Source organism: Odontesthes bonariensis, chromosome 21 (genome assembly GCF_027942865.1).
Source record: "Odontesthes bonariensis isolate fOdoBon6 chromosome 21, fOdoBon6.hap1, whole genome shotgun sequence".
Lineage (NCBI taxonomy): Eukaryota > Metazoa > Chordata > Actinopteri > Atheriniformes > Atherinopsidae > Odontesthes > Odontesthes bonariensis.
The window spans coordinates 20,310,384-20,432,279 of record NC_134526.1 but is presented as its reverse complement, the minus strand read 5'-3'; the positions used below and the strand labels follow the sequence as shown (position 1 = coordinate 20,432,279).

Here is a 121,896-nt window from a genome sequence, read left to right as displayed (position 1 = left end):
CAGTCCAAAATCTCACCTCAATGTCACAGTATGATACAGCACACTATTGTAGCATGACAAACAAAATACAATTGTAATGTAAATTAGACAAAATACATGTGTTGCAGTTTACAGTAGTGCAATATTGCAGTACATTTGTAAGTAGCCTACAAAAGCTATAGAATGATAGCAGAATGAAGCAGTACGCAATACAGCCATTACAGTGATTGACAATATGTAACAAAGACACAAGACAAACACTACAAATAGTCATATTGTCTTTGTCTATGTGCAGGATTGGGCGATAGCGTCATGTAGGTGGGAGAAGAAGACTGCTCACCGATCGCCAAGAAGCAGAGATCTGCAACATGGTCATTGCAAATAATGCAATAACACTGACACAGATCCGTGACACAATCCTCCAAAACATCAACTCCATCAGCATTTCCACAATAGACCGTGTACTGAAGAAAAACCTCATGACCATGAAGCAGATCTACAGAGTACCATTCGATTGAAACACAGACAGAGTGAAAGAGCTGTGGTACCAGTATGTGCAGGTAAGCCAATTATTCATGGTCTATCAGTTTGTATAGCCTACACTATGCAGACGTTCCAATTTCTGAGGGTTACCAGTATCCTCCTTACCTTTGGAATCCAGCTTTACAATGCAGTATCCAACCACAGTATTTTGGCAAAGAACTGTAACAGAACACTCATCATTATGTCTCCCTTCTATTTGTGTGGAAAAAACTACCTGCAGAACCTCTGCACATGCCTGCAGGGCATTACCATGTGTGCAGCCATTTCTGAAAATGGTGTGGCCACACACATGGCAAGCTTGGGCCCATACAATACTGAGAAGCTCCTCCGTTTCCTTGACCGTTTATATTTAGATTTAGTTCCAGAGAACGAGAGGGGTCTCGAAGGGCTCTACCTACCCCAGTTTGTTGTTAACCCTATTGAGGAATTTTTCTCTGCTTGGAGATGGAGAGTGTATGAGCATCATGCTCAGAACCAGAGGTCCCTCCTCAATGCGATGGATGCTGCCTGTGAGGATATCACAGGCGATCAGTGTAGAGGATGACTAAGGCATTCAAGGCACTTCTTCCCACGGTGCATTGCTAGAGAAGACATCAGATGCGATGTTGATGAGAATTTATGGCCAAACAGACTGCAGCGGATGGATGGCCCGGAAGATGAGGAGGGTCACCAGGAGCAAGAGGGAAGTGACACAGTAGTCAGAATATTACTGTATTTCATTTGTGATGCTTGACTTTTTTTTTTTTTTTTTACTGTAACATAGGCTACTGTAATGTATTTTGTTTCTGGTTCTTGCAGGTTTTTGTATTTTGTATACATAGGCCTATATTGTATACCTTTTCCTTTGCAGTTTTTTTTCTTTCCTACCTACAGTAATGTGTAAAAATGTACTTGTGAATAAAAATAGTTACAATTTCCTCAGCAGAATGAATGCAGTGTGTGTGGTGTGAAAATTGTATTCCTTTAGCTAGACCTTTTCCATAAAGACAAAATATCTAATCATTTTGACTTGCAGTGCTTACACAATGCCAAAGGGACAATGCATTTTGGAAGCACTGATTTGTGTGAGAAAGGAATTTAGTTTTGACACATGGGTAAACTATTTTTGGAGCGATATGAGCATGTGATGAGGATCCATGTAGTTGTGCTGCACCGTCCAGTTTATTTTGACAGGAGGACAAAATGAATGAAAATGTGCCAAAGCAATTGAGAAGGATCTATGCCATTTTTTTGGTACTGACTATTTATATGGGACAGGGACTTCATTTTGACGCAAGAATGAATGTTTTGGGAGACATGACATTTTGCTGGTTATCTCAAGTGTTGCGAAGAACTGCAAGTCTGTTTGGCCAAGTGACCCTATAGTTATAGGAATGTCTTCTCAGTTTCAAGAAATGAGCCAAACCAATCGAGAAAAACTGTAAGCTCAGCTTGCTGTATTATGTATTTTGTCCACTGGGTGTCGCTGTTGAGCTGCATTTAGTCTGCATCCCGGAGCTGTCCGCTGTGCTGAAATTGTTCCAAACGCCTAAAAAGTAAAACATTCTGTAGTGTTGAGTTTTCATACCTCTTATACCTTCAGAGTCCCTCCGTCAGCCGAGAACAAATGCTGAAGCACTCTGCATGTCATCTTTTCTAGCATATGGAGTACTTTTCCGGATGGTATAACATTTACTTCCACTGAAAGGGCGCTCATGGGCCTCTACGCAGATGGTTAAATTTGAGGAACTCTGTGGGGTACTAAATCACCCATAACTATGGCAGTAACAGAGCTTTGGTATGATTCTGTCAAATGTGCGGGCACCTCTGAAGCCATCTTATCATGGTTACATCACCGTGGGGGAAGTCAATACTACATTGCATGTTAGCCCTCACTATTATTCTAATGAATTATTATTCTAATCAATTGAAATGAAATAATAAAAGTTATGGGTTGGGATTGGGAGGCTTTTTATGTTTTAATCACTGCATTGGTCCTTCATCCATCTGAGTCGAGGTAAAAGTGAAGGAACCAACTTTGGCACACCTAAATTAATCATTAGATGGCGCCATCAGTAAACGAGCCACAGCTCAGAGCTACTCTTATAATGAGAGCAGAGAGTCTGAGCTCCATCCACTCTGAGGATTCAATGAACTCAGCAGTCCTGGGTTATTGCTCCCTGCGCCGCTTTATTTCCAGGACATTTAACACCGTTAGAGGTTCAGCCATAACTCATTCAAGGACAATCACCGAATATTTCCCCTTTTCAGCATTCAGGGGACATCTATCTGCTGTCTGCGGGATGCACCGGCAGGATTCCCGCTGAAGTTTCGCCCAGCAAGCCGCGGCCAGCAGGGAAGTTGCGTGTCTGAACGCACTCTCCATCGAGCCTCGGGACCCCGGTTGAAACTTAAACCTTTTTATTTTGGTCGCCAGTTGACATGCAGATTAGCGCGATGTTAATCGGACCCGGTGCTCCCTTAACGTGTGGAAAATGATTGCGACCAACAGCGAGTTTTCCATGATGGTGAGGAGATGCCCTGTCACTTTCAAACCATTCAGGTAAGCACGCTTTCTCGTACCCCTTTGAAATGTTCTACACGGTCACGGTGCAACATCACCACGTTGATTTTTCACGTTTTCATTAATGTGCAATCAAAGAAAGAACTATCTTTCAGACCCATGTGCTTGCTTAGCCTCCTTGAAAGCAGAAAACCACAGTGTTGTTATAAGGATAACTGGTCGTCAGATGCACATATTTGGATGATTTACATGACTGTACAAATAAAACTGAAACCTAAATAGGTTGACTCCATGTTGTTTAATCAATCAAATAACTTTCCTTGTGATTTATTTCGTAAGATAGGCAAATACCATGTGTCATCGTTAATTTGAATGATGCATTTGGACTGAACTGAACAAAAACTGCGAGCTACCATCGACATATCTATCTGGAGCAGATCTTGAAAGTGCAGACCGCTGGAAATAATTGGGAGGACATGGTGCGGGCTATTCCACAATTAAAGTTTGCTTACTCAGCGACAGCAGCTGTGGAAACACACACAGACACATCATTAAAATCCAAGAGCAGTACCCAAACTTAGAGACTTGCAGCTTTGCATAATTGGTAATCACCAGTCCAGTAATGGAGCCCGGGAGGTTTAAAGTTTTCTGTGGCTTTACAGCTTTTTGCGCTGTAATGTGATTCTGAAATGCATGCTGAGCCTGATTTATCTTTAAACCAGTGAGAAACTCCACTCGCTCATGTTGTAGAGTTCAGTGAAAGCTGCAGAAAGACGTCTCTCTTTATAATCGTAGCTGTGTTTTCGCACACACGAAACTGCCAGTCTTTCACCATTACCTCCTATTCTGGAAATGACACTATCACATTTGCAGGCTCTAGCTGAGTGGCTGCAGCTTCGCTGCTGTTGGCAATCAGCCTCATAAAATTGATAGAAGAGTCAGGTCTGTAACTTAGGTGTGACAATCTGTCCTGCAGTTTCCAAGCGTTTTCTCAGCATGACTGCCCGAGCGTTAAGATGAGACAGATTTAAGTAAATCTCTCTGAAGAATTTAAGAACTCGGCTCATATTTGCCATGTGTTGCCTGCTTTTATTTTTGGGGGTTTGCCCAGTGAGCACAGTGAGAAGAAAATCCAATCCAATGAAATGAAATAGTCAAGCATGTACACAATGCTTCTCTGACTCTGTGTCCTGATTGTTACAATATCAACTTAGAGAAATTTGCTCACTACCATTGCATCCTCAAACTCATCTTACAGAAACGACTTCGAGCCTGACCTGCAGCGAGCTCGGTTGAGCTTCTCCGGCTGTGAAATTACAGCACCTGCTGTGATTTATCACTTTCTTCTCCTACTCTGTTTGTCCTCTTTACGAGCCCTGACCTCGTAATTTCCTCTTTTGTAACCTAATATCCCCTTTGTCTCTTTCCTGCAGGATCTTTGTTGTGGGTGTCGGCTTCTTCAGTCTGTGCTTTCTAATGACCTCTCTCGGGGGCCAGTTCTCAGCAAAGCGACCCGGAGACTCCCCCTTCACCATGCGAGCTGAAGGTAAGCCTGCTGTCACACATCGGTGCTGCTTGGCAGCCTGTGACTCCAGCGGCTGTGTCCTGCACTGGTAATGAACAGGCAGGAAACACGCTGAGGGCTCTGTGGGGCTGTCTTGATTGCTGCCAGCGGACTGACAGACCTGTTCACTTTTCTCATCAGGAGTGCGCTGGGATGGGGAGGTTGGGGGGGGAGGGGCACCCTCAGATGCGAGGCTCTTTTCTTTTTTCATCTACAACACCGTCTTTTTATCGCTTTCATGTCATGATCGTGGGCTGGCCTACATGGGCTCGTTTTAGCTGCGGCATCGCTAGCTGGAAATGGACTGACTGTCTTGTTAAGCCGCACACTTTTGTTTTGTTGGTCCTCTATTTAGGCAATATTGCAGGTACATTAAATGTGCTATGAGACATCCTTTAACCTAGATCAAGTATGGATGAATTGTCTCCAAAATGAGTCTGATAGTGAGGATTGTACGAGTATTGTATGAGTATTTACAATTACAATAGGAGATTTAAGAGTATTTTCTCCATTATTGCTGCATGTTTCAGGATTTCTGGAACAGCTATTGCCCTAATAACAATCAACGAATCAAAGCTACTCCAAAAAGAAATCACTGCTGACTGCTGACAACTACGGAGCCCGGTGGAGATCAAACAATATCTTTTTCAGGGGGTTTCAAGAAAGCGTTCTCTCACTTTTCAAAGTGTGCCCTCGCTTTATTAAATCGTGCGCTCGTCTAAATAAAGCGTGCGCGCGTATACATAAACCGTGCGCTCGTCTTACTAAAACCGTGCGCTCGCTGCCCATCAGTCGTGCCCACATTATATACCTTGTGAGCACAATAAACAAAAGTGTGCCCACGATCTGTAAGACGTGCCCACGACATTCTGTATGGCAACAATAAATCCAAATTGCTTGAAACGTTCGCACGTTGTATTAATTGTGGCCACGAAATCTGTTACCATTACAGTGTGAGCATCTCACCTTTTTAATCTATTTGGAAGTTGCTTGGAATGGAACAGTAAGTGCATTGTGCTATGGCGAATGTATGCCTAAGCAAGTATTATGGGACGAACAGTGTCCCTTAATGTAATGTATAATTCAAGTGCTTGGTCTGGACTGTTTGTCAACTGTAACCCTCGTTCTTGCATTATGCCTGTGCAAAAATCAAATACATCGATGTCGCATGGTATGGAGTCGAGGAAGGTGCATTTCCACTTGCAGACGGTCAGATTGGCTTCATCGAGAGGAAAGAGATGATCTTCAGCCCCCCACAGATGCGGAGCCAGGTGCATTATATCCGGTATTCCAGCCGGAACACCTGGGTTTCTGGACGGACGGATGCGATGTGCATTCCATGTGTCTTGGATGCTGTTCAATTCATCCTGGGAAAAAAATTAACGAATGCAAATAAATATTTTAGGATTTTCATTTGGCTACAGCCCTGACTTGGGCGCCTTACAAGGCAGCCTTGAGAACAGGTGAGGGTGTGTGAAGTACTTTGAGTCAACTAGAATCATGATGATGCCATGACTGGACGCCAAGGTTGAAAGAATATTCTTGTATTCCATACCTAGCCCATGGTAAACCCTGATTAAGTCCATTTCAAAATGGTGAAGAATCATATCCTGCTGGTAAATTTGGCTCATGATGTTATGAGAGTGTGGAATCGTGGCCACGCTTTGCTTACTTGTGCCAATTTTAATTAGGCTATACATTTCTTAAATAACGTTAACACGTTTTGTGAATCATGACCACGCTTTAGTAAATTGTGGTCACGAGGTATATAACTTTGTTACTACAACGAGAGCAAGAAACTACTAAATCGAGCGCACGATTTAGGTAAACGTGCGCACGTTGTATTTCAACGAGAGCACGTTTTGGTTAAATGAGCGCGCACTTTACAAAGTGAAGACACGTTTCAGTAAATTGTGCTCACGAGGGATATAACGTGAGTACGACTGTATTACAGCGAGTACACGACATTAGTAATTCGAGCGCACGATTTAGGTAAACGTGCGCTTGCTATATTTTAAGGAGAGCACGGTTTGGTTAAATGAGAGCGCGCTTTTTAAAACGGGTGCACGCTTTCTCGACACCCCAATATATTTCACCTTAAGACTCAAGGGGCTCCGTAGACAACCAACCCTGAGAGAAACTTTTATTTCTTTGCACGTTCTTTGTGTTTGCACTTTGCGCCTATAAACCACTACAGCACAAGCCATTTGGTGGAGTCTTTGTTAGCTTTTGGAACAATTGTATCCCACCTTTTTATCACCGCCTGGCACAATGTTGACTCTGCTGTCATTCTCTGTGACAGACACCAGCTGGCATGAGAGGAAGCAAAGCTTCCCTTCATCAAAACCCATCCAAGGAGAACAGTTGTTGGCAGCGTGTTGCACTGATGTCTGTATATTTCTGTTTGAACAAAACAACACAGGAATCATTTCATCCCCACTGATTGTTGCAGGGTCAATCAGTAAACAGCATGTTGCTGTGTGGCTGTTTGTTGTGAAAGATGTAAAGATAATGTTAGAATGGCTAACTTGGTTAATACAGATTCTGTCGCCTTCCAGGAAATCAGTGTAACTCCGAATAAGGGTTGTAGTGAGATGCCTTATAGGTGTTGTCATGGGAAACATTTTCAAGGATCTCACCCATCTATACACTGATCTGCCTCAGGGTGAGGGAGAGAAGGTGGGCTAAAGATGGGTGAGACAGGAGAGCTGTCTGATTAATTAACCACTCACAGCCTGCAGTCAAGGGAAGGTATCCGGCCTCGAGCTCATTAAATACCGCCGTGGTGCTAGCCAGAGAGGCGAGCAATGTAAATGCTTATTCTCTGTGCGTGCTTCTGTGCGAGTGAGAATAAGAGGCACTAAAGTTGGTGTAATGAATCCGAGCAACACCTCCATCGTGCTCACTTCCCACTGCAGAACAATCAGTACCCATGTTTCTTTTTCTTATTACACGTGAGAGAGTGAAACAACATATGTTCATGCTAAAAGTATCCAGGTGTCTTCAATTTAGAAGCATTTGATCATTTATATCTTCAGTATGAAATAGTAAAAAAAAAAAAAATAAGCCAGGCTTTGCTGTTATGATTCACTATTGTCAGTGCTGATTTCCCATCATCTGAATAGGGTGAATGCGTGTTCATGGCCACCCACTTAAGCCTCATCACTCCTCTGGCCACCTCCTCACACAGCAAGTCTTTCTCAGGGCTACTCATGTATTACTACAACTGCAGTTGTATCCAAAGAGTCCTGTTTTATTAGTCAGTCTCACTATATTTCTGTAGCACTTTTTATAGAAACTGAATGTAGCGCAGCTTTCTTTGCAGAATGTAAAAGCAAATAGAAAAATAGACCAATAAAAAACACTGGAATGAATAGAAAGAAGAAATAACCAACATTTACCACCCTATGCTGCCCATCCCGCTTTCAACCCACCTCACCTTAGTACAAGGGACTAAAGTAAGAAAACACTTTAAAAAAAAATTAAAATTAGGGTTAAAACTAATGAAAAATATGATTGTACATTCCATTTACCATAAAAACAAAACGTAAAGTAAAACAATTAGATAAAAAAAGTATAAACATACATATATATATATATATATATATATATATATATATATATATATATATATGTGTGTGTGTATATACACAATTTTTTCAACAGTTTGGGAGGCATCATCCCAAACTGCTCCAAATCTCATTTACATATGCAGGTATGAGTTCCACAAGGCAGTGATGGCACAATAAAAAAAAACAAAAAAACAAAAACCCCAACAAACCGATAATGAGACAGCAGTTTCAGCGCCACCCCAATTAGAGCGATGGTCTCAGCCTGGCCACCCTTCTATAAATTTTCTGGCTCCACTGCTGCTTCTCAGCAGTAGTAAGTGAAGTGCCTTATGAGCAGAAGATGTGAGGAGAAATGTACAACTGTATTGTTACCTTTTACTTTTGTTTGGCTCCAGTCCCTGTGGTGCCGCAGATTTCTACTGTATGCGCTACGTGTGAGTGATGCACACTGCAAGGTGCAAAGAGTTGCGTTTGGAAATGGAGCTGTACCCCAGATTTGGAATGCATGCACTCCCTTCATTACTTCCCTTTGAAGGTACAGGAAACTAATGATGTGGAAAAAGTAAGAGGAGGGGGTGTACTACTTCTACCGGAGTGGAAAGCATGAAAGGCAGAGGCGTTTGATCCTAGATATCTTAAAGGCTTCAGGGGTGCTCTGTGGCTTTCTAATAAGCTCTTTGAAGACCACCTTCATAGTGTCCTTTTGCCACAAAGGTCTCATTGCAGCTTAGCCATAAAGGGAGAAATCAGCCATGATCCTTTCAGGTTTTACCCTGGTCAATGCAAGCCTAAAAGGTATCAATGTATTCTCCATCCCTACCTGCAAGCTCCATTACCTGAGTTTCTTTTTTCAACTGCTATTACAAAGTGCGGGGGGAAAAAAATCATCACTCAGCAAAGACAGATATATCTTTTTAAATCCTTTACAGTTACTGTGATGAATGCATATTTTGGAAACGACGCCAGATTTGCCCATGAAAAAGCTAATCAAATGATATGCGATAAATGGCTTTTTACACTGTAGTGGTACAAAGACTGCTTCATCCTTCGCACTTAATAAATTGTAGCACAGCCCCAGGTGTGCGCGGAGCATCGCTCAGCATCCCGTTTACTGTGAGTCTGTTGGAGGCGACAGCTGAACTTTTGTATTTCATGGCTCAGCAATATTCACAAAATGACAGATGGGAATGAGTCGTTTTTTGACATCGCTCATAGCAAGGGTGTGTCGTCGCCGGGTCCTCTCAAAGCTGAGAATGTCAGGACTTTGTTTGAATGAAAAATTGGTTAAGTATAGCACGCATGAAGACTCCGGAGACTCCCGCCTTCCAAGTTCAGATGCAATGAATGAAATAAACCGACCTCTGCCTCTAATGGAACTTGAAGAATTGATGAAATGGAAGTGAATGCGCAGGTGGCTGCTTGGGTCTGTGCAGTTAGAGGAGGGCTGTGAATAAAAGATGCCTCCTCACGGTAGGCACTTTCCCAAGCTTCTCACGCCTCCTGGAAAGAGCAGAGATTTTTTTTTTTATTTTGAGCCAGATACAGGTAAAGTTCTTTTAGCTAAAATGGGCAGCAATATTTGTTTTCTGAATGATGACTTAAAGAATCATTCACTAAAGCTGACTTGGTACCTTTTCTCCTCATGTTGTTGTTTGGCATTACAAAAGACATATTTTAGACAGAGATTATTGTGTTGTTTTGGTTTTTGTCTGTAGCTATGAACAAAACTCTTATGTTAGTAATTTGTGAGCTGGACTGTTTAGTACTACTGAGTACTGGCTAGATTATTGTAGTAAATAAGAGGGATCGGTCAATCAGCCGATGTGTAGATGGGTGATGAAGAACTCTGCTGACACGGACTTAATCGAACGTAGAAACCTTTATTGCATTAATCAGGTCCGTCTCAAATTTACAGAAAAGATGCATCAAGTCTGGAGAGATGAGCCCAATTGTTCGAATGAAATCTCTGTCCTCCAGAGGGTGAAGATTCTTTTCATGGGTGTTAATTTATCCCTATATGGTGGAGATGCTCCAGGTCTCCTTTTCTCCAGGCATGTAGCCAGGAAACAATGCATATGGACTTCACGCCTTTGGAATGTATTTTCCTCCGAATCTCCTTATTTGACTATATGCTATCTCTGGTTGGGACACATGTACTCAGTGACCTTAGAGATGGTCCTTTTCAACTGTTCTCTTGAGTATCAGACACCTCATTATACATGTAGACGCCCTAGAGCTCATATATGCAAATTATAAAAAAGCAAAATGGCAACTAATAGAAAAAAGTGACAAGATTATGTGTTTGCTGATGCTGAATATGATACTGTAGGGTTTGTTGATGTCACAGTGTCTTGGAACATGTTTGTTTCTTAATCAGAAACTGCATCTGGGTCATTCTCACTTCTTCTTCTCTCTTTGTAAGGTTTTTTTTTTTTCCCGACACAGGAAACGTGCAGCAAAGAGGAGAATAAAACTTCATAATTCCTGTAATGGAAAATGACTCTGCATCTGCACATTTGATTTTTCCTGGATAAGTTCAATCCTGTTTTCTTTTCTTATTATTTTTAGAGCGATTTACCTGCTCGAAAATGCACTGAAACAGGTTTTCTTGCTTGTTTTGCTATTTAACACAGACGAGCCTCAACACTTTATTAAAAGTACTGAAAGAACCCTGTGTGAAATACAGTCCCTCACGTTCTGTCAAAACTGCAAAATGGTTTTTGGGGAGCTGTGTATTTATTTTATTCAGCAGTTCATGCAAAGAAAGAGCTCACAAGAGATCCCACAACGCGCAAGCATCAAGTCGGTCGCTTACTTTGAAGCACAGCCAGAAAATGATTCAGCCCAGTCTCTCTAGAAGTTGTGAAATAGGAATGCTTTTCCACACATTCAATAAGTAGTATTTTCACAATCTAGGCTCAAACAGCGTAAGATGACAATGTTTTGGTCGGCAGTTTTCTAATCAATTTCTAACCCCAACCACATTCTTCTGAGTACCCGAATCGAACCTTGTACATTTGAATCCTAACCCAAGCCATAAGGGGATTTGAGTGAAGTTGAAAAGTAGGTGAAAATGGGAGCACAGCCAAAGTAGAAGAATTTGTAAAAAAAAAAAACATCATGGCTTGTGTTCAGATAGCCAGCATAATAATGTACGGTATAAAAGTATCATTTTCTTGGACTTTCTTGCCGAAGCACAGAGCCCAAAGAACAAAAATGTATTATTTGGATGGGAAAATGAGCAACATTTGTGTATCACACATCAAACCGCAGTGCAGTTTACATTTGCAATGAATTAATAAAGGAGGGACTACAGCAGTGTCTCAGTGTGTGTGCACAGTAACACCAAACATTACAATGCTTCTGACTAAACACAGTAGTCAAGCCTGCATAGTGTGGGTTGGGATAGCACGTTAAGGCGAAAGGTGGCGAGAGCCATCTTTAAACAAAAAAAGTGCTGGTGGTTTCCCCTTTTCCAGGCTGTCAGGCATGATAAGAGGTCGAGGCTGCACAAAGGAAATGTGACAGGGGTTTTCTGCTCCAACAGCTCCTTTACAGGTGTAAAAAAAAAAAAAATTTGATCTCGATCAGCCTTCTTTGTAATGAGTATTTGAAACGGGAGGAAGGGGATTCATCAAGGATATCTGAGTTCTGAGCAAGAGAAAATGTTTTAGTTTTTTTTTTTTTCCCAATGACATGATGTGCAGAGGTTTGGCCCCCATGAAGCCGGCTATCCCGTAAGAGTGCGCATCAGAGAAGAGAAGATTCATTTATTTAGCTTTCGGTGGTGCTAATGAGAAGAAGGAGGGGTTTGCTGAATGCTAATCAGACATGAAGTGCTGCAGCAAAAGTTTTAGTGAAATGTAAATCATAAATGTTGGAACATTTTTCCTTTCATGAATAAAAAAAATGACATTAAGATGCAATATAGTCTTTTACTGGACCAGGTTGATTTTGACACTTTTTGTTGCTAAATTTTTTTATTCACTTTTACATACAGAAATACTCTAACTAGTTATCTTACATCACAGTAACATGCATATTAAGATTTTACATACATGAACTATCAGTAATACGCAGATGTGTTGGATTACATATCTATAATCATAACACAAAGTAGCTGATATTACTCGTCCATATTGGTGTCACCTAAACACCACCTAATAGTGATGGTGCAGTGCTATATTTATATACATTAGGTATAAATACTATATACCTATTGATTTTATCTGTAGGAAACGATAAGAAGCACATCAATACCCTGCAGACCCCAGCTTTCTTATTCTTTGGTCTCTTCTACAGTCTCTCTCTCTCTTCACACACACTTGTTGATCCTGCATCAAATTTTCGAAGTTGTACCAGTAAATTTCTGCTCATCTCTAAAGAAAGCCTCACTGCTTTTCCTTACCCGCAGTTTTCTTGATATGTCGCCCTGTCTGTCCAGTTGGTCTTTCTAGGTCTGGCTGTGCAGCTTCTCTTCTCGGTTGAACTTTTTGACAACATACTCCGCTGTGGACAATGGAAGATTGGGCTTTTTGACAGTCTGATGATACATTTTCTTCTTCCTCAATTTTTTTTTTGCCTTTTTTACGTCTTGCATTTCAAGATAATGTATAGAGGATGTGCAAAATAATGAACTTTTTCAGGTCACTCAAATCATCCCTAACAACCACAGATTTGATCATTTTAATGATAAACACGTTCCACAAAGTTTGACAATCTTTTACGTCACATTTAGAGAAGTTCATCCTTTCTCTTTTCATAATCTCATATATCAGTTTCAGCCGCAAAATGTGAGAAAACAACCACATCCTTCTTAAGGATATTTTAATTGTTCAAACAACATGTATGCATATGTGAATGGTTGAGAACCTGCCCGGCCAGAGGTGCCTCATTAAAAGTTATTTCTCTTCAGTTTTCATTTTTTTTATGCAGAGACTAAATAAAATATATAATATAATACATATATGATATATATAAATAAAATATTACAATTTTGTACAATGTTTGGAACACGGTGAAGAGCGTAATTCCAATAAATCTTCCCACAGATCTGCATGATTGAATGCAACAGGAACTGGATTTCATGCAGAGTGTGGATTGCATGTTACCATTAAAAGTCCTGCAACTCATCAATGACCACAAGGATAATTTTTAATTCAATTGTTCATCCGAATCGACAAATGCTCTACTGCTTAAAAGGGACTGCGTCAAGTTTCTTCACGATGGCAAAGACAAGCAGCGCTGCCGCTGTCTGAAAGCATCAGAGTTCCATTGAAAAGAAGTGAGAATGTAACAGCTCCAAAGGCCACAATTTATCAAATTGCAAAGAGGCTTCCAAGATGTGCTGCTCAGTGACAGTAAAAATTACTGTAAAAAGTCAGTCTGCAAAGGTCAGTGCTCATTTAAAAAAAAAGAAAAAAAGAAAGAAAGACCAGAGAAGACATCCATAAAACTTCAGCCATGTGTCTGGTATTGATTATCAACCCCTTTAAGAGTGAAATGTTACCTTTTTACTGCTTTTATACTATTCATAAATCTGTCTTTGCCAAAAGGATTCTTGCAAACTTAAAGAGCTTAAACTTATAGCAATGGAGGAGTAGCAGAAGTAGTAATTCCTGCTAAATATTAGTGAGCTGAGGGTTTGTCAAGGTATTTCTTCTTTGGTTTTTTAACCTTGGGCATTTTATCAAAATGTTCTCATTATAAAAGATTGGTTCATTTGGTTTGCATAATTGAATGCATTATGTACTTTAGATTCAGAGTTGGCAGTAATTTTGACCCAGGACTCCAGAGTGTGGCCTCCAAATGAAGCGCTTTCTTCTTCCAGCACTGTGTCGGGGTTGTAATGAAAACTCGAGCACTGCATCTTTAATGGCCAGGAGAGATGTTTAGTCTTTCATTTAATCTTTAACTGATCTGGAATTCAGAACTGAGAGACCATGCTTCAATGAATCACAGACAGATTTATCTGTAAAGGTTCTGGCATCTCCTTCTGTTTTGACCTTTTCTGACCTCACATACTCAAAACCTCGAATGTATCAGCTCTTTTTCGACTCAGCTGAAAGGCTTGTGGAAATGCATGAAGGACAAGCTTTACATGCCGACAGCCACTGCTTTAAGGTTTTAATATGGAAGGTGAAAAGCTTTAACATTCAAGGGCAGGTACATGCTTTATTTTGGGTTTTAGTGTGAAGGGGTGATAAAGCACACACTGAAAGTAAATGCAGAAGAGATAAAGAGAGATATTGACTGACAGCTGCTGAAATTTGTAGCTCAGACTTGTGTGTTTAAAAAAAATCTTTCTGAGCACACAAACCAGCTACAGTATGAATGATCGAAGTGGAATTAGTTTCTTAGTATTGATTATGCCGTGGCACTTTCCAAATGCAGTCATTAAAGGAAATTAGCTGCTGCTAGTTCAAGCTTTTATTAACCAGCTGATGAGGAATGACACAGAGGAGCCTTCGTTAAGACACGGATGCCCTCAACTCCTGCTACACCACCTAACGCTGAAAGAGTTTGTTTCCCTAGAGATGGCAGAGAGGAACAGTAAAAGGATGTCTGGCTGCTGATTGCAAACATATATAAGGTTCGGTGCTAAAACTGTACTTTGCGGGAAGAGTGTTCAGTCTCAGTAATGGTGATTTACCGCCATAATGTGTATAAGGTTCATTACTGTGAAGAACAGTGGGTCCTTCCCACTCAATAAAGCCCAGACACTTTGTTTACACTTTCTGCAGCGGGTAGACTGCAACTGACAGAGGACTCTTCTGAATTTCGCTAATCAAAGTGAAAAAATAGTTGTTGAGATTTTAAGATATATAGTTTAGAGACTGCCCTCTGCCTAGATTTGCCTGAGTTGTTTGTGCAGGACAAAATGGCCCACAATTACGTCTATGGAACATGCTACCTCTAGTGGTCATGAGAGCAACTGCACATGAATTGTATTTGTGCATCTTCAAGAGTGTATTTTAGTCCTAACTGTGTTTGTTTTCGAACCCTAACCAAGTAGTTTAGAATTTTCGTCCTAACCAACTAAAGTTACTGGCAGAACTCAACATGAAGTGGCAAAAGGTGTTGCATTATTGATTTATTACATTATTCTGAATTAGTGTCAGCATGACTGAACGTGCTGGACGTCCATCCCAGCACCCACTTCCTCATGAGGATTTTGAGGTTTCTTAGAGAAAACACTTGGGAGCAACACCCACCCTGACATGAGGGACACTCATGCTGTTATACTTTACAGTATGCCGTTATGGATCTTATTTGAAGCATCACTTAAAGCTGCAGTCTGCAACTCTTTTTCAAGCATAATGCCTGGAACTGTCCGGGGATTCTGAAAGTAGTACATTAAATACCCCAATACAAAAAAAAAAAGAGTTCTCTAGGTCCCCTATATGTCCCGCTAGGTCCCTCCAAAGCCAGCAGGTTTGTTTACAAAATTGCAGACCGGACCGGTAAAAGGTAACCAATCAGGTTACGAGCTGGGCTCTGCTGCCTGTCAATCACCGATTGTGCACGCGCGATACAAGGTAGGCTCGTCCCCACGCTTATTTATCTAGACTATTGAACTTCATTACGGGCTAGTCTACTTACTGTCTTCCATGATCGCAAATGACAGGTGAGTTGATGAATGAGGAGTCGTGTACGCGCATCTGGCGTGCACGTAGACGTGCACGAGTTCTCATGTGTTTTGATGGGGCGGGACAGGAAGTTGAATAACGTTTTATTTTTCGGTTAAAAAATAAGCATTTCTTGCATTTTGCGACTACGGAGGTCACCGTTTTCAACTTCAATCGTTCTGATAGATCATGTAAACTCTTAAAATGCCAAAAATTAGGACTTTACGTATGACAACAACAAATCCTGCAGACTGCAGCTTTAAGGATTTGACAATATTTTACTCTTTGGCTCTTTGTACGGTTGTGGGACGTGATGCCACTGTCCTAAAATAGATCCTCTGTCTGAACCCTGCAAATGCACAGTTATATGTGAATGTGTGGCAGTGATTTTGAGGCTGACAAAAAAAAAAAACCTCCAGAAGCCACCTAAGATGTCGTGCTCTCAAAAAGACAAAACAAAGAAACAAAAAAAGTGTTTTTTTCTGATTCAAATTTTTGAAGGATCTGAATGTGTGTGTGATCAATGAGTCTGCAATGTAATCCACATTGTATATATTACAGTGCTATGTTTTGCAAGATTGCAGAGAACAGTTTGAAAGGCTGCAAACAGCCAAGATTTTTGTATGAAATTTGCGAAAACTGACTGATTAGAAGAACTTATTTCCATGTTGGTCTGAAACAGAATTGAGGTGGCTAACTGAGATTTCTCCTGTGAGGCAGAGACGATTACAAAAAGGTTATAACTTGTGTTTCAATAATGTTTATTTCCCATTAGTCCTGTTACAACGCACTAAGGTAAATGTCTAGAGTATATAAACATATTTAATTAGTTATATTACATGAATTAACCGCAGCTTTGGTCTGCTCTGATCTACTGCCTACACAGAGCACAGCGAGGAATGATAATGGCTGGTTTTTTCATAGATTTAAACCTGCACATTGGCAACTTCATTGACAGAGACAAGCAAAGCAAGAGGAACCGGACAAGAGAGCTCATCAGTTATTATTTACTAATAGCTTCAATGAAGATAACTCACATCTGTCAGCCATCCGGTTCCCTCTCCGAGCTCTCTCCGACAGTGAAAATCCAATTCCAATATTCTTGTCCTGTGTCTTGCTTTTACACTTTATCTGTTCTTCCTCACTTCCTCCCATAGCGTTGTTTGAGTTTTTATCTTTTTTTACCTTTGCTTATAAGAGTGAAAGTCTGTGTCAGTCTAGTTTATTTTGCGTGAGTCTCCGGACACTCCAAGGCAGTTTCAGGCATAAGAGAGGTTGGTGTACTCCAGAACGAGTCAGAAGTACATAGTTTCAGAGTTAAAAGAAACTTCGCTGGTGTTGCTTTAAGGGTGTGAACCAACAACTGATATATCAATTGGTGGACATGTTGATAAATGGGTATCTTTTCTAGTTTATTTAGTGGGTTTTGGACTTTTGGATGTTACACTCCCTTCCACAGTTAAGCATTACCCTGCAACATTATTTCATTTAAACCTGTTGTTAAACTGCTTCTATAAAGCCTCGACTTCGAATGGGGATTTGTTTTGTCTATTTGGCCATGGAATGAGAATTTGTTGTATAACTACTGAATTATTTAAAGGCTGAGGTTTCCCAGAAACGACCGAGCAGAAGATTTCACGGGCAATAAAGGGACAAGCATTCAGGGAATATCTGTTTTTCCCTCATAGAACTTTTTACGCTGCTTGAGAAAATCATCTTAACATTTTTTATTATTGTTTCACGGTACTGAGCATCTCTCTTTCTGTGTCTTTCCTTTTATTCTCTTGAACAAACTTCACAAACAATGAGAGGAGTGGAAGTTTTTTTTTTCCCTCCTCATTTTATGTACTTGTGATTGAATACAGTTTTTCTGAGAAAGGTGACTTTTGCGTGGCCAGTGATAAATGAACTCTGACAAGGGAAGTGAGTCTGCACACACCGCAGTTTCTAAAGCCTAACACAATTGATGAGGGAGCACTCAGGGGTTAGGCTATATTTTTGCTCTTTCCAAAAACAATATGAGGCTTTTGTTGTTTCTTACCATTTTGTTTCTTGGAGAAGTCAATGCCACAAATTCACTCCGAAGCCCCGAGAGTGACATTCATCATCCTGATTCTTTGAATTTTCTTCATCAAAAACTACTTAAGACCCACTGATCGAGACAAAAAGGTAATTCTAGCAGCAAGTGTTAATGGTTCAGCTTGTTAACTGACCAGGTTTTCTCTAACAGTGTCATTGTGGTTTACACCTAGCATGATCTTTGATCATTAAAGCCAGGAAAGTAAATCCACTATTGTGAGGCTAATTTGCAGATTCCAGTGTTTTGTCGCAGAGCTGGCTTCCAGGGAGCTGCAGCTGGGTTTAGTAAATGGGGCCTCAAGTAAATGGAAAATGACTTGTCTGTGTGACCTTGGTGCATTTAAATTCTAGAAAAGTAAATCTTTTCTGACAAAAAAAAAATTTCAATTTTTATTTGGAAGATAAAGCAGGCTGTTATTGCTCAGGCCAGGTGATCTACATCAAATAAAGCCAAATGAGGTTAAATACTCTTTACCCTCACTTCATGCGCCTTTGTGGTTGTTCTCCTCTTTTTACCATCTTGTTGATTAGCATCAGTGTTTTGAGTTGTGTCCTACAACTGTGTTTGTGTCTGTTTCTTTCAGTGAGTGGCCAAGAGTCTCGTGGCGTGCTAAGAAAAATCAGTGACATGCTGGAGGTGATTATGAAGAGGATGGACGCCCTGTCTAAACTGAACAACACCACAGACACCCACAGGCTGGATGAGCTCAGCTTGGCCTTGGACAGGTACGGTGCAATGCTTGCTGACATGCTGATGTGTTAATAACAAGAGATTGTAAGCTGCACAGGGCAGCTTACAGGGAATATAAAAGATAAATATATATATGCCTAAAAATAGGTTTTTGTGATCAGACAAATCATGTCAAAACAATTCACACATTTGTAAAATTGCACTTTTCACATAATATGGTGATAAAATGAACCATTAAGAGGAATTAAAAGGGGGGGGGGGAATCAAATAAATCTGGTGAAAAAAGTGTCCACGAGCTGATATTTAGTTGAATTAACTTTTTGATTATAGCACACAGCATGCACACATTTTTTGATAGAGTTTTCCCCCTCTTTCTTGCAAAAAAAAGGAAGATCAACATAAGTGAAATTGCTATGGTATAATATACCTGTGCGCAGATCTGTGTGAAGAAAACTCCAAGGCCAAGTATGAGGCCTTGTTGCATCCCACCAGAGACGATCCGTGCTGTAAAAGCACTTTGCGCTGCTTTGGCCAGGGGCTGAAATAACTGAAAGAACCGCAGTCCTCTTCTCGGGCAGCTGGAGAAATGAAAGACACTGCCATTGAGAAAGAAAAAGAAAAAAAAGAAAAAAGTTGAAGCCGCCAGCTTGGAGTTGTGTGCTCTGTGGTTTCCTTGGCAACAGACCTTCTCTCATGCTCTCACCTGCTTTGGCTTTATGGAGAGTATGGCTCCCTTTGCTGTGAGATTCCCTCCTGGACAGCATGTCAGTCTACTTCACAGACAGGAAATGTCTCTTTAAAAAACATTTTTGAAAGCTTAACACGCAGTGACATGAAGATATCCTGACGCACAAAGAGATAATGGTATCAAAGTTATGGCTGCTCACCGCAAAATAACAAGAAATGACATCACCTCACCCGACCTAATGTTCTGCCTTTCAGAGGCCTGAGAGAAAAAACATTCATTGCGCACTGGTAATAAATCCACATATTAACATTTCTGTCCACAGCTTGATTATTACACCTACAATTTAATTTTCTCTGCAGAAGGGCCTGTAGATCTGACAATCATTTAATTGGCCTCTCAGGGATTAAACTGGAAATGTTACAGTGACAAAGGCCAAATAGTTTTACTTGGCAGAGAAAATATCTCACTCTGTGTGGCTCAGAGTGGCCAGATACTGGGCCAGGGTTGACCCATGAGATTAGACTAAGATCTCTGGGCAGGAACAATTTACCCACCTGGTATATTGTTTAAAAAGTAATTAAGTTCTCATCTTGCTCTGCAGCAGCTGATAGATTCCCCTCTCCCTGTAGGGCAGAATATGGGATGATTTTGTGTGAAAGCTTCCGTGTGTGGGTACTGTGCTATTTTGAAAATGACAATTAATTTGTGCTGTCCTGTTGCAATCTAAAGTCGAGGAAAAGACGCTGTGCTACCACTGCCCTCTTGGCCTCTGTATGAAAGGAAGTAGAATGAAATTAGGCTTTAGGATTATGTTAAGATATGCATATAAGCACGGTTAGATTGCTTTTCCCTGGCACACACACACACACACTCCCACATGCAATGATAAATGCTGCCTGAATGAAATCAGACTTTTACTGCTTGATCTGCATCCGGCTGTGAGCCACAGCTCCATTAGTTTTTTTGTGAATTTACTGGGTTTACATATTCAGCGATGGTTAATGAGCAATATAAATTCCAGAACGATACAAGAGTGCTCGTTAAAATAATTCATTTAAGTGTTTGTTTTCATGTAAAATGGCAATGAGACACTGCAGTACAGTTGTTCCATCACTGGATATTAGTTTATCATAACACAGGCAGCAGACATCATTAAAGGTATGTGCTGATGTGCAAAAGTTTAAGGCCAAAATTGACTTTACTTACTGTATGTCAAATGTTATGAAGTGTGCTTGAAAATAGGTTGAGCTAAAGAAACCCAGGATCCATCTGTGTGGATTGCCTTTCACCTGTTCCATGGGATTCAGCAGTGGCTGGAAAACAAGAAGTAACAAAACATGGAGAAGTTTTCCTGCATGTACTCCCTACAAAATGAAATTTAGTTACTGAAACAAGTACAAGTGAAAATACAAACATCAGGTAAAAGAGTTGATAGAGAAAAGGATTTAATTCTGTTAATTCCTCTGAGTTACTCTACAACGTTCTGCTGCTGAAACTATCACTCAATTAAATAAGAAGATTAACTATTTAAATCAATATGTAATGAGGGAAAAATGTAAAAAAAACAAAATTGATGGCTTGAGCTCTTGAAATGCAAAAATTGATTGATTTCTTTTTCTTACTGAATAGCTAATAGTTTTGTGTCGCTGGTCAGCCAATGCAGTTTGAACTGAATCATGTGAGGAAAGTCTCTAGGCAAAAATAACGGACAGATCAAAAGCAGCTGTTGTTGTGCCCAGAGCTGGACCAATTAATAAGTTAGTAACTGCTTGAATGAACAAAAATGAATTAATAGTTTCACAAAATGTTGCACAGCTTGACACATAGAGGGTGTATCTGTCTGAGACCTTTGCCTTTGCTTCAAACACTAATAGGAACTTTTTTTTTTTTTTTTAAAGCTGCTGCAAAGAAAGTTTTACTCGATAACTATATATAATTCATTGCATAAATCATTTAACAATTCATGCATGTAGCTCCAAAACATTCTTGTCACTTTGCAGAATAATTGGAAAAAAAAATTCTTTCTTTCATTTGAAGGTCTGCTGTTCCACAGAAGGATTAAATTTGCGAAGATGCTTTCCTCAAAGTGTGTTTGCACCTTGCAGAGCTTCCATTGTGCCATGACTTCATTTATGTTCCCGGTGATAACTGCACATACAAAAGCCTAACTGGAAATAAACATCATTTTCGTCACCTCTGAATTTTCCTCACATGATCTATTTATATAGATAAAAATAGCAAAAATGCTGCCTTTTTTTTTTTTTTTTTTTTACGAAAATCTCCAGTTATTGAAAACCAGCAACAAAATAGCGAAAAATACAAACACAAAACAGACTTTGGACATAATTATTTGTACCCTTCAAACATTTGGTTGCAGAAGCAGCAACAGAAGCCTTGAAATGTTTCCTGTAGCCATCTACAGTAGAAGCTTCTCGATGCTGTCTACTGAGGTTTCTTCATTGGTTTTCAAATCATTTTAGGTCAGGACTTGTTTCACCTAACATTTTTTCGCTAAAAACTCCAAGACCTTCAACTCAAATTTAGTTTCCCCAACACGTTTCACTTCAAAATGCCTTGGTAAACGTTCTGTTACCTAATTACATTCTGGTCCTGCATCACCAGAGGTAGCAAAGAAACCCCACAGCATGCTGGAATCACCAGCATATTTTATTGAAGGTTAAGTGTCCTCACTGGTTTCCTATCGTCACCAACAAACAAAGGGATGGGCTCCATTTCCAAAGATCTGTACCTCCTCTGTCCACAAAATACAGACAGACTGTAACTATTCTATGAAGTTTTTAAGAGGTTGGATTCAGTGATGCTGCATCTTGGTTCACATCGTGTTGTTGTTTGATACTTATACATATCTATTTACATGTATGAAAACATTTTTTGGTTGATGTTTAGTAACTTTTATTGGAATATTCTGATTTTACAGATTTGTAAAATTTCCATTTACCTTTTTAATGTAATTCAGTTCTAAATCATTCTAAATGATTATTAAATATGCTTCAAATTCAGGGATGTCAACAATTATCGCAATATATTTGGAACATTTTAGGCTCTGAGTAGGTCTCCAATCTGAACAAATGTTCAGATTAAATGCTCTCACATTGGATCTTATTGACATCTCACAGACTGTCAGAATAATTTGGAGGGATAAAATTTCAGAGCAATTTACATTTCGACTCCTGTTTTCTCTTTGTTCTCCTGTTTCATTCCCCACTTTTACATTTCCATTATAAATATTGGTTTATGGTTATTTTGTCAACAGCTTGTATGGCACAGAGCTCAAGTCCAATAAATTATATTTGTCAGAAACCTAATTGTCTTCTGTTAATATGTTCCCCAATGGACTAAATTAAATATGCTGATTCTTTTACTATCTGAAGAATTCACCAGTCAGCTCCAATGCTTAGTACTCAACTTGCGGGGGTGGGAAACCAGAAAAACTGCTGGAGGAATATTGCTTGCTTGACTGCAGTGATAAGAGTAGTTGAGTAATATTTACACGGCTGTGTGTTTTTCTGTGGGATGTGAATGATCAGGATTCAGCCTGTAGGACTAGTGGAGCGGATCCAGGCCATAGCCCAGAACATGTCCGACATGGCAGTGAGGGTGGAGCAGATCCTGCAGCGCAGCATGACCAGCAGTCGAGGTATGTTTTAAGACACACACACACAGCTGCTCATGGAAAACCTACCCACAGCCCTCTCACACACGTGGTGAATACCAAATGCAACTGTAACCTGTCTGACGAATCTTCCTCTTCATCCCCAACACATCCAATCTCTCTGCTCACGCACTGTAAGCCAGACTGTTCAACCTGAATGCTGTTGAACACTTGGATGCACAATCTACGTTAAATGTGCACTTGCTGATTGATCACATAGAACATGATAGACATTATTCGTTCAACATCACCTATTCAAGCAGTTATTTGTGTCGGGGTGGAGGAGCTCTGGTGCAACACATCACAGACCTCCCTGCTGTCGCCATATCACACAGTAAACACTCTACAGCAGGACTTTTAAATCACAATGATGAATTACTGCTTTGTTAATGGGATCTGGGTCCCGACAGCTTTCTCTAATAGCTTTCAGTCTCAGTTCCTTTTTTGGCCACAGAAAAAAATATGTGTGATTCAATTCACAATTAAATTCTCCCTCTCGATCTCCTGTATTCACTTGACTGAGCACAATTTAGCACACTGTCTCATTAGAATATGTCATATATATATGTATATATGTACATATATATCTACTTTTTTTGTTGTCATGATATCTGAAATCATTGAAACAAGGCAGATATGAAACTGACTGAGTTGTGACACTGACAGGCAGTAGAACTTCTCATGGGGAGAGGTCTGCCGTTATCATGCTGCTCAGGTGGATGGTTGGTAATTATTTGTGTGTGATTGTGCCCTTTGACGTCTGGCAGGATGCTGGTGGAGGAGCTGCAAATGCTCCTTTAATTAGGCATACTACTGCCGGGCTTCAAGAGGAAGAGAGGGAAAAGAAAGGAGGGGAGGAAGGAGGGAGTCAGTTGATTAACATAAAGAGACAGGAAAGATGGGAAGTCAAGGAAAGGGGAGGCGAGAGATAGGAGGAAGATTATTATTTTTATGATTCACACTAATGCAGACCTTGTATAGTAAATCCAGTGAGTGGGCAGGAACAGACTTGGTCATTCAGCAGGGGAGACCAAGCGTTTACACAACCTTGTTATCTGGCCTCATACCCCAAAGGCTGAAGATATGGATATACCGTAGGGATAAAGACAAAAGCCCAGCTTGAGGACCATACTATATTACTGTAAGGGCCATATGTCAGCGATGCCATTTATAACTGCAGCATATAAAGTTTTCCAGATCTTGTCTTTCAGATTTGTTCCTAAAGGGGATCCAAACATTCTTCTCCCCTCACCTTTAAAAACTCAATCCTTCAAAATGTTGATGCAATAACTGGCTTTTGGAGGGTTTTGTTAATTTGTTGAAAATTAAAGAAATTAAGTTTGAAATGGAAATTATTCAGACCCTTTGTCAAGATCAAAATGATTTACAAAACCCATTTAATAGAGTGCGAGTTGAACCAGAGTGCTGCACAGTACAATCTGAACAAACCAACAGCAAAATAACATTGAAAAAGAACATAGTAGAGTTTCAATTAAAACACCACAGAAAAAAACTTGTAGGTGTTAAGGTCTACTTAAATTGAATGCCAGTGGGTCTTTTATGGCATCTCAAAGGTTTCTAATGTCTGAACAGTTCAGTTAAGTTGAGTTGTTCCAATGATTAGGAGCAGCCACTACATAGGCTGATTTTATCTGATTTTATCTATTGTCTTATTTCTTTCTTTTTAGTTTAAAATTTAAATCATGCTTTTTATTTCTACTGTTTTAATGTATCTGTAAAGCACTTGGAATCGCCTTGTTGTTGAATTGTGATTTACAAATAAACTTGCCTTGCCTTGTATGGCTGTACATGTGCAGGGCTCACACAGAGTTGTTTTTTGTGACAGTCGTGTTATATCATACAACAGCAGGGGGAGCCAAGGTGCGGAAACATTGCCAAATTCTTAAGTGTTACTTTAAAGTCAATCCTGTAACATACAGGGAGCCAGTGGAAAGAGACTGACACTGATATATCATGATCACACGATTTTGTTCCTAATAAAAGACTATTGGCTGCATTTTGTTCCAGTTCCAGACCACAAAGATGTGATTGATATATATGCCATACAAGGTATTATAGTGCTTTAGCTGAGTTGGAATAATTGCAAGAGTAACCAGCCAGCCGGGACTGGAGCCCAGTAGATCATAATCTCTATCTGGACAGACCTGAAATGGCTGTGTCGTGACAATCCCTTTCCAGCCTGGTTGACCTTGAACAATTTCTGCTATCAGAAGAATAGGAGAAAGGTCCAAATGTCCAAAAAAAAAAAACTTTAGTATTCAGCATAAATTTAGTTTGATGTTTAACTAAATTAAATTCGGTATAAAAGATAGATTACAGAATTTGTTGATGACAATATGAAGATATTCTGTCTTACAAAACATCTGCTTCTTTTGCTGTACCAAAGATTTTGATATTTTGGACACGGCTCAGTGTCTTTATACAATGCTTTCAGTTGTTTGAATGTCTTTGGCTTTGTATCTCTGCATTTGACTTTGGTGTCCATGTACTCTGCGAAAAATGCCAACAATGCAGTTTTCATTCTCTATTGCTGATTCATGCGGGTGTCTGATGAGCGTAGTCCTTTGCAAGCTTCGATAAACATCCTATAATTAATCTTTTTTTTTCTTTCCAGTTAGGGATGGAGCCTTTGGGCAGTGTGAGATTCCCAAGGACCCGCGTTATCCAGACTGCAACAGCAAGATGGATGTAAGTTTTTATGTCTTACTTCTATGTAAACAGTTTTGCACAGATAGCAATCGTCCTCGAGCCCTCTCTTGGTGACTTACCATTGCACAACTGCAACATAAATTTCACAAGATAAGAGAACGTTTAAAGATTCTCCTTGGAAAACTGAAGTATCTGGAAAAAAATTGTAATGGATAGCAGCAAGGAAAAGCATTATATTGAGATGAAAGGGAGAAAACCGAACGCGCACTGTACAATTTGTTGTTTGGAATACAGCTTACAAAATCGCAGTATGTCCAAAGTATGCTCTCCATTAACACGTCTGGAAATAGTGGTGAATAAATCTGTATAAGGGGCTCTAACTTGCAGCTAAAAGGTGTTCAGTTACTATCACACATGTATACAGAAGCGGTGAGATGTGGAGAAAATGTTTGTTCTTGCTATCGTGTTTGTGGATAAAGTAGACTGCCATAACTGCATAACTTAGTCTCACACATACTATTGTAAGCTGGACACAGTTTTAGTTTATGCGGTTTGTACAGAGGTATGGGTCAAATTGTGTTACTCTGAAACTAAATCAGGATGCTTACATGTTCCTGTTTAGAGGGGAGGGATGGAAATGCTCAGTTAACATTGTTCATACCGCCAGTTCTTAGACGACTGATCCTTTATTATAGGAGACATTAAACCAATGAAAGTAATTGAGGTTGCATCAAATTGAGGATGAAGTGAGGCCCAGATGTTGTAGTTTGCTAATATTGTAATAATGCCCTCAGTATTCACATCTTTAAAACAACAGATTGGATCTTTGCTTTTTAGTGGATGCGTGCGCGTTGGACCTCGGACCCTTGCTACGCCTTTTATGGCGTTGACGGCTCTGATTGCTCCTTTCTCATCTACTTGAGTGAGGTTGAGTGGTTCTGCCCCCCTCTGGCCTGGAGGAACCAAACTGCTACACCCACCCTGAAGCCTCTCCCCAAGAAACAGGTAACACAACCCGATCACATCATTGGTTTTACTTTCTCAATGACACAGCTAGCTGGAGGGGAAAAATAGCAACAGAGTGCCGAGCCACAGTGTCATTTGGAATGCAGCCATTTGCCCACTAATGCAGAGACATTAGTTCAATCCATGGAAAGCACAAGCACTGAAAACACAGTTATACCCTCTGTACAAGAGATCACGCTGAGCTGCTGAACTAGAGGATATTAGCAGTTTTTAAAAATTTTTTTGCATGCACAATGGAGGAAAAGGTGGCACTCTATGTTAAAATATTTGTTGACAGGTGAAACAAACCATCAGATGTCTCTAATATGAGTACTTAAGAGTGGTTTACTCTATAGAATGTAAGGGAGACTATGGTATAAATGTGAAAAGGTTCATCACCTAAGTGGGGATTGAATTTTAAATAATAACATAAAATTAAAATAAATGTCATATTTATTATATATATAATAAATATGACATTTATTCTAATTTGTCATATGTCATATTTATTATATATATATATGACATTTATTTTAATATATAATATAGATATAATATTTATTATGATATTGGCCTGAAAATCAAGGGAACTGACCGTCTTTGTTGATAAGCTTCATCCAGAAACGTCTACCAGTGGTACATTTTCTCTCACCCAGAGTGTCCAACGCTGTTTGCTTTTCTGCCTCATTTGATTTTTTATTTTCAGCATCAACACATGATGCCCTCAACTTACAGTCACTCTGAAAGGTCTACTTCAACATTCGCCTCCGTCTCCTCTTCCCAGCTTCTCCCCAGAGTTATGTACAGCTGGCATGATGGGCCCTGACGTGAATTATCCCAGCAGCTCTGTTTTCTGCTCTAATTTCCAGCCTGTATTCACTGGGACTAATATCAATTCAATTCAATTCAGTTTTATTTGTATTGTGCCAAATCACAACAAATGTCATCTCAAGGCACTTCAATAATACAGTCCAATTCAATACAATTAGTGTCCAATTTATTGTAATCATAATCCAATCAAATCCAATTAATTAAATTCAAAATTAGTCCAATTCATACTGTACATACAGAGCCAATTCCAAAACAATTTCCAAACTAAGGAAACCAACAGATCGCACTGAAACTTCTCTTCGGTCCAATCTCTCGTCCTGAGCGTGCCTGAGGCGACTGTGGAGAGAAACAACTCCCTTTTCATAGGAAGAACCCTCTAGCAGAACCCGACTCAGGAAGGGTGGCCATCTGCCTCGACCAGCTGGGGTTTTTGGAAGACAGAAAAGAGGGGACAACAAACACTGTAACACCATTCAAAGGATACCTGTTGGGACAGGAAAACACAAGTTAATGACAACCATAATGCCAAATGTACAAAATATCTTGCGAGAAATTAAACGGTGGAAAAAAGAGAGCAAAGTGAGGAAAGGTGTGACATAAGAGGCCCCCCCAGCGGTCTAGGCCTATAGCAGCTTAACTTTCAGGGTCTTTCAGCCAGTTATTTCAGGGTCACCTGAGCCATCCCTCACTATAAGCTTTATCAAAAAGGAAAGTTTTAAACCTAATCTTAAAGTTAGAGAGGGCATCTGCTTCCCGGGCATATTCTGGCATCTGGTTCCACAACAGAGGGGCCTGATAACGGAAGGCTCTGCCTACTATTCTACTTTTACAAACTCTGTGAATCACAAGTAAACCTGCAATTTGAGAACGAAGTATCTGTTGGGAAAAACTTCTAACAATGAGATCTTTAAGATATGATATCAAGGCTTCCCTTGGGTACTCTGTATCTTGCAGTTGCGCACACCAGTTTCTCTTTGGAGCAATAATACATCTGCACTGCTGGAGTACAGCACAGCTACAGTATATATATGTTGATCTTGTCTGTTAGTATATATGACCTTGACAGATATGGACAGTTTTCATTATAAGATATAGGGTTTTCTCTGTGCAGTCTCCATCGGTTAATAGTCACACACAGATATTACGCTGATGCAGTGATTACACTTAGCAAGAGAAGAAAATGTGAACAGACAATTTATGAGATGAATCCAGGATTCCCCCAGGCAACCAGTCAGAGAGGCCCTGCCCTGAGGTACTAGCAGATAACTCCACCTGACAGGCTGCCTTTGCTTTATACTGTTTTAACCACATCCAATAAAAATAGTTCACTTGCAGAGAACACACTCATAATGTCTGTTTTCTTTGAGTCTTTTAGTATCCCTCTTCTTCTGCTTCGGGCAAAATGTTAAATCCACCATTTTTCCCCGAATAAAAGCTAAGGCATTTACTTCAACTGCTGAGTACCACAGGCCTCGATTAGGGACAGGCCGTTATCTCTAATTCCCACTGTTATTAGTCTGATTTGTCATATCTATTTCTATCATCCTTTATTCCGATGCCTCAAAAAGAAATCTGGAACTGCACAATAAACATTTTCACAAAGTTTCCACAAATGTGTGTTCACATGCAAGTCAATCCGCCGTCAGCTGTGCATTCATTCCTATGGAAAGCCCTGTAATCTCAGACAGATGTGTGAAAATCTTCCTCCTTTCTGTGAGAGACGGCATTATGCGGTACTGTGTTTAGAACACATTCAAGAGAAACCTACAGATGTATTTAACTCGATAGTTCATTTGTCTTTTTATAACATTGTTCACAAAATGGAGTTGTGAGCAGGCAGGACAACCTCCTAACCTTCTTCCTTTGCGTTATATGTCTTGTTCGTTGTAATACAATGAGCATACTACATAAAAACGAAATACTAACTAAACGAAATACTTAGTTCAAAATATACATGTGAAAATGAGTCGCTAGGCTTTCACTACACACTCAACTCTTCCTTCATTAAATTATTATCCCTACTGAGAATTTGATGTGATAGAAACCCTTTTGTAAGCAGGGCTTATATTGTGAAAGACGTGCGTGCATATTACATGGAACAACAGAACAGACTGATCAGTCGTGGTTCAGAATTATTGATGCTGCATTCCTTTTGACCCAGAAGTCAGAAATCAGAGCTGGGAATTATGTCACGTCTGAGTTTACCACATTTGAGTTTCAAGTTGGCTAGTGCATAGCTATGCACACTGGCCCGCTAATATATTATTAGCAGTATTAGTGGATAACATTATGTTGTAGTTTGCGCATAATGTAAATAACAACATAATGCGTAAGATGTAAAAAACAAATTTACAGAAGCGCAAATAAACTGTTCATCACTGCAGCTATCGCCATCTTTTTTTCCACTCGGCAACCATGTTGAATTTTGAGGACTGGTGAGGTTCCTCTGACTCTCAGAGTCTAAAATCCAACATCAGGGGGTGTTCCAGCTGATTTTCATGATAAATATCAACCTGTTTTTACATATATTCTCACGTACAATTTGTTTTTTTACACCAGGTGTCTCTTAAACTGAACTTAAATATCAGTCTTCTGATGTTACTGTGTGATTCCATCCAGCAATTGTATCTCTCCTGTCATCCAGGCTGTTTTCCAGTCAGAGATTGGAACTCTGTTGGAGCAGGTGGGCACCGGGAAGGAGTCTCTGAGCTTCATGAAGAGACGCATACGCAGGCTGGCAGCACAGTGGGCCTCTGCCGCTCGACGACTAGATGACAAGCTTCGCAGCCACTGGAGGGAGCAGAAAAGGGTGAATACGAATTTTCACAAGCAGATGTGTTTCTGCACTCACTTGGAGATGAAAGTGTAGTAAATCTGTGTTGTGGTTGTATCTTTGCAAAGTGTTGTGGTTGCAGCAGATGATGAGTCTCTGTAAAGTCTAAAAAGATTTTGGGTCCCATTTTTCCTGGAGGTCTTGTAATTTTATGTAAATTTGTCTGGTGGGTCATTAAAGGAAAAAAAAAATGTTTGGATCAAACACTCATGATAAAGCCAGACAGTTCTTTCATGCCTATAAGCTAGACTCTTCTAAGTTACCAGAACAGCTGTGACATTTTGTTGGACTAATATTTTCTTCTCTTATCTTTGGCCGCCTGGTGTGAATCACACTACGCTGAGTTAAAAGCATTAACCGATAATGACAGAAAAGAACCTCTCGCAGGCATTTATTGGCTTTAATGCACTTTCACCGCTGACATTTACCGGAACATTTCCGCCAAGTGTCAGAAAAGAGCTTTGCATGTCTGATGAAAAGGCTGTGACATTAGATCTTTCCTTGAGTATGTATTCAAACATTCACAAGAAGCTGTGACTTTTTTTATGTAATTAACCATGAAAAACCTTTCCTGAAGTTTTCTTTCCTTGTGCTGTGCACTTTGACAGCTAATATATGGAAGTGACACCAACAGTTTAAAATCGAATAAAAAGATTTATGTGAATCATGGTATGACATAATACTGTACTGTGCCCACCTACACGAGGAAGCCATATTTGAGGTACCAACTTTCCTCTGGATTGCCTACCAGGGCAGTTCTGTGGCCGTTTCATATGTTGATGAGGTATGTGAGCACCATAATTTGATCATATTGTCAAAACAAAGAAGATTTGAAGTTATTTTGCCCAAACCTCCTTTAATATCATACATGGTTTGCATACAAGTTATGTGTGAGGAGTTCAGTTCCTTAACAACTTGTTATTGCTACATAGAGAGCTCCATTGAAATCTCTGTATGGCTGAAAAGAGGTTTAATATGTAAGGAAGGGAAGAATTGAATTTGTTTTACTGTAAATGTGCTGAAAGTATCTCGCCTGTGTTTTTGTGTGCTTTCAGTTGAATAAATCTAAGTTTGTTCTGTTAATAGCATTTTCCCCAAATGCCAGCTCCTTCCCCACTGGGGGAGTCGGCTTTGTTTGCTGTAATGGTGTGTTTGACAGTAATGGTTACTGTCCATTAGTCCGACCCTGCAGGCTTTGCCTCCATCGCTCAAATGCCGAGTGCTGTTGAGGAAACACAAAGGCGGTGATTTGTGTGGAAGAGATAGGCTTTACAGAACATCTCTGCCCGGGCTGTTTCTGTTTATCTGCTTTCTTTAATGCTCGGCTGTTCTTGGTGTGCTATCAGCTTGCGGTGTTTCACTTCCTACGTCTGCACATTAACGTCACCGTTCAGTCATAAAACTCAAGAGCCCCAAACTCTGAACATGAAGTCACGTTAGCTTGAAAATTATTCCAATTTTACCTGATGCCTGCACATGTATTGTTTTGCCCGCAAGCTTGATGACAGAGCCACAAAACAAATGTTCAGTGAGGAAAAGCACATCTCTGCCATTGGTTAGCAGTCAGCTAATTAACCGGTCAGCTCCGGCACATTAAAAAACATGTAAACGTAGCTGTAAATGTCACTTCAGTTCATTTAGATGCTGCATGGTATGGTCTATATTGATCAGTTCCACTGCCAGTAGCATCTGTCTGTGACATGTGCAGCCGGGCAAGATTGTTTACTTCTTGCCTGTGTTGTGTCAAAGATTTTTTTACCTGAGAATATCCAATTTTTCCACAACCCTACCCCTAACAAGCCAACATCTTAGATGTTTACCCAAACCCAAAAATCCCCCTTAACCCAACCAGCTTTAATTCAAATATACATTTTTAACCTAGAATGAACCTTATCTACAGCCCCGTCCCCAGCGTGCCATCAACTGAAAGGAGCTGATGGCAAGGGTAGCGATCAGAAAGGCTTTCTGATATGTTATTTTAACCTGTCAGCCTGTGTGCAGGGTCACCACGTCTTGAAATATTGCTGTAGCAGTGAAGGACACGAGTGGCTTGTGTGTTGATAAAGGTCGCTGTGCTATATGTGTAGTGCTTTTTATTGCACAGGCAGTGGAGGGGATGGTAACACAATCAAAATTGGACATAGAAGATATAGCAAATTGTTCTTGAAAGGTTTTTTTTCCGAGACAAAAAGTAATGCAGGAGTTAAAAAAGGAAAACAACTGCCACCATCTGTTGAGAAATCTAATTTCATTAAATATTTAACAGCCTGGGAATTATATCCTTCCCCATCAGCAATTAAACTGCTCATGTATCGTTCTGCATATCAATTAGCACTCCACGGGTCAGGTTTTGTTTCAGCTTCATGCACAGTTGATTGTATTTTCTAGGAATCGTACTTGTATGAATATGCTGTCAGTCTGCTGTTTTTGCATTCATTAGATACTCCATTAAATTTAAAAAAATCTGACATTGCTGATCTGTGAAAAAAAAGATCCGAATTCATTCATACATAAATCCTTTAAAAGAGCCTGTGGAAATTGCCTCTTATAACATTTAGTCATTCACCAGGAAGAGCTGGAGAAAAGTGATGGAATAAAATGGCCTGACCTTCATATCTAGCAAAGCTCTGTACAATGCATTGACAAAACATTTAAAAGTGTTCTCACTTCTCTCGCCTTGACTTTTCTCTTTTTGCTTTCTACATTCAGATTCTAGTCCATGTTGGCTTTCTGACAGAGGAGTCCGGGGATGTTTTCAGTCCCAAGGTGCTGAAAGGGGGTCCTCTGGGTGAGATGGTGCAATGGGCTGACATTCTCACAACTCTCCATGTGCTCGGGCACAACGTCAAGATCTCGGTTTCTCTCAAAGAGCTGCACGGGTAAGCCGAGACTTGTATTATTCTCATTTTTATTTTTCTTTGAAAGGATATCTATTAACCATTCCCTTCTCAGCTTATTCACTGGCTGGAAATGCTTTGTTGCTCACCCTTGATGCTCTGTAAGTGATCAGCAGCCTAACTGGAGTGCTGCTGCCCACACACTGTTTTCTTTGGCCACACACACACACACACACACACACACACACACACACACACACACACACACACACACACACACACACACACACAAACTCTTCCACCACAGAAAGCTGTTAAAGCCTGAGGGCTGCTCTTCAGCTTCTGCACCTCCCTCCCGCTGCAGCTCACTGACCCCTGAGTGAAAACAGGCTTGTCACCCGTCATTACAAACACAAGTGCTAATGCCAGTGGACATGCATGCACATATACACAAAGGCTCCCAGTCAGACAAACAAGTTGCTTTTATAAAAAGGAAGACTCTATTGATTGTCACACAGTGAGAGGTGCAGTAAGAGGAGTTCAGAGCACAAACCGGTCCAGTCTTGCCTTGGACATCTTTCAGAGTTGTCCTGACTTCACACTGACTGGTCAGGAAAATTATCGTGTACATGACGGGGTTTGCTGTCAATTCTTTTTTTCCCCCTTCATTTACCAATGACGGTGGAGCAGACAGGCTGGTAATAATGCGCCCTGGTTATTGAGCACTTTATCTTGTGCTGTAAGGAAGAGGCCCGGGCATTGATGAGTTAGTGCTGCACTTTGATCTTAAATTTCAGGCTGTGAAGAAAAGCTGCTTTGATAAGACCAGCCTAGGGAGATCAGTGAGGTGGGGAAGCCGCAGTGGGACTGCCTCTGCCGTCCGTGCCATTATTTACCCCACTAATTGGTGTCATGGTGTATTGAACCACTGCAGCCTGCTGCCTCCGTTTGGAGCAGCATCAAAAATGGGAAGAAAATAGAAGTTTTGAAAGACTCCTCTAAAGCCAATTTGGCCAAGGTTTGGGCTAAATCTTTCAAACACCTGAATATGTCCAGTTTGTAATGTATCGCATTTGTTCATTTGCATGTTTTGTGCAGTAGGAGACCAACATATTTGGGATATTACTGCTGGGTATTTACAGTACATAGGTGCTGCAGCATTACATTAAGGCTGATTTAGGATTCCACTAGAGAGCAAATTAAATTTTCAGCCTCAGAGAAAATATAATGGACGGCTGAAACGGCAGCAAAACGATTCGTATCAGGCTCTGACCACATTCCATCTCCAAAATACAACCCAGTGTACATATCCCACTTCTTTTTATGGCCATCTTTAGCCTGTTAATGGCGGATGCTGTACATCCATAAATCCCTTTTTTCTGACTATTAATGAGCAGAAAGAGAGACCATTTCTCACCGTCCTTACTCTGACTCTCCCACACAGCATTAAATTGACAGATCGTTATGTGGGTTGTGCTCCCACAGATTCCCTCTGGCTCGTATCTATTTACATTTCCTACCCTTCACTTCTCCACCCAAGCTTTGGAAAGGAGCTTAATATCACTGGATGGCCTGTTGTAGTTCTTATGTAGACAGGATTGTTGATATGTTAAGCTTTCCCCCTCATAGAGAGATTAGCCACGCTGGGAATTTAGTTACAGTGGGAGTCAATCTGTTGCGTCACATCACATAATTGCCCCTGATTGGTAACATTCATTCTCTCAGGTGGCCTCTCTTAATCACTTTGGCTGGCCTGCTTGCCTGCTCAGACAAGTTAGTTATCCACACATGTAACATCTGCAGCCAAATTTCTCTCTCTGTGTAAAGATGCTTGTTTACTCTCCCTGCGGATCCTCCACTCAAATGTTTTTGTTTTTTTCTTTCCTACAGATTGTTCTTAAGAGGTTTGCTGATTACTCATTTTTAGTAGCAGTTATGGGCTTAATTAATAGTGTGATACAGCTTTTTTTGAATATCAATCCAGCCAATCCTGGCTGAAATTGAACTAACTTGAAAATACATGTGATATACTGTATTCATTTGAATAATTCTGAATGGCAGCACATGTACACATGTACTGAATGTAGATTTTATCAGGGCACTCACCTTTACAGACTTGATAAAGATCACCAGCATCTTGTATACACTGAAATTACTGAACTTCTTCAGATTCTGCCATTCAGTTGCCAGTGATTCCTGCAGGATAACTCTCCAAAGTTACCAGTTTCTTGTCCTCTGATTTCTGTGCATTTCTCATAGAGTCCACCAGATATCTTTAGTGCTAATTAGCGATGCTATAGCACAATACAACGGTGAAATAAGATGGTGAACAAGGTGAAGGTGTGAAACAAGCATTCTGACAAAAACAGCACCAGGAGAGCCTAGAACCTGGTACAGCCGGAAGCATAACTTAAGCTTGTTGTATTAGCTTTAGAATATATATTTTTTTAGATTAGTCTTTTTTTTTTTAAATAATGGTCTAGCTTTGGGGACCGAGAGATATAAAGCAGGCCAACTATTATCTTTACAGTTTTTGTCTCTCTTCCTACTGGAATTGATATAAAGTGAAGTGGCCTTGACATGATTTATGTCAGTATTGCCGCCACTTGTCACACACTCAGGGGTGGGGTAGAGAAGGGGAACTTACAGCAGTTTGCAGAAGGGCAAAGACAGCTGTCACTTCCGCTTGGGGATCTCCCCTTATCTTCTTCCAGAGTGACACGGGTAATTAGCCCGCAACAGAGTGTGGCATCACAAAACCTTAGGAGTGAGGAATCAGAGGAAGGAAAAGAAAAAGAGAGGGGAGACAGCTGCACGCTGTCGGGGGGATGAAACTTCGATGAGCCGAGTGGAGAAGTAATGTGAGCACACACTTCCAGGTAATAGTGTTGTCATCCAGAAATAATCTGGAGAGAAACAATATTTCTGTGCTTGTTCAAACAGACTCCACTCAGACTCTTTCTTTTTCTCTCTCTTGACTGAAATCGTCTTCGACATGCTGCTGTTCCTTCGCCTCTCGCACTTTTTCTACTGGCTGGTTTTGTCATGCAGAATGTGAGAGCGATTTGGACAGATTTTGTGCAGCAAACCATTCAATATCGTTTATGCCAAGTGAGGACCTTGACAGACCACTTTAACTCAACCGCGAGGTAATTTTACCCCATTCCTTACTGCAAACATTTAGCCGTGTCTGTGTTGTCTGATTACTAACCAGGAGAAGTTATTCTAAAAGAGGCAGATTGATGGTCAAAAGTGTCGTTATCCACCTACCCTGAACGCTGGAAGTGATGACAAGCGTGCGCAGGCCTTGTGTAAAACAAGAAACCTAAAATCCAAGCAAATTCTTATTTTCCCAAAGCTCCAACAAAGGGCCCTGTTCCTCTGCCAGTCTCAGGTTGTACCTACTGATAAGTGTTGATGCACTCATAGCCTGCAGCGTTCTGAGTGATGTTTCTGAAGATTGAGATGAAAAGCAAAACCGCAGCGTTGTTATAAATAGCCAGACAAAGGCCAGCTGAGAGATAAAATCATAAGGGTCTGTCTTCAGTGCAGTGTAGTTTATAGACTATAGTACGTGAAGGTAGAATTGTTGATGTGCTCCGTTTCAATATTATTATTTAGGAGCATTTAATTTCCTGAAATATTACAATTGACCGTGTTTATATACATATCTTTACAGAAATATACAGAATTTTAAAATACAGTTTCTGTGCAGATTTTCCATCCTTACACACCCAAACTTCTTATATTCTTTACAGAATAAGAACAGCGTTAATCACAAGCTCATCTTGTGACACTGACAGTTCAAAAAGAGCTTCAAGAATATAGTCTGAAGATGTGAATAGTGATAAAACTAATGAGCTGCCAATTTCATACAACACTGTGAGTACAAACATATGGTTTGAATTCTAAATTGTTCCTGGGTGTTTCTTTTAAAGCTGCGTACATTTACACAGCTGTTCAACACAATTAGAGCTTCCTAACATCGTATCAGGAGCCGCTTAGATATCAAATTCCAGTCAGACAGTGCGCATCAAATTGGCACAGCAGTGATCTCAACAGTAACAGCGTCAAAGTTTTTTTTTCTCCACCCGCAGTCTTCCTGCCTCAAGTAGTCCATTAGCATGCCAGACCCCACTCCCTCTGCAAGGAGGGTCCTCCTCGCGGCCCATGTCATTCCTCTCACGCCGTGAGTCTTCTCTCCAGCTGGCCCTGAAACCCTCCAATGTGCCTGCCAATTCTCTTCCCTGCTGGACATTTGTGCCCTTCCCGAAGAAGTGTTGCAGTGCCACGGTGTAATCTCTTTCCCTCTTGTTTCTGTGGCTCTCTTTCACAAAACCGTTGAGTTGCTCTGGTTTGAGTGGCCAGCTGTGAAACAGAGAAATTGTGCCCAGTGGTGGTTGTCAAGTAGAGTAAATTCATGCAAGTCTTGCACTGTTGTTCTTCTCTTTGCAGTCTTTCCTTCGAGTCGTCCTCTTTCACAAATAAATCTTTCCTCTCACGTGTCTGGGTAGGTTGGTAAAACTGGGATGCTGTTTTCTGAAGAGCTCTCTTTCACACCGTATTTTCTGTATATGACATATGCAAAAATTGCCTTTTTGTTGGATATTATCAATTTGATGTATGTTATTACACCAATTTAAAGCTGTTGCATCAAGGAAGCTTGAAAGAACCTCTGTTAATTCTAAGGTGTAACATTATTATACTGATATAATTGAAAACCAAAAAAGAATTGGCTCAAAATAACCTCAGATGACAACGACATGTGTCTTCTTACACTGTGTTATTATTCATGGAGCACAAACTAAGCTAAAATGCAGAAGCAGTGTGACATCTAAGTCACATCTAAGCTAAATATCAGCAATATGCAATATCATGGCTCGTTTAAATGCGTTCAGGAGTACAGTAGTAAGTTATCCATCTTAGTGCACATTAGCTCGACCAAACTGAGGCTGCACAGACACAGTACTGTGAGGGATAAATTCAGTGGTAGTTCCAGTCTTTTTACAGGATTAGTTGATGATGATGAAAAGATAAAACAAGGCCAGCCTTATCCCTTAATCTCATGCGTTTACCCGTGAATGTTTGGGCGAGATAAACAGAGTTGTGGTTGTGTATACATACTGTATGTGTGCATGAGTGCACTTATGTTTCCCCACTCCTGGCTCCTTAATTCACTTTAATCCCTTTACTCTTCTCTTAAAGTTTCTCTGGATTTGCATATATCCAATTAAACCTCAGAGCGGCAGCGGCTTCGGCGGATCTGTGAGGAGCAGGAGCACATTTTGCTCACGGTCACTGTGATACATCTACTCTTATATTAATGTACATCAGCATTAAACTATGAAAGCCCGCACAGGCCATAATTCAAATCTAAACTCCAACTCTGAAATGTTGCACATGAAAAATGCGCACAAAACCTCGGGAAATGAAACCACAGAGAAGCAATGCACACATAAATTTCAATGTATTACAAAATGCATCTGCACTACACGTGATTAGGTGTGACTCTTAAGAGTTATTATAACACAAGAATTAAAAGTCAGTATTTCTACATTTGCAAGCTGCAAACTCAGAAATTGAAATATCTCAACTATTAGATGGATTTCTGTTAAAACTGGTGATGAAGATTCGAATCAAGCTGCATCAGGTGCATAAAATTTCTCTGTCAAATGTCAGATTCCTAACAAATGGCTGCAAAACTAAGCTTCTATAGTGCTAATTATTAAATGTTGTATGGATGCACTAAACTAAGATATTGGACCTTAATGGAACATAATAGAACTGTCATCGGTTCTACCAACATCAGTAGATATCAGCCCAGCTTTACAGAGCTGCTAACATTTCTGTAGTCTTATTTGTACGCTTAATCATCTTACTATCTGAAACATTAAATTATTGATTTAGCTTGATAACACCATACATTTGTGATTTCCACAAAACAGTGTATTGATATTTGGTATGTTCATCCTCACCCTACATGTTTGTTTCCATTTGCATTTCTATAAATCATCCCATCTTAATTTAATCTTTTCTTTCTACCCTCTGTGAAGCATTTTGTAATCCTTTTAGCGAGGATAATGTTTACATTCTTTAAAACTTGCGGAGGTTAGGTTGCTGTCAGATGGACCCAGCATAGAGAACAAAAATGCAGCTCAACTAAAAAGCTCTGTTTGTGTAAGCACTGAATTTTTCCAGTTTGTGTCCTTTGACTGAAGCCACTGCCTGAAGCCCCGTTGGCTTACACTTTTGCTCATTATCCATTTTTGTTCCTTCTGCTCTAGGGAAACCGTCCGCCGCGCCACTTTCCAAAGGCTGTATTGCTGACTAGACGCATTCACTGTCCAAGCAAAGATCGATAGGCTCTTGTTTTGCAGGTATTTATGTGCATAGAAGTTTGGTTGTTTCTGAGCCAGGTAGCATGAGAAAGATTGTGGAAAGGCTATGGATCTGTGACTTCAACTGCGAAGGTGCTCACAAAGGGAGCACAACCTGGCAACACAGCAAGTTTCTCAACCCAGCCAATCAATCGTATCCTCAGGGCTTATACTTTCAATTCTTTCAGTATTTCTTTATGGTTGCTGTACTGTTTGGATAGTACTTGTCGTTTAGAGAGATGCTTTCATCGCTTCCTTCTTCTCTCCTGTGAGAGACCCTGGTTGTTCGTGTTAAAAACAACACTCAGGATCAGTGGCGTGCACAGACATTTTGGGGGGCAAGTGCTCAGGGGGGGAAAAAGGGCACCTTTTAGCGCACGTGGAACACTATATTATAAAACAAATTACACGCACATGTTGAATGAAATTAAAGTGTACTGCTCTAAAGCAGCATCCTCCTTGGGTGCCATGTCTTTAAAGATGTTGATGACCTCGCTGTGATTTATCGCAATGTCTTTTTCAATGGCAAGAGAAGGTCAGAGAGCCTTTCTTCACCACACAGACGTCTTAGTTTACTTTTGATGATTTTCAGCTTGGAAAATGATTTTTCAACTGAAGCAGTCGTCACTGGTAATGTTGCATATATTTGGATCATTTTGACAAAGGCAGGAAAGATCAGCTGGCCATTGTTTTCCCCCAGTATTGAAAGTATTTCTTGTAGGTTCTTTGAAGTAAAGCTGGAGTGAAGACCTTTAGTTCTGTCTCTAGCTGCTCCTCATCTTCTCCATAGAACTCACAGAGAACGTGCACAGCTTCCATGGCTTCTGTGCTTGGTGTGCTTACCCACTTAGCATGTACAGTTAAAGGGGAACTCCGGGGCATTTGAAGCGCGTTTCCATTGCTAGAGGTTGTCAAATACTGATAGTAGGACACAGAGAGGTGCAAATCTGCGCTCCCTGTGTGGAGATAGCGCTGTTCGCACACCCTGTCATGCGAGGCTAATACGTGGTGGCTAAGGGGCAAGAGCTAAACCTTCCACGTAAAACAACAACTTGCACACTGCAGAAACGTCACACCACTTTATAAACTTTGTGACTTTATTGTCGGATGGTTTATAAAGTGGTGTGACGTTTCTGCAGTGTGCAAGTTGTTGTTTTACGTGGAAGGTTTAGCTCTTGCCCCTTAGCCACCACGTAATAGCCTCGCATGACAGGGTGTGCGAACAGCGCGATCTCCACACAGGGAGCGCAGATTTGCACCTGTCTGTGTCCTACTATCAGTATTTGACAACCTCTAGCAATGGAAATGCGCTTCAAATGCCCCGGAGTTCCCCTTTAAGGGCTGGAATTTATAGGCTACTGACTGTTGTCATTACATGAAGGCAGATGGGCATTTTTTGATTTGGGCTAGAGCGTTAAACTAGTTTATCAGGTGACCAGTTGGCTAAAAATGCTTAGTTGTTTGGTGCTGTATGAGACATTTTACTGCACAACAAAATGATTACACGTTGGGCTTAGAGGGCAAACGGTACGATTTTACTTGATCTGTATGTTACCTGGCTGGTGGGGCACGGGAGAAGAAGCCTGCCTGCGACATGCCTCCTAAGCTGCTATGCTGCTGCTGCAGCGCATCTGGTGCGCTCTGTCGTCCTATCACTGATATTCAGTGAACATGAACATCAGCTATTTTCAGGGAGGCTTCTAGCTGCTTAGATGTTACCCTGGGTTTTTTTGAGAAATCATGGACTACTATCGTCTTCCTCTTTGAGTGATCTTTGTATGTCAATCACTCCATAGAAGGGTAAAAATGCTCCTGAACGTCTTCCATTTTTAGGAAACGTGTCTGATAGTGATTACGGATGCTTTTCTAACCTTTCCTAACCCGTTAGGCAAGTCAACAAGTCTTTTTCTTACTGTAGAAATCTCCTTTGTTCATGATGTGATTAATTTAAAAATGTGCTGTGCAGATCTAACTTTTCCCCTGCTTTTCGAAAATAATTATACCATATTATTTACAATAGCATAAGAGCCTCGTGCTATTAAAGATTAAGTGTAGTACTAGAGATTTTTTTTCTAGAAAAATAATTACATTTTTCTTTGTTAGTATAGCAGTGCATACCTTCATTTTCAAAGCTGTGGCAGTCGGTTTGGCCAAGGGTGCATGTTGGTGAACATTAGTCTCACATTAGTGCAGAGAAACATCCGCTGTGCATTGATGGGCTGTAAGCACGCTTCAGTGCACAGAGAATATTACATTTCTGCATATCCACTTGCACATTTTCCTGATGAGTTTTGATGAAGCAGTGCATTCTTTAGATTTGTTTTTGCCTGAATAATGATTCGGGGAGTCCAACAGTCCTTGCGTTATTTGATCGTCCTGCTCAGGGCCCTCAGGAGCAGTCATTACTCAGCTCTGATCACATGTGAAAGTAGGAGGATATGCAGTCAGTATCAGTAATTACGATTCTGAAGGAACCATCATGACCTTCGGTGTCCGTTAGGAATTACATTTTCAGCCCCTCCTTTTCAACCAGTTAAATCTTCCCTTTTTTGAAATCTCCAGGACCTTGTCTTTACGTACACTAGGATATTTTTTTTCATAGTGTAGCTTTTCATTAATTTTTTTCTTTTTTATCTTTGAAGTTTGACTATTGTAAAGCACCTCTTGCTAGGCTGCTTTATAGGAACGTAGGAAATCTCACCTCATTTAAAATGCAGTAAAAGTACAGACAAAAACAGGCACAGCAATTCTTAGTGGCTTCTGGATAAAACTATATAGAAACACATTAGAGGCCCTGCTTTTTGTCCACTGTATAACTGCAATCACACCTGCAGACCTGAATTGTTCTAGAGCAAATTCCAGAGCGGTGGCATGAGTGAACCAGTGGTCTACAACATTTGCATCCCGACTTTCCCACCCAGACCTCAAACAAAATTTCAGTGGGTGGGACAATGCACCAACATGTCAGCAAATATTCCAGAGCATTTGCTGCTACTGTCCTTTCTGCTGACTTGTATGCTGCTGTCCGCTCTCTCCATGCCAGTGTGGACACGTACAGATGTATGCAGTATCAACACAATACGGATCTACTATCCTCAATGTGTTGTAAAGAAAACACAACAATTTCCACACTGTGATTTCTGCATCACGTCCCGCCTGCTGGGCGCTCTAAAGACTCCTTTTCCTGCAACCCCTCTCTTGCATTTCCAGCCATTAGAGTGCAATTCCAGCTAAATTCCACCTGCTTTTTCTTTTTGAGTGCTTGTGTGAACTGCAACATCAGAAAGGAACCACACAGAGGTATCTGCATATTCTCCTGAACATCTCTGCTGTTCATGTGCCTTGGGTCTCTCAGTGGTTCGGGTCTATAATACATAAGATAATTGCTTTGTTGACTACACACCTGAAAGGTATCCCAGATGTGTAGGGCACTGGTCAACTAGATTGCTTAAGAGTCGTGGAGCCAAGAGTTCAAATGCGCTTTTAAACTTTATGCCATAGAATTTTCATTTCATGACTTTGACTTGCTTTCTTCTTATATACATATATATATGCATTCATATCTTTTGTTGGATAGTTTCTTGTCTTCTTTAAAGTTCTTTCCTTTTGTGAACATAAATTCAATGCACTGCATTGAAGAATGGATTTTTTATTTATCCTGTGTCATTTGATATCTTTCTACTGCTTTTCTCTCTCCAGCACTTTGAATTGCCTTTGGGCATGAAATGTATGATGGAAATAAACACGTATTTTTCTAGAAATGAAAACTGGCTGCATTTGATTGCATTTTCTCCGAGTGCTACCTTGATTTTATTGAAATCAGTGAGCTCACACTGTTCTCAAGAAACTTCCATTAGCTGACTGATGCATCTGGTAACTAAAGGCTCTTTTTTATGTCCGCTCTCCTGTGGTCTCATCTATGTTGGATTTATTCATTTGCTACATTTATTCCCAGACAGGAGAAAATTATTGATATTGAAGTAATACAAAACAGGCACAGAGTGTGATAAGCGATGCAATGCAGCACAGAAAAGTAAATATACACTGTGTTCACAAATTAAGAGACATCATTGCTCATCATTGTAAGAGACCCTTTAATGTAGAATAGATCAGCACAAAGAACAAAGTGCTGTTTTGGCACACATGAAGCCAGCATTACAGTCTCTGTGTGTGCTGGCATCAATCCAACATCAGATTCTGCACACACAGTGCTTGGAAACAACAGTCTCTCTGTGTCTCACCAACTCGTTACAAAAAATATGTGGTTAAAGGAACGTGCTGTGTGGCTCATATGTGTTTTTGAGCGCGAGTCCAAACAAGTTGGGTAGACAAATTGGGTGACTCCCCATTGTGAGACAGTGCTCTCCGGTAGCGCTGAATTCTGTGTTGTGCGGTTGAATGGCGCTGCCGTCTCGCTGAAAGCACTGACACGCTTCACGATGTGTTTTTCATTCTTCCTGTATTTTCCCTCCATCTCCCTCCCAACCATACTGGATGTCCATGCACGTCTCATTCGTGCAAAAAAAACAACAAACTTATTCACGTTCACTTTCTACGGCAAACGCTCACAATGTTTTGTGAAACATTTTGTTTCATGTTGATCAGGCAGATGAGATCCAGCATAAATTACCACAAATGATTTCCATATAATGGTCAAAGAAAATAGACAAAAACAAATTCAAATGAGACAACAGCACTACTGTAACTAAATGCTGTGACCAGCGTTTAGTCCTGTAAAAATTCTTCCTGCTGTCGTGACGGCTTTGATTTCCATTGTACATTCTCACAGCATGTCTGACCTTGTGTGCAGGTTTTTGGGTGTCCCTCCAGGAAGAGGAAGCTGCCCCCTGACAGGACCTCTGCCCTTTGACCTCATCTACACCGACTACCACGGCTTACAGCAAATGAAACAGCACATGGGTCTGTCACTGAGGAAGCACAAGTTAGTCTGCTTTTCTCTCCGTCTTTGTCTGTGTCTTGACAAAAACTGTGACCTCTGTTTCATCCATCAAGCGTCAAATGCAGTGTTTCGTTTGATGTGTCCCTCTTGGTAAACAGTAATTACTTTTCGGTACTGACCCATTCACTGATCAGCAGAATTCTCCCTTTCCAATTTGGCCTCTTTAAGGACTGATCAATGGCCCCAAACAATCGCTTCCGGATTGATGTCACTACATTTTTTGCTGAGTCACAAACTCTTTTAACGCATAAGTTCATAGATTATACGCGTCCAAGTGCAAGCTTGCGTGTGCCATTTGAAAAGAAAAACAGATTTTCGTCTGTGAATGCTCAAACAAACCAACATGTTTCACCACTACAAGTAGCTGCAGAGTCTGTTCACTGACACTAACTGCAGCTGATGAAGTTTGTGTCCTTCTGTTCCAGCTGGGCAGAGCAGGAGAAACAAATCCTCTGTTTTTAATCTAGAGAAAATGAAATTGCAGTTTGCAACTCTAGGCAGTAAATGTCTTTATATAAAAAGAGGGAAGAGCATGAAAAACATTCAAGGTTTAGCATCATGGAAAAAATTGATCATCAGGGGCTGTAATATAGTGGTTAGATTATATATACAAGGTTGCCTTTTTGCTGCTCGTTTTCATCCCACATTTTACTCTGAATGCATAAAAGGAAGACGGTGCTTCTTTTATTAAATAACTGAGAAGCAAGAAGGCGAATTTAGTAATAACAATTTGTCTTATACTGGTCTGAATACTGTAAAACATGTTTGCAGCAAAATCCTCCGCTGATTCCTCTCAGCAGCAGTGTAAGGTCAGCTGATTGACCAACACTCGCTGGCAGCGAGGATCAGACCAATACTTTCCTCTACAGCCCTGACACTGATTACACATGCAGGGGCTTTTGATAAATACTCTCATATTGGATAACATCAATTGATTTTTGACCTCTCGGTATGAATATTCATAACTGATTAAGTGCTGACGAGGCTTCCCTCGAGAAGCTCATTGATTGCTCAATGTTCCTTCCCAGTTTTTCTCCTCAACTTTGATCTGGGAGAAAAGTAAACAAATTGTAATATACTTTTTACATCGTTGATGTAGTAAAAGAAGTGTTATTTATTCTCCGTAGAAGTGTCGCCTTGTTTTTTTCAGTCCACTCAGGAAAACTCACGGATGGATATTTTCAGAATGCATTTCTGATAACACTTTTGTGTTCGACTCCAATTCAGTTTCGGCCCGTCCAGGTTTTTTTTTTTTACAATATGTTGCAGTAGAGGTCCGTGCGGTGGCTGTCTCACACATTTAAGGGATTAAGCTGAAATAATTTATTTGTCTTCTAATTCAAATCAGACCTGGCAGGCCCAAACGTATTGTGAGGGTCTGCTGGGAACGGCTGGCGGAATCCCCTGTAAGGAGGAGTTTCAACTCCCACCTCCGGCAGAGCTTCAACCATCTCCCGGGGGAGGTGGGGGACATTGTGCCAGAATGGGCCATGTTCCGTGCCTCCATTGTTGAGGTGGCCGACCGGAGCTGTGGCCGTAAGGTGGTCGGTGCCTGTCGTGGCGGCAACCCCCGAACCCGCTGATGGACCCCAGTGGTGAGGGAAGCCGTCAAGCTGAAGGAGTCCTATCGGGCCTTTTTGGCCAGTGGGACTCTGGAAGCAGCTGATGGGTACCGACAGGCCAAGCGGAACGCAGCCTCGGCGGTTGCAGAGGCAAAAACTCGGGCTTGGGAGGAGTTCGGGGAGGCCTTGGAGAACGATTTCCGGACGGCCTCGAGGAGATTCTGGTCCACCATCCGGCGGCTCAGGGGGGGGAAGCGGTGCACCGTCAACACTGTGTATGGTGAGGGCGGGGCTCTGCTGACTTCAACTAGGGACGTCGTGAGTCGGTGGGGGGAATACTTCGAGGGCCTCCTCAATCCTACCGACACGCCTTCCGATGAGGAAGCAGAGTTGGGGAGCTCGGACGTGGGACCTCCCATTTCTGGGGCTGAGGTTGCCGAGGTGGTCAAAAAACTCCTCGGTGGCAAGGCCCCGGGGGTGGATGAGGTCCGTCCTGAGTTCCTCAAGGCTCTGGATGTTGTGGGGCTGTCTTGGTTGACACGCCTCTGCAGCATCGCGTGGATATCGGGGGCAGTGCCTCTGGACTGGCAGATCGGGGTGGTGGTCCCCCTCTTTAAAAAGGGGGACCGGAGGGTGTGTTCCAACTATAGGGGGATCACACTCTTCAGCCTCCCTGGTAAGGTCTTTTCGGGGGTACTGGAGAGGAGGATCCGCCGGATAGTCGAATCTCGGATTCAGGAGGTGCAGTGTGGTTTTCGTCCTGGCCGTGGAACAGTGGACCAGCTCTATACCCTCCGCAGGATCCTGGAGGGAGCATGGGAGTTCGCCCAACCGGTCTACATGTGTTTTGTGGACTTGGAGAAGGCGTTCGACCGTGTCCCTCGGGGACTCTTGTGGGGGGTGCTCCGGGAGTATGGAGTGCCGGACTCCTTGATATGGGCTGTTCGGTCCCTGTATGACCGGTGTCAGAGTTTGGTCCGCATTGCCGGCAGTAAGTCGGACATGTTTCCTGTGAGGGTTGGACTCCGTCAGGGCTGCCCTTTGTCACCGATTCTGTTCATAATTTTTATGGACAGAATTTCTAGGCGCAGCCAGGGCGTTGAGGCGGTCCGGTTTGGCGACCTCAGAATCGGGTCTCTGCTTTTTGCGGACGATTTGGTTCTGTTGGCGTCATCAGGCCGTCACCTTCAGCTCTCACTGGAGCGGTTCGCAGCCGAGTGTGAAGCGGCTGGGATGACCATCAGCACCTCCAAATCTGAGACCATGGTCTTCGGCCGGAAAAGGGTGGAATGCTCTCTTCGGGTCGGGAATGAGATCCTTCCCCAAGTGGAGGAGTTCAAGTATCTCCTGGTCTTGTTCACGAGTGAGGGACGAATGGAGCAGGAGATTGACAGACGGATTGGTGCGGCGTCTGCAGTGATGCGGGCTCTGCACCGGCCCGTCGTGGTGAAGAAGGAGCTGAGCCAGAAGGCGAAGCTCTCGATTTACCGGTCAATCTATGTTCCTACCCTCACCTATAGTCACGAGCTTTGGGTAGTGACCGAAAGAACGAGATCGCGAATACAAGCGGCCGAAATGAGTTTCCTCCGCAGGGTGTCTGGGCTCTCCCTTAGAGATAGGGTGAGAAGCTCGGTCATCCGGGAGGGGCTCGGAGTAGAACCGCTGCTCCTCCGCATCGAGAGGAGTCAGATGAGGTGGCTCGGGCATCTGGTGAGAATGCCTCCTGGACGCCTCCCCGGTGAGGTGTTCCGGGCCCGTCCCACTGGGAGGAGGCCCCGGGGAAGACCCAGGACACGTTGGAGAGACTATGTCTCTCGGCTGGCCTGGGAACGCCTCGGGGTCCCCCCAGAAGAGCTGGAGGAAGTGGCCGGGGACAGGGACGTCTGGGTCTCTTTGCTCAAGCTGCTACCCCCGCGACCCGATCCCCGGACCAGCGGAAGATAATGGATGGATGGATGGATGGATGGTCTTCTAATTCTAATTCCACCCATTTCTCATGTTTACTCAGGTGCCACATCCGAGTGATTGACACCTTTGGCACAGAACCTGCTTACAACCACGAGGAATACGCCACGCTTCATGGCTACAGAACCAACTGGGGCTACTGGAACCTTCATGGCCAGCAGTACATGACAATGTTCCGTATGTGGACTCTCATTGCAAGTTTCTTGCACGCATTTTCACTTTGCCCTCCCCGAGGTTGAGGATTTAACAAAACATCTGTCCGTGCAAGCTGTCACCTGAAATGTCGGCGTAAGATTTTGCAAATAATCACAAATCAAAGAGTTGTTTTGACACATGTTTGTATGCAGGTGCTTGTGCTCGTTCATGTGACTGAAATCTGAAAAGCACACTGTGTGAGTTTTAAAATGCCTCAGGCAATTACAGGCCAGGCTTTGAGCCACCAGTCAGGGAACTCACGAAGAACAGCTGTGCCAGCACAGATGCCTGCAGCTTCCTACTTCTGGCCAAACACCGCAAGCCATACACACACACAGAAATACACAAAAACACAGGCATCACCCATACGCTCATGAAAGATTAAGTGAAAGCAGTGGAAGATGAAACTTCAGATGTTTGTACTAGTATCCAATTAATTCAGCAACAATGGGTTTCCACCCGGTTTCCTAAACACTGTTATCACAAAGCCCGTCCCTGAAAGACGGCAGCTTTCATCCACGGTCTGGGATCTGATTGAAAACATTGTTTCTTTCCCACACTTCACGGATTTGTGCAATGATAAATTTTCTTTGTGTGTGCTAGAAATTAGGGTTGTTTCATTTTCTAAAACCTGAAAACTATTTCTAAAGACACATTTTACAGCAACAAGCAACAGGCTCTTGTCCTGCTCTGTGCTGTTGAATTTCTAAACATCAGAACATCAAAAACACTCCTCAACCTTGGTAAATACACCATTTCAGCCTTTCATGCATTTCCACCCGACAGATTTTTGTATCAAATCATCTGAAAAGAGGATACATCATCAACTCAAGCTTTGTAGAATCAAAATTGTTGCTCCTTTTATTCTATATATATATATATATTTTTTTTTTCCTTTTGGCTACTTTTTTGACACATGAAATGGATTTTGAACACTGTTTTGTCAATTCCTTTGTTTATCCTTGGTAGCCCACACTCCAGACAACTCTTTTATGGGTTTTGTGGCAGAGGAGCTGAATGAGACAGAGAGACTGTACATTCAGAGGAACAAGGTTAACAATATGGCTGTCGTGTATGGAAAAGACGCCAGCATGTGGAAAGTAAGTGCTAACATCAAAACATCTTCAAAACTATTTGATAGAGTTTTCTGGCAAGTGTGTAATTTGCGTGAGCTTCCTCACGTGTATTATTTTGCTGGGGTCACAACATGTAGTGGTTTCTTTGGGTGGACGTGTTGCACCACAGATCTAATGCTAAAGGCGTATTGAATGTGATGCATTTACACGAGAAGTTTGGAAAACTTTTAAATATCACTTTTATTCGCTGTGAAACCCCCGCAAGATTTCACAGGCCAAATTCCTCCAGGAAGTGTGATGCTAAAAGAACAATTGCTTTTGTTCAGAGTAAATTTTCCATCTGAGCCTCTGCCAAGTTTTTCCCACTCTTGCTGTAACTTTGAAGTGCATTGCAGGCTCCCTCATGGTTTGTTTTGCTTGAATCTGGCTTGCGACTTTGTTCTCACTCTGGTTCTCAGAGCAACCTGAGCTGTAGTGCAACTCTTGTGAATCTGAGAGGCTTGCTCTCTAGAAGCCCATAGTGTTGGGGTCTCTGCAGATGGAGAATAACCCCCCTGTTGAGAACCCCATCTTCGTCTACCTCCATTCAGAGGTCCACGTTAGAGACTTGGGGGTTGTTTAAGCCTATCTGAAGATGATTTTCAGATAATTTATGGAATGTTGTTTCTTTTCCCTCTACATCTGCCTCTCTTGACTCACTTTTCTTCTGTTTTCTATTTGTACTGCTCTTTATCTACCATGTCTTGATGGATCCACACAGCTTCAAGTAAGTGTACACCTGCTATTCACTGGCTTTATTGATTCTCCAAGACTACAAGCTATTACTGTGAGCTGCAACTGCTCACAGTTGTAGCTTAGCGAAAGATTAAATTACTCACTCAGTGATTGAGTGTTGTGACTGATTACTATCACTTTTAGTCATAGAAAGAGGAATTTCATCATTGCGTTTTTCAAATACACAAAAATAATTAAAAAAAAGAGGAGGAACACTCTGATGACATATATAAATGATTTATGCCTGGGAGACATAGTTTACTGAATAATTTGTTGTGTTTCTACAATAACACTTTTTTGAGCTAATTAATTTAGTTTTTGATTTTTTTTTTTCAGAATTTTTCAATTAAATTGTCCCTGCAGGGCGATACAGAGGACATACAATGATATTATTCTTTTATGTTGCAAAAAAAAAAGAGAAAAAACACACACATGTACTGTGTGGCTGTGTAGCTACATACATGCTGGTGTTTGTGAAGGCGAGGCTGGCTAAAGCTCATTAGACCTGCTTCTGCTTGCCTCATTTCAGTTTTCAACACCCTTGGGCTTTTTTCCTCTGTCCTTTCCAAGAGACTGCATGTGCGATAGTGCTGAATAAGTTCAGCTCATTTAATTGGTCAAACGGGGACAAGTGATTTACAGTATGAAAGGTCAACATGGTCGAAATTAAAACAAAGAACGCAAATAAAAGCAGGTATGCAGAAAATAAGGCTCGGTGGCCTTTGAAGTGGTTTTATTACAATAAGTTCTGGGAAACACACTGTACCATTTTTTTTTAAAATAAATCACCAAGGCTAATGTTGATTCAAAGATTACCATTATTGGTCTAAATTTATATACTATAAGACATCTACCTGCTACTCACAGATAAGTAAGTAAGTATGCCCTTTATTATCCCACAGTGGGGAAATTCATGTGTCGCAGCAGCAACATACACACATACATACAGCTTGGGCAAAAAGTAGACATACATACAGACACAGGATCAGGAAGTTAAAAACTATATAAGGGAGATAATAAAATAGGGATGTTATATAAAAATAGAGATATTCCTGTCTAAATAAATGCATTAGTAAAAGGGCTTAGAAAATTTTAAAAAATTTAAAAACCCAGAGGTAGTGCAGAGTTAGCAGCATCATACAAATAAGAAAAAGACTAAAATAGTAATAAATAAATTAAATTAAGAATTAAATTAAGAAGAGGGGGTCACAGTAACAGCTTAGCATTGTCATCATCATCATCATCACCACCATCATCATTATCACCATCATGGCTACCGCCAGGACTTGTTGTTGTTATTGTACAGTCTAACTGCAGAGGGAAGAAAGGACCTGCGGTACCTCTCTGTCTTGCAGTTAGGGTGGAGGAGTCTGCTGCTCAGTGGGCTCAGCAGGGCTGCCACTGTTCCATGCAGGGGGTGGTTGATGTTACCCAGGATTAATGACAGTTTTGTCATAATCCTCCTGTCTCCCACCACCTCCACAGGGTCAAGGCTGCAGCCCAGAACAGAGCCAGCTTTCTTTACCAGTTTGTTGAGTTTCTTTCCCTCAGCTGCTGTTATGCTGCTGCCCCAGCACACTACACCATACATAACAACAGAGGAGACCACAGAGTCGTAGAAGGTCTTCAGTAGGGTTTGTTGGACCCCAAAAGACCTCAGTCTCCGTAGCAGATGGAGTCTACTTTGACCCTTTTTCTAGAGAGCCTGTGTGTTATCAGTCCAGTCCAGTTTTTTGTTGAGGTGAAATCCTAGATACTTATACGTGTCCACAATGTCAATGTCAGTCCCCTGAATGTTCACTGGTAAGAGAGGGGGGTGGACTTTGTGCCGGCGGAAGTCCACAACAAGTTCTTTGGTTTTTCCAGCTTTAATCTGGAGGTGGTTCTGGTGACACCATGTCACAAAGTTCTTGTTCAGTTCTCTGTATTCCCTCTCATCCCCGTTGTTGTTAATGAGACCCACAATGGCTGAGTCATCTGAGAATTTTTGTAAGTGACAGTGTGGTGTGTAGTGTGTGAAATCAACAGTGTAAATGGTGAAGAGAAGAGGAGCCAGCACTGTCCCCTGCGGGCCCCCGTGCCACAGACCACAGTGTCAGACACACAACCACTTGTCCTCACATACTGTGGCCTGTTGCTCAGGAAGTCCAGGAGCCATGCTGACAGGTGGTAACAAAGATCAACAAAGATTAAGTCCAAAATTTAGGGGAAAACAATATTGGTTGCATGCAAACAATAGAACTAAGCAGTCAAAGCATCAATGCCACCTGGTTTATGTAGTATAAGCATTTGTGCCACCAAAACAGTTCTGATCCATTAAGAAATTAACACAAGGCGTCTCATGGTCTCCTGGGGTGTCTGAGTGAATCCTTTAGATCCCAATAGCTCTGTAGGCTTTTTCCAGAGAATCCCGAAGACACACAGTGTGACGTGGATCTAGAAAGTTTGGCAGCTGGAAAAATGCCATTGGTCCATTGTTGTATTCCTCTGTAAAGATGAAACGTTGAGAAATTTTGAAAGCCCACCAAAAAGAAATGTGAACCAGATAGTTTTCCATGAAATGGCTCAAGACTAAAAAAAAATAGGCTGCATCCTGTCGCCAGAGGATGGCGGTATAGGCTACGATGCCCGGGGTTGTAGTTTAGTAAAAGAAGTAGCTGTCCTGAGGAGGGAAAAACAACAATTTGGTGGATATTCACAAGAGGTAAATGGAAAAAGCTCTTTCTCTGGATTTTATTTAACCTCCTGGGACATCTGGGATATTATATCATATTTTGAAAGATGCCAGTCAGATCACATGAGTTTGTTTCCTGACCCGAAACAGCTGGAGATTCACCTCATTTTATTCTTTGCCCGGTCAGACTGAATTTCCAAAACTGTTTCCATTTTCTCAAATATGCAAAGCCACGCAACTCATCTTTAAAAAAAAAAACACGGCAAGAAAGTGTGTAAACTTTTTAGCACATTAGTGGAAGCTAGTTAGATTTTGACTGTTTTCATACACCCTTTCTTCTTCACATCTTCTCAATGTGAATCAAAGCAACAAGAAAAAGCTGCTAAATGGTTTTGATGTGGTGACTGACTGGTTTTATGCCAAACACAAAAGCTGTGACTCACAAGAAAAGGAAAAAAATAAAAAATTCAGTGCAAATTGAAATTACCCTATTTTACATAATGCGTGCACACATAATGTCTTATAAATTCTACTCCTAACTTAACTCCCTCTGCCTGCATCCGGCATATCTTAAAGGGTAAGGAGAAGTTCCTGGCTGTTCTGCATCGCTACATGGAGATCCATGGCACGGTGTACTTTGAGACACAGCGCCCCCCAGAGGTGCCTGCCTTTGTTAAGAACCACGGCTTGTTGCCTCAGCAGGAGCTTCAGCAGCTCCTCAGAAAGGCCAAGGTGGGTCTGCATCACTGAGGTGTACAATGCATGAGCTCAGAAAATGCACACACAGTTTCATTATCAGAATGGACTGCATTGAAATATTTGTGCTTGTGTAGAGGTAAGCTCTCTTATACACGTGTTGACCTGGATAAGAGCATCTCAGCATTGACGCTCACAATCTGCTGTTGTTTCTCATTTTCCTTGCAAGCTATTCATTGGATTTGGCTTTCCATATGAGGGTCCTGCACCCTTGGAGGCAATAGCCAACGGCTGCATATTTCTGCAACCCAAGTTCAACCCCGCCCACAGCTCTCTCAATCACGAGTTCTTCAGAGGGAAGCCCACCTCCAGGAAGGTAGGTAGCTCACAGCTCATGTGAAACCTATGCGAGGCAAATGAAATGCGCTGAGAAATCTATTTTCTGAACCAAAGTTAAATTGGTGTTAAGACTCACTTTGATTGTGAAAACATTGCATTTATGCCTCCCCCAGGTGTCGTCTCAGCATCCCTATGCAGAGCAGTATATTGGCAGGCCGCATGTCATCACTATCGACTTCAATAACTCTGAAGAGTTTGATGCAACCATCCGTGAGATCATGAAGATCGATGTATGTTAATTTTATTGTGTTTGTGGTCCAAACTTAGCACCGCTCATCCGAAGAAAAGAAGGGTTTTGTAATGTCATAGTCTCCCAAAGTGCTCACTGCTGCATATTAGCACAGGTGAGAGCATAATTTGACCCACTTTTGAAGTCTGCAGCCTTTAATAGAGCTCTTAATCATAGGCTCTAACATTACAGCAAAATGCTTAGCTGGCGTCCGCTCTGCTCTATGCACTCCTAATTGCTTGGTTTATTGAGTGGCTCAGTAGGTAAACTGTGCCCACACCTGGTTTTACAAGGCAGCTTTCCAGAGGCTAGCCCCTCAGGCAGCGAGCATTGTTTGTACCACGTTGTATTAATCAATCACACTGTTCTGTCACAACAGGGTTGTTGCCAAGCCTCCTGTGGTTCCAAGATGTACAGTATGCATGCCTCTACCTGCCAGGTGTGCCATATAGACCTTGTGCTTCCCAGTGATAGAGGCATAACCAAATAACCAAGAACCAGTTGTGGAACAGTGAAATGTTTCAAACGTTGCAAGGCGAGGGAAAACAGAACCAATCACACGACATGAGCAGAGCAGGAACGAGTAGAGCTCTAAAAAAAGAGGATGTATAATTAATTAAAACAAAATGGGATGATCATGTATCATTTATCTTGTGTTATCGCTGAGGTGTTACATGACTACACAGATTAAGAATCAATCTGATGGTGAAAATTCAGCAAAGTAACACTAAAATGTAAGGACCATTTATAAAGGCTCTCATCTTGCTCATTTCTTAGAATTTAGAAAATTCAGTCATTTTTCATGTCTGTGTAATAAATAAGAAGTTACTGCCAGTATCTGGTCAGTTTTGCCTGGCTTAAAGACTTTAGAATCTGCCAACCAACACTTTGAAAGCTCACGCATTAGAACAATACTTCTTGTTTATAATTTCCATACTAAAGTCAAAATCTTTTCCACAAGGGGCTACGTGTTGGACTATTTATCGGATGGGAAAAGTTCCAGCAGCTTCTGTTGCCGAGCAACAAACAAACTTGGTCACATTTCTTTCTTCTTTTTTTTTTGCCAGACATGTTAATTAATTAACTTTAAATGTGATGTTGGTTGGATTTAGCAACCATTGGGCAGAGCCAAGCAAGCTGTTCCCTGCTGCTCCTCAGTGTGTAAAGTTATGCTGACAAACTGTTGATGGTAGTTTCAATTTGTAAAGGAGATTTACCAATTTCCCAGCATGAAAGTAGTGCTGATTGGGCATCTACCTCTTTGTAAGACGACAAATGAAAGCATTTTGCAAAATGACTACTATCAATGTATAGTCCTGTGAAGTTTTTTGTATCAAAATAAAACTCATCAGGTTCTTACTAAGTCTAAAAAATAGGTAAATATATTATTTATTATGTAATAGGACCTCATATGAACAAAAATACATTCAATATTACAATGTCATTATTTATTTGACAAACTAAGCGAGCGTTGCTGCTGTTCATTAAGCTTTAATTAACATTTAATTAATCATTAACGTCAACTCTTTGGGAAGATTGGGAACAGTCTTGAATGTTTTCCACTTGTGGATGATCTTTCTCATTGTAGAATGATGGACTTCAGATAGTTTGGAAATGGCATTTTTATCCTTTCCATGTAATATGTCAAGTGGTGCTGTTCATCTGAAGTTGGATTTACCACATCCTGGCATGAACCAGATGATTCTTTGAATTCGCCCTGGTTCATAAAACTGTACAGTTGAAAGCGGCTGTACCTTCTTCTTCACATGAGTGTTGGGTGTAGAAGTTCTATACATGTAACGGCTGAGCTTAATTAGACAAGCTGTAGAATAGAATTATATACATAGAGTAGTGTATGTATATTTGCATCTTGTAAAGCAGAGCTTATAGTCTCATCGCTTATAAACCCAGACTTTCCACTACTGCGTTGATATTAGTTAGCTCTTCTCTATCACTGACAAATCGTTTACTGGCACCATCTTGATGATGAAGACCTCCTAAAATATCCAACTTCTGCGTGATCTTCTCCAGCTGGGCTTGTTTTCTTGTCATTGCCGCAAACTTAACTTCCCTCAGAAAACCCCATTCGTGTCATCTGTAATAGAATGAAATAACAAATGTTTCTCACGTTATTTTTGAGGCCCATTGATGCAGACGGTCTGGTATATGAATTGTACAGTCATTTAAGCAATGTCACCCCCTACGAAACAAAGCTTTCTTTCTTCCTCTCCTGCTCACACTCTATTATATAAAGATGCCCAAAAGGCAAATTGCATTGCAGAATAGCTGATGAAATGCCAGATACATTTCATTAAACTCAGATGAAATAAAGTAATAAGAATGTGCTGAAAGGAACACAACACTAAAAGGAACCATTTATCAATTTAAAAGCCTGAGTGCTTTCATGGCCTGATAGTAAACAGTGAATTCTCAGTTTAGCTGCCATGGGAGATATCTCAGGAGGGGGTCCGGCACTGGGGATCCCGACAGAATGGATTTTATCTGAAAATATATTTCGTAATTACTGATGTTATCGAACCACAATTAGTTTAAAAATGTGGTGATGAATGTGGTCCCGTCTCCGAAGGCATCGGTGCACAGTCATTTTTCCACAACAACTGCTTCTCTCCTCTCACTCGTGCGCTCTGTCTAAGCCTCCTCGCATTAAACACTTCAAAAAAAGAAGCGAGGCTATTGATAATTGTTTTCTTATTGAATTATTTCCTTTTCATCAGAAATCAGATAAAAACTGACAGGCTTCAACACTACAACTGATAGCTCCACCTAAAGGACCAGCTGCACCCAAACGTCCTTCTCTTTGTTGGATGACCTGTCGTTCGCTGTCAGTTTAATCCTTTTTTTTTGATGTATCGATGCAGTCATCACTAAAAAATGATTGAATCAATTTTCATAGCTGTCACCTGTGATGAATTAGGCCATTGATTTTAATGCGAAGCTTGTGGCATGATATAAGCCTTCCACAATTACGCTAATTAATATGTCAACTTAGATTAACTATCACATCCGCGATTGCTGTAATTACAATGGCTTAGTTCCATAGTCAAACTCACACGCTGTCTTCCTTTACCTCATCATCGGCGTGCACATCTGTGTTCACAGGTGGAGCCATTCCTGCCCTACGAGTACACCTGCGAGGGGATGCTTGAAAGAGTTCATGCTTACATTCAGAATCAGGTGGGTATCAACACTCTAATCACGCTGGTGAGGATCTGGATTGCAATTTTTTTTTGTCACATTTGGCGGATAGATGGAGCACAAGCCATAGAAGAATTTGTAATCCAAACCACTCTAATTCCAATCTGTGAAATGGAGCACTGGCTTTGGTGGAGGATGCACTCTTCCGGTGCCCTCAGAATGAAAGAATAATTTCTTGCTGCATGCGAGTTGTCTCCCAGAATAGTGGACTGGTCCCAAGATTAGTTGTTACTTTTGTCAGTTCAACTGCTGTTAACCTTTTTCGGTGTTTATCTGCTTTCGAAATCAGTGTTTATAATAGATCAGTGCTGTGCAGTAATTTATTACTGAAGCACCCACTGTTTAGTAAACCGACAAGATTAATGAGCCCCTGTTGTATCACTGCTACAAAGACGTGTAGGTCGTAGCTTTTGAGCTTGAGTCTGTTGTGTTGCATAAACAATGAACTATATAACCAATTTATTAGCTTTGGGTTTGTCTTTATCTGAGCAGTTTACTTAAGAGACTCAGACAGAATAACTATTCAGTGCTTTTCATGTATTTTTACTTAATTATTTGATGTATCTTAATTGATTCATTATTAAGTAAATAGTTTTCTTTTTTAATATTGTGGATCCAGTTCTAAACAACACTTTTCAAAAAGATTAATGTGCATCCTCATTTGGAACAGCTGGTAATTAGCCAGTTATTTCTCACTCTGCACCCTATCTGGGTTGGCCTTTCACAGAAACATCCTGCAGTTTTATCGTGACACCGGTTCTGCCTAACCACCATATCCAAAATTAGTCACTGTTGCAGGCCAAATAACAAAGCTGAAACTGTGAAATACCTTTTTTAATTAGTTAGTTTGAAAGTTGGTTGTTGCACAGTTAATACAAACAACATATAATGTGTTGAATAGAGAGTTTTAGAGGAGTAGGTTTCCCCATATTTCAGTTACAGAACACAGCTCAGCTTAGCTTAGCTTTATTTATATTTTGTGGAACTCTTCTACAAGTGCTACGCAAAGTGCTTAACGGAGCTAAAAGCACACAAGCAAAAATAACACAATTAACACAAATCATTGAATTAATGATATAGAATACACAGTAGTATACAGAAGGATAGCAAACAGGATTATATATTGCTGGACTGGTTTGGCATTTGAGCAGATTTTATCACAGTATTGTAAGCCACACATACAAAGCTTTCTGATGGGGATACCTTCAGCAGAAATAGCTTTTCTGCTCACTTACCAATCATTCTGTTTTACGGCTCTTGCATCGTACCCACATTTTAAGTAGGTATCTTTACAGATCTAAAATCAATACCAGATGGGGATTATGTGTTACATTTAAACGCGAGCCTGGGAGCACAAATGATACCTTTACACACTTTTGCTCTTCAGGCAGGTGCCTATTGTAAGTTCAACTCTTATGTTTGCAGGAGACAGGAATGAATTGGCTTTCCTGAAAAGCTCGAACTGTTTTGGAAGAGCATGCTGTTGCATGCTGGATCTTTGTTGCACCAATCCTCTTTATTTTCATCTAACAGTTTCCTAAGCATACTTTAACTGATGCACTCATCTAAACCTTCAGCATATTCAGCCTCTATTCTGCCTCTTAATTTCCTAATGCCCCCAACTTGAGTATTTCTGCCTAGTTTACTTTTTGTTCATCATGTGGTGGTGAGTGGATTTAGTTCAGTCTTTGTTTGGAGGACTTTAAAGCAAAGGTTGTAACTCGTTTGGGATGTGTTGGATGATTCAAGGTGCAAATGGTTGTGAAGCCACCTGGGGAGAAGAGTCAAGGCTGCAATGTAAGTGTTAGATAGGTGATAGCTGAGGCCATTTCCCCTGTCTAATGATGTTTTTTTCTGGTTTAACAGAGATGGCTTCTTTCACTCCTCTCAAACCATTTGTTGTTTCTGTCCAGATTGTGTACATCACTGGCCTCCAAGAGGCCTCGGAAAAGGCCCCTATACAAAAAGCCTTGGAGCATTGGTGAATGTCTTGCCCTCTTTTATTTTTAGTGTATGCGCACCATCGACACCAACGTGTTGAATCGGCCCCTCGTCTGTCAGTGAAAGAAATATGTCTGATAGCAGCTCAGCATAGTGAAGGGAGGCTTCAGTGACAACAGAAGTCAAACAGATAGCTTATCACATCACTAAAAATATTTTCTATTTGTCATCTTCATTTCCCCAAAGCAGTTTTCACAAGCTCTGTGAACATTGAGCATAACTGAAAAACAGAAAACGCGCACCGTATTCTCATGTCCATGTTTTCTCACAATGCTTGGGTTCTTCACGTCAGTTTGGAGCCCTGAGGTCTTGTTACATCGCAGCCCTGACTCCGCTCCCTGTTTCCCAACCGTTTACCCCTTTAATCATCTGACCAAAATCTCACATGTTGGCATGGTGACAATGACTAGAGAAAATGAGCGGCTGGGTCAATAAGCATATTTTTTATGATACTTGGGAAAAAAAATGTTTTAGTCAGACCAAAACTGGACTATAAAATGTGTGTAAACATGTTAGGCTACGGCTACACGAAAACGAAACGAGGTTTTTTTTAAAAACGGGTACGAAAATTATTGCGACCACACGGGAAAGCTGCTGTAAAGACTCAGGTCCAGATGGGAACGATGAAAACGATGAAAACGATGAAAACGATGCAGTACACACGAAACACCTCTAGGTGCGCTGTAAGCCACCCCCACCGGTTACACCAGAACAATAGAAGAAGCAATGCGCATGCGTGTACGCCCCTACTTCTACCAGCGCGAAGCTCACGTTGTTCCTTCAACAACGCCGCTGTAGTTAGCAGTGTCTGCAGCAGTGCTGCTATCAATGTTGTGGGGTCCATGATGATCGCTGTCTGTCCTTGTTGTGTTGTCTTCTTCTTCCGGATTTTGAATGGAAGCCGCTTTTTGTTCTGGTCACTGACGTATGTGTATACGTCACTGGCGTTGGCCATGTGGCTGTGACGCAGATGTAAACAAATCCGTTTTGGCTGTAACAATGGAAACGAAACGACGCCGTTCTCAGATCTTCCCACTCTGGAACCCGCTTTCCAAAACTATCGTTTTGGGGTAGTGGGAACGCCGGCTCCGTGTGGCCGCGACAGCCAAACGATAAGAAAAAGTATCGTTCACAAACCTTAGACACCCAGATAATGGGTTTGGTGATCTTGTCATAAAAACAGTAAAACATGAGTTATACAGCTTAATTCCCCATAAAAGCAGGTCTAATTCAAATATTACCCTTTTTATTTATATTTAAATATATATATTAAAAAAAAATTGTCAGATGGCTAAATGTGTCACAAATTGTGAAAATTGTTAACCGGCTACGTTGAACTTTAATTGCAGCTCAACTCAACTCAATAGTGCATGTGATTGTATCGAGTGATAAATGGGACTTCAATGACTCTTTAAGTGTAAATGGCCCAACAACAGTCTGACTCTTTAATATCCTTGAAAAACAAATGATGAAGTTCAGTGGCCTTCTGTTCTAGCATGACTACATATCGATAATAATTTAGTAACATATAGAAGTCTCCTTCAAGCACCCATACATTCATTCACATGATGCGCTGCATATCACATATGTTTTCCCTCTCTGGGATTTCTTTTATACTTGCCTGTGATAGGTCCAGGTCAGATGTCGAACCATTTTGCAGGTGGCAGCTGCACACTAGTGCAGTGTTCCTCCAGGGGCAAATCGCCATGAGGTTGATGTGAGATGGCGCTCACATGTGCCCTTTTAACAAATAGGTATTAAACTGTGAGCAGGTGTTCTGCTATCATTTCTATTCTTCCTACCAAAACAACCAACAAAAAAACTATTGAATGAACTAAAGAAGGCACACCCTCCACTCATTTATATGCATCGTGTCTACAGATGATGTTATCCTCTGAGACTTCAGTCATGTTATGAATGTCGGTGTATTGTTTGACAGTCCCAGGTTAAGGAAATGTGTTAGCCTTTGTGCTCTCTCTCCTTGTCAAGAAATAACACTCACACGCAGTGTGCCGTGCCGCCTGGTGTGTTCAAGGATAGACTCCCAATCAGACTGTCCTCCCTTCTCTCTCTTCCACTTTTCTAAACTTTCTTTTCCCTGGCTTTGGACTTTTTCCAGTTTCACTTCTAACTCCTCTTGTCGCACTCATCTTTTAGCCTCATTTTTTTTTTATACTTTCTGAATGTATCGTCCTCGTTATCTCGATGTATGACTTCTCCTCTTCTCTGTTCACTGGCAAGCTCTAGTCCCTCTGTGCCCCTTATACTAGATAGTCTCATGGTCTCTTTCACCCTGAAAATGTATCTCGGAGTTTGTGTGATGACAAATACAGAAAAGCACATATAATGCATTTCACACTCTTGTTTTACATTAGAAGGCAAATAACTAAGATATCAGCTTGACTGATATTTAAGATTGTCAATTCTTCGACTTAAGTAAGGTTTGGCCTCTTGTTTCTTGCTGTAGAAGAATGTGATAACATATATTTAAGATGCCTGTACTGAGGATAGTTTCCCAGTAAACCACCACCAACATGTTTTTTTCTCTGACAGCAGCCTTTGGGATCAGCCTTTCGAGAATATACCAACAAGGATAGATTTAAAAAGAAAAGAGAGAGAAAGCTATTAACGAAAGATAGACTTACTTGTGCTGAGTTTTTCTGGTGTGACTGATGCTGGTGTTCTGGTGGGACTGATTTATTATCACTCCCGTTTTTGGATGAAAACTGTTACTCAAGTAATCAGAACAAATTAATCAGTGAACAAAGCTGGAAATTATGGAGTGCTGGGAGTGTCACTATAAAGAGTAAATCTGTTGAAGAATAAGAATGAATAAAAGAATACATACAGAAAATAAGTATATTGATCTTCAAATGTAAAACAAAAGGATAGAGGCATTTGGAAAGATGAATGAATGATACATTTGTTTTTTAAAGTCACTTTTTGTTCTTATCCCTTTTTAATTTGTCCTCGTTCTTCTCTCCATTGTGCGTTTTTTTTCCTTTTTTGTTTCCTTTTGTTTGATTATTTTGACTTTGTCTTTGCTTTTTTCCCTGAGCCAATCAGATTTGAGCACGATTTATTTTCTTCTTCTTTGTAAACGGTGCCTGTTGACAAGACTACTTCATCTCTCGATCATTTCACTCTAACTGCACGTCTAAGTCTGTGTCTGAATGCATTTGAGGCGAGAAATAAACTCCATAGCTGCCGTGTCTCACCTTCTGTACAAAGGCCAAATGAAAATACTCTTTTGTAATTGTCTTCATATTTCCAGACTTGTTTATTTCTTCATCTGTTTATTTTTGCCTGTTTACAGTATGTTTATACCCCCAAGAACTGCACTTTACATTATGATTGGAATACAATTCATTCAAGCTGTGAAGAATAGACCCAATTTGTGTATGATAATTCAGACACTGTCTTGAATTTAAGCGATGAATGAAGGTATTATTTACAGGGGTAAAGGAAAGCACCAGTCTGATGGCCAGGCCAATTAATTTTACTGACACTTGACCAGCAGCAACATTGCCAATCAATCACGCCAATAAATATACACAACGGCAAGACCAAATGAACTGGTGTATTTTCTTCCTATAAACTGAATAGTAAGGCATCACATGGGGAAACAAAGACATTCTATACAACCTTTGGGAATGTACAGTAGATGTCGCTTTGTCCAACCTCTAAATACTGAAATTTCACATTTTCTTTTTTCTCCTGAAAAGAGAATCGGAAGTGTTCCAGCTGTGATGACTCACAACATCAGCCTCCAAATAGCATATCTTTACAATTGCTATAGTTATATAGGGATGTCTAATGCGTAAATACCTACTCCAACAACAATGGCAGCAAAAAAAAAAAACAACAACTGAGAAATAAAGGATTTATTAAAAGTTAAGAACCTCATAGAAATCCTGCTTATGCATGTAAGTAGGAAATAGATAACGCAGCTATGTAGAAGCAAACTGTCCATCTAGCAAACTTTCTTTGCTTTAATGCTTTTCGTTTCTCTATTTTTTTCTTGATGAGTTGTATGTTCCTGCATTTGTCTGAGTGTATGTGTGAGAGAGATCAAGGATGTTGTCTGTGTTTAGGAGGGGAAGTGCAGCAGAGGTGGGGAGATTGGAAGCTTGGTTATTGCCTGTGGGCACAAGAAGGCTGTTTAATAAACTGGTCTAGAGGCCAGAGGGACATGTCAGAGAAATGTTATTACCTGGGCTTTATGAATAGGCCCGGCTGGAAGGGGGGGGGGGGGGGGGTCTAATCAGGGCTCTCACCAGAGCCCCATCCTACATCCACATCTTATTTGTTATTGGATGACATCTCTGTGTCCATATCATTTCCTAGAGGGCTGATGAGAAGTTGTCAGTTCTGATAATCACCTTTGTATCATCCTGTTTCCAGAAAATAAGTAAATAAAAATAAAAGAAGTATTGGCTTATTAACAAATCATTCACAAGCACCAAAACAAAGCTTTGTTTTTTGTGGGGAAACAAAAATTGAACAATTCTTTTTTTTATCATTTCTGTTCTGTCAGTACAGGCAGAGAAGTTGTATGTGATGCTCAGCTTTACGAATAATTTACTGCTCTGTTGTGGAGTCTTGTGTTGGTTTTAGCTGACAGGTACAACACTGAAAGTATGACTGATCTTCACACCTGCAGGACTTTTGTTCTCCCGAGGTTCCCTTTCCTCCAAGAAACTCATCTCGGCCGTCGCTCGGAAGTCCATTCATCCCTCTCCCTCACTCCAGGATCTTAGCCTGGGCCTCCAACGCCAGCTCCTTCTCATCGTGGCCTCCTCTCACTGCACTGCGGCTCTTGGCGTCGCTGCAGGACCAGTCGTGCGTGGAGGCGTGCCAGAGTGAAGGGCTAATCTGTGAACCCGCTTTATATCGTTTCATCAACATTAAGGAAGCCTTTAGCGCGTAAGATGTTTTTCATTTGAATAGTTTGTTCATTGAGATTGACTGGTTCAGCACGCGTGTGACCTTTTTTTTGCTCTTTTGTTTTTAAAATAGTTTATCGATAAGCATCAAAGTAGTGAACAGAGCCAACTGTTTGTTTTCTTTTGTCTTGTTTTTAGACTAAATGAATCCTCTGTGCTAAAAGAGGAGGCTTAAAAAATAAAATCCCATTTACATTGCTTGATGGAATAGTACCCGGCCAAATCTTGAAAGTAGAAATAATACTGATTTACTCTGAGAATAGAAACTTTTCCTGCTTCATGTACTTCACAAGTGCATTATCTACTCTGTCATTGTGAAACATTCTGTCTAATTGGAACCATTTTGAAAATGCATATCCTTGAGATCATCGTGAAAACAATACATTCAACACTCCTTCCTAACAGTCTCATGCCTCATTTGCACTTCCAGCTTCAAAATAATGCAGCAGTACAAACTAAAGAAGATGCCAGCGACTCCTTTTCCAGGGTTAAAATTTCAATTCGCCCTGAGACGTTCTAAAGGCTTCACTGTAGCATTAATGATGAATTCATTACTTGTTGAATAACCACTGATGATCTGAGGCCATTGTGCTGATATTAATATTAAATATGTTAGTGTATTTTTATTCACGCTTACGCTGTTAAATGTGTGCTCATCTTCCACCTTTTGCACCCAGGCTGGACTTCCAGTGTGAAGGAGTGGAGTCGGAAATGAACCACCTCTTCCCTGCCTTCTCAGCAGAGCATGCCGAATGTGGCCTCCAACGGGATCCGCTACTGTTCAGCTGCGCTGGCTCCGGCGCCAAATACCAGCGCCTTTGCCCCTGCAGGGACTATCAGAACGGACAGGTGGCGCTGTGCAGGGACTGCCTATGACCAGAGGAGGGCCCGGTGGATTGAGGCTGTTTTTCTCTTGTGACGGCCCAATATTCCCCACTGGACTCTCTTTACAGGAGGAGTCTGTGGTGAAAAAAGGTGTAATGCAGAAAGAGTGACTGTGCTCACATACCTCTGACCTAGGACTGGCTGCTAAACAAGGGTTGAGTGTTGATAACCTCTCAGGGAATTGCATGATTGTATTTTGAATCTGATGGCTTTGAAGCCTTAGTTTACAGGTTCACATGGTTGCAGTAGGACCTCAGTCGTTACAAAATTATGGTAAGATGTGTAAATTAATGGATGAGTACAGAAATCCCAAGCAATCAAAATCAGACCTTTATTTAAAAACAAGTGTTTCAAATGCTTGAATTTCTACGCCGTGTTTACTCAAAATCGTGTTAAAACATAATCATAGTGGAGTTTGGATATTTGTATCAGATGCACCCAAAGCCATTTACACCAATGTCGAGATGTACTATTTTACATGTCTTGTGATGAATATATTTGTACGTAAGTGCTGTTTAATAAAAACACAGGAGGAATAACTTGCCATTGTTTACATGGGTTTTAATTAGGTTGTTTTTCTTAAATGCACTATATATCTCAAGCTATTACACCAAAGATTACTACTTCTAATTACTTCTACTGATTTACATTTCAACACAGACTAATTTGTTTAAGTAAGCGGCATTTGGATAAATAATGACATTCCGGTGTTTAGACTGATTCCTGTATTATATCTTGTGTTCAGCCTTGTGGATGCTGGTTCGGACAAGATCCCTTTCTAATGTGAACAAACTTGTCATTTGTGCAAACATTAATTTCACAGCTCAGTCATATCTACTAGGAGGCATCATAAATCATAATTGGACATTCTATATTTGGAGGACAATGTTGCGATACCTTTGGCACGACATTATCTGCTAATTTTATCCATAAACAATGTTGGATGGAGTTTTATACAGATTGGAGTTTGCATTATGCCTACTTGTCTATTTGTCTGTAGTTTTGGTCAAGTTCTCATTGCTGTGGCCTTACATTAGCTTCCCCTGACCTTTAGAAGGCATTGGAGCTCTGAACTGGTGTTCTGCCTCTCAAATTGGAATTGAATAAAGAAATTTCTTCAAGGCCAGAATGAGCAGAATGACAGATTAGAGTGACCAAAAACTGTTTCACTGGGCAGAAATTATCGAGTGAAGTGAAAAGCCGGGGATGACAATATGATGGATATTACCCAAAGCATGGGAGAAATTACATCAGTACGTGAATTATTTAAATGGTGTCAGCAGCAATGTAACATCTGATTCAGGAGGGACTTACCAACATTGTATTTTAGCTTGAGAGCTGGTTTTATCACCTTCTCCTAACGTACATCAGCCACTGCAACACTGCTGCTTATCTCTGTGTAGAAGTCTGATGTCTGATGCCATTTTTACTACTTGCTCTGCTCTTTAAAAAAGGTGAACATACGTCAGACTTACAGTGAAGTGAAAGGAGTGCCAAGGAACTATTGTATCCAGTCTTAAAGATTTAGCAGCATAAAGTAAAACAATGGTCATTTCATATTTTAGGCAAATGGCTGCCTGTCCCACAAATTTGCTTTTGAATACCTTCACTTTACTTTAGAATGGGAAATTATAAATCATGATACTCTGTAAGAAAGTGTTATTTATGAGACTTTACAAGTAGGGAAAAGTTTACTCAGATTTCCCTGAAGGCCTTATATTCAGCTTTTGTACAAGCATTTAATACATGTTTCTAACACAGTTTAATTAGATTACATTTAGGTTCATAACTAATCTAAAATAGTGTAACAGTTCATTTTTGGAGTATGATGCATATGAGAAAAATCCAAATCTACAAATTTGAAAATTTCCAAAAATGTAGGGATATAATTGGTTTAGTGTGGTTTAGTGTGCATTTAAAAGAATACCGCATAGTTATGGTGTGTTGATTTGTGGAAGAAATTAGTTAATACGACAGTTTTTTGTGCTCTGTAGAAAAACAGTTTGTAATCCTGCTGATACAAATGCAGCCATTTGGTCTCCCTGAGGGTATTTTTTTTTTAACAGTTGTTGTGATGTAAGATGACTTGGATAAAGCTCAGTGCCCTCTGCAAACATAGTTTTGTAGGCAGGGCATATGGGCTCCAGTGATGTGTTTGACAGTTTCCATCACCTGCTAATGGGCCTTTTTATCAGTGGCAGAGCAGCCACTATACAGCGCTGTAATAAAGTTTAGCAGTTTACTCCCCATAGACAACTAAAGAAAGTTCAACAAAATCCCAGACGAAAGCTGAGTATTCACAGGAAGCATATTCTCATTTGTGTTATCTTGGGGAAAACAATGAGATCTTTGGTTTTCACAACGTTTTCAGCTTCAGGTCGATCTCTATGCACCGTGCCACAGTGCATAGGCAGGCTATATTCGACCTATCACCACTGTATCGTTTGCAAACTTAATAATGGTGCAACTTTGGTCAGGAAATCCAGAATCTAGTTACAGGTGAGCGACAGAGTCCTGGAGTTTAGTGACCACCATGAATAGGCAGAAAGTCATGAATCCTGATTTAACAACAAACGTCACCCTTTCATATTAGGAGATGCAGGAGTCCAGGTTAGGTAAAGCGTAGTGCAGGTAGTTGTGACTGCTTTGTCTGTTGACCGAGTTAAATCAAACTTTTCACAGCAGAATGGCGGGGCACAGGAACAATAGTTGTTGTTTTCAGGTACGTAAAAAACAACTGACTGGGTCAGTGACAGCCTAAAAGTGTGGGCGAATACTCAAGTTAGCTGTGTGGCAAATTTAAAACTGATGCTAAAGAACTAGCTCTGTGTAGATCTGTTCAGCCAAGGGGTCCGCCTGACTAAACAGAAGTGGAAAGTTCATCCTCAGTAACAAATCCAGATTACTAAACTGAAAATAGAAAATTGATTAAAATAAATCGCTATCTTTTAATTTCACAGTAATGTTGCTCAACCTTGAATCTTCGACAGGGGTCTTCAATAAGTGATTTCCCTTCTGAAAAACAGAAAACTCAGACATGAGAATAATTTATGCTTTGGCCTGAGATGACAGGTTCTTCTTGTCACTGAGTCTGTAAGATTTCATGAAAAATACATTTGCAGGTTTTTATCTATTTATTTGCTCATTTCAGTCGTACCCCACTTCCCCTTTTTGGCTTTGTTTGTGTATGAATATTGTGTGAATATTCAATTATGTTTAAGTCACATTTCAAATAGATATCATAATATGCAGAGAATGGCTGCGATGTCACTAAAGACATTATCATGTGAGCGGCTGCTCCACTGAAGCCGAAACCATTCACCCAGATAAGAGGATTTTAATGAGACATCCTCAGAAGACAGAGCTGGAATTTGCCAGTTTTCCTTTAATGACAGTACTAGTGTCTCTTTGACTGATTGTTATGGACCATTTCACAAAAGGCCCTTTTCGCCTTTCCAGTTTAAAATCTCCAAACTAATATTGGACTTCCCCTTTATCCTCAGAAACCAAAGGAAGATAAATGCAAGTGAGTGTGGTTATAAAGAGTGCTCTCTGATTCAGAAACAAGTAACTATTTCTGCTTTGCGCCGTTTCAAAACGTCAATTGATTTTTGAGACCAAAATAATTACCAGTAAAAGGATTCTGCATTAAAACCTCTCTATTTTGGTTTCCAATGCAGCAGCTAAAATGTGCATTTTGCACAGGGGTTTTCTCTTGGTGACCACCTCAGACGAGAGAGCCTGCATGTTGCGGTGGATAAATCTGGGAATGTGTGCACGTATGCCTGACTGTATGCTCAGAGCACCTCTGACTGTCTCAGTAACAAAATTAACTGATCCGTAAAATAATTTTATTCATCTCAAAAGCTGAGGAAGATCTGTCCAAATGATGACATGAAGAGATGTTCATGCACACACACAGATTTAAAGGGGAACTCCGGGTCATTTGAAGCGCAATCCCATTGCTAGAGGTTGTCAAATACTGACAGTAGGACACAGACTGGTGCAAATCGGCGCTCCCTGTGCGGCGATTGCGCTGTTTGCGCAGCCTGTCATGCTAGCCAAATACGTGGTGGCCAATGGGCAATAATAAACCTTCCACGTAAAACAACAACTTGCACACTGCAGAAACGTCACACCACTTTATAAACCATCCGACAGTAAAGTCACAAGCCTTACCATCAAAACCATATGCATGGTTCTCACATTACTGGCATGGGGACGTTACAAAACAACTTTATAAACAGCATGTCACTTACCGGTTGTTGGTATGCGCGCGCATGTGAAAGCCCAAAAGAGTCAATGGACGATAATCACATATACAAAGCAATTATCTTCTCTAGAAAAACTGCGTTCCAGTATTTAAAACATTACAACAATATTACTGGGCATGTATATACTTAAGCCAGGGAGGGCTTCAGGCCCAGATGGACTTCTCCAGTGCCTTCAACACCATACAGCCTCCCATACTGAAAGACAAGCTGCTAGGTATGGGTGTGGCCCCCTCCCTGACATCATGGATTATAGACTATTTGTCTGCCAGACCACAGTATGTCAGGATGGGGAAATGTGTTTCTGGAACACTGGAATGCAGCACTGGGGCTCCACAGGGTACTGTTTTGGCTCCTTTTCTTTTCACCCTGTACACATCAGACTTCAGGTACAACTCAGAGTCCTGCCACATTCAGAAGTATTCTGATGATACGGCTGTTGTGGCATGTGTGCGCGGTGGACAGGAGAAGGAGTACAGGGACCTTGTGGAGGCCTTTACTGACTGGACCAAAAATAACTGTTTGCTCCTGAACACCACCAAAACCAAAGAGCTGGTGGTGGACTTCAGGAGATCTAAAACCCCATACCAGTCAGTCTGCATTGATGGAGGGGAGATAGAGACTGTTCAGACCTGCAAATACCTGGGGTTGGAGCTGGATAATAAACTGGAGTGGTCTGCCAACATAGACGCAGTGTACAGGAGGGGCCAGAGCCGTCTCTTTTACCTGAGACGGCTCAGGTCCTTCAATGTCTGCAGTGATATGATGTGCATGTTTTATCACACTATCATTGAGAGTGCACTGTTCTATGCTGCTGTCTGCTGGGGGAGTTGCACTACAGACAGAAACTGTAGGCGCCTGGACAAACTGGTGAAAAAGGCTGGTTCTGTTGTAGGCAGAAGGCTGGACCCTCTCGGTGCTGTGGTGGAGAAACGGATGAGGAGGAAGTTAGATTCTGTGATGGAGAATAATAAACATCCTCTCCACAGCATCCTGACAGGACAGAGGAGCAGCTGCAGTGAGAGGCTCATCTCTCTGCGCTGCAGGACTGAGAGGTTCAGAAGGTCCTTTGTTCCCACAGCCATAAGGCTTTTTAACAGTGACTGCTGACATGTTCTTCTCAAATGTATTGATTGATTGATTTTTATTTATTTGTTTATTTTGCCATTTAGTCATTTATTATTATTTAGTTAGTAGTAGTATTATTATTGTTGTTAATTCAATCATTGTAAATATTTTAAAAAAATGTTGAGCTACTTGACGAATTTGAATTTCCCCCATTGGGGGATAAATAAAGTATTTTTCTATTCTATTCTATTCTATTCTATTCTATTCTATTCTATAAGGATCAGTTCATCTACATTTATCAGCAACATTTGTTTCAATTCATCATCCTAATTTATTCCTTTATTTATTCATTTTTATTCATTTATTGCAGTTATCAAATGCTGTCCTCATCAACCTGATATGACTCAGGCTGCATTTAAAAGCCTTAACTTTGTAGGTTTCTTTCTCTCCTACCATCTGGTCCATGAGTATTCTGTCAGCTGTCAGCTGTTGTAGAGATCTGTTTGCTCAGGGCTAAAGACAAGAATGTCGAATATTCTCCCAGAGCACCAAGTGCTTTTCAGGACACTTTACTATTTGGTGCAGTAAAGGTGGCTGTGGGTACTGCAGCCCCTGAAACCCTGTGTCTATGTCAGTGAACCAGTAGTCATAAGAATAATGTAGCGCAGTAACTCCACTGTATGTAATTAAGCAGGGGAGCTACTTAAATCATTAAATGTGAGAGATTAATTCTAAATTCTTAACTCACCAGTTCTTGGATGAACTTTCAAAGTCACAGAAGGCTTATGGCATAACATCCACGCTATTAACACATTTCATGCTGTCACCTTAATTTGATCGTACCATTCTAATTCCTCCCATATTTCTCTTTTTAAGAAGAGTAGAGAAAGAAGTCCGAAAGGAAGTGCTTCAAAACTTCAAATATATGGTGACCAAGAGGCAACATGATTGGATTTTCAAATCGTTTACACAAAGAAATAGCAGCTCCACTGTCAGGGTGAACCCACACCCAGCACTGGAAAGTAATATTATTTTAGGAACTACCCAAACAGTGATCAAAGGATCAGAACTTATATACACTGCATGGACAGCTTTGCCCTTAGCCCTGTTTCTCCACAATGATGGTGTACAGTATGTTCGTGATGCACGTGATGCAGCTGACAACATCCCTTTCAGTCTCTTGCTGTTTCATGACTTACTCATAAGTAAGACCCTGGAAAATTAAACTTCTTCGCTCGAGAAAGCAACTCAATTAAATGACTAAATTTAGAGCAATCCATTGTTTTCAATAAGAAAACTGTGATGCTCAACTTAGAGCTGTTACATCTCAACCCAGTTGAATAATCAGCTACGAAACCAACGTGCGTTTGCTGAAGGTCACGGCCCGATGAAGTCAAAATAGAAATATTGTGTCCCCTTCCCCTTACTTCAGAGATTATAACTTAGAAAATAACCCAAAATGTCAGTCCCAACAGACAACCTTCACATTATCAGCTTATCAACGCTGAACAGCACGATATAACCATACTGCAGTCGGAGCACATCCTCCTGCCTCACTTTGAAAATCAAATCAAATCAAATCAAATGGGAATCCCATGTGTTGCGCTAAAAAGGTGCAACAGTTAAGACAGGCCAACATTGTTGCAAGACTTAACCATCTCAGTTCATATCTTATTCAGCACTTTGACAGTGACTTTTCTGAGGTTGCTGCCCCAACATACACCAACGAGACTGTGAGCAGGTCTGAGCAGCTGCCTCCGTAGTGCAGGCTTCGAGCATGACCCTCTCAGATAACATGTCTCCAACCTCCCTGCGATGAATAGAAAATTCTTCTAGATTCATGAATTAAATACAGGCCTGTCCAGCGGTCTTGCCGTCATCTAACCCTCTCACCACTGTAAGCTTCTTCCCTCGTGAATTAGGCTGGCAACGATACACACAAGATTCACTGTGTGGGATTTCACCTTTTCCAGAGAGAGGTGTCACACAGAAAAGATAAATACATTCACCCCACACATCAGGCATCTTTATTGCTCCTGTCTAATAGAGATTGTCAACAAGCCTCCCTTTGCTCCGTTATTCTCTTCAACTGTTCTTCTTGTGCATTATTTTGTGCTTCTAGACTTAAACCATCTTTTTTCCCTCCTGTCTCTTGTAAAACCCAACTCATTCACTCATTTCCTCAAGAAGATTTTTAAGAAAAAAACTAAAAACAGATAAATCATCATAATCTAGATTAATGCTGTATTTTTTATACTCTACTCTCTATTTTGACTACTAGTGTTGCTTAACAATGGTGACAGAGTGGAGATTAGCTGTCGTATGCTGATGCTGCCACTGCCTCCTATAAAGATGAATGCATCACACATAATGACTCTGTTTGTGCATACTATATGCTGATATCTTTCTCCATAACTGCAGGGGTGAAAAATTGATTTCTCCATAGATTTAACAATGTTGAAAAAAACAAAAACAAACAACTGTTTTGATAATACAAAATCTCTGAAAAATGTTTTGTTGTTTTCTGAGAGTATTTTCTGTCTTGCTTTGTGAACTTCTGCTTTTTTGTTGGTTTATTCAAAGTTTTGTTGCTTTACATGATTATGTGAACACTAAAACTTGATGTAACTCAATAACTTTAAAAGAAAATGAAAACAGTTTATGGAAATAATCTAATGTGCGTTCTTGTTGACAACATGATAGCAAACCCCCACCGTGCCTAATCACAGTCACCACTTTTTTTGCAAAAGCCTGACTTTTTGAAAATGCATGTGATGCTTCACAGTAATTAGATTGTTTTGCATCCATTTAGACAAATAAGAGAAACATAGTTATAAAATGATAGACCCGTTCTTTACAAGAGTTGGTTGATCATTTCTACATTTCTGACCTATTCCATTCTCCAGTGGTAAACTGATACTCATCAATATATTCCTTCACTAATGCATGTCCCGAATGACAGTTCAGAACACAATTGCCAGTCAACGGGCTTTTCCACATTTATTCTCAGCAAGTGAGTCATCCTTTTGCCCGGCCTCAACTGCCAGTTGGCAGCTGCAGTTATAGACTTACAGGCTGCAGCCTCCATGCAATGACACAGACCATTTCAGCCCTGAATTTATAGAGCTCAGTCTGGTGCTCACTTGGTATATATGGACCAGTCGTCCCCAATACTCAGTGGAACGGAACGGGCAGTTTTTGACTGGAGAGCAGGAGAGGTTGTCTTTGGCAGGTTTTGTCCAGATCTGAAAGGCTGACAGAAAAGGTAGGCTGGGAGAGTAAAGAGAGTGGGATGAGATATCCACATTGCTTAAAGACAGTCCACCCCTGGTGACCCTGTTGTCTGATTGGACTGTCAGGCTGAAATAGAAGTGATTGAGAAGGTGAGAGAGGGATTGGGCATTGGGGTGAAAAGTGGAAAAAGTCTGACCATCCGGCAAAGAAAATAACTCAAAGGAAAGAAAACGCAGACAAAGAGACAAATGATTGAAAACAAGGCATAGAGATCAAGTCTGTTCGATTAGAGGCTGCATGTGGCTGGTTTTATAGGATTTTTTGAAGGAGAGAAGTGGAATAGAGAACAAAAGAAAGAGAAAATGCAGTTTGTGTATAAGTCAGTATCTATTTGGACTTAGTTGGGCAACCTCAGAGTGATCTACTCTCACAGGGGGAAAGAAAAACATTTTCTCTTGGATCTGTCTTTTTAAGACCTTGAAATAAGTCTTAAAAGTTTTCACAGAGATGCAGTCCTACTGCCAGCTGCTGCATGTTCTCATGAGTTATTTAGTGAACTTTGGATTGATGCAGGAGGTGAGAGGGCTGGTGAACACAAGAAGATCCACAATGAATGTGGCTGTGTACATTAATGGTAAAAGTTGTAGGGAGCAGTCAGGTGATGTTGTACTTAAAAGGGCAATTCAGTCAAAAAAAGAGCTGACAAATGCAACGATTCTAACCTGTATCAGCTGATATGCTCAATCTTCAGTTTCATTATGAGTTGGAGAGCATCTTTCTGCTGCTCAACGCAATAAACATGTTCATAACCCTCATGAACATACTGTATGGGACATTAGTACAACATCCTCAACGATGCATTATGTGGTAGTGCCTTCTGTGTGTAAATTGTGTGCTGGCACAAAGGAAACATTACTAATAGAATATCAGATAGCACCTTTGTTTTGGCGACGTCCAACCAAACTACCTGGTTAGAGTTGGGCACCAAAAATAATTGGTAAGGATTAGGAGACTGCATGGTTTTAGCAGCAGGATGTTACCAGAAATAACAGTGGAAGTCCATTTATTTCTCTCCGCTGAATGATTTCTCTCCAAGCTTTTCATTAAAACAGTGGTGCCTTCACATTCTGGGCGAGGAGTCATCACCTTGGTAACCAACTAAGCTAGTTACGCTCACAGAAAGTACATCAGATGAACAACACTATACAGGAAATAAAGGGGAAGGTAATTGTCACTGGTGGTGCAGACACATCATTTCTGCATATTAGACGCCCTGACAAAACTATCGAGCGTCAGGAAGTCCTGCTCATTTCAACCAGGATGTCACAGATGATCTGAGAACACAAGAACCCAACTGAGAATGGACAGACTGAAGAAAGTCAATCTTAGCAGTTCCAAGATTGTTTATTGCTTTAAAGGTAGGGTAGGAGATCCTGGATTTTGAGTCCAGCGAAGCTGCATTTTGAAAATACACAGGTAAAAAGACCCAACCCTTTTCTTCACTTTCCCCCCCGAAGGCACGCCTGTAGAGTACATGAACGCGCACGAGCACGAAGGTGCACGAGCGCTGTTCTGACAGCAAGCATCGATCGTTGCCGTATTTAGTATTTAGTATTTAGTTTATGCTAACTATGCGTTTAATAATGCTAGGTGCTAGCCAAGCTGGCTCTAGTTTAGCTTCCTGCCAAGCTTCTGGACGCGTAATTCGTTCACGGAGCAGGGTACGCGCACAGGGGGAAGGAGGGGGAGGGAGGAGCAGATTGCAGTTTGATAGACTGCATCAGAATACTGTTTTTCCTAGATTGTACGTTCTAGAGGCCACTAAAACTTTTCATATTTGTGTCAAAACTTTTAATTAATTGGTTGCAATGGGGGTGTGAAGAGTATTTCAAGCAATATGTAAAAAAATGTTCCAGAAAAAGATCCCCTACCCCGCCTTTAAGTGATTGGGTGGATTGCAGATATTCAGGATGCAGGGCTTGGAGAATTAGGCAGAGCATGAGTTGGGAATTCTGGAAGCTGAGGCACACAAAAGTTAGCTAAAAGCATAACTGATTCATAAAACAAGCAATGGTTTGACCAAGATATACATATATACATATATATATATATATATATATATTTATTTTTTTTTTTTTTTCATGATGACAGTGTTATAAACATAGCCGAAATAATTTGAAAAAATAGTCTCGTGTGAAATGTTTCGGTCTTATTTGAACCTGTTCTATCAGCTTTGCAGAGCTTTTTTTTCATAAGCCCTGTCACAGATGATCTCCCTAAAAATGACCTTGTGCCAAAAAGCACATCCTGTGTGGTAAATCATTAAGATATTTACCTGCGATTAAAGATGGTCTTTCTGCATGAGAAGCTTCGGATGTGGCCCTAAGTACACTGATAGCAAGCATCAGACGATGTTTGATAAATGATTCAACACTTGGCTAATCAATTCTCCTGACTTGCAGGCTGTTGCTGTGGATTAATTCCATGACTCGTGAGTCGTGTCCTGGAAAGTGTTGCGTTTGTTGGCAAACATACTTGCGGGAGGCTTGGGCTGATCTCTTTGTACAATCTTTTTGATCTTCACAAATGAGACAAATGCAGCAGCAAAGACTCCTAATAAACAATACTGGGTCTTCCACATAGTTTCTCAGAAAAATGAACATCATTGTTGTCAGTACCAATTATTTATCTAGGAGAGAAATTAGGATCATTCAAGAGAAAATAAAGGAGCAGCATTGAATATCAAGGTTATTTTGCACTATAATTAACTGTTGTCTATTTACAATGAACTTACAGCGGTATCTTGTGAATAACTGGGGATTAACCAACATCTAACCAACACTTGTGTGTCTGCTGTAAACTTGAGTCATCATGGGGAGGGGCTGTGAGGGAAGTTTTGGATTTGTCATAACGAAGACGATGGGTGTCATATTGTTTGTCTGTTCCAATATGTTTCTCAAATTGTCACTTATATAATTTCTTCAATCGCTGTCTTCGTAAGGATAGGTGCATCTACAACAATTTGCTGCTTTTAGGGAAACATTTGGCATGTGTGTGAGAATCAGAGATCGAAATCGTATAATATTACCCATTTGTCACATCGCCTTTGGTTAACATTTATCGGGATTTGGTTCAGAGTAAATGTTGTCTTTGAACAGTACAGTGATAAGTCGTAAGGAGTAGCGTTCAAATAAAGATTTTAAAAAATACTGCTGTGGTTTCAGTGAATTAAAAAATCTAATAGGTGAGAATATAAAATATTGTACAAATTATTAAGGAATGCTGCACTTTTGAATGTATTGCACTCAAAATTAGCATTGAAAAAATGTATTCATTGGTTTATTTCTTGGGCATTTATGGAAATTAGATACAAAAATCAAAGATTTTATTGCACCAAGACACTTTAACATACAGGGTAGATGGTTTAGAATTATTTAAAACCTACAGTTGTTTCCCTGTTCATTTACTGCAATCCTATATACAGCAGTATGTCATTAAAATGAATTACAGCAGAAGCACAGAAGTATTGACATCTCTGTTATCTGCATTATGCTGTAATTTTGCTGAAGAATCCTTTAGAATGTGTGATTTCTGTAGGATGACAATATAATTACATAGAATTGCTGGCTGAGCTGCTGTATATTCGGAACAACTCAATGATTACTGTTATTCTTCATGGGACAGAGTGACACAAAATTGGACAGGGGTGTGTGTTTAAAGCAGGATAACAGCCACTGCTGCTATAGTGCTCATTGCCTGGATTGCATTGGGCTGAACATATAAATCAGGGTGGCATGTTGCTGTCATGTCTCACTGCTATAATCTCACGCTTTGACTGTTCTAAATTGATCTCATTTGAGGTGGTTAAAGCTTCTCTGTGTACTGACTGACACATCTGTTGCCTGCATTGTCAGAGCTTAATTACTTGTCACTACTATGTGACACAGAGTTACCCTTGGAAACACTGTCTCTTTCTTCCATCACCTCTGAGACTTGATGAAATGAACGTTGGAGTTGTCTGTAGCTGAAAGTAGAACACAAAACTACATGTTTTCTGACATACTTTTCCACTCTTTTTGGTACAGAAATTTAAACAATGATACAGTGTGCATGTGCATGTGTTATGCAATATTCTGCACGGTGATATCTTAACCACATATGGCCTTTGTACCCTATTGTAACCCATTGTGAGGAAAGTGTGAGGAAAAGTATTGTGAAGCTGAATAAGAACAAATGAAAACAGATGATATGTTTTAAATTATAGCTTGAGGATCACATTGATTACACTGAACATAATGTTCATGCCTTACAAAATATGTCATCTATGGTCAGTTGTAAAATAAATTTTGATTATGACATTCAGTGGTGCTTCCAGAGATTTTGCAAAGCTCAATTAATTATCTGCAGGTTCATAAGCAGTGCATGGGCATGACATTGGTATATTGTTTTTTTTTCTCACATTAATTGCCACAAAGTAAATGAACACATGTACCAAAGAGCTGAACCATTTTTTTGCGCATTGTATTTGTTAATGGGAGATTAACACCCAAGCTGTTAACAAGGACAACCTGTAAAATGCACCTCTAATCTAAATTACATAAACCTTTTTTTCCTGACTCGATGAGATAAAAATTACAACTAAACAACTGAGTTGTAGACATCGAGGACTGCAGCTCCTGTATTTTGATGTAGGCTACAGTCGCAGCAGATAGAAGACTACTTATCTGAGATGATGATCCTCCCTTGAATCTCCTAAATGGGTTCTTCCTTCCACAGCTGCCTCATTTGAATATGAAAGGGCAGTGGAGGCATATTTCTGGATTGATTCTGACGAGATTGTAAGAGGAATCATTTGTCATGTTGAGTCTCAGCGTCGAGGGCCTTTGCGATCCATCTTGATAACAGGACATCAACACATTATAAATCTTTATTATTATTTATTAATTAGGCCTTTTTATACAGTATATTCATTTCACTTGAGTATGAACTGCAAGGTCCAGTAGAGCTAAATACATTCTGGCATTTGCAATAGCAAATTAAACAACAATGCTGCCAAAAAACAGGGAAATAAGAAATAATAAGAAAAATAACAACAAAATGAAATGATAAAAGTAAATAAAAATGTAATTGTCCCAAACTGGTCTGATGAGTCAATGACCTGCTCCTAAGATTGGAAATTCAATTAGCACATTGAATTAACACATTGAATTTCTGTGTTCATTTTTAGCGCTGTGTTTTCGGGAAGCATCTCAACAGTTTTATCACTGTGAAAGTAACAAAACAAACTGTTAACAGCATGTGGATCATCTCAGTCAGCTGAACTGTGAAAAAGATTCTGGAAACAATCAGGCGCTTCTCATACAGTTAAGCCTTCATTCACTGGTTAATGCCTGTCATGTGAACTCTGAAAACGTCATTTTGAAGATATCTCAGATCCTGTGATTGTAATTCATGGCTGTCAGTCCTTCTGATTGGCTCTGAATGTGCTTGCAGGCCCATTACGTGTGCTTAGCTGGAAGAAGGATGAACGTGGCATCTGATGTTGTTTCCTGTGTAAGAGCTGGTCTCCTCTCTCATCTCAGTTTACTGTCTTCTGGGTCTGTTTCCTATTCTCTACAGCCTCTTTAATTCAATGTTGAAAAGTGTTTGCTCTCTGTGATGTAATTATTTTAGCCCACTGCCAAGACATAACATGATTTTCTGTCTTAGAGCAATTTTAGACAGCAAATTTCAAGCTTTCCTGCTGTGCTTGATCTGTCTTTGAGCGAGTGTGCACTAAAAGAATCTCTTCTACCTCTTAGATGTGAGGCATGGGATTTCATAAATCACCTCACATTTCTCTTTTTTCTGTCTCAGTTTTGAATCTGAGGTGGTGTACTGAAAGATGGTGCAGTTTGATCCGGGGCTTTATAGGGGTGTATTTCAGTACCCTTTGTGTGCTACAGAGCCATTGGTTACTGGAACTGCTTGAGGACTGGATGTGTGACACTGTGCTGAAAGAATGTCTCAAGGTGACAAATAGAGATATTATCTGTTTCGTAATATGAGCAAAGTAATTCCTGCAACAGAATTCATGTGAACTGTGAGTTTTCAGTCTTAATTAGAACAAAACAGAACTCTTTTTATATCAACCAAAGACCCCAAAACCCCAAACTCCCTTCCTTACTCTGTTTTCAACTCCAGCAGCCTCATGAGTGTGCTGAGCAGAAAGCACAGAACTGAAACACAAGCTAGCTTGTGTGGGTGGAGGAGGCCAGGGGAAGAAACTATTTTGCTGTCAGACAAACAAGTAGGATATCTCACACATTGCATTTCGATGGATTAGATAGTTATCCCATTTCTTTCCAAGTAAATAAAATAATCTGTAATGAAAATTAAAAATCCCTAAAGTTTAAACTGTGCCAGGAAATAAATGGCTCTTTTCAACTCATATAAGATGAACAGAGTAGATTCTGTTCTCTGCACATCTATCTGTTTGTGCTTACATAGGTAAGCATAGTTATAGGTATATATATATCAAAAGGTTTTCCACCATCCTTGCAAAAGCAGCTCACACCGCTCTAATTTATACCCACTACAAAATTACAAAGATAACAATGTTTAATATGAGACATCTTATTGTGATTTGAAAAATTAAGAATATGATCATTTTGAATTGGACACTGTGGGAGAAGGATGTCATGACATTCTCATGACATCTGGCCCAGTTACATCGTGTGCCTTGTTGACTGGTTCGGATGAATATTGTTGATAGTTAGAATGAACATTAGGCGCCTCCAGAGAGAGACATGTACGCTTGTTATGATAAGACGGTATGAGAAGGTGTCGCGAAGCACATTCTGCGGACATTTTGTACATTCTGTATGCATATTTGCTGTGACAGTTTGTTCAGTAAAACTCCCCAATGGACTGCTGACCGACGCGTGATTCGACTCTAATTTCTCCACAACAACACCAGCAGTACGTTTCCCAAAGGTTGGGAAAGGCAAGGCAAGGCAAGGCAAGGCAAGGCAAGGCAAGGCAAGGCAAGGCAAGGCAAGGCAAGGCAAGGCAAGGCAAGGCAAGGCAAGGCAAGGCAAGGCAAGGCAAGGCAAGGCAAGGCATCTTTATTTATATAGCGCATTTCATACCACAGGCAACTCAATGTGCCTGTAACAAGAGGTAACAAGAGACTGTAAATTTAGAGAAAAAAAGAAAACAAAACGAATCTTAACTTATTTAGAAATGAGGTTGTAATGAAAACCAGAAGAGAAAAACTCTCTGAAACAGGGCTACATCCGTTACACGTCACTGGAAGCTAATACAGTCTTAGACCCGCTCACCCTAATGAAACTGACTGGGAAATTATGCCTGCACCTTAGATTCAATACGTTTAATCTCAGACATCATAAACTTCCCAAAATGTGTTCCTACAAAAGCTGAATTCATGTGGTTTGCAAAGAGAACAAAAATATTCAACTCTTCTCACTTAATCCCTGAGATGATACAGATCGACACACCGACAACTTGGGACACGTCACCTTCAGGGTCACCTTCTGTTTTTGTACAACACAATCTGTTACATAAATGTTGATGTTGCTACCACATATTTTATAAACTTGAATTCATGTCTGCAGTTGTTCTTTTCAACCTCTATTACTATTAGCTGAATATTTCAAAGGTTCCAATTATTAAGTAGTAATGCCTCTGGCTAATGATTCCAACCAAGCCTTTCCAACTATTTCAGCTGTTCATGTTACACTTCATAAATCCACTCAACCACTCCATTTGTATATTTTAGTTTGGCTTAACTGGATGTAACCATTGACTCAGTCGATGGCCATATTCTGCATTGGGAATTTACTATGATCAGCATCAATTTGTGATCCAATTTGAGTGTTTTTGATAGAAAATAACAGAAATAATTCAGCATTCTTCTCAAAATTACAACATTTTCATTTTGAAAGTTGAGCATGAACGTAGAAGGAGTACTCTGAATCTATAATAAGTGATCAATTCCATGCTGCCCAGAGGCAAAGCTTCCAGAAAAGTTTGCTTTTGGACTGAGAAAACTTTATAATTCCTCACATATTGACATTTTCTGTCTGTTTGTCTTCACGTAGTCTTCAGTTAAATTCACCCGGACTTCTCTCCCTCAAGTGCGTTCCTAGATGAAACCAAGGGAATAAATGGCCAAACGAGACCTCTTATGCGTTTCACTCATTCCTTTCTTTTTTTGCAAAACAGATGTAAGGTACATTCAAAGCAGAGGCAGATACAACGTAAGGCTTCTAAAATGTCGTTTATGGATATTAGGCTTCATAATGCTCATTCACTGGAGGTCTTTTGATCCTCTTATGTATGAGTCACTTCTTGTGACGTTGTGACAAATGTTATGCCCAAAATTTTTTAATTACTCTTACAAAATCGCTGATGGTGAGAGGTTTATTTATGCTCAGGATTACCAGTGCATGAATAAATTACTGTGTAGTGGAATAATTGCAAAAAAGGTTTAAGCTCGACTGTGTCAGAGGGGCGTGGAGTCATTGTGAAGCATTCACAAGAGGTATAATGTCCAGTGTGCTTAAGTTATTATGATATTCAATTAGACAGAAGACGTAAGAGCGTAATGAAAATATTGAGGAACTCAAGGAGGTGATGAGCTGAGCTCAAAGGAGACAGTCAGTAAACTTCAGTGCCCATATTTTCTTCTGCTAAACTGCTATTACTGTACCTCAAACATCTGAGACCGTAGGTGATTATTTTAGTCTGAGGGAACAGATGACTCATTGTGTTACTCTGATATTCTTCACCAAGGCTGTGGGATATAGCAAGATATGAATTTCAAAGTAATCATCTTTGTCATAGCAGAGTCAAGCAGGCTTTTCATGGCCCTTGATCACAACTAGTATATCAAATGGAAAAGACACACACAAATGGAAAAGCTCTACCCTCGACGAAAACAGCCAGAACACCCACTCAGGAAAAAAAACACCAATACTGTCTGAGACAGACATTGTGAGAGGCATGCACAGAAGCACCCCCTCTATGCACAGTCTTAATACATATATAGTTATTTTTCTATTTTTCAAGAAAAGAAACTCTCATTTATTTGGGTTGACATTGTGCAGTTGGTGATAACATTAGTCTTTGTGCCTCAGGCCAATTAGGGTAGAAAAAAATCTTATCCGAACTCCACTTCCCCCTCTTAGGATGTCCCCTGCTGGACTCAAGCACCTTTTGTAGGATGCCAAGCTTTGAATTCCCCCACAGATGTTGCTTCAAAAAATCTCAGTGTGGGACCTGCTCCATCTCCTTCTGAGGCATTGAAGACGGCAGTAAAAACCTTTATGAAAATATCGCCCAAATTTTTCATTTCCATGTCTGCCAAGCAGCAAGTTTTGTATTTTAATAGCGCAAATCTGTGAAATCCTTCTCAATAGTTTTGGGGAGTGAATCTTAAGGGGTATTTTGACCAACAGCTTCCCAGAACTTCAAAGATCCAGAATTTTTTACCAACCACTAAAACAGTGATACTTACTGTTTTTTTCACAAGAGCCACATTGGCAGAGCAAAATCAAGGGAAGAGCCACTTTTACGACAACATACTGCAAGAGGAGATTTATTTTGGTGAGAATACATATTCAGCAGATTGCCTTATTTTGCATTGTTCATTTTTTTGAGTCCACATAATTTAACTAATTGTTTCTAAATTTATAAATATTATATTCTGCTGTTTAAGTGTCATCTGGAACAATATAATATGGCGTACTTTACGTGCAGGTAATGTGAGTGATGATTGAGATTGGCAGAGTGATATGTAAGATGTGAGAGTTGACGTTTTGTGTTTTGGTCGGACATTAAAGTTATAGTTCGCCTCTTTTGACATGAAGCTATATGACATCCCATATTAGCAATATAATTTATGAACATTGACTTACCCCCCGCTGCGTTTCACAGCTCTCTTGTCATAATCGGGGCAACCTCTCATTCTGGAGTGGTGCACTTAAAGTTAACAGATTTTATGAGCTATTAAGTATATTCAACCTGGAATAACTGAGACAGAAAGGTGGAAATAAAAGTCTGGAAAGTCTTGATGACTCAGGGAAGTTTTAAAAGTACAACCTCTCTACAGGGGCCATCTCACTCACATTCACTTCTAGGGTCAGTTTAGAATCACCAATTAACCTAATTTTCCCGTTTTTGGATGGTGGAAGGAAGCTGGTCCTCTGGATGTTTCCCTTCTCACTGAGATTGCTGGACTAATACCATACCATAAATGTGAGATTCTCCACTCTAGTCCATGAATGTCTTGTTCCAGTAGCCCACTTGCCATCAGTATGTTCTGGTCTCTAAACACCTGACACGGACATTGTTAATCTGAGTAACGGCTGATGGCATGGCTTCAATTCTATGTCTCTCACTCATATTGGTACCGAGGTTGCTGGAAGCATGCCCTGTCCTCTACTCTCAGTGGCAGCATAATAAAATGAGTATAGACCCATCCAGCGCTGAGATTGAACAATACTGGAAGAGTATTTGGGAGAAAGCATCCCATAACACTGATGCAACATGGCTGGTACATCTGAGAGATGCCCACAGAAATCTTCCAGAACAGGATCCAGTGTCACGATGGAACTCATCCAAGAAACAGTCTCAAGTAGGAGTGCCCCAGGCCCTGACATGATGCACACCTGCTGGCTAAAGAAACTGACTGCACTCCACGAGCGCCCAGCAGCACAAATGAACCAGCTGCTACTGGATGGGACTCACTCAGACTGGTTAACCCAAAGCAATACAGTCCTAATCACAAAAGAGCCACAGAAGGGGGCAGTTCCTTCCAACTACCAGCTGATTACCTGCCGTTTGTACAGCATGGAAGCTCCTGTCAGGCATCATAGCGCATAAAATTAGTAGGCACATGAGCGTGGCCAAGGGGGAATTATAAATATACATTACAGAAATTTACCAGCCTGGGAACAATAAAACATAGCTTATCTGTAGTTGATTTTCCACAGATCTCAACTATCTTAAAGGAAAATGAATGAACATGCATGGGCGAGCAGTACAGTGTGCGTGCAACATTTCTGACACGACTGACAAGTGATCTCCTCACAGTTTTCTGGCCTTGAATGTGCAGCTGAAGCAGCTCAGTCAAATGCAACAAACAGCTGCATCCAGGACATACTAACAAATCTCTTGCCATTCCTCAGCCTTGTTTTTTAAAGTTGTCCCATCAAGTTGAGGTCAGACCGATGGTACAAAACTGGCAATGTTGACGTCAGGTTCTATGTTGGAACATTGGTATGTTATTTATGCTGCTGGGTACTTCATATAACACGTTTTGAAGCCTCTGCACCTCAATGTAGTTGGTGAGTAACTAGAAGTATGTGCAAACATGTAAGAAGTCTAATTAGGGTGGTTAACACCAGCACTATATTGGGAAGGATTGCTAACATATAAACAGAGAATGGATTGCCAAATATTCTGATAAATCAATGAGATATCAGCACTAAGTCAAGCCAAAAACTGTGGTTTTCTGCTCCACACATAAACGTTGGTCTGTGAAAATCTTCACCCTGGAAAGAGTTTTCCATAAAATTCTGTTTTAATGCCCAAAACTGTGTTTGCATGTGGACCTTAGATGCAAATGCATAGAAAAACTGTTATAAAACTGTCCATGTTTGTGTGTACAGAGCCTTCCAATGACTCTGTTCTCTTCATACATTTTTTCCTATTTGGAATTGGTGGAGGGTGTGCCTTTTTTTTCAGTTTTTTTGGACCGCTAATCATAGCCTTGAAAATATTGTTATACCTTGCAATGGGGCCAGCCCCACCTTCTCACTAAAATAAGAGATATTGTCTTTTCTTTACTCAGAGTCGCTCTGAGATTGGTTTTGAATCACTCTATGAATATGAAACTTGCCTAAACATATGCATTATAAAGACCATGTCGCTCCTTATGAAATGTAATATTACATATTTAACCTCAGTGATGACATTTGTGCCTAATGTACAAGTGAGATAATATTGTATAGGCATCTAAAACAAAAGTTTTCTTGGAGTGAAATCATGGGAATCCCTATAAATTGCCATAGCCTATAGCCTATGGAGAAGGCAGTCTTAGGGCCTCTGGTCCTAGCTCCACCAGCTAGAAACTGCTCCTAAGATCGAGGGAGATGAACCAGCAGCACCAATGTAAACGAAAACATCATCGACCCGGGGCAGGAGGTCATTGCAGAAGTACCAGGTCCCACCCTTCTTGACCAGGACCACCTTGATAAGGACTTAACACCTCCCTCCAACGTCTCTTTGATTTAGCTTCGTCACTCACCTTCAGGAGACCTTTGACACTTGAAGATCATACGATAGGGTGTCAAAATGGAAATAGGTACAAGTCAAAACTATAAGCAGGAACACATAAGTTCCAGCCAGCAATGTGCATCCTTACTAGTTTGTACACTTACACTGTTCATTTGGACCTGGCAACTCTAATGTCCATTAGTGATTGAACTAAAAACAACATAACATCTCTTTTTGCTTGCTTTTTAAATTTAAAAAAGCCAATATGGGAAGAACAGTATTTGAATAAATGGATCCTGGTGTAACAAAACACGTATAGGCTACATGTTAACAGCACAACACCGACTACTGCACAAAGATTAACACTTTTGAGTCACTTAGAACACACTAAAACACAACTATGGCCTCATAAACATGGGGTGACAATGCATGCTGGGAAGGCTTCTATGAGGTGCCACCAGGGACATAAATCAGAATTAACTTCCATATACACATATGAAATTAAACTCTTCCACATACTATACTCAAAACCTTGCACAAACACTAGTGAAAAACTCTCACATAGACTAGTGAAAACATTTACCTGTTATATAACCTACTCAAAAGCTCTCATACACACTACTGAAAAGCTTTCATATATACTAGTGAAAAGCTTTACCTTTCATATCTACTAGTAAAAACCTCTCATACACATATGTCAAACCTCTCATACACATATGTCAAACCTCTCATATACATATGTCAAACCTCTCACACACATATGTCAAACCTCTCATACACATATGTCAAACCTCTCATACACATATGTCAAACCTCTCATATACATATGTCAAACCCCTCATACACATATGTCAAACCTCTCATACACATATGTCAAACCTCTCATACACATATGTCAAACCTCTCATATACATATGTCAAACCTCTCATATACATATGTCAAACCTCTCAAACACATATGTCAAACCTCTCATACACATATGTCAAACCTCTCATACACATATGTCAAACCTCTCATATACATATGTCAAACCGCTCATACACATATGTCAAACCTCTCATACACATATGTCAAACCTCTCATACACATATGTCAAACCTCTCATACACATATGTCAAACATCTCATATACATATGTCAAACCTCTCACACACATATGTCAAACCTCTCATATACATATGTCAAACCTCTCATACACATGTCAAACCTCTCATATACATATGTCAAACCTCTCATACACATATGTCAAACCTTTCATATACATATGTCAAACCTCTCATACACGTATGTCAAACCTCTCATATACATATGTCAAACCTCTCATACACATATGTCAAACCTCTCATACACATATGTCAAACCTCTCATACACATATGTCAAACCTCTCATATACATATGTCAAACCTCTCATACACATATGTCAAACCTCTCATACACATATGTCAAACCTCTCATATACATATGTCAAACCTCTCATACACATGTCAAACCTCTCATATACATATGTCAAACCCCTCATACACGTATGTCAAACCTCTCATACACATATGTCAAACCTCTCATACACATATGTCAAACCTCTCATACACATGTCAAACCTCTCATAAACATATGTCAAATATCTCATACGCATATGTCAAACCTCTCATACACATATGTCAAACCTCTCATACACATATGTCAAACCTCTCATACACACATGTCAAATATTTGTGGATTTCAGTTGAAACGGAAGGCGTTTCAGTTGAAACGGAAGGCATTTCAGTTGAAACGGAAGGAATTTCAGTGAAACAGGAAGGTGTTTTATTAAACCGGGAGTTGTAGTTTTAAACAGAAGTCATTCTGGTTAGCTTCGTGCATTTTGTGCAATCTCCTGCCGGTATTTTATGAAATAAAATAATCAACAATAGCTCAGCCACCCGCTGAATATCGCACACAAACAGCGGCATTACTCAACTTTATTTTGGCTGCAACGGAGACCCTGCAGCTGGCAAAGGCATGCTGCGCTGGCAGGACGGAAAAAGAGATGCTAAGCGGCTATCCACCGAGTCCGGAGCTGGAGTTGAAGTGATCGGTTGCTGCCCAAGCCTTGTAGCATTTGACAGGGTCCTGATCGTCTCCGTTGAAGCTAAAATACTGTAGACGCGCGCTCGATTTTCAAGTGTAGATAGCACGACCGTGCCTTTCCGAAGCGCAGATGGCGTGACCGCAGTCCGCTGAACACCTCACACAAACAGTGGCATTACTCAACAATATTTTAGCTTCAACGGAGACGATCAGGACCCTGTCAAATGCTACAAGGCTTGGGCAGCAACCGATCACTTCAACTCCAGCTCCGGACTCGGTGGATAGCCGCTTAGCATCTCTTTTTCCGTCCTGCCAGCGCAGCATGCCTTTGCCAGCTGCAGGGTCTCCGTTGAAGCCAAAATAAAGTTGAGTAATGACATATGTGTATGAGAGGTTTGACATATGTATATGAGAGGTTTGACATATGTGTATGAGATATTTGACATATGTATATGAGAGGTTTGACATATGTGTATGAGAGGTTTGACATATGTATATGAGAGGTTTGACATGTGTATGAGAAGTTTGACATATGTGTATGAGAGGTTTGACATATGTGTATGAAAGGTTTGACATATGTGTATGAGAGGTTTTTACTAGTATATATGAAAGGTAAAGCTTTTCACTAGTATATATGAAAGCTTTTCAGTAGTGTGTATGAGAGCTTTTGAGTAGGTTATATAAGAGGTAAATGTTTTCACTAGTTTATGTGAGAGTTTTTCATTAGTGTTTGTGCCAGGTTTTGAGTATAGTATGTGGAAGAGTTTAATTTCATATGTGTATATGGAAGTTAATTCTGATTTATGTCCCTGGTGGCACCTCCTAGGCTTCGCTCAGCTGCTCCCAAGCACTAAAACCACTAACACATATAAATAAATGAACATACAGCATTCGAAATGGTATATATAGAGAAAGATTGAGATGTCTCTTTATATATATCTATAGATATAGATATATATAAATATATGGGGGAGGGGGGGCATTGTAATTTAGAATATTTTTTGTGTAAAAGAGGCGGAGTCAACAGCCTGTCTCCCAGGAAGACTAACGGCTGACGTAGTGTTTTCGTTCTACTGAAGTCTACACAATGTTCTAGAGAAGTTATCTTTCTTCGCCGAGCTGAAAGAAACCATGGATATACTTAATGCCGGAGAGCTTCAGTGAGGCAACATTTTCCGTCTGAAACTGAACTTCTTCGCGAGTCAGGTTAGGTTTTTCTCTTCATTGCTGTGGACACTGTCGTTGTGAGTAACAAACTTGTAGCAAATTACCTACGCGATTACATCTTTCTCTGTTTTTCGATTATCTGAATGTGGGTGCTAAAAATGTCCTTCTGTTCTTGCTGTTTATGCCACAGACTTGTGGTCTCGTCCAAATGACGGTCATGTGATGGTCTTTCGCTTTTCACTGACCCTTCCTGGGCTCACTTTTTGCTAACTTTTTCACGACAAACACACAGCACAGCTGTCCACGCTGCCTGCTATCCTGCTCTGACCAATTATGCTGTGCTGTTTCATGTGATTTTTCTGTGTAATTCAACAGAGTTTTCTCAGCTTCAACGATGGTGCAGGAGTACCAGTCCCCGGTTCGGGTCTACAAGCACCCGTTTGAGTTGATAATGGCGGTGAGTGGTGTGGTTGTGTCCAGAGCCATCTTAGCTCTCATACAGCGTTGGGTTTAAGTTGTGGCAAACTTAAATTTCACAGTGTTTCTTGCAGAATATAGCTACTTGCTACTCTTTTATGTTATTGCTTTCGTGAATTAGCCGGGTCATTGCAGAGAGAGTTGCTTATTAAACTTAGATGTTGAATGTCCATACAAACGATATTTGTACAGTTTCGAAGTAGCTGTAGCTCATTAAACCTCTGGGTATCCTATTTTCTTGTCATATGATGCTTTATAAGAGGTCAAAAGTGATAATTTTGTATGATTGTAATTAGCTATTGGTTACATAACATATTGCTGGGTTGACTATTGCTCTTAAAACTGTATACAGCTGACTAATTGTAGGCGATGTGAGGCTAAGATAAGAAAGGCCGGTTGCAGAGTTCATGAGCAGAAATGTCTCTGGCGATATTTATATAACTCCAAAATAGATTTGAATTTTGCTGCAGCAGCAGTAATGCGTTGAGCCGGGTTCCGATTAGAAGTATTCCTTTATAACATATTGCTCTGTTTACCTGCAAAATTTAATTGTGTCCTTTAAAGTTACACAAGAGCCAAAAAAAAAAAAAAAAAACTCTGCATAGCAAAAGTAGGACAGACTGAAAAAATATATATAGAGAGAAATAAATGTGCTTCTCCAAGATGGGAAGTTTGATTTCACCCTCTTCCAGTCTTGGTGTTGTTTCTTGTTCTTCTGAGTTATACATTAAGCCAAAGGCTTATGCAATATGTGGAGCAAAGAATAGGTTGCTGCTGTGACACTTTATGCTGCCGCTAAGGCTTCTTTACCGCTCAGTCAAAGTTAAGGAAACTGACTGTGGGGTTTGCATTCACGCAGGGGGTCATTTGGATGCTTTCCACGTGAAAGAGCACAGTTCTAAAATCCTTACTGCATCACCGCAGGTCATTGAAAAGGCTCCCAAAATAAGTCTTTTTGTGAAACCTAATAACAGCTCATATGAGAAGATTCAGGTCTCCGGAGCATAAAGGAGAGAATTCAGTGCGCAGTCTACCACCTCTGCTGCTTTCATTTATCTTCCAGCTTTCTCATTAGCCCCTGGCTAATCCTGCCACTGACAGTTTATACTCCAGTTAACAGTCCTAATCAGTGTCCTAAGTAGTACTGAATGTGCACCCATCGACATCACGGTTGTTCCTTTCGTGACACCTTTTTATGACCCTTTTAGGCCTCTATAAAGGAGAGATGCATTAGACTGGCTGTTACGTAGCTTCACAAAGGTACATGTAAATGGTGGGATTGCATTTAACCAATAACATCCAAGGAAACAGAAGTCTGCTTATGCTCCACAGCCACATTCACTCAGTGAAACATAGAAACTGCTGTTTTCTCTCTCAATGTTTCCTGGGTCTGCTTAGCTTAAACACTTGAAACCTTTCCTCTATATTTTTTTGTCCACATTATTGTTTACGTTAACAATTCAGAGGCCGGACAGATATTTAGATGCTGCTTTTTTTTAGGTGGGGTAACCTTTCAGTTTGTTCATTTCCTCGGTGACTAATTTCACCTCATTGATTTGACTGCTCCTAAGCTGTGCCATAGGGGCTTGTGTGTTTTTGTGCCCATATTGATGAAAGACCGTGTGAATTCGGAGCGACGAGTCTAGGTCCAACAACACAGTGTAGCTGTTCAAGTCTTTTAAAATCTTTGTTGACAACTAGGCTTAATTTATGCATGCCAAATCTCACCGTTCTGCCGTTCCACCAAAACGGCAAAACATTTATTATTACTGATATGGCACAAGAGGCAGCTATCCACATAAAAGTTTAGTTCCATCCCTGCCCTTGGTTAAGTTTTTTTATGGTTTGTCATTAGAAACTTTGCAAGCTCCAAAGACACACAGCTGTTGCTGCTGATCCTGCCTGTTCAGTGACTCGGTCAATATTGACAGGTGAGCCCTGAGCAAATTGGGACAGATGGCCGTATGGTTTGGGCTGTAAAGCAAGGGGGGGGGGGAATCACTGCTTGTAAAGGCCGGCACAGCTGGAGCTTGATGCTGTGCACAAGCCATAAAATTTTAATGCATCCTCACCTGACGTAGAAATCAGATGTTGCTGCTCTATTCAGTAAGCGAAAAATGTAGTGTGACCTCATTGTAATGGTACATCCACGCAGCTTTCCTGTCCAAACAGAGGGCTCATAAAGCCCACACTGCAATAAGTTGTAGAAAACAACCTTTGTAGAAAAAAAGAAATACGGAGGAGCAGGAGAGACTTTTCTCATGTCAATTTCTTCCTTTCAGGCTTATGTGAGGAGGTTCCCAAAGTGCTCGTTGATCCCAGTGTTCGTGGACAGTGAGATCATCAGCCAGACTCCAAATGAAGACGGTTCTGTGATTGTAACGAAAAGGCGCTGCACGATCGATGTGGAGGCCCCTCGACTCCTCAAACGGGTACACTTCTGATTGGAGCTTCCACAGAGCAAAGGCCAGAGTTCGTGTGCCACGAAATAATCGAGACCGTTGATATAATCAGATTGTTTGTTCTGACAAACATAAATAAGAATGCTCATTAAACCTGTGTCAAGAGAGGTGGTAATCAGGTGGTATTTTGTGGCATTTGATTACAGGAATTCTTTTCACCAATGTGTGTACATGTGTGTGGATAAAACATTAGAATCCAGTGCAGCTCTGCTGTGGCATCCAGAATGTTCACTTAGTGTGTTTACTCTTAAAGGATAAGATCGGTTTTTTTACATTGGGCCCTTGATTTCACATTATAACATGATGTTCTACTCACCCCTGCTTGTTGTTGGTCATTTGGAGCTGTTCCGAAGATATTCGCGAGGCGTCTGGCTGCTCTCTTGAGATATTCGGCCATGAAACGGTTTCCTATGGGCAAGCTTATACAGGCACAAACTATGCTGTTTATAATTTATTAATTACTCTACACTAGCACTGATAACGTGGAGGTGCGTCGCTTACTTAAAAAAATCCGGGTTACTGTAATTTTGAATTTTTGTCGTAAAGTGGGTGTTACTGACGTCATCGTCGTGCTACTGCCACAGACAGCCCACAGACCTGCTGCCTATTTATTCATTCGGCTAAAATTCAAAATTAGTAACCCGGATTTTTTTAAGTAAGCGACGCACCTCCACGTTATCAGTGCTAGTGTACAGTAATTAATAAATTATAAACAGCATAGTTTGTGCCTGTATAAGCTTGCCCATAGGAAACCGTTTCATGGCCGAATATCTCAAGAGAGCAGCCAGACGCCTCGCGAATATCTTCAGAACAGCTCCAAATGACCAACAACAAGCAGGGGTGAGTAGAACATCATGTTATAATGTGAAATCAAGGGCCCAATGTCAAAAAAACGATCTTATCCTTTAAAACAGTCCAGCAAACTTTTTTTTTTTTTTTTTTTTTTTTTTTTTTCCTCTGCATGTAGATTGCAGGTGTGGACTATCTGTATTTCATCCAAAAGAACACCCTGAACCGCAGAGACAGGACCCTCCATATCGAGGTCCGCAATGAGACCTTTTCTAACAGAGTCATTGTCTATGAGTGCTGCAGTTACTCGGTGAGTCAAACATAATAGTCCTTGTGCTCAGGAAGCTACAGAGGTTGATTTCTTTGTTGTTGTACTTGTTTTATTGTTTTCCTGTATCACTTTTACAAATCCTTGTGGCTAGTGGGTGATACATAGCCCCTCCTAAAGGCATTAAGAATACGTGATGCTTGAATTGTTTATCTTAAGATTATCCCACGGTGTTCTCCAGGCCCCCATATTGTCACCAGTTTTTAAAAGTTAGTGTCATGCCTGTTAGTCACTCCAATAAAAGCAAGCCTGATTAAAAAGGATTCGATTCAGCCTCTGCTTCTGTACTTTTCAGTGACTTACAACAGACTGAATTAAAGTAAAGTCCAGACTAACCTCTTTTTTTTGTCTTCCTCTTCAGGTTCATCCAGAGAATCAGGACTGGACGTGCTTTGAACAAACGGCTAGTCTGGACATTAAATCCTTTTTTGGTTTTGAGAGCACAGCAGAGAAGCTAGCAATGAAACAGTATGCTAGTAATATCAATAAGGTCGGTATATAAAAATTGACTGTTTGTCCATATCTATCATTAAACGTTTTTACAATATTCTTTTGCTAATACTATATACCCACCCCCCCCGGGGAAAAAAATGGTCTTAAGTTCTTGTGTCTTTCAAATCTAATAGGGTAAAGAAATAATTGAGTACTACCTCAGAGAGCTGGAGGAAGAAGGAGTAACTTACATCCCACGTTGGACTCCCCCTGTTGAATCCAGCAGTGTGGCTGGAAGGCCCCGGCTGCCGCCCCCCTCCACTGCCAGAGCCATCCCAGTGAACAGCGGCAAGGATGGGCCGCCTGGTAGAGAAGCGGGCGGTCCCACAGAGCTCGTGGCCGGTTCGCCCGACGGTCAGTGTGCACTCACTAGTTTTAGTGGAGTACGAGAGAAGCTAACACACGGAACACAAGAGCAGTTTAAAAAAACGAAGAATACCAAAATGCCTTGTGTCTTTGTTAGGCGACCGAGTTAGTTTTACAACTTCACACAAATCAAAATAAGATTTGAAACAAATGGAACCAACATTTTAAGTCAAACTATCTCATCAGATCATGCAAGCTAAAGGCTTCACTTTTATCTCAATCATCTCACTGCCCGCTTAATCATTTTCCCTGGTGTTGAAATTAAATCGCATAATGCAGAGTATTAGACATCTCTATGTGATGCATGCAGTATGTGCTAACTTTACACTGTAAATGTGCTTTGGCCTGTAGACAAGTTGGATGCTGACTACATCAGACGTTACCTAGGTGATTTAACGCCTCTGCAGGAGAGCTGTCTTATTCGACTACGACAGTGGCTACAGGAAACCCACAAGGGCAAGGTGACACATACACAGATAATGCAGTTTGGACATTTATGTGCACGACACACTCATTTCCAAGAGCCTCACACAACCTTCACTTCTACTCAGCTGTTCCCTCCATACTTTATTCAAATTCAGACAACATTTTAACATGAAATTGTACATGCTTAAGTCAAATTTTGATTTGTAGTCAACTTTTATTTGACAATTAGGTTTAGTCTGGCTAGAAATTAGACTTCATGACTAGCAAATATTAGTCATTAGACATTGATTTAGAATGTAAATTTAAAAACCTCGAACAAGCTTTGACATTTTCTGCCTCCTTCCTCTTGTCCTTTTTATTTTTTCTAAAGCTAGATGCTGATTTAATTCTAAATTATTAATGACAAGAGCTTGTTTGTCATGACTGAAATTTCTTACAGTTTCAAGCATGTTTTTGGCTTTTCTCCTCTGAGATTGTAAACTGTTTTTAACCAGGTTGGTAAAATTCCTTGTTATCAGCACTGACTTTAGTTCCCTCCGCATAATGGATGGGATTCAGGTCTGGATTCAGTCTTGACTGGTGTGACTGTATGTTTTGGATCATCGTCTTGTTGGAAGATTCTCACCATTTCCTGCAAGAATAGACCGTATCTATTGGTGAAACAAATAAAAAATCTGGCTTGGGCATAAGTAGTTCTAACGTTAACTGTATATGTGTATGTAGTACTGTAGACCACATTAACTGGATGAGCATATGTTGGTAAAGGCATTCATTTGCATTTATCTGGAACTGGAACTGTGCAGAACACTGAATCTGGGTCTTTGTGTACAGATTCCAAAGGATCAGCACGTGCTGCGCTTCCTCAGGGCCAGAGATTTCAACATCGACAAGGGCAGGGAGTTTTTGTGCCAATCGCTTACCTGGAGGAAGCAGCACCAGGTGGATTTTCTGTTGGACACATGGGACAGTCCACAGCTGCTTCAGGATTATTTCACTGGAGGATGGCACCACCACGACAGAGGTACTGAACGTAAACAAGCACCAATGAATGGAAAAAAGGCAGAAAGTTTGATTTTTGTATATCTGTACAGTGTCGGCCGGTTAATTATTGACTGAGAGGTCGGAGCACCATCTATCATAACTCCCTGTTTGAACATCAGCCCTTGCTTTTAACAGATCATAGCTAAGATCGAGCGCTTTGAATGTCTGCTTGCTAAATTAATACCTTTTGAAACTAAATACGTGCAAAGGCTCCGATAAACGTTACTATTGATTACATTGTCACAGCTTATTTTGTTTTCTTGTGCAGAGTGAGTTTCTCTTTGATTGGTCCTCAGCAGAGTATAATGTGTTGTTTAGATGGCCGCCCGCTATATGTGCTGCGTCTGGGTCAAATGGACACAAAGGGCTTGGTGCGAGCTTTGGGAGAGGAGGTGCTTCTGAGACAGGTGACACGAGCACATGGACAAGATTTATGTGTTTGCGTGTGTGCATAGTTTTTTGTTTTCATTTAACATATGTTCAGAGCATTAATGCGACTGCTCTGTGACGCAGGTTCTGTCCATCATCGAGGAGGGACTGAGGCGTTGTGAAGAGAACACCAGAGTTTATGGTCGTCCCATCAGGTACTTGGATATGACTGTATGTTGATCTTTAGGGGTGTGCATCTACTCGCATGCAGCATACAGTAATGTGATGTGTATTCATATTTGTTGGTCAGCTGTTGGACGTGCCTGGTGGACCTGGAGGGTCTAAACATGCGTCACCTGTGGAGACCAGGAGTTAAGGCTCTGTTGAGAATAATCGAGGTGGTCGAGGCCAATTACCCCGAGACTTTGGGTCGCCTACTTATAGTGCGTGCACCCAGGGTTTTTCCAGTCTTGTGGACCTTGGTAAGAACAAATGTCTCTGCTTGCGTTTGACGTGCCACCATTAACGTGATTTCTATTATTCGCTTCCTGGTAGAATAATACATGAAATTGTGAGTTCAGACAGTCCAGATAGAGATTACAGACATGAGCGAGCTACAAAGAAGAAACGGGGAGGAAAAGCAGACCAATCAAATGTTGACAAAAAGAGATAATTACAGCCGTGTGATATGCTGAGAATGATCCACATGGGAGACATTATTGCCAAAGCAATAGAGAAGTAGAGCAGGATAATAACGGCGTTAAACAAAGAGCTACAGATGAGCGGTAATTTATGTACACAGATGTATGATAGTCAACCATAACAAGAATAGAAACACTGAAAGTAGTACACAGCTGATGCATAAGATGGGTCAGTGTTATTCTGGGCTCTAACAGTTGGATCCTGGAGATGTGAAAGAACAAAATTACAGTTGGATATAGAGAATTTGAGTAAATACAGACACGGGGGGGCTAGGTTACACCATCAACCAGCCGACCGCTTTATTCTACATACATGAATGATTAGGTTTTTACAGTTCATATAAGTGACCCCGCTGCCTTTTTGCATTTTCTCTGATTGACCGTTGTATTTTTTCCAGGTCAGTCCCCTGATTGATGAGAACACCCGTAAAAAATTCCTTGTTTACGCTGGAAACGACTACCAGGGTCCAGGAGGCTTAGTAGACTATATCGACAGGGAGATCATCCCTGATTTTCTTCGAGGGGAGTCCATGGTGAGGTTCATTTGCTCATTGGAATATTATTCACATTGCAGACAGTGGATAACTTTAGCCGGTAACCAGTTTAGTTACATACAAACTTCACAGATGACCAATTTAACCCCTCAGATGTTGACTTTTGAACTGTACTCTGATAACAAGTTGGAAAGTCGCAGCAGTTATGTCCACTTGTTACATGCCAGTAACCTACATTCTGCATCCTGTTTGTAGTTCATCCTCTTTGCTTTTATGACAGCATTTGCAACATTCGTGAAGTGGATGAGGACAGAATTGTTGAGGTTGTGAAATAACCCAAGATATATATACGACCCACAGTCCCCTCATCACAGAAACAAATTGTCTGGTGATTGCTCTTCTGCTGAGAACCCAAGTTAAAGCAGTGTGTGTGAACTAACAAGTTTAAACTAATGTCTTAATGTGGCTGAGTGCATCTCTGTGGCAAACGTTTTATTGTGCAATACAATTACTTTTACGATAGTAGGAGTAATTATGTCCCTTGGTCTAAGTGCACATGAAATCCTACTAAATAGTGCAACAGTGCCACCTGCTGACATCCTTTGGTACCTGCATTGTACCGTTGCTACTGAGGTATAAGATGAAGGAATATTAAAAAGAGCAGGCATGTGGTGGCCTTCTTACTGATCACTTTGTTCTGCTGCTTATTTATATATTATATATTATTATTATTATTATATAGATATTATAGCTGATCAAACTGCATTTTTAAAGTTTAAAAAAGGACAGCTACGATGGGGAACTTGCAATTAAAGTCACCACAGCCCACATTTATTGTGTCGCCAGGCGTGCAGGTATGACACGCCGCAGTAGTGGGTCTCAGTTTGAGCCTTTCTGATATGCTCTGTAACAAACCAATTGCCCATTAATCTGGTTTGTTCTGGGGTGTTTTTTTTTTTTTTTGTTGTTCAACTTTCCCAGAACTTAGTTTCCCTTTTCAAATTCAGAATGAAAATATCTTTTTCAAAACTGCATTTCTCAGCTTCAGCTCGTGGTTTTATGTTTTTGTTCTGTTTTCAGTTAAATGGAGTGTTTCGAATGATTTGTTTTTCACTGTATTTCATTTCCGTTCCGCACGGCGAGACAGTCTTTTTCGAGACAAGATTGTTAGAAATGCAGTCGACAGACTGCGTGAATTCACTCAGGTTAGTTGAGCTCTTCACCATGTGTTGTTTTGTGGTGAAGGAATGCTGGATGGGAAGCTTGTGTCTGTTGTTGTCCGGAAAGTCTTATTGGATAGGAACAGAATATACGCGCTGCTCAGACAACAGATGGCTTGCCTCAGTTGAGTCAGACATTGCACACCATGAAATAACAGGTTATCACTGGACAAAATGCAAAGTTTTCTGAAAAGTCACTCACTAAAATCTTTACTTGTTTGCAACATGAAGTTCGTAATTGAGCGACATGCGGCCTCTGAAACTTTCCACTGAATTATTTCTCATAACTCAACAAATGACTTAACTATTGACAAAGAGAATGCACCAAAAGCACTGAACATTTTCCTGTGCAGATGTTACGTCTGTCAAAAAAGCCACCTCTACAGATAGTATCACATGTTTATATTCTAGTAATGTGACTTCTTTTTGTTTTATCTTATCCAGTGTGACATCCCCGAGGGGGGTATGGTCCCCAAATCTCAGTACAGGACTGCAGAGGAGCTGGAGAGTGAAGAACACTGCCTGTTGACTGACTCCATCTATAAGAGTGCCAACATCTTCAAGGGAGCTCCCTATGAGGTGCATTCTCAGCTCTGACCATGTGTTAGGCTAGCCTCACTCTTTTATTTAAGTGTGAGAAGTTTGCTTGGTTCCTTTCACTCAGTTGATCTTATGCTCTGGGTAAGGCTGCCACCAACTGAAAAATAACTGGCATTGCATGCTCGCGCGAGTGCAGTCTGTTCCTCTCGTGTTTCTGATCTCCTCGCATCCTTGTCCAGATGCTGATTGAGATCACAGAAGCGTCCTCCGTCATCACCTGGGACTTTGACGTGTCTAAGGGAGACGTGATCTTCAACATTTACCACTCCAAAAGAGCACCTCAGCCTCAAAAGAAGGACACTCTGGCAGCTCACGGCATCACCTCCCTCGGAGCTTTTAATGCCCAGCTGATAGATAAGAGCTGGGTGCTGGGCCAGGACTACAGCATGGTGGAGAAGGCCCTCCCCTGCAGGGAGGGAGAGAGTGTACAGGTGAGAGCAGAAATGCCGGACGTATAAAAAGGAGTCATTTAGATCCGTCTACTCTTCTTTCAGCTGTAACTGAGCCTTGTTTGTCCCTGTTTGTTGCATCAAAGAGCTTCATCATGCAGATTTCCCCCCTATTTTTATTTTTTATTCATTTATTTATATTTTTGAACAGGGCTCCCACATAACGCGCTGGCCTGGCTTCTACATCCTCCAGTGGCGCTTCCACAGCTCTGCAGCCTGCGCTGCCTCCAGCCTGCCTCGTGTGGATGATGTGCTGGCCTCCTTGCAGGTTTCCTCCCACAAGTGCAAGATCATGTACTACACCGAGGTGCTGGCCTCGCACGACTTCAGGTAGGTTTATTTATGCTGCTGAGCTCTGCTCCTTGTATCGCTTACTTCTCTTGTGTGGATCCTTGGAAGACGTATGCTGTGATTAGGGCTGCTGAGAGGACCTCCGCGGTGCGTGTCCAGGCCACCACCGCACGCCCCCTTGCACGCGCAGAACAACTCGAGAAACTAAAAGAGTTTTTAAGACTGCACAGTAGATACAAAGCGACTGACAGAACTGATACTTTTTTTAAGCCAGCACAGTAATAATGATACATTGTATATTCCCCGCAAGGCAGGAGAAACACATTAACACAGCGAGGTGCCGCGTTTCTGTCGTCATCTTTGGTGAAAATAAAGACGACAGAAACGCGTTTGTTATCTATCTTAAGGTGTTCCCTCAATAAAACACACATGCACCATCATTGCATAAATTGGTCAAGGGCCATGCTTTCCAGGAAACATCAGTGAGTAACTTGATATCAGTCATGTTCCTTAACTTTTAAGTTTTAGGGCCTGTAGGCCTATTTAAAAAAAAAAAAAAAAAAACATTTAAAAAATGTGCCGTGCCAGAAATAAGCTCTAACAACTTCGCGGAAACAGTTAAAGTTCAGCTTGGGTTGGTTGGACGGCGGGCAGTCCAACCAACCCAAAAAACTGTATCCCGGACACTTGAGCTCAACTGCTGCACTGATCTGCTTCGTTTTTCTCCGTCATTACTAAACGAAACGTGCGCAGGTCTGCAACAATGTTGATATTTGCCATGTGGCACTGGCAACAATGTTGCAGAACTGGGGTATGCGCTGCTTGATCTCCGCTATGTTGGTCTGTGAGCGAGTAAATGACAGGCAAAGCAAAGTGAAATGTCAGAACCGCTGGGGAAAAAAGACGGATTATGCGCTCCATTTTCATCTAACATTGCGTGTCGTGGAAAGTAGCCTAATGAACAAAAATGCGATATCACCGCATACCGCGCTGTTGAGCGGCTATGAGTCACCGTGGTAGGAATTCCCTCACCGCGACAGCCCTAGCTGTGATTGGTTTTCTGTGTGTTTCGAAGACAAACAGGAACTTTTTCTGTTGCACATTATCCTGCTTTCCACTGGGATTAAAAGGCTTTGTAACAGATGGGAATGAACCATATGTGAGCATTAACATTTGTTTTCTCCTCGTATTATTATTATTTCTAGGGGATCCATGACCAGTCTGGAGTCTTGTCAGAGTGGTTTCTCACAGCTAAGTGCTGCTACAACTTCCTCGAGCCAATCGCATGCCAGCTCCACTATTTCAAGGTAGCATCAGTGCAGCAGGTGTCCAAAGGCAACAGTGACTGAAACTCACTAACAATCAGTCCTTCAAGTGCCTTATGCCTTCAGAGACACTTGTTTTAGACTCACCGATAAACACTTTGAACTAAATATAACAATTGATGGTGAGACAAGTGTAAGTATTATGTTTTGAGTGGATCTGTGAAGTTTCATTGGTGTTAGAGAACAATGTCGTCATTAATACATAGAAGAAGACCTGTACCAAGCATTACAGAAAACGAAGGATATACATGGCAAACAGCAGTTTTAGATGAGTGATAAGAATTAAAAAGAGACTCATTGGCACGGTGGAGCTTTTTCTTGTGGTGCTGCTGTCATTGTCCACAAGATGTCAGTGTGCTCTGTGACTAGAACCGGTGTCAGATCTGCAGTGTGCTCAGCTCTTGGTTTAACTCACACACCTCATTTGGTCTCTTGGATATCAGAAGAGTTATTGAAATAAATACATTTATTGCAGTGTTACATATTGTTGTGTGCGTCTTTGTGCCAGAAGTTTTGACGAGCCGAGCGGCTGTTATGTCAGTGCTGACTGGAGAAGTAATGGCAAATAATCATAGTTAATCTCCTTTTTTCTTTCACTATCGTTGAGGTGTTAAGAATAAATTATTTTTCAAAAATACAACCCACTCTGGATTTGATGTAATTATGTTTTTGTTGTTTTGTATTTTTTTCCTTCGCTTGTTAGGCATAGCTGCTGAGTTATCTGAAGCAGCTAATTTGAATGCAAGATAGCGCAGTCTCTTGTGATCTGGCGCGGGACCAGGCAGACAACTGATTTACATAAAACTTTAATTTCCATGAACTTATCAGATGCTTCCAGCTAAAGCTTAATTGAATTTTTCTGTGCTTTTTTTTTTTTTTTTCTTCTTCTTCCTTTGTCTGTTTGCAAACTTGTGTCATATTTCTGCTCGTCCCGGTGCAATTTAACATCTGGCGGATTGAGTTTCCGGAGAGGGCCTGACTGAATACGAGCCTCACTTCCTGCTGGTGTGTCACGATTGCTCGGGAGAGGAAGCGCATCGACTTTGCCAGAAGCTAATGACCTCTTACGACCTGCGTTGTTCACACAAATGATAGCATCGTATAGCTCATTGCTCTTCTGAGGCTTGAAAACTATGTCTATCACACATGTAACATCTGGTTCTGTGTACAAATGTATTCCTACATGTAGCCAAGTTTGATTGACTTGACACAACCTTGTGAAGAGATTCAAGCTGACCTACAGTATTTCCCTCAAGCACTCGTGTGATTAAAGATTTCATCCGGTGATGGACATGAGTCAAGAAAGGAAGTTATTACAGTTTGTCTTCAAGAGGGAGAAATGATACGTTTACCAACTTAATCACAAGTAGGTCAGTCTTTAAGCCAAAATTGCAAAGTGTCCGATGTCCTCTGAGGAATTGAGTGTTTTTTAACACGCTGAATGGCAAATAGACAAACTATTTTCATCCAGTTTCCTCAAGCCAGATAAAAGAATGTCTGGAATAAACCACATAATATATCAGCAGTGGAATTCCGCAGGCAATTCATCTACAACCCCAATTCAAAATAAAGTTTTGATGCTGTGTAAAATGTCAATGAAAACAAAATTCAGTGATTTGGACATCTCATAAACCAATACCATAATATCACAGCAGAACATACAAAAACATATTAAATATTGAAAAGAAGACATTTTGCTATTGCATGAGGAATATGAAGGCAGCAACACATCGAGGAAATGATGGGACAGGCCCATATTTACCACTGTGTCGCATCCCTTCTTTGAACAACAGTCTGCAAACATCTGAGGACTGAGTTGCTGGAGCTGCTCAAGATTCTGTGGTCTTCTTCCTCTTTAGTCTAACAGACACGGTGTCCACTACTTTCTAAAAATGTCAGATTTATATTTGTCGATTTGACAGTTTTCCACTTTGCCTCAGTTGGCCCAGAGAAATGTCACTTTTTCTGGATCATGTTCACATATGGCCTCTTTGTGTCTACACACAATGATTTTTTTTTTTCTCATTTTTCCTCATTAGATATTCCTCAATTCATGCAGTGATTCCCATAATAGAATCACTATTATGCGCTGAGGACCCAAAGATCACAGACATCCGATATTGATTTTCGGCTGCTTCCCTTGTGCACAGACATTTCTGCAGATTCGTCTTAATGTTTTAATGATGATATGTATTGATGGTGGAATATTAAAGATATTTAGAATTGATGCTAAGGAAACTTTCTCTGCAATTGCAGCACAATTGGTACAGTATAGAGCTCTTTGTGGATCGCTGAACTTCAGCCTTTCTTTACTTCTAAGAGACTTTGCCTCTTCAGAGTGCTCTTTTCATGCCCTATCATGTTACAGACCTGTTGCCAATCATTCTAATTAGTTGCAACACGTTCCTCCAAATGTTTTGTTCTGGTACCAATCACTTTTCTTGACTTTTTTTTGCCCTCCTTCCAACTTTTTTGAAACATGTTGGTGTCATCAAATTGTGACTTTTCACAAAATATATTTCAAACATTTTATTTGTCTTTTATGTTCTGTTATGAATATATTTGTTTAATGAGATTGACAAACAATTGCATTCTGTTTTTATTTTCATTTAACACACTCGACTTTTTGAAAACTGAGATTGTTAATAACCTTTTCATAGGAGGGGGTATTGTAGATTAATCCCAATCACTGAAAACTGCTACTTGTTACACATGCCTTAAACCTGTCTCCTTGTGCACAACACGAGATGCAGTGTCTCTCCTCCCTCAGAGTTTGTACGACCATTTAGAACAGTTGCTCATGTAGAAAAATCTCAGGAGAAAAATTCCCCATCTTGCACTTCAACACCTCATTGCTGTTGCAGCCGGGTTGCACTGCTCAGCATCACAGATTTGATAAAAACAAGATTACCTGGACTTTGTCTCTGAAGAAAGAAACCTCTAGAGATCCTATCTGCAATACCTCACTTGAATCCTGCTTTAACATTCCAAATAAGCTGCGGGCCGAGTGAACTTTCCCACCATTATGTCTGAGTGAGTGCATCGAGGAGCAAATTAACATCAGTATCAAATGATACTGCAGCTGAGAAGGCTAGATCTCTTAAGTCTTTGGTGAGCAGCAGGCAGAAACACGACTTCACTGGAATAGTCTCAGGCTTGTTGTTGCAGATACGAACATCTCAGCCCTCCCTGGGAATATAAAGATGATAATAAATTACCTTTTCTCAAAAATACCAGACTATGGCATGGGGATTGATAACACAGGGTTGGTTGTTAGTGTTTCCTTTTGTATTTACATCTCAATAAATAGAAGAGTAAGAGTGAAATACATTTCAAATTAGGGAGGCTGCACTTTTGAGAACAAAGATCCATGCATCACTCCCCTGTATTCTTTCCGAAAGAACTGATGAAACAGAAACTTAAATGGAAGCCAAGAGTGACCCAAAGCACAACGGCACTGTACTAAGTTCAAGCTGAACATCGCTTGTAAACTACCTATCGTTTTCCAATTCTTTCCATCCATCAAATGGCACTGGGGCAAATGGGGTCTTTCTAATTGGATTTGATCATGTAAAAGAAAATCCCCTCAAACATACGCTTGTAGAGTCTCCCTGTAGTGTACAGCCTCATTAAAACTTAAGCCGTGGTTCATTTGCTTCCTTCTGACAATCTTGACCTTCCCACTAATTGAAAAGGAGAGCTCTGGATTAGTGCACTAAATTATTTTTGGAGGCTTGATGCACTGGAGGAGAAACGTTGTCCAACACTGTCTCAGAACAAGAGTGCATCTAGAATGGCTGTGTAGCTGCGGTGTGATGTGTGCAACCTGAAAAACAGTGCACGCGTCTTCCTCCTCCTGAATCAAGGTCCTGTCCGTTACACTAATCTCACATCGGCTACGTGAGGATTCATTTCCTGACTTGATGTACTACGAGGCCTGATTAATATGTCCACAAACAAATAGATACAGTCACGTCTATTTATCTCTGATGCCTCATACCATTTCTCAAATCTTCCAACATCGATTTTCTTTTTTTATTTTATGCTGCAACAAGAGACGCCATCAATCTTGCTTTAATTTAAGGCAGATTCTGTGTTCTGGCCTCCTGCGCGATGGACTGTCGGGGTGCTGCTTAAGTCATCTGTTGTTTTCATCGGTTTCCGAACATCAGAGCCAGTTTTATTTCTTTGGTATTTTCTTGGCTGACTGACTTCCATAGTGGACATTTCCATTGCTCTCGCTCCAAAAGGGCACTGAACTGTGCAGGTCACTATGGGCCCGCCCTGCTTAAATGTTACAGTGGGAACACGTTCATTTGTCCGCTTGCTCGCTTGTTTGGACAGAATGACAAGCTTAGCCAACTTGCACTGGGTCACTGGTAATATCTCAAAACTGATTGCTTGAGAAGAAGTTTGATCAATCTAAAAGGCCTTCTGTGTGTGCATCAATACAGGAGGAAAACCAGACACCAAGAGACATCTCTGTCAGTTGGGCAGTTTGCAGAATAGTCGCGACAATGAGTTTGACTTTTTGTTTCTGCAAATTCAACACAATCGTAAAACTGTCACAAAACATAAATTCATTGATTTGTGTAATGGAATGCAACTTTCTCTCACTTTGTTGATACAGATTCTTCTTATCTATTTATTCACAGATGTGGACACAAAAGTAAGTCAGTTTACTGGCAGTTGAGTTACATACAGACACAATTACACACTTACTTCAATTATAAACCTCACAATTTGTTTTCATGAAGAAATGGAAAAAAAAATGGTTTGCTGAAAAGTAGTTCTGTGTACTGTGGCTACTGCATTAGACCTGCAAGACACATACTTTCTCTGGCACAGGCACAAAAATAAACTTTCCTCTGTCAAACGTTACTCTGAATCTGAGTTGGGTGTCACAAGAAAAAAAAAAAGGAAGGAAAGAAAGAAAGAAAGAAAGAAAAATAGAAAAAAAACAACTAGTGTACAGAAATACATTTTTCCATTTTTCCTAATTCTTTTTTTCACCACAAGACCAGACAGCTAAAATTACAAGTTGAATATGGGTGAGAAGGATGGAGAAGAAGCAAATGAACAAACAAAAACAAAAAACACAGAGATTCTTACATTTGCTTAGACTTTCATTTCATTGCAGACCGAATGAACCAAAGATTGTTTGTCATTTGTCACATCGAGGTCATCCAACTACACATCCTACACATCCATTTTTGAATTTCCAGGCCTGCAATACATTCCAAAAACAAAAAACATATATAAAAGACCACTACAAAACAGATTTACACTCACAGTTGGGACTTAAAAGCGTACTTTGCTAAATTAAGCCTATTTTAACTCTGTTAAGTCGCCTTCTCTGGGCTCAGAGGCATCTGGAATGGACCGTCACACAGTGAAAACATGTATTTAGGTTACAACAGTCAGTTTTCAAGATCTTTTGGGGAAGAAATGGACATTCTGTGCTCCAGGCCAAAGACCAAAAAGGACTCTCTGTTATCTGCAACAAGTCCAGAAGCCGGGCTCTGTGATGGTATGGGCTTGTATCAGTGGTCTTTGCAAAGCTTGCTACTGTCATGGCAGCATTAATGCGGGAAAGTTCACTGAGATTTCAGAGCAACATAAATACATTTAACAGGGTCTGCAGGATGAATACTGCAAAAAAATACTTGAAACACTTCCTTGCTTGGTGTGCTTAAAAGCAGAAAATAGCCAAAAACAAAAGAAAAGTTTAGAACAATCAACACGTTTCAAAAAAGTTGGCTGAGGTGTAACAAAACACTGTCATGATCTGTGAGTTTTGTTTTGTTCTTGCTTTATTAGGTTCACTGTGTTTTCTGTTTTCTTTCAATTCTTGCCATAAATTCACATCCTGCACCTTGGTTGCCTTGCTTCCTGTTTTATTTAGTGGAGTTTGCCCTGTTCAGATTACTTCATCAGGTCCCATGGCAAAGGCTGAACTTGGTTACTCAGCAACAGGTCAGTAACATGATTGGGATGATGGGAAATGCCAACACTCCCTGTAATAAAGTAATTCATTATAATAATGGGAAATGTGGATGCGTTTCAGCCAAACACTGATGATGGCTTCTAGTTGAAAAGCGCCTGCTTTGATCTTTGTCCACTATCAGACTGGACTACTTTCTTACAGTGAGTGCTGGTATTTCAGATGTTTTATTCTTTATTCAACCAGAGTTGTCTTTTCTTTCTAAAACCCTTAGTTGTGCGGACTGCCGACCTCTGTAACAAAAGTGCATCTCAGAGAGACCGAGTCTGTCAGAAGTAATGACGGGTAGGAATTTCATCATCTACAATATATAACATTAAAAGATTTAGAGATCATAGCATGCATGGCTCCCGGCGCGCCATTATCAGTGAGCATAGCTTGTCTTTGCGTCAGTTACACTCTGACTCACTTAAGATTGGGTTGAAGTGAAGCTGAAATCGTGTGTGTGTGTGTGTATGCTTTCTCTTCTGGGTTAAAGAGCAGCGCGAGCATCAAGCTTACAGAGTGTAAGAATAAAAGCCAGCATCTGTGATTGGTATGTGAGTGGGTTTCCGTATAGGGGAATTTTGGCATAAAAGAAAATACCACAAGTGAGAATGATGTTCTCCGCTTGGATTCGTCACCTCCAGGCCCTGCCAGTTTGTAAATGCTGGAGCAGTGAGAGGTCAAACTGAGCAATTGTTAACGGTAATTATTATACGTGCACCTTTCTCACGATCTGTGTTGTGAAGAAGCCAGTTTTTGTAACTTATGTTTGAGGAGCTGTAAACACAAACTGTATTTCAAACCTCATCAAGAACATGTTGATCATGTCCGTTTGTCCATGTCCCATCAGAATGAGTTCAGGTCACATCATGGGTAGAAAGTCTGTGCACGTTATCTGGACGACAGCCATTCAAGGTGCCCATCTTTGCTCCTCTTACATGCCGAGCTTTACCCTCCCGCAGTGAACAAAGGTTTGCCTTGTTGGGAGTGGAGGGGTGGGCAGGAATCTCCTACACACTACAGTGATGTGAACATGCTCTGAATAAAGAAAAGACCGTGGGAGAATAAAAAATGGATGGATGGAGGAGTAAAGGTAAAGGCATGAAGGGAGGATTAGGATGTAGATTTTTGGAGAGCTTCTGTGCATCTCATGGGGCCGGCTGCCATCTTGCGTGCCAGTCCCTTTTCATCCAGTCAAACTTTATAGACAAGTGACTTTGCTCAGGTGGGATCAGGACGTTTGGTTGGAGCCTCACTTGCAGAACTCTAACATCCTTGGATTTTTAACAGACTTCTGCTCCTCTGCTTTTGTTCTCTCATTCAATTAATTCAACCGTCTTTCCCTTGAAATAACAGAATAAAACAAGTTACTGTCTCTTGTTTATAGTTTTATCGATTCTAACTGTAGTATTACTCATGATCGATCTACATAGCTTTTGCCAGGTGGTTAGCTGTAGACCTGTTAAGAAAAGCGGCTACCAGAAAATTGAATCATAAGTACTGTCCTTCAGTTTTCATTTCTCAAATGTAAGGCTCCAATGCTTGTATCTTTAATTCAGTAATATGAAATTAAAATGCTGTTTAATCATCTAAAGTTCTTGGCTATTTGAAAAACTAAATTTATAACAAAAAAAGGCTGTAACAGTCATTTTCACAGATCAAGCTTCAGGTTTTTTTTTCTCTGTGACTGAAATATAGTGCAAACATGAGACCGTCCACTTTATTTCGCTTCAAGATCTTAAAAATTTCAGAAGAAGATGGGACATTTTTCCTTGTGAAATTCCATGGTATGACTTTACTGGAGTGCTGGAATATAAATGAATTCAGTTTTAACTGAATGTTAATTACCCATTAATGCTTTTCATAAATAATTCTTTATATTTTCAACTAAATAATGACAGTTTAAACAAATGTTTGGGAGGGATGGGGTAAGTTGGATAAGGATGAGAGGGGTAAAAAAAAAAGGTAAAGAGGATAGACTTGGACATGGGGGTTGAGAGGAAGTCAAAGGGAGGAGGTGAAAGGTTGTAAGGTAGGTCTTCAGTTATCAGAGAGCTTGGAAAGCTCTTTGCAGGCATTCCAGAGAGCATCACCTGGAAGCTTCTCTTTCTTTTGAAGTGGTTTCTGCTTTTTCTCCTCCATCTCAGCAAGTCTCCTGGAGACCTTGTGGGCTGGTTTACTCTTTTTCCAGGCAGCATTCCCCTTGTTCAGCTGCTCCAAGAGGCAAGCATGTTCGTTTACATGTCCCCAATGATCCTGTTGAACTTTTTCATATAGCTCTTCCACATAGCTTTTCTTCTTACTGAGAATGAGCCTTCTGTTTATTTTATTTTTATTGTCTGCTTCCTCTTTATGTGCTGAATTCAGTACTTCTCCATCACCTATTTCACTTAATATTAAAGCTGAACTAATGTGCTGTTATTAAGCTTCTCAACATAAAGTCTGCTTTTTACCCTTCCTAAACATGTACTTACACTCTCCAAGTATGCTATTTGCCTCCAGGTTTAACAATGTCAGTCTTGCATTTACCAACCACTATGTGCTGGATACAGAAGTGGAAAATAATTTTCAGTGGCCTGTACTTGTGGTTTCGACAGGCAGCAGAGATATGGAGCTTGACAGGTTTGCCTGTTGTATGTGCCTGAGGGAAACTTATCTGATATGACTAAAATTACTTTGACTGGTGTGTTACCTATGTATGTTGCCTTTTGAATTCCTGATGTAGATACAAAAATGAATCCCCCCCCTACACTGCAGTTACACAGGGCTGTGACAATGAACGCTTTTGCCCTCCTTTCCCTCTTTACCCTTCCTCTCTGTCCATATGTCTTTTGTGTGGTTTGACTGTACTGTGCAGTAATTGCCTTCAAGACTGACTTAGGCTCCAGACCAAGGACCTTTCTCTTGTGAACTGGTAAGCCTGTTGAGTGAAGACACGCAATGGGTGTAAAGTATTTTGTTCTGTAGATTATAAGCGTTTAAAGATGAAATTGGACAATGCAATGAATTCAGAGCCTTTGACTGTCAAAACTAGCTGGTTATGCAATAATCATGCTGTATGGGCAGGACGAGGCATAACTGCTTCACCCCATGTGGCATCTAAATTTAAAATAATCTCCAGTCTCTCTTCAGTTAAGAAGTAAATTTTAGCCTTTTTAGTATGATAATACTAAAAATGCAATGGTATGGTGATGAATATGTTTGGACCAACACATGCTCTCGCCAGAAAGTAAAACAGATATGCTGGTTCACTGTTCAGAATGTAGCAGTTTCACTTTGTTAAATCACCAAGCTTTATGGGCTACGAGTTTACAGTTTTGTGTATTTACTGCGTCACTATGTTTTAGACATGTGGACAAATGTAAATCCTGGTTTTGACAGATGTGTGACTATAAAGTGAATATTCAAGTATGTCGGATCTCACTCCAGAGATCGGTTAATAGCTTATGCACTTAATGGTGTGATTCTGACTTGAAGTAGCAGTAATTTGGGCAATGGGTGCCTTGGTGCCAATTAAGCTTAAAAGTTTAAAATGATTTCAAATATTTAACATTGCCATTCAGTTTCATTAATCAAGTTCAATGTGAAGGCGAACACAATGCTTAATATTCACATGGGGTGAGACTGCTGAAATCATTATTTGTGTTTCCTTGTTTGAAACAGATTTGAAAGAAAAGAGTTTTTTTTAGAATTTACACATTTGAAATATATTTCTTGAGCATACAAACTAAATAAACGTGTGGTTTGTATAGCTGATCCCCTTAATTCTACATTTGTGCTAATAAACAGAACCCTTGTTTCATTCACAGTATAGGTTAATAGGTACTTAATAAGATATGTAATGAGTTAACGTGAAAGAAAATCCCTTCATACTTAACGCATTTTGCACAAAGAAATTCCTTGTGATAGAAATACTGAAGTCCAACTTTCAGACCTGATTATGTTTTATCAGGTTTCTCTGATAAAACAAGAGTCCTCCCCGATGGCTTTCATGACCAGTCAAGGTAGTTCAAAGATTTCGGTATGCCTCATGGCCACAACTACTTCATAGATTTTTGAGTTATTCTCCAAGTTTTCTTAAGCTGCCACTTGTTCTGTTGCTATGACAACACAGGCATGAACATGCAGAAATAAATTGAAAAAATGCTTAACAAACCTAGGCGTAAAATATGCAAAACTGAACATATTTTTGGGCTACAGTAAATGAAAGTTGCTGGACTTCACTAGGGTAAGGTAGCAGAGTAAAAATATTGATCGAAATATTTGTTTAACACACTTTGCTTCTATCAGATTCCTTTTTTGGAGTTTGGGTAGGTGTAGGTGCTAGCAACCATATGTGTTGGAAGCACTGGATGTGTACTTGGAGCCATGTCATATGATTAAAGGAAGAATCCTGCAGAGTTTTGCTTCTGTTGTCGCTTTAGTATCATTCATTATGCACAGTGTGAGCTTTAGTTGAAAGTTAATATGAAATTGAAATGGCTTTTTTTTTTTTTAATACATAAGAAAAACAAGTGACTTTTGGTTTACAGGTGTGTTTATGTGAACAGCACTGGTGATCGGAAGGCAATGAAGGGAGGTCAAACACTTTCAATTCTGCCCCATTTCATACTTCTCTTGCCCTAAACAGTAGGCAAAAGACTGTGTGTGTGTGTGTGTATTTTTCTTGCCATACTTTTTTTTAATTTCAGTGAGATTTATTGAAAGACTGATAGATTCTGCCCAATAATTTCTGTCTAAAGATCTGAATTAAAACTTTCAATTATTGCCACCCTAGAAATGTTGCGAACATGACATGCTTTATGGATTTTGAAGTAAATTGAACTAGAAATGTCCTATATACATCATGAAATGTTTATTTAACAGCTTAATGAATGTTTTACTTTAACTGGGAGTAAATTAAGCTGATAGTTTAATCAAGCTATACTGTGTTATTTATGTAAGGAAGAGTGTGTGGTGAGTAATTGGAGCATGCAATGGGGGTGAACTTAAAACGGTCTGTTCATTTCATCGAGTTCGTTGCAAACTGTTATGTCATGCTGTTAAAATGACAATTGTATCTAAATGAAGACTTCAGGTCTTCTTTTTTATACCCCTGAGCTGTCCAAAACTTGAGTTACAGCTTGTAAAGTGACTGTAATCATCCAGTGTCAGAGCTAATATCTCTTTATTCCTCTCTTGCTTGTATGTGGTCAGATAGATTGTCAGCTGAAGTCAAAAAGTCAGGGTGTCCTGATCAAACATTTTCTTACATAAGAATCCAGGTTACTTTTCTGCCTTTGGATCAAAGGCTTCAGGCTGAGTCACGATCATACAGCAGGGGGAATGTGAACGGAATCTAAAACCTTGAACCTCAGCCATGACTACCATTTCCATTTCAAACTTAGAAGGGCATTTTATAATGTTAAATTGCAATTTCTTGTTAAATGAATTTCTCTGCTACCATTGAATAGAGATCTCCTTGTTATCTAATTGTTTGCAAAATATCACTTGACAAGGCAGTCCAGTTGCACTTAAGATGTGATGACTTTGATCCCGTCATGATTCCTGCATCCTGTGATCATTCAAGCTGAGCTGCCCCTCTTTCACCTTTCCCACTTCAATGATGCATCTGAAAATTATTCATCAAGTTCTTAACTGCTCTGATCTTCTCTCAATTCAGCACTGATTGCCCATGCAGCAGTATAAATTCATCACAGTGTTTCACAGTCGCGCTGATGAGTGCTGGATGTGTGCAGACATTCATTCTCGCACTCGCTGGTACTTCCCCCCAAAAAGATAATTTAATTTGGAACGGTTTTCCGGAGGCCTGTGAGGGGATTCTGTATGCTGAGAGACTTGACTCTACGGGTAGCATGTGAGTCAGGTCGTGTTTCTTAATTATGCCTGGGTTCTGTTTTGTTGGGTTTACTCCCGGGAATCATTTACAAGCCATGTTTGGTAACCAGGAGCCACATATAGTGTGACAGTGAACCTGCAGTTGGATATAAAAATATCCCCGCCATGACTGTTTGCTGTTAGCTGGAACAGAGGGTTCTGCAGAACACATGCCTACTCCCTCCTCAATTTGAGCATATTGCAAAAACAGAAATGACAGCACTGGGATTAAGGCACCGCATCTTCAATCAGGTACACCCACTTATCACAAGACTGTGGGCAAAATGTTACCTTTAGTTTGACTTTCAGGTTTAATTTAGCATGGAGCTCTATTTCTTATTCAAACTGAAACCTAATTTTCTGTTCTCTGCTGCTAACTATTTTTGTCTGAGTGTATTTAACAAAGTATCGGTGTCCAATTAGTTGACCAGCTGGCAAGAGCACACAATTATTTCTCTAAAAAAATGTATTTGAACTGACAAGTCAAATGATGAATAACAGGCCGTACGCCTGTTATAATATAATATCAGCCTAGTAGAACTGCGCAGCCTGTTGGATGAAAACTTTGTACAAAGTGCTTTGGAGCCAGCTGGATTAAACTGAACTGGAATGAATAACACTTTATTAATCTCATAATGAGATATGATTTTTTTTTAGTATAAAGAATCAAAACTGTTGGCAGTAATTAGTCACTTAAAATGATGACCATAAAGCAAAATGCAAACTCAGCTGCATTTGATCTGTTGAATGTGTAGATGTCTGTAATCTGTTAACTTTCCTTTTGTCTGCCTGTCTGTCTTGGTCAGGAACCCCGTCATAACGGAGACATTTTCTTCTCGGTTTAGCCATTCCTGGTTGGATAAAAGGTAAGTTAAATCGGATAAGATGCATCAGTGATTTTCCACTGCACCTGTGGAATTTAAGCACTTTTAATTTGCAGCAGGAAACCAGAAGTGTCAGTACCTGACATACAACGATATGACACTGCTGCCCTTGTTTTTCTTCCATGTCACACTTCCTCTGTGGTCTGAAGACTGAGTTGCACCCTTGAGACAGTGGGTTGAACTGTTGGTAACAGAAATGGAGCAAAGGTGATTGATGGGTTTTCACTCTTCCTGTGCAAATTAGCAGGCCTGAGTTGAGCTGTGCACAGTGGTGGTCATGGGTGCTGTTATAATGAGGGCCACAAGGGCAGGGATGGGACAGAAGGCAGGAGAAGCACAGCCTCCCTGAACTGCTGGCACTGCAGCGTTCCTGAACACGGAAGCAGCCACACAGGAAACAAAGGTTGTTACTGTTGACGTAACACTGATTGACCATGCTGTCTTTAACCTTCACCAGCTGTAAATTGGATTTTCTCTAATACGCCCGTCCGTCAGTCAGACCTGTCACATATTTACCGTTTTTTGTTTCCGCATCGTTATTCCGCTTTATCATTTGCTTGGTCAGTCAAATGCTTGGTTTTAATTTTCAATCCCTCTCAGACCATTTATAATACATTTCTTCAGCATAATTCAAGATTTTATTTGCTCAGTTAAATGTCACACAATTAACCAGTGACTTTATGCTTGAATTTTTTCCCCACCAGGGTGCAGTAAAACAGGACATGAACTTGATGTGGGTTTTATTGACTGAGCCTCTCAGTTTTTTTTTTTTTTTTTCTTCCCACACATAGTTCCGTGCGTCTTTGCTGTTTAACTAATTAATAACATCCAAGATGAAGAAAATGGCTTTCGGCTTGAGAATAGGTGAACCCGTTCTCATCCACCTACAAACACAAGTAATTGGTCTAGATGCATTACAGTGGCCTGTGTTGTGTATTTATTTATTTTTTTTCTTCTTACACTGCAGGTATCATTAGAGGTGAGTCATGTTTGCAGCATGGAGGCAGAAGGCAGAAACACAAGACAGAGATAAAGGGGATGGTTATTAAAAAAAGCTGCAGTGCAGGCATGCAGTAGAGACTGACAGATTTAGAGGAATGGATAAAGATCTAAGGGAGATTCTAGGGGGGTTTCAGCTGGATTCCGGTGTCCTTTGGCTTTTGATTTTGTTTTATCATAGATATGCTAATGTTGTTACTGGATGTTTTGTCCTGCCAGTGTAATTAGTGATGATGACATTTTATGGTAACAAGTTGGACAGAAAGAATAGATGCTAACATCAAGTCAGACATTGCTATAACTTAAATTCTTACTTAAATTCTTGTGTCAGAGCAGTTGTTGCACCATATTTATCTTTTTAGAGTGGCGATATAACAATCTTGGTTTTTATTGTCCAATATCAGGACTAACTTTATGATCTAAAGAGCCCAGCAACAGTATAAAGGCAACTCTCAACCACATCAATTAATGCTTTGAGTCACTGTGCAAAGTGCCTCCTGAAATGAAATGAGGCAGTCTATGCATTCTCATGTAGATAAGATGGCACTGATTATTGTGCTTAACAAAAATCTATTAGCATGCTGTGCTGTGTTTTACTCATCTGAGACCAGGTTAGGATGATAAAATACCACCAAATAATGAATGGAATAAAAGATATATTACAGAAATTGATTAATTCTCCAAAGATTGCTTCATTAGTCATTTAAAATCCCCTGAAGCTCATCTTTTCATTTACAAATTCTTCAGTAGAGGAATAGAAAGCCACATTGTGCCAATAAGTGCATACTAAATGGCATTCCTATGTCTGTATCTGGATTTATTCCATGTATAATTGATCTCCTGAATGATTGTACATGTTAGTGATCGACTTCACATGCTCAGAGACGGACAATTGTGTAATTATATAATATATATGAATAAATAATATATAATAATTTCCCTTTGGGATAAAGTGCTTTTTTTTTTTCATTTAATGTTCTTCGGCATCTCCAGGACACTGAAGAGAAGCTGATGTTTGCTCTTGATCAAAGTGTGAATGAGATGCAGTGTTTTCATTTGTGCTTATTTGAGGTCTGTCGCTGGAAATCTGACAGCAAAGTACTGATGTCTTTCGCTCTGATATGTAAAAAGAGCTGAAGGCTCTGTGTGATTTATAGATAAAAACTTTCATTTTCAACCTCGCCTTTCATGTAGAGAAATTGCATCAGAGCCTTTTGTGACAAAAGAACAATGATTCACGAGTCTTGAAATACTTCAGATGACGTGACAGCTGGAACAAAAAAGGGGGTGAATTTAAATTATTTCTACCTATAAAACAATATAAATCCAAGATTTAAAAAAAAGTTTTCTAAGGCCTAATATAATGCTCATCTAATAATTAATTTACAGCTATAAATGTGATAATGGATTCAGTAAAGCTGAGTAGGTGAAGTATGCTTGTACGCCATATTGCAATTCATTCATATGATGAATCATGTGAATGAGGCATTCATTATCATCTGTTCACTTTCATTTTGTTTACATTACTGAGAGCTGAAGTCATAAGTCAACAAATATTTAGCTAGCAAATATTTACATTTCTCTTTTTTTTTTTTTTTTTTTTTAATACATAAAATACCAAAAAGCTATAGAGAACATACTCTCATTTAAAAGTTTGATGCTTCTTTTCGTCATACAAGAAAATAATGAGCTGGATTAAAAATGAAGACTGCTGAGCAAAATAAAACATTTTGTTATTTATCCTCTGGATCAGAAACAAACCGAAAATGATAGTGGCAGAGTGTCACCTGACAGAGAAACGTACAGATGCCAAAAGTAAAAAAGAAAAGCGTTGGATATGAAGAGTCGAGCAGAGCCGGAGAAGGATAGCGCAACTGTCAATGGCCCTTTGATGGAGCACTCCCACAGGGTGCCAGAAGGACTACCCGGTGCCTGATCAGGTTTACAAATACTGCTGGAGACACAGAGGGAAGTAATGAATAGCATTAAAGTAATCTGTAATGAGCTTAAGGATGATTGATGAGCACAGTGACATGTTTCTCATTAATGGAGCTTGTTAAAGTTTAAGCTTACCATTTTCATCTTTTTGTTTGTTTCTTTCAGTTTAATCCTGTGTATCATATCCAAATGAGGCTTTAAAGCAGCCTCAATTGCCCGGCGGTTGCCCTCTCTGGGGAGCTGGATCTGTACAACTGCGCTGGCATCACAAGTCCACGTCACATAAGCAGGAAGCTGTATATTAAACTGGCAATTGTGGTTGTTTCACTGTAAGAAGGCAGGTCAACTGTGTGAACTCATTTTCAGCAAGTTTTCAGTGCGCTCAACCATGCAAGAATATTTTAGACTTAAAAGTGTTTACAACCAGAAATAAAGTAATTGCCAAGCGGTCAAGGTCCACGTCCCTGCAGTCTAAATGCTTCTGTGACAAGTTGGGAGTGAAAACGAGTTGTGTAGATTCACTGTTGAGAAAATAAGAGTAGAAGTAATGAAGTACTAACTGTCCAGTATGATGCATCGCTTAACTTGATTACCTTATTATCTAAGGATATATTACTGAAGTTGTTCCCTGCTTGTTCTTAGATCACAATTATTCTACAGAATAATTCCCTGTTTTGAATATTACTGAAGTACTTATGAGTGAAGCTGTCAGGTTGTTCCAGATTCATTTTTTATTCAAGCAATCAAGCATTTTTTTCTAAGAGCGCTCTCTCAGAAATTTTGGCAATAACCTCAAATTACCCAACTTATCAAAACTCCTTGCAGACTGATCGCATACAAAAAATATCACAAAATGATATCAGTGCAAGTCTACAGTGCTTTGTTTCCAACTTGGACCACTCTGTCTCCTGATGCATTTTCTCAGCAGTCAGTTCGCCAACTCTGCCTTCACCCTAAATTTATCATGCTCAAGTTGCAGCAGGAGTCATTTCTTTTTCTTTTTTTTTCTGGTTCAAATGAGGAACCAGCTGTTTGTGAAGGAGGAAACAACACAACCCCTGTAACATTCCACCTGTAGGAGCCATCGTACCACAAGGCCTTTTTTTAATGCACAACACAAGTTTAACATAAAATTTTTATAAAAGAAAATAATGAATATGTATTTATTATATGCATATGTGCAAATAGGTTGCTGTGTGTTTGCAGTGGCGGAGCTATTCTCAACTAAGCTCTCGAGGGCCCGTGGGCTTGGAATGGAAAGGACACACTAGTTTAAACATTGATTTGTTTATTGGCAATAAAATTATTTTGTTACTCTCAGTTTTATTGTTGTTATTATCTTAATCATTGCAGCATTAATATTATTTGCTCTCAACTTTTAGTGTAGTTGATCATATTTTTGGCATTGGTAGACTTTTCATAGTTATCAACTCTGATAGTGCAATCACTTTTTGTAATTGTGATCACGGACCTTTATTGTGCACCTCTATAGAGACATTCACACATACAGCAATGCTTACTGCACAATACACATCTATCCCAACATTTTTAGACTTGACAGAATCCTTATTGTATTTCACTTTTCACTGAAAATTTCACCTTGTATATTGCCACTTTTTAGAATTAAACAAAAACAAATTCTTCTGGAGCACATTTACATCTGGAAGCTGCCCAGTTGGACCAAAAACTCTGTATCATTTAGGACCTTTTTTTTTTTTGTTTAGAGAAAACCACAGAAGTCCGGAAGGCGCTTCATCCCAGTGGCAGTTCACTACTCTTGTAATGATGATTCGTTGATGCACTCAGCAGAAACATCAGCTGTCCAGGTGATCTGCTCCAGTAAACAAAGAGTTCAGCCCAAGTTGGATGAAAAAAAGGCCAAAACTGCTTCTCCTCCGTTTTTCTTGGTTGCCAGGTTGACAATTTCAGCCCATGTTGTAAGTTGCCTTAACAACAGCAACAGTGACAGCACTTTCCTGAAAAAGAGTTTTTCTAAATAAATAAAAAAGATGGTGAATACACTGCTTTTTCTCCAGGCAGCTGCATACAATCACCCTTATGGAAAAAAACAAAACAAAACAAAATTGCTATGTGGACACATATCAGAGAGAGAGAGTAACATCCCTGAGTCCACGGAGAGGAGTCTATGCCCCACCAGGTGTTCTACAGAAGCGGCCTTGTCTGTTTTTCATTTGTTTTTCTGTATTATGAACTATTTTCAAAGGTAACACAAAAATCCAACAGACACCAAAAGCCCTGAAAGAGAATCTTGTGTTTTATTTGTAAATTATTTCAGAAGACAGTGACGGGGGACCGAGATGTTTCTGTTGTGTGACTGGAACGGAGCAGGCTTAATTAAGGTTAGGGTTCCTGATTAGAGCAACTCTGTGTGTTTTATATCTAAATTTGGCTCTCCATGTAGCCCTTCAATTCACCTGCACTCTTAAAGCCATTCTTAAAAAAAACAAGTTTGCAGTTTTTACATCATCCGTGTTTAATTGGGGTTCCCGTCATGGTTACTGCTTTGGTTTGCACGAGGGTACAGATATTGGATGTTGACTCTTTTATTGTTAGTTGTCATGGGGTCCGTCACTCTACTCTTATCCATGGCAGTGTTGAGCCGCATGTCACGGTACATCCCAGTCTGCAGCATGTCCTCCGAAAATTGATGAGATACCACTTTATACTGAGTCTGAAACGCACACGTGCACATGTTTGTGTTACATGCCAACAGCATAGAATTAAAGAAGATTTTCTCACCAGCTGCTGTTTTCAAAGAATGAGGTCTTTTTTCTTTTTCTTTTTCTTTTCTTTTCGTGAATCAGTTAAAAAACAAAGCAAATTTTATCTTTCAGTTTGTGTCTCACCTGCATTTCATGAACTGTCGGTTTCCTGCTGCCGTATGCTTGGTTTGATGTTCGATAACATGCGTGACTCTTTTTCTGACTGAAACACAAAGTGGATGAACATGTTTGTTAGTACAAACAATAAAATGGTAGCAGTGACCGTAGATGACCGATGAAATCAAAATTTGAATCTGCTGCTAAGCTCAGACATTTCTCTTTAGCTGAATCACTTCATCGAAACACAGGAAAAAGTTTCCTCTCTAACAATCGGCTATGAACCAAGAAACTGACTTTTTTTTTTTTTAAAGCAAAATCCTCCAAATGACATGAACTCCGCCAACTCCCGTATGGACTCCAATACCAAATGAGAGCAAGATATCCAGTAAAAAAGGTAAAAGGTTTTTAATTTGTTCCTTCCATCCGCAGTTTGGACAGCAGAAACATGAATGTCTCACTGATGTGAGCAGGAAAGCTCACATCAGTGAGCTAAACCGGTGTCATTAGGAGTTTCAGCTTCTTGTTCAAGAGCAGGATCTGAAGACAAAGTTTAAGAGAATTTTTTTTTTTTTAGTTTGATTTTCAGTTGGATTAATAGTTTGATCAACAAAGACTGTCACTCTTTACTTCACGATAGCAGCCTCAACTGCTGACAACAGTTAAAAGAAAATCAGCCGATTTCTCTCATCTCTTTTCTGGTTAAAGACATGGCAGGTCACTTTCAACAAACCCACCACAGTTTATTCAGAAAATTTGTGCTGTTATTAAAGGTGTTCTTAAAGTAAAAACTATATGAAAAGCACAGTTCACTTCATTTTATTTTAATAGCCCCAGTTCACAATAAAAAAATAATCATAGAGCACTTTAAAATAGCATCAACAATACTAGAAGTGTTGGCAGTAGAAGGGTACAGACATCCATCCATTCGTCTAATTTCTGATGCTTTTTCGGGATAACACTCTTAGCAGAGCTCCACAGATCTCTCTTCTGTCCAACTGCCTCCTCCACCAAGGCGTTTAAAGCCAGAGCTACAATCTCATCATCAAGTCCTGGCTCTGCCCCAAGGCCTCCTCACGGCACAGACTTATTGAATATAAAAGGCTTAATATTATGTTCTCAACCGTTGCAGTAATAAGCAGTAGCACTGCTTGAAGTAGTACTAATACAAGAAAACAGTAATAGTGCTACTACTAGTATTACTACAACTGCTCTCTCTGAGACAGAACCAACAGCTTAAAACAGATGATTAGCTTAATCTTTAGTATTTCTATCAGACTGTAGTTGTACTATAGTCGTATTACTGTACCCGTAACCATGAAAACTGTCAGGATTGTTGAATCGGTGCGGCAGGTTTGGATCCACTCTGTAAAAGTTGCAGGTCTGAACTTTCTTATCCTCCATGACTGGCTGATCAAAAGATCACTGTTACTAACAACACAACGGTTACCATGGAGATGCGTGACATGACTCACTGGCCACAATGTGTGTGTGGTGAGGCAGCAAGACAAAGGATGAGGCAGGAAACCAGGGTAGAGAATTGTGTTCAAACAGTGAAAAAGGTTTGATCCTCTGAGTTAAATGTTTTCCTTCTGCTTTTCCTCAGTTTTTATTTCACCAACTAAAGTTTCTCTGATTCAAACGGATCTAATCTCCCTCAAACTTTCCAGCCAAACATTTTCAGATTCAAATTTTAATCCGAGATTTAGTCGTCTTCATGATTTCAAATTTTGGAATACAGTGAAATATAATTCAATTAAATTCAGCCTATCTTTATTTGTACAAATAAGCAAGTTCAGCATAAATCTAATTGTAATCCAGTGTTTTCCGATCAGAATCAAACTCATTCCAATTTCTTATGATCCAGTTAATCGAAATCAGCATAATCCATTATGGTTTATTCATATTATACCAGTTCATGGAAAACAGCTTAGCTAAGGAAGCCTGCAGATAACATCAAGTCTTCAGTTTGATTCAGTCTCTTGTCTTGAGTGTGTATGAGGAGGCAGGTGTCAGGAAACTCTCCTTAATAGGAAGGGACCTCCAGCAGAACCAGAACCAGGAAGGACCAGATCTGCTTCAACCGTTCAAGGGTTTAGAGGACAGGATAAGCCACTGGTAACTCAGTGGGTGGGCTACAAACCTCAGCCTCTTTCATATATCAGATATTTTGGCAGAAAAAAAAAAGATGACATCATTAACCTGTCATTATTTTTCCTCCTAATTCACACATACCGGACAGAGGTGACTCAGCCTCACATCAGTGTGTGCTTTCACTCATCAAGCTGGCATCGCAGAGTCGGCAGCCCCGTTGGTTACTAGCAAGTCCCCTGTTGCTGACTTTTCGCCTTTGTTACTACTTCCCTTGCTGACTCAGGAGTATTTGAGGCAGAAAAAG

The 121,896-nt window shown here is 40.4% G+C and overlaps 3 protein-coding genes across 4 annotated transcripts; 2 read left to right on the top strand and 1 right to left on the bottom strand.

Moving 5' to 3' along the window:
- The first annotated feature begins 2,652 nt into the window (after positions 1-2,652).
- mgat5b (alpha-1,6-mannosylglycoprotein 6-beta-N-acetylglucosaminyltransferase B) lies at positions 2,653-65,579 on the top strand. The gene is made up of 17 exons (XM_075453969.1): positions 2,653-3,064; positions 4,459-4,571; positions 18,453-18,594; positions 22,796-22,905; positions 25,556-25,629; positions 26,428-26,595; positions 30,071-30,235; positions 32,969-33,138; positions 44,284-44,415; positions 48,004-48,137; positions 49,125-49,261; positions 53,256-53,411; positions 53,605-53,751; positions 53,888-54,004; positions 57,124-57,198; positions 63,884-64,146; positions 64,844-65,579. The coding sequence occupies exons 1-17, from the start codon at positions 2,997-2,999 to the stop codon at positions 65,040-65,042; spliced, it is 2,370 nt and encodes a 789-aa protein (XP_075310084.1). The 5' UTR covers positions 2,653-2,996; the 3' UTR covers positions 65,043-65,579.
- A 23,419-nt stretch (positions 65,580-88,998) lies between these two features.
- Positions 88,999-101,611, top strand: sec14l1 (SEC14-like lipid binding 1). Of its 2 annotated transcripts, none has more exons than XM_075453698.1 (16): positions 88,999-89,180; positions 89,517-89,598; positions 91,901-92,050; positions 93,048-93,179; positions 93,559-93,687; positions 93,824-94,043; positions 94,407-94,516; positions 95,313-95,502; positions 95,841-95,929; positions 96,036-96,106; positions 96,202-96,373; positions 96,991-97,125; positions 98,751-98,885; positions 99,086-99,337; positions 99,507-99,685; positions 100,852-101,611. In XM_075453698.1, exons 2-16 carry the CDS (start codon positions 89,536-89,538, stop codon positions 100,955-100,957), a joined length of 2,133 nt encoding a protein of 710 aa, XP_075309813.1. In that variant the 5' UTR covers positions 88,999-89,180; positions 89,517-89,535; the 3' UTR covers positions 100,958-101,611. The 2 variants fall into 2 exon arrangements, with proteins under 2 accessions (XP_075309813.1, XP_075309814.1); XM_075453699.1 differs by having other exon boundaries at positions 88,999-89,218.
- Positions 101,612-117,861: 16,250 nt separating this feature from the next.
- pierce1 (piercer of microtubule wall 1) lies at positions 117,862-120,938 on the bottom strand. Its single transcript, XM_075454101.1, has 3 exons — positions 120,808-120,938; positions 119,526-119,604; positions 117,862-119,350 (listed from the first exon to the last, which is right to left on the bottom strand). Exons 1-3 carry the CDS (start codon positions 120,900-120,902, stop codon positions 119,153-119,155), a joined length of 372 nt encoding a protein of 123 aa, XP_075310216.1. The 5' UTR covers positions 120,903-120,938; the 3' UTR covers positions 117,862-119,152.
- Positions 120,939-121,896: the final 958 nt, after the last annotated feature.

What these genes read in the sequence shown, in the direction of transcription:
- mgat5b (XM_075453969.1), top strand. Translation starts at nt 2,997, where the DNA reads ATGATTGCGACCAACAGCGAGTTTTCCATGATGGTGAGGAGATGCCCT. An exon ending in AGCCTCTCCCCAAGAAACAG is followed by an intron (nt 26,596 to 30,070) that starts GTAACACAACCC and finishes CCTGTCATCCAG; the next exon opens with GCTGTTTTCCAGTCAGAGAT. An exon ending in CTGTCACTGAGGAAGCACAA is followed by an intron (nt 44,416 to 48,003) that starts GTTAGTCTGCTT and finishes ATGTTTACTCAG; the next exon opens with GTGCCACATCCGAGTGATTG.
- sec14l1 (XM_075453698.1), top strand. Translation starts at nt 89,536, where the DNA reads ATGGTGCAGGAGTACCAGTCCCCGGTTCGGGTCTACAAGCACCCGTTT. An exon ending in CCCCTCGACTCCTCAAACGG is followed by an intron (nt 92,051 to 93,047) that starts GTACACTTCTGA and finishes CTCTGCATGTAG; the next exon opens with ATTGCAGGTGTGGACTATCT. An exon ending in TTCTTCGAGGGGAGTCCATG is followed by an intron (nt 97,126 to 98,750) that starts GTGAGGTTCATT and finishes TATCTTATCCAG; the next exon opens with TGTGACATCCCCGAGGGGGG.
- pierce1 (XM_075454101.1), bottom strand. Translation starts at nt 120,902, where the DNA reads ATGGAGGATAAGAAAGTTCAGACCTGCAACTTTTACAGAGTGGATCCA. An exon ending in GACAGTTTTCATGGTTACGG is followed by an intron (nt 119,605 to 120,807) that starts GTACAGTAATAC and finishes TTTGTGTTTCAG; the next exon opens with TCAGAAAAAGAGTCACGCAT. An exon ending in CGACAGTTCATGAAATGCAG is followed by an intron (nt 119,351 to 119,525) that starts GTGAGACACAAA and finishes TGTGCGTTTCAG; the next exon opens with ACTCAGTATAAAGTGGTATC.